Raw genomic sequence first — 107849 nt, 5'->3', positions numbered from 1 at the left:
TCAAGTGCACCATCTGTTTTTTCTACCACTGCTATTTGTACCCTGGTCCTATTTTAGTGGCACCAGGAGATGGATTCAACTACTAGCAAAAATTAAAATTACATCTCTATTTATTGTTCTGCTTAAGAGGATGTCTTCATTGTTTTCAGTGTTCCCTTGACCTCAGCACTACTGTTAGCTAAGCCTCTACATATTTTCTGACACACAGTGTATTAAAGCATTAGCAATGCTGATGGATGTTCCCCTCTTTTGGTCATCTCAGGACTTGCTGGGGCAGGTATCAAGCCTATGTGCAAACATGTGTTTCATCCTGAGTTGTCTTCTACCTATTAACAACCCTGCACTGTTTTCATGCAGCATTCAGGTGCTGGAAGACATCCTGTGTGACCAGAGACCAACTTCTGGACCACTGGACATCGTTCCTAGTGGGGGTGATTGGTACCACGGAGTCGCACAGGGCAGCAGTGGCCTGGTATTGGCAATGGCTCCCCCAGTACCAACCCTGGCATCTCCCCTGGGACATTGTCCACGGGCACCCGAGTGTTGTGCAGCACTGAGCACAGAATGGTGCCAAGCCCCAGGGAGGGCTCTGGGTGGTGGTGGGGATTGTGGCTGGTCACAGGTGTCCTGCTGTCTTGTCATGTGTCATCTTTCTTGACACCAGATGGGGCTTGTTTAAGACCCTGCTTTTTCCTGTTCTTCAGACTGGCTCTGGATTACCCAGCTGGTATCAGAGGGGCTCTCTGCATGGCTCAGATGTACAGTCTCTGTCCCCCCTCTTGTTTGATAATGTGAGACACTACTGAGCACCTTCAAATGTTTCCCCCAACACCCCTTTCTGGGAATGGCTCCTTCTTATGTGCCTGGGAATGGCCAAGACATCCCAGACCTAGATTTCTGGTGAAAGGTTGCTGCTGCTTGAGGTCATGTCTCTAAGCAGACCCTAAAGTAAGAGTCCGTGTTACTTCTGGTCTAGTGCCTTATCTGTATCCCTGCTGCCCTCCCCCACGCACTTCCAGGGTGACTCCTGACCCTGCACTTCCTGGGGAATTAATCAGTCACATATCCCTGCTCCACATCATCCATTCTGCAGCTTTTCCATCTCCTCCTCTTCCCTGGAACTGCATCTCCTACACTTTCCTCCCTCAGCCCTGCAGAACGAGCCTCTCCCTCTCCCTTCTTGGCCCTCTCCTGGCAAAATATTAAGAATAAGGAGCATCCCAGTAAAAATGCCAGTATCAGGGATTGTGGTTATTGACCATCACTGAAAGTCAGACAAATGAGGGGACTTAGCAGGGGCAGGAGACCAGGCAGGACAACCCTGGACAGAAGTAAACACAAGGCTTGTGTGGAAGAGAATGGGACAGATGAGAAGGCCACCTTCAAGCCACTGTCCTTGGCACCAAACATGCCTCTAACTGCTGCTCTCCTGCACATGGATGTCCTCATGGACACCAAGGCTCAGCCCTGCTTGCCCTGGATGTGTTCTGGCCAGGGGTGAAGAACCTGGCTGTGGGGCCACCAGCACAGTGGGAGCGTGGTTTGCCCCCCTTCTGCTCACAGATGCACAGGGTCTGCAGTAGATGAGCAAGAGACAAAAGCTGAGGTAGCCCTGCTCTGCGTGCTCAGCTTTGCTTGCTGCTTCCTACAACAACATACGCGTATGAAATTGTGTCAGAGTGAGTGCACTGCGAATTTTGCTGCACAAGGTCCTCCCCATGGCAGCCAGCTGTCACACCACACAGATCCGACCAGGAGTGTGATTGCTAACCCATCATGTTTATAAATAAACTCCTCACCAAACACTCTGGCTACACCATCACCTTCGAGTTTCCTTGGGCTGTGCTGTGCCCACTCCCATCTCTGCTCCTAGTTGCAGGATCTGCATCCTGCTCACCTGACACCTTCCTTTGCCTCCCCAAACACTCCCAGAGGGCAGAACAGCTGTGCTCTCACAGACACGTCTCCAGCCCATGCTCCCTCACGGGTGACAGAGTTCCTGTGTCCCTCTCCAATGCCACATTTGTCTCACTGGGTGTCACAATGCCAAATGCTGGGGGGCCAGAGAAGAGCTGCAGCTGGTAGCACAGACACCAAATCCAGGGACAAGGACATGTCCCTGGTAAATGACAGCCAAAGCAAAGGACAGTATGGGCTGAGGAAATTGCTTGTAAGGGTAATTTCCCCCACCTTAGTGCTTGCACTCAAACTATGCCACCAATGATTATATACCCTGATCAGCCTCCTACATAAAATGCTGAATTAAATATATATTGAGGGACACAACCAAATATAGGATTTTACTGCTGAAAAATACATTTTCCATTAATAGTTAAATAAATAAAAAAAGCCACCTTATGAGCTTTTTTGGGGGGGAAGTCAGTAGCAGTTGAGTTGTTTAACAGTTTAAATCCCTGTTCTAGTGTCTAAAGGGAAGTGTCTCACCCCAGCAATGGCCACATCCCATCCCTGCCCCAGCTGAGGAGCTGGAAAACTGCAATTCCTGCTGTTGTGATACTTCCTTAGCAGCATTGTTGGTCATACATGACTCAGTCGGCTCCATTCACTCACTCAGCTGCAGAACAGACCCTGCCTGTTGTTTGGATCAAGTATCCAGCCAGCTTGATGCTTTTTCTCATAACTAGTGCTTGCCTGGACTTACTTGCTGCAACTCCCCTTGCACAGTGGAGATCCTAATACCTCCCTTCAAAAGCACTTTCCAAGTTAGTTTTACACTGTTTACATAAAAAGGACAAGGAGTCCCTATTTTTTTTCCCAGCATGGGTAAATCCTTACATCAGCCTTGGGTGTGCACTTCCCCTTCACTACTGCAGTGCTTCAGGATGTTAAGAGATGCAAGAAGATGACTAATGTGAAATAAACTTAGGTTCCAGTTCGGGGCTGCACCTCTTCTGGGTGCATAGCTGTGCTCTTTTCCCTTCCTGAGTACAGGTATGTAGTGGTTTGGTCTAAAATACTCATTACTGTTTATCTTCTGTGAGATAAGAATTAGGAGAAATGCAAAGCAGGCACCAACTTGAATGAATATAAAGAAGTTTATTAACAGACCTAAAAGAAGAAAAGAAAAAAAAAATTATACCACCTTTAGAACTCTCCTCCTCCCCCCACCTTCCTCCCTCCTCCCACTGACAATGTAAAGACAACCCTTAAGATGTTCAGTCTGTTTACCACTTCCATAATAACCTTGTTCAGTCCATTTAGAAAGAGAAGTCTCTTTTTGCTCGTGCTATGAAAACAGTATCACACCGAGACAGCCACCCACTTCCAAATATTGCTCAGTCCATTTAGGAAGAGGAGTCTCTCTGCTCGCAATGTGAGTCCCTTCCCCCGACTTGCAGCTTTTCCCACAACTGCTTTCGAGGGTCCACTCTTGAAAGTTTTCTGGGGTACAATTTTAAGGTTGAGCTGTTCAGAAACAAAAAAAAAACAGAGGCCCTTCTCCTTCCCTGGGAGCAAAGGGTCATCTTCATCTTTAAGACTATCTCTGGAAGCATCTGTAGGATTTGAGGTTTTTCTCCTTTCCTCTTTGGAGCAAAAGTCCTCATCTGGTTCATCTGGTTCATCTGGTTCATCTCTCTCTGTCCAAACTTCTCATGAAATTACAGCTGCGGCAGCATCTGCCTATTGCTTACGAGTTGAACACTCCACCCCCCATATCTTCATGAAATTACAACAGGATACTCTGATATATCATAGCTTCACAACAGACTTTCAGCTTTAAGCATCTCCTCTCTCTCTTCCCTCAGGGTTTCAGCTCTTCAGAGCAATAAAAGGGTTAATCTCACCTCGGCCTTGCAGCTGGAATGTGGTTTATCGCTGTTGGTCACCTGGCCTCTGCCGGACAGAGGTGCCGCTTTGCTGAATCTCGGCCGCAGTGGAGGGGGGGGTTCCGAGCCGCTCCGGCTGCCCACGGCAAGGCAGTGGGGGGGGTTCCATGGCTGGAACAGGCCCATGGCTCCAGGATGGCCATGGCCCAGCCCGCCCTGGCCCAAGCAGGGCCTGGCCGGGCCCACTGGCCCCTGCACGGGGCCTGCAGCCACCTGTGCCAGCGCCGGAAACAAGAGAGAGCTTGGGGGGGAGTTTGTCTATTCTTAAGTGTGGATCACAGAGGCGGTCACAACTTTAAGTGGCTTAAAGAATTGTCCATATTCAAACTGGCCAGCTGATAGGTTCTGTCAGGTCCCAGAGGAAGCTGTAAGCACCCCTTAGCAAGGATATCCCTTCCGGGACTATGCTTGCTAACCTATGACAAGGTAACACTGTTTACACTCAATTTCTTTCCCCTTAGGCATCCTTCCACGGTGCCAGCAGAGCAGAGAACTGAGCTGGCACCATGCCTTGCAGTGTGTTTGCAAGGGGTGGATGTTGTCCAGGGATGCCCCCAGCTGCACACCCCCCTCTGGGCTGCTCCACCTCTCTTCCCCATGGCTGCAGCTCACTTGAAGTAGCCCCAAATCACCACTTCATCTCTGATCTCTTGGTATTATTTCCTCCAGGAGACGCAGCACATACCTTCACAAGACAAAAGGCACAAACAAGGAGGAGTTTCAGAACATCAGGAAATACTTCTCTGTGAGGGTGATCCAGAACTGGGATGCCCAGAAAGGCTGTGGTGTCTCTGTTTCTAGGGATATTCAAAAACCCTCTGGACAGGGTGCTGGGCAGCAGGCTGGGGGTGGCTGCTTGAGCAAAGGAGGAGGACCATGTGCCAGACAGCCCTTCCAACTCCAACCATGCACTGACCTGTGAAGAGCAGTCTGAGGCTGAACATTCACAGTTCGCAGTTCCGCTGGATGGGAAAGGCTCTGGACTGGGGAGAGACATTGCTTTTATCCCAAAACCTTCCCCACACATCCAGTAATTTCCAGCCTTATGGTCAAACTGAGCCCTCGCCACAGCTCCTTCTGCTCCACAAACACCACCCCTCCTTTTCTCCCGAGCAATTGACCAAAGTAAGCTGAGCTGTGAATAACCTGCCTGAATATCTTAACCTGATGGTTTGGGCTTCCATTCAGTGCCAAACACAGACTTGCCCAGCTGGCAGCTTATTTTGTTCCCCAGCTCAGGTCAAGTCCTTCTCCCTTTATCAGGGCATGAAATCCCAGTGCTGCTGCAGCAGCCAGGTCCCTGCCGGCCAGACTTCCACCTGCTATCCCTGCACTTTATGGCATTCACACGCTCTGTCACGCTGGATTACATCCACCCGAGTGCTGTCGTCAGGGAGCTCAAATATAAAAGCCTCAAGATGTATCTTTAGAGCAAAATAACAGCAGGGTAATGGGTAGATGTAATGCAGCGTGAAGAAAACCTTGAGGATCAGAGAGAGAGGGTTTTCAAAGAAGGGTGATGGGGCAACATTCCACCAAGAAATTAAATATGGCATGATTTGATGGTGTTGAAGAGCATGATTAACCCCCTGCACTTAGGAATTGAAAGATGGATCTGAAGGAATAAAAAAAAGCAAAGGATAGAGATTTAGGGTGAAAATCATCATCTTCATTTTTCTTCCTCTTGAGGTATCTTTCAAATTTTCTTTTCAGTCCTGGAGGAGGGCTCAAAATTTTATTTTGAAAAAAAAAACAATGGAAGTCAGAATGGAGTCTTAGGGGTGCTGCTGGCCATGAATGGGGCAGCTCTGTGGTCCCTTGCCCTGCAGCATGTACAGAGGAGCAGGGACAAGCTGTGCCTCTAAGGAGATAAGGTGGATTTCAGCCCTTCTCTCATCAAAACTCTCATCCCTGTTGGGGCTGGGCAGCCCAAGGCATTGCAGCATCCCCATGGGCAGAGCTCAGCTGGCCCCCAAGGCTGGGCTGGGGGTCACCTGCAGGCAATGCTCTGGACGGGACTGCCATGAGGTGCCAGCTCACTTGGGAATGGCCACATAGCACAGCAGGGGGTGATTCAGGCAGCAATGGATGTTCTTTTAGATTGCCATTGCTGATTTTATAACTGTCTCCTTTCGTCTCAGGCATTACCCTGACCTGGGGCTTTGTAGGCAGCAAGTCTTGACCAGCCTCTTGCCTGCAGCCTGGGCTCTTTTTTAAGCACGCAGAGCAGAGGCAAGTGGGAGAGCAAGGGGTGGTTTAGGGCCCTTTAGGATATCCACAAGGTGGGAGACCCAGCACTGCTGCTCCCCAAAAGCCCTTGGTCAGCACTGGCTGAAAGGCTCAAAGCATTTCAAGCGAGAAGAAGCAAAGACTGTGGGCACACGACCTGCAAAGCTGACCATTGTGTGATCCCTCTTCCTTTATTTACTTATTAATAGCTCACATAACTATTTAAGAAAAAAAAACCAAACAAGCAAACCTTACCATGACAAGATTAGAAGCATCACCAAACCAAGCACTGGCAACAACCCCTATGCCACTGGCACAGGTGCTGAGCAGAGCCAGCGCCAGTCCCTGCACTCCTGTGCCCTTATCCCAGACACCCCCTGAGCAGGGCTGAGCACTGCTCCCAGAGTGGTCCCTGCAGACAGCAGCTGCTCCAGCCGTGTCTCTTCAAGCCAGGGACTGGGCTCTGGTTGGGCACGCTCCCATGGCTGGAGCAGGCAGGTTGGTTCGATCGGAACTCCTGGGCAGTGGCCACAGGACAGTGCCCTGCTCATCCCAAACCACCAAGCTCAGAAGCTGGAAGAGCAAATTCAACAGGTTGGCAGGGCCAGCGCTGCCAGCTGGGGCTGCACCCACCCAGCTCTCCTCGCCTGCTGGGCACTGAGGAGTCAAGGGACTTGATTTCCCTGGTGCTGGGGAACCACAGGACTCCATTCACCTTTCCCCATGTCACTTCACCCTCTCCAAATTTCCCTCCAGTTTACACGGTTGTTTTCAGCCTGGTGGCAGCAGCCACGCGCACAGCATGCTCCATCATCCCCCACTGCTATCAATCCCTGAGCCCAGGGCTGTCTCTCCTCCCCGTGACAAATCCCCAAGAGATCTAAACACTTGCCCACCATGTTCTCCCACTTGTCAGAGCTGCTGCCAGGCTCAGCCACATACCTTTCCTCTGCCTGGTGCGTGGTTCCCAAACTGCAGTGGTGGTGACTAACCTGCAGGCCAGCTCTAGGCTCGGGATGCCACCTGAGGTGACCAGCGCTGCAGCAGGGACACACAGATTCAGTGCTGTTGACACTGGTCACCAGATGGTATTGGGACATGCATGTGCAGCCTGCCCACGCTGGAGACGTGACAAAATAAATCCTGCTTGAGCCAGAGGGCACACCAGCCCTCCACAAGCTGCATGCAGAGGCACACAGATGGATGGGGCAGAGGAGCACTGCCCTGCAGGATGTGCCAAAACCCCTGCTACCACCCCAGCCACAGCAGCTACTGACACTAGCCAAGGGGGGAAAAAAGCCAAATATCCCTTCTGCAGTACCGTGAACTATGCAAAGGTACCCAGCGGTATGGCAGGATAGTCCAAGGACAAGCAGCTAAACAAGTTCTGAGAACTCATATATTAGATCAGTTCATCTAGTTGAGGCATCATCTAAATATTGTCTAATATTTCATAATTTAATTGTAATAATAGATCCAGTGATCTAAAATACAAACCAACCAACCAGAGGAGCATGTAAGCTCCATGCTCTTGCAAACCCTGGTTAGACAAAAGTTCTGAAGAACTTTTTTCAAGAAGCTGGAGACTGATGCAGAATTCAGCCTTCCCATACAAAAAGAGGTCAGACCTTAAAAGCTTAACTAAATGTTTTCAATATTAGAACCTCAAGTCATGCCCCAGGAAGAAGCACGGAGCTCCATGTACGGCTGCCTGCCTTGGGAGCTCAGAGCTGCACCTTTGAGGGTTCACCTTCACTTCCTTTAAACTCACTTGAATAGAAAAGGGCTGAGGGGTGTCAGGAGGAGGGACTGCTGGTGCAGACATACACAGACACACCAGGCTGAGGAAAATGGTGGTATCACACTGCCAGGGAAGAGGGGGTAGCAGCTGTTTCTCAGACAGCCCTGCAGCAGATTCTGTCTCATGCTGAGGTTTGCTGTGAGATGGCCACACACCAACTGTATGGGGGCAGAACTCTGCCCAGTCTTCCAGCAAGCACAAACTCAGGTGGAGACAGGACAGGGCATCCCCCAGCACTGGTGCACCACCCAGTCACGACACACTGCAGCATCTTCCTGCATCTGGGACAAACTCTGCCACCCTGCACAAGAACTACAAATAAGTAAGGAAATAAATTGAAGTTTTCCTGGCCTTTTCCTAGCCCACAAATCTTCTGCCACCCACGCTGCTCCCCACCCAGCCCCCAGCATGCTGATGCAAGCCTGGAGGTTGGGAAAATGCCAGCACAGGAGCTGCTCCAGGACAGCAACTGCTGCAGGGGCTGGGAGCCAGCTACAGCAAAAGCGTGTTGAGACATTTTCTGACAGTGAAAAAGAGGAGGTGAACACCACACCAGACACCCTGGCATTAGGATTATCCTGGAGATGTTAGCATGAATTTTGTTTTCAGCTTAGGAAAGTCAATGCCTGCAGCTTCACTGGTGGTCCCGCTACACACCTGATCTTACCCACGGATGTCCTGCTCTCCTGCCAAAGGAAAGGGTCCTATGGAAGCAAATGCTGTACAGCTTCCCCACGCACTGAACTGAATGAGGTCAGCTGGAATAAAGCAGCTGAGAATAGGGTGGCCATTTCTTATGTAGGAATAACAACAGCAAGGCTGGCACTAGGATTATTTTCTTTTGCAAGGAAAAACTAGGAAACAATCACCAGGGTTTTATAGATACCCTGTCAAAGGAAAATTGAAGGGGTGAGAGCAGATGCATTTGTTATATAAATGACTCATCATTAGAAATGAACATATAAAATTTAATAGCTTGGTTTAAAATACATTTTCAATTAAAAAACAGCAGGCAAAACAAAAAAAATCAGTTTCGTAAAACATACATGACATTGCTGCTACTGTTATAAGACCCGTGTCCCAGAATATCTTATAGTGGAAAACAATCGTCAGATTTAGTTCACATACTTCATTAAAGAGTAAAAAGAAATAACATTCATGTCAATCTTACCTCTATGGAGACTCTAAATCTACTTCCCTGACCCTAGACCAAGTTTCTGCAATAAAACCTCAATTTTCAATAAAAATGTGTAAATATATAGATATGTACTCAATATATCAGTTTTTTTTTAAAAAATTCCCTTGCCATAGTAAAATTATTCCCGTGACAGCTGAAGGGAAGCCCAGGCAGGAGGCTGGTGCTGGCTGGGTACGAGTCCTGTGGCTGCTGTGCAGGCAGTGGATTCCTGTACGGGGTGGCAGGCGTTGGCCAAGTCTCCCCAGCATCGTGCTGCACATCAGCCTCTCTCCTTTGGCCTCCAGCCCACATGTTCTGGCCGCATGCCCACAGTCAGAGATGCATCCATGTGGAGTTTGCTCAACTCCAGCCACAGAGCAAAGAGGGGAGCACGCAGTGCCCAGAGCATCGCCAAACCCTCTCTTGGGGCCCATCAATGGACGAGAAGAAGGAAGGAGGAGGGAAGAGAATGGGTAATGGAATGAACCAGCTCAGGAGTGATCCAAATACAAATTCCAAAATACTGTATTTCATATAAACCATTAAAAAAGAAGGTGGGGAGGGACTTCAAGTGGTCACCTAGACTCACCACCAAGGCAGAATCAATTACACCTGTGACAGTCCAGAGATACCTTTGCCCAGCCTGGCTCTGAAGACCTTTGGTGCCAAACCACTGCCTCCATGGGCAACCTCCTCTTCTCACTAGAGAAAACTGCCTCAACACCCAGCCTGAACTTCTGCAATTCACACCCACTACTCCTTGTGCTTGCCATGAATAGGAATGACACTTCCATGGTTTGGGAGGCTGCTCCTCTCAACCATTGCATCTGAACATGACCCCTCACCAGCTAAACCATGCAGGTCATCCTCCTCAGAAGCCACAAGCTCTGGCTGAAGGACCACATGGTCTGACCTGTCTGAGACATCTGCAAGGACTCAGCTCTGCTGACAGGGCACCGTGCTCCAGTGGAAGCCTCAGCGATGCCAAGCAGAGCCAAGGCGGGGGCGTGTCTCCTATTTCTTGCAAGTCATGCTCCTGCTGATCAACTCAACATGGCATTTGCCTTCCTCTTCCAAACAACACCATGATGGAGCTGAACAATAGTAGGTTACGATTTGTTAACCATCAAGTAGAATCGTTAATTATTAAATAAAATCATGTGCTACTTTTCCGGACTATTTCTCCAGTCTTTGCAGGTTGACCTTCATGTCCTAGGTGAGGTATGTGCAGCTTTGTAGTATCTGAAAACATTACAAACCTCTTTCATTACCCAGATCCCTAACTAAAGCTCTGACACTGGACCTGGCACTCACGTTCATCTGCTCACTATGTAACGGAGGTTTCTGCCTTAGAGCCAAGTGCTGCCCTTTAAATGCTCCTCTCTCACTTGCTGTTAACCAAAGGGTGCCTTTCCTTCATAAGCACACGCACACAAGCAAATAGCATAGAGCAGTACTTTTTGGAGGTGTCTGGCACTCCCAGCTAGGGCTCAGGATGCCTGCTGTGCCCATTGGGTCTCTCCAGTTCAGCAGCTGGTCCATGGTATGCACAGACACCAAGAATGCATAATCTACTTGCAGGCCCTACTCCCTGCTAACACTTGGCCTGCTGAGCCATTTTGCCCCCTTCCTCTCTCAAAAGCCTTGTCTGTGCATTTCCAGTTGTTGACATTCTAGGCCTTGCAAGCTGGCTCCAGCCCATGGGTTCATCCAGCCTGAGCTGCTGGTGTGGGCAGCATCCAGGTGAGCCTTAAGTACACTGCTACAGAAAAAAATCACCCTCCAGGAGACCTTCTTCTTGACTCCCAAAAGCGAGACTTCAAGAGAACTGCATTGCTCAGCTCCTCTTGTGACCCAACTCTCAGACTTGGCCCAAATTACCTCCCAGGACAGCAGTACACAGCTGTTTCAGGACTTAGTGGCAGTTCACGAGAGAAACCAGGACTTCCATTGCCTGCCGTGCATGAGGATTTAGGAGAGAGCCGGTATCTTTTTCCTTCCACATAGGAAGATCCATGTTTAACAAGCAGGTCTCTTGTGCCTTCTATGAATGTACAAACGTGTGCTCACCTTTGGTGTATGATAAGGGTTTGTCCATTTTTAAATATCTATGTTAAATATGTTTTCTCTGTATATGGCATCCTTTTAGATGGGCTTCATTGCATATATTCACGGTATATACAGAACACCATATTTTATATATATTATATATCGCTTATATGTACACATTTACAAACCTTCAAAAATATATTGCACTTATATACAATATAGCTTCATCTGATGAGAGTTCACACAGTTACTAAGGCGAGTTCTTCATAAGCAAGGCAGTTTTACATTCCCCCCAAACAACATGAGTGATTTCAACAGTCTGCCCTGGTCACAAGTAAACATTATAAAGACTTTTCTCCAACCTGCATGCAACTCCTACTAGTATCAATTAGTAGTTTTGCAGCTCTCCCTAGCAGAAAACAGTCCAGTAAAATGGTACTAGCTGATAACGGGCTCAAACATGGTTACTGAATAGATAAATAAGACATCACCAGGCTAAAAGGCCACCTTCCAGGAGATTTCCCCTCCCGTACCTACTAGTGGTTTATACACTAGTAAAAATATGTACATGCTCTCCATTTAATTGCCGATCTTTGCTTGCCCATTTCAAGTGCAAATAAGGTCATGAGCAAGAACACAAACACAAACGTATTAAGCAAAACCACTGCTCTGCTCCCCAGAACAAGTCAAACACTTGGCTTTCTTCTGGAGGTGATTAGTGTTTTGCCCAACATACTGAACTATGGGAAAATGTTCACTTGAGACCTTTGTTTAAAATCCACAGAGGATCTGTGATCTTAGATCTCAGTCAGAGTGAGCTTGTAAGATCCTCCAACCTCTTCAATCTGTAGCTGGAAGGTATCTTCATTAGAATAGTGTTTCACAATGTTATCATCCATGTTGACCAGAATTCTGGAAAAACAAAATAGATCAGATATTTTACAGTTCTAAATGCCAAAGAGAGCAAAGTCATCCTCAAACCTAAGAAAGCCTGGACTGCCCAAGCGTAACATAAGATCCCTGCTCATCTCTCTCTGACTCATTGCTTCCCATAGCAGATCTGGCTGTCCTTACCCAAATGTGCCATCAAGGCTGGCAGCCACACTTCTCAGAGTCTGAATGGAAGAGTTAAATCTGGCTCCTGGACCAGGGAGGAAGAGAGATCTTGGAAGTGGCAAAATCCTTCTGAAGCTGCAGGCACTTGGGGCTCCAATTGGGTTTGCTTGTCAGTTATGACCTATCAGCACAAAACCCTACAGAGCTCGCAGGGAAGAAAGTACCCATGCTTGGCCACTTCTTCCACTTGCCAGAAAGGTCATACACACACATGAAGCTGTGCTTAGCAGTGGTTTAGATATCAAAAATTCTAAACTTTTGCAGCTGTTCTGGTGGGGTAATTCTGCTATGAAAGCACAACCCTGGAAGGGTGTAATTTTCTAGCAAGAAGGGCTTTGGAGAAGGGGCTAAGACCAAAGTGACTTACAGACAACCCAAGAAAATTATTGAGAAACTAAAAGATGAAACAAAATCAGACAATGTTCAGAAACTCAGTTATTTATGCTACAAAATAAAAAGATGGTGAAGTATGGCCTCTGGGAGAAACAGACACTTCACAACAAAGTTCTCTCCAATTTAGCCAAAAAGACAACCAGGGTCTAGTAATTGTAGCCAAATGCAGACATAGTGAGCCCAGTCAACCACTGGAACAATTTAACATGGGTTGAAGAAGGTTCTTCATCACTGGGAGTCTTTTAACAAACTGAACTCATCTTCCTCTGACATGGTCAACTTTGGTTCAAATAACAATTAGCTCAGAGAGGTTCCGTGACTTGTATTTACCCAGAAGTCAGACTACATATTTCTATAGGACCCTTCCTATAGTGTTCCAGTCTTCAGCTGTGGATGATGTTGGAATGTGTGTACACGTGTGCACACACACAACTGCAAATGGCATTTGCATACCTGCAGTGCATGGAGGAATTATACAGCAGATCTGCCCACAGGTTTGAAAAAGGTGTTTGTGTTCTTAGGCAGTTGTTGCACAGGTACATACTCACCCTTTTTTACATTTTTTGAAGATTTTTCCTATTTTATCAAAAGGAACATCATACTTGTCAGATATCTAGAACAAAAGAAAGCAATGACTGGTGAAGCAAGGAGACTGCTGTTATTGTCTTTCACTTCCTATTTTACAGAAAGAAACAACAACAACAAAAAAGCCTACAAATGAAGACAACTGCTCTGCCCTATAAAGGCAACACTAAATCCCAAACTATAGTGTAAGTCTATGGATGAGAACTTCTTCTCTGCATTCAGCCAACTTCTGTGCAAAAAATCTAATAATGTTTAAAACCTGTCTACCTACTTCTCATACAGCAACCTCTTGCCCCTACACTCAAAAGCCCATCCATTAAAAGCCACTCTACACCCTGACACTCATTCTCTCGTGCTTCTCTGTTCTCTTAGCATACTGAAAACCATTTCTAAATTCAGTGTCAGATGGATCAAGTGAAAACTAGTCATGAGAGTGGCTGAAAGAAGAAAATACCAACAGAGAGAAGACCTCTGCTGCTAAGGGCATGAGGTGATCAGAAACACTCCCCTTCCCCAGAAGGTTGACATCAATGAGGAGCCCCAGACACTTACCATGGCACTTCAGTACAACCTCCAGAAAGTCGGGAGGTCAGTAACCTAAGCCTGGTTTACTTTGGCAAACTGCTCTATCCCACCGACAGCAAGTACCAAACCAATACACTGCTTTGACATGCAAATGTACAGGAAGGTTCCCCCAGGCTACAGCTCTTGGTTCCTTGCTTTCAGAAATCCAAGTGAAACAACAAAGGTGCAGCTTCACTTCAGGACCACAGGGTAAGGGACGACTTCACAGCCTTCAATCCCTCTCTCTCCATTAGCCCTCACCCTCCAGCTGGCAAAGCCTCACAGCCAGGATGAGATAAAAATTCTGGTTTCAGAACTATCTCTAAAATCAAAAGTTAGTGGCCAGACCTGCCTGTACACCCCCCCAAAGCCCCTGTTCCCTGAGCAGAGGCATTAGTCACAGCAAGAGACAGACAGAAACGTCAGTTTTGAGCTCATGCCAAACATTACACCATTCCTTGGACTTAAGCTCTGTACTTCCCTTGCTCTGCAGCAGCAGGGATAGTGGAAGGCTATTTTGGAAGTCAAGCACCAGAGAACAATTTCACACGTGTGCACAGATATAAAAAAGTCTTCAGCAACACATAGAAGCTGGGACTTGGAGCCCTGCATTACTGGCTTGTGAAAGGGCAGTGGAGTCCCCCAAACATGGCTTTGAAACAAACCCAAGCCACTGGACACATTCTGAAAATCACTCCATCTTCTAACTAAAGTACCCTCTCTGACAAGAGGAACATCCAATCATCAAGCTTGACACACCTGAATTTTCAGGAAGGCTTCTTACACTCAGACCCCACAGAAGTGGGGTAAGGTACTTAAAAGAGAAGCTTCCTGAATTCCCTTAATAATAAATTAAAGCATTATTTGCATTAATTTCCATGTTATTGAAAGGAAATCTTCCTTATTCTCCTTATCCAGAAGAGCAGAAATATGTGGACACAAGCTGTGACTGAAAGTCTGACTCCTGTGACTGGCCAGTGTGTAGGGACTGGGTAGCCAGGGTTTTTTCTCAAGGACTATAAACCAACCTTGTTACTTACCGCTTCCATTAGGCCTTTCAGAGATGGTGTCTTTAACATTAGTGCATCAAAGACTTCCTCTGACTCTTTTCGGACATAGAGCAACACTGCAAAGCAATTTGGAGAGGAATTAACTGTGCAATTGCTTCTCAGGAAAGATCTGTATCCCACAGTGGCTTAAGCACATGGGTACATCCACTGAGAATCTTAGGAAGAAATATACATGCATACATTCAATATCCACTTAAAACTGTAGCACAAACACGCACAACTAGGTTAGCTCAGAACTTACTCCTTCCACATAAAGCCACTGTATGCTCAAGCATCTCTCCTGTCAAAATACTTTCGCATTTTATTTTCTCTATTATTAGAAAAAAAAAAGGTCGTATTTGAAACAAAGAAAGGAGGAACAAAAACCACAAATCTTGGAGACTGTTGGGTTCCTCCGTATCTCACAGTCATTTGCCATGAGACTTCTCACAATCAAATGATTTGACAGATGCTATCACAGCAGGTGAAGCCATCCTGGCCACCTCCTCATTTTTAAATAATTTATTTGTACAGTTCTCTGCTCCTCCTACGCTGTCTCATCTTTCCTCCTACCCCTTGCTGTGTTTCAGTAATACTCATACCACCACAGCTGAAATACAATGCAGGCTTGGTCTCCTGCGAGGAGGGGAACCAAAGAGCAAGAACCCCAATTAGGTGAGCATCCCTAGCGTTCTCAAGCTAGCACAGACTCCCTGTATGTAACATCAGCCTCATTAAAAACTGCATTAAGGCTGAGGAATAAGCCAGGAGAGCAAGAAAGCTTGGACTTTAACAGCTTTGCTGTCTTTAATCCATCTTCTAATGACTAGGTATTGCAGCCTGGATTGTTTGCAAGGGTTCATCAGCCACAGCTTTGACACACCTGCAACATGGAACAATTACTGGCATTTCTAATTGAACAAGGTGAACTCGGGACAGCACAGCACCTTGATGCATTTCCCTATTTTCCTGCTAAAGGCAGGTTTAACAAGGGAGGACTGTAGATTTGAGAAAGGAAGACAGGACACATACTCTCAGTTACAGCACAGGTCAGATGAGAGTCAGCCAAAGAAGAGAGAATCCCATGGGCCTTGTTTTATGGCATACAGCAACATGGAAAAACAAGAAGTCTGATTTCCTTCTACAAAATTCATCCTTCCTTACTAGTTTATCCAGACTGCAGAAGTGCAGCCCCACTGTGGTCAGACTTGCTAGACTTAGCATTTTCTGCTTCACAGGTTTAATACTTTGTTGTGGTCATTCCACACACCTGTCATCAAGCAGGCACACCACCTCCAACACCCCAAAGGGACCTCTCACCTCCATCCACAACACCACAGCAACATTAAATTGTGAAGACTGAAACTCAGTTAAAAATTAGCAGAATATTCTCTTATCTTAGCTTTCAGAGGTGAACATCCCATTTCCTGGCACCATGAAAAATGCAACAGCAGTGTTATATCCAGAACCAGTTCTGGTGTTCATTGCTTGAAGTCCTGGAGGAGATTTCCAGAGCATTTGTAGCAGATTACATGATGAATTCTCTCTCCCAGTCCATTAGGAATACTGGTAAGCTGCTCACCTCCTCTTGACTCTCTTTCCTTATAGGTTCAGAGCCAATTACTGTCTGAGTTGGTAGAAATCCCCAGAAATTCTCACAACATACAAGATTTGCACAGCTGAACCACATCCTGATACATGAACTGTCATACTCAAAGCCAGAAAAATCAAGCTTAAGTATACATCAATATGAATTAAAAAATTCATTAATGCATTTCTCTATCATGATGGACAAATACTCCAAACATTCAGTCTCTGAAAGAAGAAAATACCTCTTTTTGGCTCTTCTATTCTGGACATCTTATTTGGAGTAGCAATAAAGTCCTCTTCACCAATATAAGCTCCTCTCTTCAGGTTGGAGCTGTCATTGACAGGGCAAAAAGTCAGCAGTGGTACAATTACAGGGACTTATCCCTCTGTCTGAGGGCAAGGTATCAGAAGGTTGAAGGGCAGGTCTTACCTTTCACCCTCTAGTTCTTCTGAAGCAACAGGAAGGACCTTTAAAAACAAAGGGGAGATTTTGTGACTATTTCATCCAGAACTAGAATTCATTTTCTCTTATAATCTTTTGATGCTGAATCACATGACACTTTGACTCAATCTTCCAAAAGCCAGTAAGCATCTTCTTTACCTTTTTTCATAAAAAATATTAAAGGATCTCAAATGAGAGACAGGAACAAAGAGGAGCTAACCATCTTTCTACCTGGACTGGTGTAGAGTCTTCTGACAAAACTCAGCACTAGGGCTTTTGTAGGAAAACATGCAGGACTATCGGCCTTAGGGAATACAAGTTAATTCTCCATCCCTGTCAGGAGCTCAGACAATGCTCTTAGAAAGTAAAGTTTAGATGCTGTGAGAGCATGGCAGAACTCTCAGCACAGGAAAGTTCAAGATTTTGAAACCTGGTTGCATGCTAATTTTTTCCCTTCCAGTTTCTTGTAAGCTGGAACTTTCCAGGAATGCTGAGGCAGGGCGCTCTGGCAGGGGATCACAGAGCTGACGTGCCAGTTCTACAGGATAGATTTTCACCCTGCAGCAGGCATCTGGAGGAGCCTGTGCTGCACAACAGCACACCAGGATCCCAAGGGATGTTACAAAAGAAAACCAGCCTGCAGTTCATGCAATGGAAATGCTGTGGAAAAATTCTTTCAGGTTCACAGAAACTGGACTTGATAGGAAAACAACTTGATGATAAAACATCCCCAGTTAACTCCAGCCAATGTATCTTGGAGCAACATCTCTTGCCCACATGAGACTCAGCCTGCATTTGATTACAGCACTGCTGCAGTCTGACATTCTGTATGTACATATGCACACACAGCATCCCAGGCCTTTTGCAAATATATGCCAGAGCCTCTTCATCCCCACACCCATGAGCTTTACTCACGTGAGCCCCACGCTGCAGGTTTGCAAAGTGAACATCAGGAATGAAGAGGACAGGCTGAGTGTCTAGGTCCATGAAGGGCTTGAAGATAGTGATGTCAGTACGTTTGTGTGAGGGAAGCATGGGCACTTTGACATCAGAAACTGAGGAGACAAAGATCGGGACAGAGGATACTAAAGGCCCTGATGGGGCCCTACATCATTTAAAAGGTACACACGCTACTGAACAAGGGTACTCTGCAGTCAGGGTTAAAGCAAAAAGCTCCTGTGGTAAAGGAGTTTGAACTTTGGTTGTCTACCTCTCAACTGAGGGCCTGGGCCCTGAGGAAACAGCTTGTTTCACAGAGTAGTCAAAGCTTTCTCCATCTCTCTAACTGAGCTGCTCAATTTTGTTCAAATATTAATTAGGATGGACAACAATCTGGCACTCATCCCAACAGAGGAACCGAGGTCTTCCATGTACCAAGTAAGCCATCCAAACAGAGGGCAAACACTAGTCCCTGCCCCACCTTTTCCCTTATCCATTCCCTCAAAAGCTTGCTGGTGTTCCTATATCAGGAAGGTACAAAGAAGACAAAGGGAGAACTTGCATGTTCCCAATTGGGAGCATCTATCTCAAAGAGACAGCACCACAGGAGCACTATACTACAGAGACAGTACAAATACTGGTTTGTGCAAGTCGTTGAAGTTACATTTTGATTCCACACTTTCAAGTTTCCCATTTTGGTTCCTCTCGTTGTTCATCCTGGTCACCTCAGGGTGATAGCCCCTAGTCCATCCCCCTGGGATCAGCACTGTCTTCCACACAGCACTTTGGCTCTCACAATGCACCAGCTGATGTGACACAACCCACCAAGAGGACAGATTTCATCCACAAAGACTCTCTGAGGAGAAAATGAGGCAGGAGGTGCCTTAAACTGCACCTCAGATATAGTCATGTAGTCATGTCAAACTACCACAGTTGAAGACTTTATTTTACCAAGTGGAAACATATCCACCTGAGGTCAAACCAAGTGCAAACAAAACAAATGTTTTTCAAACAAAACCATTTCTCATGTCCTCAGCAGAAAATACACTATTATCTCCTTGCAAAACCGATTTTTTTGAAGATCGCTCAATTCCTGTAAAAATAACTTTGACCAAAGCCCACCAACTGTTTCTGCTGTTGAAGAGTTCATGTACATGTGGCATTTGCGATCCTGGAGGTGAGCATAACAGCTTATGGCTTAAAGGAATCAAAAACTTCCCACATAAGAGCTAAAAAGCAAAGGATCGCACTTTCCAGGAAAATAAGGGTCTCATCGGGCTAAGCCCAAGCCTAGAAAATTAACATTGGAAAGCAGCTCTTGTAAAATCATCAAATCCTGGAAATGTGTACTGAAACTGTCTTCCCTTTCCAGCTATTATGCAAAGGGCTGCACGCAGTAATCTTTTGGGAGCTGCTGGGGCTACTACGTTTGTGAAACACAAACAGTGTGCTAAACTGCCTCTCATGAAGTACTTCAAAAAAAACCCAAAACCCCAGCCCTTTCCACAACTGCCCTTGATCAAACAGGTTCCCTTCAGCACTATCTTCTGAAGCTGCTCCAGCAGCCTGTACCTGCTGTGTCAGGAAAATCCTGCCCAGCGAGCTGAGAGGTGCGTGCTGGCTCAACCAGTTGGGCTGGTAACAGCACACGGAGCAGAGCAAGTGAGAGCACGTGCCTGCCCCGTGCCAACAAAGAACGGGGAGATACAGCTTCCACTAAGCAGCTCTGCTGGTGAATAACCAGTCATCCAAAGACAGGATCTGTCATCTGCAGCAGCTAAAGGAAGATGCTCAGCAGGAATAAACTCTTCATCCTTTACATACCACATTGCTGAGGTCTCCACATGCTTCACATGTGCAGAAACTTTGAAATTACTTGCTAAGGACCACTTTGCTCTAGAAGAGTGAGCATAGGGCTGAGAGGCTAGAGGCTCAGCCCCAAGGCTGCCATGGCCTTGCTGAGGAGCTGTAAACACATTTTTAATGTAAGTTAAAGCCTAAGTTTAGGATCAAGCTGAAAATACCTGGAACAGATTGTTCTCACTGCCACGTGGATTGTGAGGGGCTCCAGCACTGCCCAAAATCCCACCCTCACCCCACCACTTCAACTACTACAACCCATACTTGATTGGATACACAGCAGGACCCTGTCTCAGACAGAAACAACTGTACAGAATGAAGCCCTAAATGACCCAGTGTGTTGCAAAACACAGTGTCTGTTCCATAAGGAACTGCTTATAACAAGCCCTAGTCCACACAGGATAAAAATTGACTTGAGAGTTCTACTGCACAAGCTATTTCTAGCCAAAATGAAATCCAGTATTAGAATACTGATGGAATAAGTTCTACTTACAGGCATTCAACTGAGAGCTGGGATCAGTGCACTTGCCTTTTCTTTTGCTTTGCTTTCGCTCTTCATCCCTGATCTTCCTCTCTGCTCCCTGTCAGACAAGAGAGGGAAAGGAATGGGGGAGTGAAGAAGAGAGGAGGGGGTGAGAGAGAAAGAGAGGTATTTTTATTTTTTTGAGGTTTTTTTCAGCTGCAGAGGCAGGAACACCAATTCTTCCAGAGCTGTGTTTGTGGAGGTCAGTTCCACAGTACCCGAGCTGCAGGTTTGCCACCGTGCCAACTCTGAGATCTGCTTACTTTTGAGTCCTATCATCTAATGAAATCCAACAACCATATCCAAGATGCAAACACTTGCTTTTCTTTCAAGTCAGATGCAGATACGATGACAAAAGATACCCACATCTTACAATTGTATAACAATTGTATAAAGCATTAGATAAAAATATAGTTGAAGTGTTTAAAACAATAAAGATATGCAGGTTCCCCCAGTTTAGGAGTTCACTCAATTGTCATTAAAATCTACAGAAGTCACACCACACTTGGGTCACCAAGTGCAAGATACCTCCTGCACATTTCACACAGAGCCTGCAGCAGTTGCACCAGCATTCACTGAGCTCAAGCTGCAGATGGGTATTGCTTTAAAGCAGGGACTGTTTCTTCTCATGTTATCAGGGCCAGGCCATGGTGGAACCCACAGATCCCTAGCTGGGTTCATGCCTGCACCGTTCCTGGCCTTCCAAACCAAGCAGTAGAGGGTACAGTGCCATACTGCCATACTTTGTGCAAGGTGCAGACAGCCACGATGGAGAGAGAGAAGGAAGGAAGAAGCTTTGGAATAGTGGTCATTCCTCCAGCTCTGCCCAGATCTCACATGTGACTGTGAGTTAAGCCAGGGATGTTACATTTCCAGCTGCATGAAGTGATAAGCCCACAGGAGATCCCCAACACTCAATCCTGGGTGCTACCACCAGACCACCAAAACTGGTATACACAAGTTCTACCTATCTCCCAACACCCTCCTGCAAAGCAGGGCAAAAGGCAACAGTTATCTGGCCACACCAAGCCCTTATTTCTCATTCCCTCCCCTTCAAAGCTGCCAAAACACATCCATGTCCTTGTATGGTGCTGGAGGAAGACTCAATTAGCTATGGCAAATAAGGTGTTAAAACTCCTGTGGCCATGGGGTGGGAATCCATGCCTAATGGTGCACGTGAGAAGGGGAGCAGCCCTCTTTACTTCCCAGTAAATCAGCGCTCTATAGATGCCAGGCTGTCTATGCCTGCTGGTAGCACTGCACTCATCTGCACAAGCAATAAAAAGGAAAACTAGCCAAGATATTTGATACACGTTAATATGTATCATCTTTTCTCCCACCCAACGAGAAGGAAAAAAGCAGCTTCAGGCAGCTGTGGTAAAAAAGAGAAAAAAATTACACACGAAGACACAGGCATTGCCAGGTTTGCTTGACCCCATAAAGCTGATATGGTGCACTACAGTGAAGACATCCCACCTAAACCTCAGCACAGCTGGACCTGAACTCCTCTGTGTTATCCCTTACCAGAGCAGTCACAACATCTCAGCTTGACAACGGAAAGATCAGATTTGGCTCCAGATCTGATTTTTACCTTTCATGTGGAAATAATAAAGTTGTGCTACTCAAACACTGTGCTACAGAACAACATCTGCTTCCTTCTGGAGAGCATGCTGATTCAGCAAGAGCACACATTTTGAGAAAACCTCTGCCTTCCCATTCCCTGCTTGAAAGTCAACTTGATGCAGGCTGCTGGGGCCCAGGTAAATACATCTCAAATTCCACATAAAAAAAAAAAAGTAAGTTATGCCTTGATAACATGCTTTTCTGCCCTGCCAGCAGAGCTCAGGGAGCAGTGGTTTCAAACTGAAAGAGGGTAGTTTTACATCGGACATAAGGAGAACATTTTTTTATGGTGAAGGTGGTGAGGTGCTAGAACAGGTTGACCAGAGAAGCTGTGTATGCCCCATCCCTGGAAGTGTTCAAGGCCAGGTTGGATGGGGCTTTGAGTAACCTGGTCTAGTGGAAGTTGTCCCTGACCATGGCGGAGATCTAGACTAGATGACCTTTAAAGGTGCTTTGCAACCCAAACCATTCTGTAATTGTGCAACTGAAGGAACAGTCTCCACGTTGCTGCCCATTCACATCAATGCTCCAGCAGCCTTGCACCCACTATTTCCTTCCAACAGCATCTCACTCATTTGTTCCTACCATCCCATGAAAGCCTTCCCACAGCACTGCCCATCGCTACCAGAGTAAACAGCAGATCCCAGAGGGCAACACGAGCTGTAGTCTGTGAAACCCCGGATTTAATTTTCCTCATGTGGATGCACAGCTAAGGTACCATTCAAAGCAGAGGTCTTCCTCCTCTGGGACAGGTCAGCCCTATCCCTGCTCAGCCCAAATACTGCTGGGCCAAGCCTGAAGGAAGCTTGTGCCATAACATTCTACAGGATGATACCATTATGCCCATACTTCTTTACTCAGGTCCTGAAACCACACAAGAGTGGATGAAAACCAAATATCCTAGGCACTGCAAGCACAGCCTTGACAAAGGAATAGAGGAGACATCTGTGTTAGGTGGCCACAATATCATAATTTTCTGTTGGTTTGGGGTTTTTTTCCAACAGATCTCCACACCATAGACTTGGCCCTCCATGAAGAAAATATGGGTAACAGAACTTCTACAGGTATGAATGATCACATGGGGACAAACACATTCAGGGCTGTAACAGGTGTATAACAATGGTCCTATAAACATTCAAAAGCAGCTGGCTGATTACACAAGATTCAATACATGGCAGAAAATAGGTGCTTTTTCTGAAATGCCAATGCTCTTACAGGAGCCTGGAGCAACCAGCCAGCATTAGGGTCCATAAGTACATGGGGTTGTGTATGGTATGATAGCATGCAGGGGCTACAGGCGTGGCTTCTCTGAGCGGCTGTTTATTCCAAGAAGCAGCCTCCCTCATGCCCAATGGAGCCAACGCCAGTCAGCTCAAGATGGCCAAGGCCCACTTGGGTACCCAATGGGGGTAGTGCCTCTGGGCTTATATACTTAAGAAAGGGAAAAAACGTTCTGCAGCAACAGTCAGAAGTGAAGTGAGAATACGGAAAAGAAAAAGCTCTGCAGATTCCAAGGTCAGTGCAGAAGGGGAAAGCCAGGCACTGGAGCAGAGATTCCCCTGCAGCCTGTGGTACAGCCCACGGTGACACAGCTGTGCCCCTGCAGCCCATGGTGGCACACAGTGCAGCAGAGATCCGCCCGCAGCCTGAGGAAGGCCCCACACCAGAGCAGGTGGATACCCAAAGGAGGCTGTGATTCTGTGGGAAGTCTGTGCTGGAGCAGGGTTCTGGCAGGACTTGTGGCCCTGTGGGGCACCAACACTGGAGAAGCCTGTTCCTGAAGGACGGCACCCCATGGAAAGGACCCCCACTGAAGCAGTTTGTGAAGAAACATAGCCTGTGGGAAGGATTCATGTTGGAGAAGTTTGTGGGAACTGTCTTCCATGGGAGGGACCCCATGCTGAAGCCTGGAAAGGGTGTGATGAGCCCTCCCCCTGAGGAGAAAGGAGCATCAGAGATGTGTGGTGAACTGACCACAGCCCCCATTCCCCCTCTCCCTCTTCCCTACAGCAATGCAGGGGGATAATTACGGAGTGAAGTTGAACCTGGAAAGAAGAGAAGGGTAAAAGGAAAGTACTTTAAGATTCAGTCCTATTTTTTATTATCCTGTTCTGATTTTGCTTTACATTTCTCCTTCCTTTCCTCCCTCCTCTTTTAATTCAGGTACAATTTGCAAAGTATCTGGAAGAATAAAGCAGGAGAGTAAGTCAAAATCCCAAAGGGAAATAAAAAATGCACTGGCATTACTGTATTACTAGATTTGCTGAAATTTCTGCCATAGCGTGAAGGAAGCCATTGGAGTCTATGTGCTGACTACACATCTGCCATTTTATTAACCAACTTGTCTTACTAGCAGTGGCACAAGCCTGTCAGTTATTTTAGTATTGTGTCAGTAGTTGACTGGACAATTTAGGAGTAAAAGATCCCCCTCTACCCTGCAGCAAGTCTGTGCTCTCTGTATTGCAGAGAATACAGGTTGATAGCACACAAGACTCCCAGATTACTTTGGTGAAAAAACTTCAGATGACACACTTGCCTCAATCTCATCTTGAAGCAGGAAAAAGAATAGAGAAAAAGAAGGAAAAATAAAGGCCTGAAGAAAGCTCACGAGACCCAAGCCTCTTAGGCTTACTGGCAAGTCTTTAAGATGGTTCTGGAGAGCCTTTGCTAAGTCCCTGTAAATTCTTTGCAGAAAGCATCACAACAGCAGCAGCTACAGGCAGCTCTCCCAGGCATGCAGGAAGGCAGAGGGACCTATTTAAAAGCCTATAGATGGACAACAGAATGTGGCAGGGTGAGTTAATGGAATGCTACAGCAGGGGCACAGTGCAGAGGGCACCATATATTTTGGGAGGTAAGTGGAGACAGAACAACGGTGCACAAGAATCCTTGTGTCGATATCCTGGGGAACACCAGGCAAGACTACACAGTGTGTGACCAGGGCAAAGCCAGCACAGGACTGGAGAGGGGGGTTACAGACCTGCCTCAGCCCTGCAGCTGCACAGACAGGCATTTGAGGTATCACCTGTAAGAGTCCGCCCTATGAAGACGGAGTCAGGATTCAAAGACTGAGAGGCCCAAATCAAGCAGGGTATCAGCAAATAGGAAGTCAACATGGTTCACAAAAATCAAAAGGATTGGGGAAGTCCAGGAAGCATTTATCACAGCCTAGAACAATCTTGGTCTCTCTGGAAACAACATTACACATTACTTGCCCTGGACTTTCAAAAGACTGCTCAGACAGGAACAGGTTATGAAGACTGGGAAATTTCCTTTCTTTGCAAACTCAGTTAAACTTTTACAGCTGCTTTCAGCGCAGCTTCTGCTGTTTCTTTCACAGCTTCTGTTGAACAGTGGCTTCGGGAAAGGCATTAATTCTGTGTGCTAAATGCATTAGGTAGAGCAGTCCAATTACAGCACCCATCCAGCTTGTAAATAGGCTTTTTCTTTGCTGCTGTATCTCACGGTGGTACATCTTTTGTTCACAAGGTCTGCAAGTTACTGGTTCAGGGTTTTTTTATAACAAATGCAGCATGAACACATGAAGAAATGTAAAAGGAACAACACAACAGAGCTTGGGCAAAAAGACAAGCCTACACTTGCTCCAGTCAATGGCAATGATTTCTCCTGCTAAAGGCTCTTCCCACTGTCAGTCTGCCACTGACTGACCTTTCTCTAAAGTCAATGCTTAGGAACACTTAGCACTCCAGCATTTTGAGAGCAGCAAATCTATTTGAGGTCATCATTACATCTATGAGCCAAATAGAAGGGGTTGAAATTTTTTCCTTGCAAAGGCTAAACACAGGACTTTTCAGTGAGCCAAAATAGCAAGTGACACAATTTGGGAAAAAAACCCAAAAAAACCTGCTAAGCCGTGGAGCAGACTTTCCAAAACAGTCACTGGCACATTGACCCAACCTTACCTTGTCGCAGAAGACTTTAATTTGGCAGTAGGCTCTGTGGACAGGTTTGTTACTCCTGTTATTGTAGCTGTAAGTGTCAATCTGAAGATTGAGGGGCAGGCCTTTAACTCCCTTCTGAGAGGAAAAATCTGTGCTGAGGCAGTTCACAGAAATGAAAACCTGCAGAAGAGGAAAGCAGCAGCTGTCAGTAGGGACACACAGAATCCTGGCTGACCACTGAGCAAGTGATACTCAGGGAGTGCTAAGGCCCAAATGCTGGCCCTTGCCACTACAAGCAGCACCTTGTTTCTTCTGAGACATCAGGTAAAATCCCCAAGAAGCAATATAACATTCTTACATCTTTATATAAGCCATTAGAGGGGACAAAGCCACTTTGTCCAAAATAGATTTCAACAAACTCTCCAAACTTTAGTAAGACTCCACCCTTTTTTCCACCCAAGAACTCTCAAATGTCACCATCAAACTTTTAGCAAAAGGAATGGTCCTACACTCAATCCTCACTGCTCAGTGTTTATTATCATCTTGGTAAGAACACAACCGTGTTTCCAAAAATTCATGTTACTTCGGGCATGTTAAAACAAATCTTTCCATGAGTTTTACATGAGCACAGCTTATGCTTGAAACTACTTGGTTGAGGTTTTTTTGGTTGTTTTTTTCTTAAGGTTATTAAAAGCTTTTAAAAAATTATCAGGCAACATGTAATCTATAAACACAGAAATAGCACTATTATTCCAGTGAAGGTTTCTGGGCTTTACACTAAGTTGAACACTAGTGTGAATATTCCTTAGGAAGACCTGCAATATCCTGTTAACACTCAGATGGTAAGGGTAAGAGAAACATTTCCATTATTCTTATAAAAAATTAATTACAGGGAAAATTAATTGCATTTCTGAACATATCTAATTTCATTTCCATAACTGCCTGAAAAAAACAACAAAAAAACCCTCTCAAAACCACAAATTACAGACAACCAGAGAACAAGTCCAATGCTGTTTAACAGAAAGAAAAACTGTCCTTAAGTGGATATGAGCAGATAGACCAGAGTACTTTGTATCTAGATAATGGGCTTGCAGTGTGCTAGGCTTTTCTACAGACACAATGCCCACTACTGGCACATCCCAGAAGCTGTAAGGATTAATTACAAGGAATTTACGAGCCACCAAGACCTGCAACAGCTCCTCTCCTCTCTGCCTGAAGAATAAAGGCTGGGAACTCACTGCTTAAAAAAATAATCAAAGCCTTGGGAGCCAGAAGCACCTTCGCAGCGATTTTGCAGGAGGACCGTCCCAGGACCCGATCGCTCACTTACTGCGGTGCTTCCAGCAGCACCACTCGAGTCTCAGCAGTGAGCTGGTGCCACCTCCCGGAGCTGCAGGGGCTCACACAGACTAAAGAAAGGTTACAGGCTTTGGCTTTGCTAAGCGCTCGAGGTCCTCTTCACACAGGTTCTGCAGCATCCTTCACCCGTTTTAACAACGATGGGAAATGGAAATGTAAAACCCTGATCTGGTGATAGTTTATAACCACTGTTTGTTCCCAGCCATGCATAACACAGCTGTATAAAAAGTCGGGGCAGGGAGGAAGAACAGTGCAGGTGAGGGATTCCTCCTGTAATAACTTGTCTGAATATTGAAGGTTCACATGCAGCTTCCTGCAGCCCCTGTGCCCCGGGAGGGCAGCGCAGTAGCTCGGCGAACAGCCCCATTCCCTCGTGTGCACACACCATCCCAGAGATTCCAATGTCCCCAGCAAGTCCTGCTGTGCCAAGGGACATGGAACATGTGAAACACCACCCAACCCAGGCCAGCACAGCACATCAGCAGAGCCCCAGCCCCCGACCTGCGCTGCTGCCTCTGCGGGGCCTCAGGCCAGGAACACACGCAGGGCGCAAGGTGTGCTGGTGTTCAATGTCTGCTCACCCTCCAGCCTGTGTCCCAGCATCCCAAACCTGTGTTGTTCCACAACAACAACTTCCTCTGAAAGCATTAAATACATGTCAAGTCACAGTCAGGAAAATTATTTTAAAATAAGCTGTTCGCAGTCTTCCCCAGACTAACCCAAAGGATAGCTTTGCCTGCTTTTATCCACCCTGCTTCCCTTTTCGCTACCTTTGGCTTTACAAGGGCATTTTGCCTGCAGTGCTGGCACACCCCGGGGGAAAGCTTCAAGGAGTTTGAAGAGCTGCTCTCACCAGCTTGGGAGCTTGGTAATCAGATGTAGGCACAGCCTGAATAATTGCGTTCCCTGAGCAGGGGTTTTGTTTTTTAAAAGACCCTCAACTCTGCTGTTTGCATATTTTTACAGTTTAAATTTTAATTTGAAATTTACCTACACTGGATATTCACACAACTCATTTCTGAATGAAAAAAAGACTGCATTCCTTAAGAAAAATATGCCCAAGCAGCCACCTCAGCAGGTCTACCGCCACCTCAAAATTTCTGTGAAATCCCTCAAATGAGTTTCACCCCACTGGACACCAGAAGATTCAATGTGCAGCATCAGTCACCAGTTCTCTAGCACATGGTGTCACTTCTCTTCTGAGACTTCAGGTCAATGTTTTCAGCTTTTATGGCTTACCAGCCACACAAAGCCCACAGGGCGGAAGGTAGAAGAGCTGGTCTCAGCACAACAGACACATGTTACTACAGCAGAGCTGCACAGGTATCCCATGGGAATTTAGCATTGCCTGTCAGATGACAAAGATTATCCCCCTACTTTAGAGTCTCCTCATTTGATTAGCTTTGGCTTTAAGCAGCTGACTTCATTTTCATGCCATTTAAATCTTCAGGACTCTAGGCAGATGACAACTAAAACCTAATCACATCTCTGAAGCAACAGAGAGCCAGCCTGTCTTCTCCTGCTTTCACTAAACCATTTCAGTTCAAAAAGAGATCTACTTCTCCCTACCCATCCTGTAACTCCTATTTTTGAGCAACTTCAGGTTGCCTCAAGTTTCACAAACCAGAATTTAACAAACAGCTTTTCCAGTTTGGGCTAAAACAGTTTCAGCCAGGTTCTTTATGTACAGGAATATCTGACTTACATTAGAAATGAAATGTAAGGCCAAGTGACTGTGTCAGCTACATCCCCACCCCAAAATTGCCAGAAGAAAGAAAAACGAACCACAGAAGTTGCTCTGCGTCTTTAGCCTGCTGAGCAAGATTCCTTTTCATGTGTCCAACCTATTTTTCTAAGGGCAGTTCCGCATTCTCAGCTATATTAAGATTTGTTGTTACTTTTAAAAAAAACATTTTCATCTCACCTCCCAAGATTCAACATGAAGACAGCACTTAAAAATAGAGCACTGTCAAGCCTGGGCACTTACAAACGTGAGCCAAGCCCTCAAAAGTTACGGAGATTTTCTTTAAAACAGAGATTTCTAAAGGGATTAGAAACCTGTTCTCAAGTTATTTTGCTTGTTTGGCAGTTGAGCCTTTAGTCTATATTTGACTACATACGTCCAGGTTATTTGACTACATATGTATCTAGGCTATCATATATCTAGGCTTTTCTCTCTAACCAAAGGCAGGCTTTATTTTCCCTTTTTTTTCCTGTTGATTTTTTCCATGCTTTTTCTAACTCTTGTTAACAAAAGCTAAGATACTCATCAAGGCAAATGGCTCCACAATAGTGGCATCTCAGACAAAATCAAACAGCATGAAAACTGTGAGCTGCTACAAACTGCTAACCCCTACACTTGGCATTCACCCCAGCACTCTAGAGCCTCCTTTCCCCAACGCCATGCTGGGTTTCTTACAGCCTTCTGGGGCAGCCCAGCTGCACACAACAAAAGACTGAAGGTAGAAGGATTAAAGCACCTCCTCTGGGATCCTGCTGGAAGTTAGCGTGGGAAGAAGTCAGACCTCATGACTTCTCAGTCTGCTTTAACCATCCAACCCCTCATGCCCCTCCTCACCTAAGGTGGGAGGAACACATCGTGCCTACATTCAAATCCACGAGAAACAATCTTCCATTTTAATAACACAGAAAAAAAAATTAATCCGACAGCTCTGCCATGTGCCCTCAAGGAAGGGCAGCAGAGACAGCCAAGTTCTTTCCACACAGCACCTTTTTCTAACAAGATCTGCCTTTCAAACAAACCAGGAAAAACAGACATAATTAAAGGGCAATCAAAGTGCTGCAGGAACCTCTCTGTCAGCAAGATGAAAGATGCCTTTTTTAAATGAAGGCTTGCATACCCAGATCTCTTCTCCTCAGTTTATCTTGGACGCTGTACTCTTTTGTCACACAAAAGCACTGGCAATTCTGATGAGTCCAAAGGCTACATATGCAGCAGCTTTATATGAAATGTCACCTTGTGCAGGCTCATCTGCCCTAGTGCAAAGCCCAGTTGGAAAGGAGCAGTGTAGGTACTTACCCATGGCACCCAGGGCTGCCACAAGAAACGGGGAGCAACTCATGTTAGCACACCATGAACTCTGACCGGCCACAGCAAACACAGGCATGGGTAACACTATCGGGCTATCTTGTATATCCTTCTGGATAAGGCCCTACACAGGCAGACGTGGACTTTTCCAGGCTGATCACCTTGCTCCATATTTATTTCATTTCAAGAGAAGGCAGGTAAATGGTATTATCTCCTCCTATTTATGCTCCTTTATATTTCTGTGCCCGAAGGATTAAGACCTTACTCAACAATCCAAGTTCATTGGATATTTCATTCTATATTGAGAATTCTGATAAAAACTTCAGCTCTTTTCTCACACTAGGAGGCAAAAGCCTCTCATTTTAACCATGGAATAGTTTGGGTTGGAAGGGACCTTAAAGATATCTAATCTGCCTCCCCCTCCCCCCCCCCCCCCCCATTATGGGCATGGACACATTCCACGAGACCAGAAGGCTCAAAATCCCATCCAACCTGGCTTTAAACACTTCCAGGGATGAGGCATCTACAGCTTCTCTGGGCAGCCTCTTACACTGCCTCAGCACCCTCACAGTGAAGAATTTCCTCCTAATACCTAATCGAAATCTGTCAGTTTGAAGCCATTCACCCTTGTTCTATATCATTATAAGCCCTTGAAAATGTCCCACTCCAGCTTTCTTTTAGGGCTCCTTTAGGTACTGGAAGGTGTTCTAAGGTCTCTTCAGAGCCATCTCTTCTCCAGGCTGTACAGCCCCAACTCTTCAGCCTGTCTTCACAGGAGAAGTTCCAGGCTGTGTTATATTCAGTCTATGTTATACTCAACTTAAAAAATTGTCAGGATGTTTTTGATGTTGGATTACTGCGTTTGTACAGAATACAGAGTTTGGAGCCTACAGCACAACAACCAGACACAGGTTAAACTGCAATGAACTTCTTTCCAGGGAATGCAGATGGATACTACTTTTCTTGACCTTGGCTAAATAGTTCCAATGTTATGCCCAACATACAGTAGGCAAAGGGATTCCAGTGGGTCTAGAGACCATTTTCCTGATACAAAGACAGTATCTTGCCCTCCTGTAATGAAAAATTAACCAGAAGCTCAAAGTTTGCAATTTCAATGCTGATAGCTGAAATCATAAGGTTTCTTTAAAGGCTTGGACAAATACAAACATCGAAGAGAAACAAAAAATGAGTCTTTTCTAACAATTTGTCCCCATATGTTTCACCTATGCTGCAAGCTGGCTGGATGCAAAACATCTCCAGTCCAAAAGCCTTATGAAGTACACCAGCAGAGTTCCAAGCCCTTTCGAGAGGCAGAGCTGTCAGGCTGGGCACTACCTTGTGCCAATGTAGCTATGTGGCTTCCAGGATTGGCTCTGGGTGAGAGCCAGGCAGCTTGGAGTGCAGGCAGGGCAAGCACAGGTCTGCCTGCACACATCCGTGAAGGCATGTCCTAAGAAAGCAGTGCTGGGAAGACTCTTCTGTGTTTAAAAGAAAAAAAAAAACCAAACCCACACTTTGGTAAGATCACCTGAGAGGTGGCTAATCTCACTGCTCTCACATTCGTTTCTTCACCTCCCACATGCACCACAGGTTTTGCATCAGCAGAAAGTGAGCCAGGAAAGCGATAAAAAAATTGGGCAATTCATGCACCTGTGGGCTCTCTCAGCTGCCTCCTGCCTTTGGGGTCGGATGCTCCAAAAAAGGCTTGTCTGGCAGATGGGTGATAGGGCTGCATCCGCTCCAACTCCACTCAGGCAGACCCAGCACCATCCTGCTAGCAGCCCAGGGGAATTAGTTTGCATTCAAACCTACCATCCCAATTTGGGTGACTGACACAGAAGCCATCATGGGTCCCACACCACGTCAAGGAATGACAAGTGGGAAATACGATCCACCTCCAGATAAAGAACATCCTCCTAGCAAGTTTACTGCATCAACAAACCAAAAAGGAATGGTAATGAAAGGAAAATACATATTCTTTCTCACCAAGAGCAATGCTGATTGCTATTCCAACCTGTTCTGAGGCAAGGAAATATAGGAATGTCTCTGCTCTCAACATGTGGGAAACCTGCGGATAATGGTTCCCAGTTGTACTGATGCTTCCTCCCACCCCACACTTTGATAAGATAAAGCTGCTGGGCCAGGTTTTGTTAGATAGGTTGGAAAGAAAGTAAAAACAGCAGTTTAGCAAGAACAGTGACAATATGTTGAAAAAAACCCAAACAAACAAACCCCACCAAAAAAAACCCCCAATATACCCCCCGACATCAACAAGAACACCACAAGTCTCCAAAAACAATGACAAAACACAAAACCTGACAAAACAACACAAAACAGAGAATTAAGTCTGCAAAGGCACAAAAGACGGAGTTGCCATCAGGTAAAAAAGGAACAGAGAAAAGGGAAAAGAAAAAAAACAAAACCCTCCTACTTTTCTCTGTAGAAAAGCTAATGTCAAGAGATTTTTCTTTCAGGTTTAGGAAACACCCTGTGAGCTCGTGCTTGGAAGACCAGACAATGGCAGAGGCTTGGGACACCAAGTTCAGAAAAAATACTGAGTTGAAAACTTGCTTCTAGTGGGCAATGCTTAAAATCAAGGGCAGCAGATGCTTGTTTTTCAGAAAACCCAGGACAGAGCAGGGAGAGGTCAGTGTTAAGAGGCAGGTAAGCAGTACTTGCTATGACTTTCCTATGTCACTGCTCCAAAGGCTGTGTGTACTTGTGCCTCAAAGTATTTGTGGTCTGCAGCCTTGGCTTCACACCAATCTCTTTCCTTTAAGTATGTTTGACTCATCACATTTCATAGTTTCATTTCCAACTAGCCAAACCTGTACCTACTCAATGCTGCTGAAGGTGGCAACACCTTCTTTAATGAGGCATATGACTGCTGCTTCATTACAATGGCATCCATATAAATGTATGCAATATTCATCAATCAAAAAAGTTGAAATTCTTCCTGGAGTGAACACCAAGGGAGGATTATGCTAGAATAAACTCTTAAAATAAATCAGTAGTGTACCGCCCAGCCTCACTTCAAGCAGTAGCAAGAGATCCACCCTCTCCAAAAACTGAACTCCTCCAAAGAAAATAATCCAGCCAACATGTGGGAGGATCTGCCAAGACGACCACCCTCACTGCGTAAGGTTCTATTTTGAAAGGCTATCCCAAATTAAACGCAAATTACCGTAATATAGGACCATTCCACTCTTCCTGGACAAAAAGTAAAAGTAAGAAAAAAAGCAATGTTTAATTGCTCCGTCATTCAGGGCATCACTTAAGAGATACCACATCATCTTCCCTTTGGTGAAAAGGCAGGAAAAAGCTCTGTCATGATATTCTCTAGCTCAAAATGCCTGTTACATTCACCATGTATTCCATTTTAGTAGAAAGGGTCTTTTCACACAGAGCATCTGGCTTACAATACTTCTCTTTTTTTTTTGGAGGAAAGGAAGGAGTAGGAGGACAATAGAACCCTTAACGTGCAGTGACATCATTTTTGGCTACAGTCCCATTACCCAGCCTAAAGAAAGCCAGACCAAAGACCTCCATAGGGGCCCTTCTCTGGGAGCTGCTGGAAGCAATGCAACTTTTCAGAAGGGACCCACTGGGAAGCACAGATCCTTGCCCTGTTAGAGCTACAGAAATGGGCAGGGAGGCTCTTGCAGTCACTGTGCAGACAACAACTCTCCCTGTTCAGACAAGAGGCCCCAACACTCCTGCTCCACAGGGCAAGAGCTCAGACAGGATTTGAGCAAAGCAGGATCCAGGCAAAGCCAGTTAACCCTGGGGAAACCAATCTGTCCAGATTGTTCAAGTGCCACTGACCTGAGAGCAGGCCATGTCCCCAGGCCAGACTTATGGGATAGAATTTGCTTCACAGCCCAACGGGTAACACAGCAGAGATAACAGGACAACAGCCAACATTATGAAGAGCAGTATGAAATGTGCATTTAACCACACATATAGCAGCAATTTTCATTAAAAGACCCCTGATGGGTACCAACCAAGAAAAGGAGAGCCTGGCATGTTGTACAGACCTGGGAAGAGATGGCTCCCAGCCTCAAAAACTCATGACCTGAACATACAAACACTTCTCCTGACTGAGATATGGAGGACAAAGACACAAAAAGGGCTGTAAGGATTCCTATTCCCTACTTCTAACATCCCCACACCTCAAAGACAGCCAAGCCTGCTCAGTCAACAAGAAGGAGCAGACAACTCCAGAGAAAGCTGCATCCCAGCTCTAGACACCCTGTCCCTAATGAAGCCATAGACGCGAAAGATGACGAGCTTGTGCTCAGACATCTAAAAGCTTCTTTGCAGGAGAAGAACCCCACCTCGACTGTCTGCCCAACACGGCAGACATCCAGCATGGGGTGGGAAACTGTTTGAAGTCTCCACAAGCCTCAGGGTAACTCCAGCATTACCTGTTGCATGAAAGTGAGTATCAGCTATACATCTTGTCAGACTCATTGGATCACGCTTCCACTCAAGCAGGATGCTGACTGAATAGCTACACTGGCTTTCTTAAACATCCCATTCAACAACTCACCAGTTCATCAACTAATTTTCCAGTTCATCCTCTTCCCTTTTCTTCTCACAAAGCATGATTGTCTCCTCATCCAATTATTCCCCTCCCCTGCTCTGTCAGGTGATGGGATCAGACCTCACCTCTAAATACAGACACCTGAAAACCCACCTGAATCACTGCTTCCCTACTCTGCAGTGTCTCCTGACAATCTTTTTAACCCTGACCTCACTCTCCTTCAAATCTCAACAGCACCGCTTCAGGGCAGCTTGCCTCTTTCGAAGCCTGGCCCTCCTCCCCACCCTCAGCTCCCTTCACTGTCTCAGAGCAAGAAGGCTTTGGATCCTGGGCCCTTTTCCAGTTTGAACACACACTTGCAAAGATCAGAGAATACTTAAACCAGCCTCTGCTATGAAGCAGCTGCTTCCAGCAGCTCCTGTGATGTCCCAAAACAACAGAAGAGGGCAGAGGGGAGCTGCCAGAGAGGAGCACATTTGCTCTGAAATCCGTGGATACAGTCTGGTCCCAGAGTGGGAAGTGTCTGTCATGCATGAAATACTCCTGGTTTCTACACCCAAGGGCTCATGAGCAGCACACCAACGCAGGCAGTTGTGGGACAACTGCAGCCGTGCAGAGCCAGGCTTGTTCGATGTGTCCAGTGACCAGAGCCCTAGCCTTGCTCTTGGCTCTCCCAGCACAGCGCAACTGGGAAATAGGAAATACTTTTTACTGAGGGCATCTCAAACATCCATTGTGGATTCCACAAATCCACAGCTGCAAAATCCACACATTTTTTCTTGCAACAGTAGGAGCACATGACTTGTATTGTATGAAAAGAACATATCTTCACCAGAAAGGTGCAGTTTACTAAACCACCCTAGTGGCCCAAGGGCACTGGCAAAGTGCTCTGTCAGGTAGGTGACACCCTCCTGAACAGACACAGTGGCAGAGGTGCAATATTCCTGTACATCCCCCCAAGAAGGCAAGCACCTGGTCCCAGAGCTGCTAGGGGCAACTCCTTGTGATAATATGCTATTTCTGCCTTCAATCTGACACACACCCTGCGTGCCCAAATGAGTAACTACATCAGAAATCCCAGACACAGAGCCTCATGACCTCCCATTTGACATGGCTGCACATGATAAACCATTTCCACAGTGAACTGGAAGCAAAAGCAAGAGGGAGAAACAGCAAGCCCAGGAGAATCACCTGGCTCTGATCCAGGTAACTCCAGGGCTCAGGAAGCAAATTTCTAATAATCAAGGTTTGCTAGCTGGTTAAACATACTGTCCGTGCAGCACTTCTGCTGTTATTAAATATTAAACACTGTATTTATTACTGTGAAGGAATTTCTGTAACATCAGAAACTCAGCTCTATCTATGCCCTGCTCTCTTCATATACTTTAAGACTGCTATCGGGGGGTGGGGGGGCAGGAAGGGAAGGAAAAAGAAAGAGCAAGAGCATACAAGGTAAATGAACCATGCAATAAAAATTGTTGAAATTGGCTCAGACATCTCCTGATAAGATCACAGAAGTTGAGAAAGAACTGCTGAATTTCTACTGGTGAGAAATTCAGTCCTTGACAAAACACATCTACTCAGGGAAAAATTGAAGTTAAACAGACAAACACACAGAGCATTTGCTAAAAATGCCATTTTTTTAAGTACTGAAGTTGAGAGTATTTTTGTCTTAATATGATTCTGATCCCAGGAGTCAAGGCTTGCACATTTGGTATCAATAGTCCACTCTGAAAGTTCACACAAACCAGGACTCACACTATTTGGATCTCACACAGTAAGATTGTGAATCTGGAAGCAAATTTGCCTCTGTAGCTACAAAACCAGTCTTTCTTACACCTCCCTACATCACTTCATCCCATAAAGTTCAGCCCCGAGATGAACTGTCATCATGAGGGTCCTCAGATCTTTTCAAGATGCTACTGGAAATTTCTGAATTTCTGGCAATAGACTGAAACTACTCATTCAGGGATCTGTAGAGTAATCCAGCAACAGCCACCTGGTAGGAAGGGATGGCTTTCCTTGGGGCAGCCACAAAGTTCTCAGCACCAGCTGTGAGCCCTGCTCCTGGGTTAGTGGCCCATCCCTGCTGCTGCAGAGTGGCTCAGCCAGCAGAGACGCAGCTGCAGAAAGTGCTTCCAGCTCCTTGAGGACTTGCATTGTTCTGTCTGCATGATCCACTCCGTGTGCAAATCCTAAGCCTTTGCATACCTCGTGGACACCAACTTCCTGGGTTTGTTAAATGTTTGACTCACTATGGCAGCAGGATAATACTTACTGACTCCTTCTGACAGCTCTTCTGAAGCATCATCTGTTTGTTCACATAGTGAAGTGCTTCATGTTTAAGAAATCAAGTCAGCTTTTTAGCATCCTCCAGCAGGTAAGGCCCTCCCTGCCAGCACTCTCAACCTGACTGAAGTCAATCTGGTGAAAAAGGAATCCTGGCACCCAACACCAGCCTCACAAGTAGTGTCCCACACGCTGCAAAGCAGCACTTTCAGCAGCAGCATACACACAGCTCCTCACTGCTGTCTACCAAGCATCCCAAACGTCTCCCACAGAGCTGAAATCTAACAGCAGTCCCCATACAACATTTTCTCCACAGCCCTTGTACAGGACAGAGCACAGTTTGTGGTGACAGCAAGCTCCGTGCAGTGACACCAGCCCTTGCTCCTCCTGCAAAGCATGGCATGCACAGCTCCAAAGAAGGACCTGTGTTCTTTGCTGAGAGTTCCCCATGTCCCCCCAAGCCAAGTTCTCCCCAGACATGGCACTCTGCAGCCATCAGTACTTTTCCCCACGATGCTGGTCACTACTGGTACTGCTTGTTGATACCAGTTACTAGTACTAGCAAGGGGACAGGCAGTCTCCAAAAACAGAAGGACACCATTCCCAATTTTTAAAGAAAACCCAGACAGTAATGAAACTCTCCAAACAAAAATCCTTCACTTTGACTCCGGCAACAAACCAGTCAGAAATGCCTTTAGAACTGAGTTGGTTCCATGCTCTGACCTGCTTTTTGTGAACGCAGAAGATGCCCAAGCCTTTTCCAGAAGCCAGAGTGGCTCAATCTGCTGCAGTTAGCTACTAGCTAGCGAAGCTGCCTGTACTTACACACCTACCAAAGTGCCCACAGTTCTGAGCAAAGATCAACACAGAGTTCACCAGGAGGCTGCTCTAGTTTGAAATAGGTCACTGGGTGTTGGGATCTGCGGTTTAAGCAACACATGCTTTGGGAGCTCAGAGGCAGCAGCTGTTCCCTCTTCGGTGGAAGACAAGCCCATTGCAAGAGCCTCAACTCCCCAGCAGCTGCCCCCTGCCTCCCGCAGGGATCCTCAGGGAGGCTGCGCAGAGTGCCAAGCCCAACTCTGCTCCATCACACCTCCCGCGCCACTCCATCTGCTCGGGAAACGCTCAGTGCTTCCTCCTGCTAGTATTTGTCTCTCAGGCAGGCGCTTCTGCCAAGAACCCTAAAGCAGTTGCAAAGCTCTCCCAGTTGCACATGCAAACCCTCTTAAGAAATAGCCAGAAGGTTTTGCCTAATGTAAGAGTGTAAACAAACTTGTTACATGCTAATCACCAGGTAGGCCACACACCCTTCCCTTCCCCCAGCCCCTGAATCTGCTAAAAGGACAGGAAATACAATCGTGGTCACATACCTTCGCTTCCTCATTGATGTCCCAGGTGAAGGATATGGCGTTGTATGCAATCTCCTCAATGTTACTGATGGTGTTGAAGCTCTCCTTGTAGTCAGCTGTTAGAAAGAAGGATTCATGAGGGAGACGAAGAGGAGATATCACCTGAGTCCTTAATCACATGAAGCAGCCAGAAACTGTAACTCTTCAGCAGCCCCTTGAGGGCAAAAAAAGCTGAACTGTACTTAGGAACAGATCATTAAAGAGGCTAGAAATGGTTCTCACACAAAAAAAAAATCCTCAACAAACAGGACGAAGGAGCAAAATGGGACTTGCAAAAATTTTAAACTAGAAACTCCAGTGAAAAAGGCAGACATCCTAAATATCAGGTGTTCTGTGCCTTAACCTGCTATGTGCGGGAAACTCTACCCTGCATGGCAAGGACATAAGCTCTCAATAAAACTCCTTCAATAACAAACAAAGATTTGCATGCGCGTCTGCTTTAAGTGCCAGGTGATTAATCCCTGCTTTGATTCACAGAAGGAAGGGACGAGGAGTACAACCCAGCCTTCAGCCAGAGAGGGCTGGAACCCAGCCAGCCTCAGCCTTGTCTGGAGGCAAGTGGAAATTTGCAGTGTTTTCTTTTTTTCACATGTACCAAAGACCAGTTGTGAGCAAAGCTGTGGGAAGGTGGATCATTAGTCTTGAAGTATTTCTACGAGGATCTTGTCCTTTGAAGAAACACAATATTTAGGACAGCCACTGGGACTACAAGCTGTGATTTAGCTACAAGCACCAGGATATTAAAAAAACCCCTGTTGTTTGGAGGGGGCTGTTGATCTCCCAATACAAAACCCTAAACCCCACCAATCAAAATCCTCCAAAAAAATCAGCCTCTTTAAGGTGTCCTAAAAACTATAGCATTAGTTCCAAGCAATCACAAACTGTCTCTGGGCTTTCAGCAAAGCTGTGGATAACAGAGAGTGATCCAGAAGTTCCTTAAAATAACAAAGCTTTAGGAGAAAACCAAACCTTGCCAAGGAATTAGGTCTGAAGTTTGACATCAGCAATGAGAGTGTTCTTTACCTATATCAATGCATCTTTGTTTGGCTGTGTGCTGTCTTGAGTGCCAATATTTCCAGTGCCTGAGCTGATCTTCCCTTGTTTTGTCTTCAGCAAACACAACCATAATGACACTCTGAAAGGAGAGAGGAAAAGACTAGGAAAAAAAAAAAACAAACAACAAAACCAACAAAAAGGTGAAAGAGAAAAAGAGAAAAGGCCAGAGAATACATTTGTTTTGGAGCTTTAGGCTTTTCTACTTGAGGCACTACAGTGTACCGGCACACCGCTGCCAAACAGGAAGGCAGACAATAGCACTTTCTGGGTCATAAACAGAGATGAGCAGAACTCCTCTCCTAACTAGAATTCAAGGATCTCATTCCAGGTGTTGCATCATCTTTACACAAGTGCTGACACCACTTCTTAACAGTCTGAGCCAGGATGGGTTGGTCTGGAAGTAGGTGGACAGCAAAGGAACGAACACTGACGTAAGAGCGCGGGTAAGCTGGCCTTTGTGCTGATGCTCTGGTCTAGATTACTGCATTTTGGGAGAGTTTAAGGTTACCATTGTACACACCCTCCTCCCAAGACACCCAAGTGCTGCCACTCACTCGGACTTTACTGATGGGGTGATGGATTCCTTCACTGCTGCTGACTTCCTTCAGCGTGATTGGGTAAAATTGACCTTTATTCAGGTAAGTCATTGTGCTGTCCCCAGGCTTCTGTCGGAGGGACTTGGAGGCTTCCAAAGTGTATTCAAAGTTATTCCTATAGAGTGAAGAGGGTAGTGATTGCTAAGGCATTTTCCTGGAAAGCTGATTAAATGTTCCACATTTAATTTGGAGAAATTCCAAAGTCGTTAGTTGACTCATTAAGGAATCAACAGGCAAGGAAGTTGGAAAACAGGATGAGCCCCTTTTTCAACCATTTCCTTCATGAATGAACATTTAAGAGAAGTTCTTGGCAAGCTAAATCCTAAAACACATCAGCAGGCAACACTGGAAGGTCCCTGTTCAGGCTGAGAGCAGCAAGCTGCTCTCACAGAACAGAAAAGTATCTTCAGAGATTTAATTAAATTCACAAGCTAATAAGCTACTCAGTGGCCATGACCCTCTTGGTCAACTGCAACTATCAAACAATGAATTCACTCCCCTCCTCTGGAGTTCAGATGAGTTTTACTTCTCCTATTTCTGCTGTAGATTTCCAGCAGATTGAGAGTAAGACAAGCAGACGAGGGAGGGGGGCACAGCTGGAAGCAAACTCCCAGACCACTCACAGACAGCACTGCACATTCCCATGGGACACAGATTTGGTGCAAAGACAGTAACTGAAGCTGGGTGGTATTTCCAACCCTGCAGGTAGTTTTCCTTAAAGTATTTGTTTTCTTTAGAGTTTTCAAGTGTGAAATTCAAATGAGAAGACATAATTGTATGTTTGAGATCCAGAGCCTCCCCTCCTCCAAAATCCAACTGTGACTCAGTGCAAAATGGCGTGAGTCGTACTGCTTGCTCACGGACAACTTAAGAGAGTAGGAGGATAGGGGCAAATGGGGGCCTTAAAGCATTACCCAGAAATGCTGTCAAAAACATAATCTTCTGAATTCATGTTGGCCATTCGGAGATTCAGTTCAGTAGGAAAGAAAACCTGGGGTAAACAAAACAACAATTAATACTGCAGCAACAAGGAAAGTCAGTATTAAATAGATACTCCTTAGCACGGAACTTCTGTCAGGCAAATTGTTCACCAGATAACAACTGATTTTTGGTTTGAACAAACAGGACACTTGAACAGTGTTTTAATCCAAAACTTTTGGGTGTCAACTACGCACAACATCTCGTAAACCTTCCAAGTCAGCTTAAGGCAAAATTTTAACGCTTTCCCAAATCTCAAAGGGCATAGCTACACAGCTCCTTGAGGTTTGGCTTAAAAATCAAAACATGGTTAGGCTATTTTCAGTTGGTATCATAAAACAAAACCCACAGATTTTCTCACTCAAGGGCCCTACATAATCCAACTGTTTTCCACTGAAACACCACACCTAGAAACTGGCAGTAAGGAAGCTTACAGACAGTCACCTCAGTTTGGTACCTGCAAAGGCACCACAGAGTGCTGAACTCTTGCAAAACCCAGCTCTGTGGATCAAGAGAACTATTTCCACACTCTGCAAGCCAAAGCCTCTGTCACTAGTAAGATTAGTCATTTGCTTTTGATAATGATTTCATGTTGTGAAGGTTTTATTTACCAAGTTTTAATTATGCACCTTTCCGAGAAAGTCTTCTGTTTCTAAGCCACTGAACAGATTTCTGGCTCATGTAACAAGAACAGTTAAAAGATGGAACCAAATCTCTCCATCCAGATCGAAACACACACACACACACACACACACACAGAGAGCAACTGCCTCTCTTGGTACCTCTTGCACACCCTCCTTGAAAGTCTCCGAGAAGGTGGAGTCTGGCGTTCGCCTCTGGGAGTTTTGGGGCTGGGTGTTGGAACTGAACTGGTCAGGATTGAGGTTCCTGTCGAAGACCACCACCCGCTCGGGGGGCTCGGGGTGGTACACGGTTGGCGGGATGCCCACGGCAAAGCCATGGGGCTGTGTCTCCGTTTTGATGGAATGGGTGGGCATTGTGGCAATTGAAACGGTGACCGTTGTGTCAGGGGTTGTGAGGTGGCCTCGCTTGTCCATGCCCATCTGGGGGGTGTGTGGAAGGACAATATTGAAAGGCACATTTTTCAGAACCTGGACTCTGTTTTCTCCAGCAGAAATGAGTGACTGTTCCGTCACATTTGGGATGCTGTTCCTTAAAGGGGCAAAAAGAAGCCATGCATAAATTACACATTTTATTTTATCATCAAACAAGAGTTAGAAAAACTTTTCAGCCTTTTGGACACGGACAACTGACACTAACTCTCCTCCTTGTGCAGAACAGCTCAATGCTAACCTGAAAAGCTAAGAAACTCATTTAAAAAAACCCCAAAACTCCTCACCCACTGCTAACCATGCCACCTTGGAGATGAATTACCTTGGAGCAAAGGGTGAGGGTTCGCAGCCCAGATCCTCATTGCTTGGAAAACAGCAGTCCAAAACTAAGCACTTCCCACCACACATTGGCACACGCAGGCTCCACAAAGTTGCTCTTTGGCAGAGGGAGAAGGACTGACAGCAAGGTTGCTGCTCCTCTGCCCCAGGACTGTGCACCACCCGGGAAGCACTAATAGGGAAATTACACCCCTCTTTTCATTCACAACCCTCCAAGAAAATACACACCACGACTCCTGGGAGTGGTTTGCATAACTTGCCGCTCTCCACCCCACCACACTAATTTCTGCCAGGACAACACTGAGATCTGCGGCTGAGCTAACGTCATAGCTAGTAGCCACTAAGTCAGCCTGCCCTCCCTTTCTCCCTCCCCACAAAGTGGTCCTGCCCTCTCCTTTGCACCAATTCTGATGCTCCCCTGTCTCCTTGGTGAGCAAGTTCAGCTTGCTTGGCTGGCAGAAAACTAGCCACCTTTTCTTTCCCTGTTTGGTGATGGGTCAGTGTGAGACCCAATCTGGTTCAAGAGGAGCAGTGGGAATACATGGCTGGGAAGCAGCCTGCTCTTCTCAACAAGTCATTCAATCAGCTCAGCCAGATAACAAACCTCACCTCAGGTCCTCAAAGCATTCTAGTCTGTCCAAAGGAAGAGGATGGTAGGAGTGGAAGCCTGACTTGAGTGAACCTCACATTTGTAACATTCACTTAATCAGTATCTGCTTGCGAGGCACAAGAGAGGGAAGGCAGGAAGGGGAAGAAAGATAGAAGTTCCAAAGGATACAAAGAAAGTCCCCAAACAATACAAAATCTAATCACTGACGTCCTTCCCAACCGGCCCATGCATGAAACAGCAATGCTGCTGGTACCTGAAAACAAAAATCAGCAGAGAGCAACTGAAGCAACTGCATGAAAAATGAAAAGAGTCACCAGTGACCTCTGCAGCCTGGGGAAGGGGTGCCTGTGCTACCAGGCCGTGCCTAATGTTAGAGAGCAGCTTTTGCTAGGCTGGCTGTATGACATTAGCACACTAAAAGTAGATGGACAGCAAAGAGAAGCAGTTTGAGCCTCAACTCTCCACACTATGGTCCAATCTCCATCCTGTTCCTGAGGCAACACAGGAATCTGAGGCAGAGAGTAAAAGCTAACAATTTCTCTCTTCCAGCACATCACCACAGTGCAGCAAGTTACTTTCTTTCAGCAGCTTTGACGGTCTAGGAGGGAAGGGAGGAAATAGAGAAGCAATAATAAAAAAGAATACCTTTTGCTATGGTCTTGTTCAGCATGTTCTACCTCCGGTTTAGCTGTTGAAGATCTCCTCTCCCGTGGAACCTGGGAAATTTAAAACATACTATAATTCAATTCTTCCTCCTATACAGAAAAAAAAAATAGCTTCTTAAAATTTGGTCAAATTAAGGAAGCATTGCTTTTGATGCCAGTCATTATTTGCATTACAGCTTAACCCATGTTCACATGGCTTTGGGATGCCAGGCTGACCCCAGGAGATGCCTCGTGGATCCCCATGGAGCCAACTCAGCCACCTGTGCTAGCCCTGGGCTCCTGCCAGCAACAGGTGGTGAGAAAACCAGTGCAGAAAACCACCCATCCATGGCTGGAGCACCAGTACTGGGGTGAGCAGGACCAAGAGGAGATTTCCCAAGGTTTGCTGGCAGTGCAGGTTCTCTCCTCTGCAGGCTGGCAGAGTTCAGCTTGCTGGATGAGCTCAAAGCTTGAGAAAGGATGCTGCTCCACAGCCACTTCCCCAAGGACACGTGCTCTCTAGGCCATTACCTCTAAGACCACTTGAGGCTCTCCTTTCTCCTCAGTGACCAGGGGATTTGGGGAGGCCCAGATCAAATCAGCATATTGAGAGACTACAGCTCATATTTGTGTGTGGCCACACGCAACAAACTGGCCCAGACTGTTCTAAACCTTTTACCAACAGAATGTAACCAGCACTCTGGATTTAAGACAGCTCAGTATTGCTCCTTGTACTTTATGCCACAGACAGGATTTGCCCTGAAAATACAGCATCGATCCAACGGGTCACCTTGCCCACACAAATGCCATTTTCCTGGCTGTGCTGCAAGGCCAAGGCACACAGAAGGTGAACTCTGGGAGCTACAGTGGCTCAGTTTCTTGCATGGAGCACATAATCAACACCCCACCAACCCAAACTGCTCTCACAGCCGCTGGCACAAACCCGTGGTGCTCAGGTCCCCTCAGCCACGCAGCAAGCCCACACAAGCTCCCCTGCCAACCCACAGGTAAGGCCCAGGACTTTTGTAACCCTCATCACACCTCCTGAATGAGCAAAGCAAACACCTTCTGGGGTATGTATAGAGGAGTGAACTACCACTTTCCTTCATCGAAACCTGTTCAGATCCTGCCTCCATTTGCCAGCCTGGATCCAAGGTAGGGAACTGCCACTTCAGCACGAACATGAAGGGCGAGGGCACCCCTGCACAAACAGAGTTCTTCTCTACAGCCCCAACTGAAAACTATGTCCTTGTTCTTACACATAACCTGGAATCCCCAGAAACACTGGAACTGTTAAGACTTCCCAAAGTAACCAGCAAAATCTGGAGAACCTCTACTTGGAGGGAGGCCAACGCTAACTAGTCACTGAAAAACAAGGGTTTTCCAAGCTGCATTTGGTCAACACTCCCAAACAAATTTTTATCAAAGTTTTGTTTCTTATAAGGCCTTATTAACCCCAGCTGAGCAAGCCCAGTAGTCAAATGGAAGGAAACAAAGGCTGTTTGGTTTTACCGTTTTGGCTTTTTTTATAGGAAGGTGATCTCATCAGCTGCCTTTAATATACAGAGGAGGTGTATTAGAAGTGCCTTGACATCATTGCTCTATAACATTACTCCATAACAGCCCTCAATAAATCTTTCAACCTCCAGCCATTCCGCTTTACACAAGCGTGCAGCATACCTGTTCTTCCACCAATTTTTTCTGTACACCCACTGATACTCAAACATAAGAGGAAACCTTGAACTAGGCATTAATGTACAGCAAATCCTTTCTGCTTTGCCAAGCATGAAGGATCAACATCAACGTTCTTTTTGTAATCTACAGGTTTAGAAATCAAAATTGATTTTGTGGATTAAATTTGTTCTGGTGAAAGTATGTTGTTGTTTCCTTTTTTTCCCAAAAGCATAGCAAGCACAAGAACAAAGCAAGTTTTCTCACAAAACTAGCTGAATAACATCCACATCAGTGAGTCTGTGGCATTTTGTCGTGTGTGTGGAGTGTTAATCTCCATATTAAGCATTACAAGAACATTTTGATATGTAAGACATGTTCAACTCTTAAAAGGGCAGACAAGGATTTTGTCTGCACCAGGCAATCTCTCCTCGTGCTTGAAGAATGTAACTGAGGTTGGCAACTGCACTCACTACTATTAAAAAGACACAAGCCAAAGTGCCAGGCAGAAGAGCCAAGTCAGCCTCCTGGCCTTCCTGCATGCTCAGCAAAGCAAAAACAGGCATCTCCACCCGGTGAGCCAGGCCACCATAACACCGGCATCTCAGCACAAGCAGGACCCCTCCCTGCCTGGAAATGCCTGCTGGTCTCCACTGACCTGGCTGGAGATAACTACTCTGGCTTATACTTTTGGTATTTGGGAAACAAAGCTCAGCAAAATGCACCCCATGCACACCAGAATGTTCTCTGACTGCTCAGTTCAGCTGTGAGGATCTAGGAAGGCACATGTCTCTGAACAGCCCACGAACGCTGGGGAAGAAAATCACTGCTGTCAAAGGATTAACAGATTACAGCAGTTGAAACTCACTGAGGGTTAGAGGGATGCAGACAGCAACTCTTTCAGGTGGACACTTCTGCCCCACATACCACCAAAAACCTGTAATTATACCTTAGTATTAGCTGAGACTGAAGTAACACAACAAAGCCCCAGCAAAAGCCAATGGTCCACCAGAATAGGGATCATGTGAGCAAAAGAAGAGGAGTTTCTTTCTCCACGTATATTTATATTCAGACAGGGATGTGGTCCTAAAGCGTCATTCTTTATGACTATGTCGATAATATACTGCCTCTTGCAAAATCTGGGGTCAACAGAAAAAGTGCTACTCAAGTTGCAAAGTAGAAAAGTGATACTTAACTTTTACATCAAGATCTAGGGGATCTTATTTTATTGAGCTAAAAATAAATTTTCAGAAAGAGAGATATAGGTTTTTTTCCATTTAAAACCCACATAGTCTAAAGTCCTTGTGATCTGTTCACAGCTTCTGTAAAATCCTCTAGCAAATGACACCTTTTCAACAGGTGGAACATTAGCTCTGCTGGCTGCCAGAGTGAACCCACGCCAATCTACCTTGTAATAATCATAGAGCAGTCCGAGGGCAGCTGCACTGTCTTCATCCCCATTGATGCTCATCATAGCTTTGGTAGCTGCTGTGAGGGGATTTTCAAGAAAAGTTTTCCAGGCCTCATCTTCATTGGTGTAAGGACGTCTCTGAGAGTAGAGTGAGTCATTCTGAAGAACCAATACAGGTCTTTTACTTGAATCATAAAAAAAGAAGAAATAAAAAAAGCCACCTGTTAGAATACATGAGAAACATTCCTAAAGTTTTTCAAAATTAGCTTCCCGGGTTTCATGGGGTTCATATTCTGATTCAGTGTACTGCAAGGATTAGTCAACACAAAAAGCCCAGAAACTTAGTTCTGATCTCACTCATGCTCAGTGTAAATCAGGATTAATTTGACCAAACTCAAATGGATTACACCAGCCTATACAAAAAGGCAAAGCCATGTAAGAGCACAACCAACCTGCTCATGCTCTGAATCCAACCCAAAAAGAGTTACACACTTACTAGCCAAACCACCTAGGAAGCCTCCAGCACATCCTATGTAATAATGCCAAGCTACAACATGATCCAGTTCCTATGTGGAACTGGAAAATGTGCATTAATGAAACATCTCTCTTCTCCAGTGCTTTCAAGTGTCTTCACTCTCAGAATATATCTAAAAACACCACCTAGAAGCTACTGATTAGTTACAGATGACATAGGGAAATTGGAAAAGGGGAGTTCAAATCAATTTGGCAGTGTTTTTTTCTGACAAGGGAAAAAAATCACTTACTGCCTAGTTACTGTTGAAATAATCCACCACACTAGTTTGAAACACACTCAGATGAGTGAAGAAAAAGGAAAAATCTGAGTTATTCCCTTTATGTTATAGTATACATAAAAAATTATATTTACCCTGAACATTTGGAGATTGCTGGGAACAAACAAACTCCAAAATGACTTGAACATTCTGTCCACAGACAAAAGCAAGACATGTAGAAAATGCTGTCCTGCCAGACTAGGCAACTTAGTATTTTTTTGGTTCTATTGGTAAAACATATGCTTCATTTTTTAAGTCAGCTCAAGCTAATATTTAAATCTGACTTTTAAACCAGTTCAGTTTTATTTCTAGGCAAGTTTAACATTAGTTTACTGCAGATGGGCTGGGGGAGAAGGGGAGGCCTTTTTATTTTCCTTAATAATCCCAAACTTGACATTTTTAGTGAATTTGCAATAGTTTAAAATAAAAAAGTAATTATTTAAAAACTGATAACCCCAAAAAAAGCAGTTGCCCACCACCTGCACACCCTTTCCTAGTAGGGAATTATTCTTTTCATCTATTTACCCAGATACATTCAGAGACTGAAATATACTACAAATACAAAAAGTTGTGAAATAGAAAGTTGTGAAATACTCTAATCACTATAATCAGCTTAGCAGTATCCTACATTTATCACCACCTTCTACCAAAAAGATTGCAAAGCAAATTACGCATTTGATGCTTTATCAGTTACACAAGTCACCCCACCGAGCTGCCATCGGACAGCTCGGCTGAGCTGAAGGCACTGAAAGCAAGTGGGAGTTTCCAGGCCTTGTAAGAGCACTTCGTGGCTATAAATCAGTATTATGTAGTTGGAAGAAGAGCAAACAAAAACGACAAGAGACAAGTTATTGCACCAGTCCCTCTCCTTAGGTCTTTATACATATTAGTGTACACACTGACACACATGCCCAAACGCAGATACCTCTGGTATTGAGGACAACTACTTTCTAATCAAAGTGAGGGGACCCACAGAAGACAAAGCAGAATTTTCTTTAGGAACATGGTACAAGCTCCTGTTCTTATACAATGTGATAAAAGAAACCTCAAATATCCATAGCAAATGGGAAAATCCTCCAGTTAAATCAGTCATTTAAAAAAAGGCAACTAAAGTAACCTGGGTGCAGTTCCCTTGATCCATCTCTGCCAAGCTGAAGGGCTAAGTCAGCCTTGCTGGAACTCACAAGACCACTAAGCTGATTCCCTCCAGCAACACAATACTCACAAGGGAAGAGAAAATCATCAGAGAACCAAAAATACTGAGAACAAAAGCAGCAACTAACCAAAAGCCTAGCCAATGCAAAACCTACCTATTTTTGTGTTATTTCTTTGTCTTCAAAACACCCAAATTCAATGCACATTGCCCTACAGGTAACCCACCCACCTAAAACAGCATAGAAAAAGTTATCTGCAAAATTATCAAGAAAAGTGCAGTGTTTGGCAGGAACTCACTCCTTTCGGAGAACTACAGCTTCTTTCAGGAAAATGAGACTATATTAATAAGAGATGGCTAACATATGTTTTTTCCTGCATTTTAGAAGATAACTGGCATGCTGATCTGCTCACAGAGTAGTAGACATCCAGCAGAGGCAGAAAATAAGTTTCATACAGCAGTTCTAACAATTTCCCAATTTTACTTTCTATGTGACCACAGTAGAAGCAGAGGAATACTACAAAAAGCAGAGACTCTATCTTTGCCTGCGAGGCTTCCTCAGCCTAAGACGTTCTGTGCTCAGACCACAGAAACTATTCCTCCGTAATTCGCTGATCCAGCACCAGCCGTCCTGTCCCTCACCCTGCAATTTACCTGGCGACGTTCAGAGCTGCCCAGCCGTGCTGTGCCTGCTCCTGCACAGAGCACACCTCTAATGCTGAGGCAGCACGGAGAATTTCCGTCACTGGCATCTCCGTGCCAGAAAAGCAAAGTGCATGTACCCAAATTGCTACGGCCTCATCCACTAAGTGTCATTGGAAATAAACACACCTATGAAAAATCCTAATCATAGGCATGAGCTGGTGAGCTGCTGCATTGGAGTCCTCTTCCTAGAAAGTGGCACACTGAAACAAGAACTCGGGTTTAAAATCCTACGCATTCCCGAGGAAATGAGTGCATCTGAGTCACTGATCATTCAAAATACAGAAATTTTATAATCGGTTCTTGAAATTAAATCACTTCAGAGTTACCGCCTTTTCTGACACTTAAGTGTCCTCGGCCACCGTCAGCCGTGACAAGCGACACGGTGACAAGAGCAGCAACAGAGCCGAGTCCTCAAACACAGCCTGGGATCCGCTTGAAGGCGAAGTCTCGTATTCAACGCCACGAAGATACAGAATACATACGAGTTCAGTTTAACTCTTTCAGCACGCAGTTTCGGCTACTCCGGGGTCACCGCAGCCGAGCTCGCCGGCAGCCGCCCTTACCTGCCGAAATCCACCTTGCCGGAGGGATGCGCCTCGTAGAAATCCATGGGGGCCGCTGCGGCCGCCGGGCAGCGGCGCGGGGGCTCAGCCCGGCTCCCTCGGCCCGGCAGCTCCTCCCGACGGCGCGGCCGCCGCCGCCGCCGCCCGCATTTAAGGCGCGGCCCGGTGGGGCGGGGGGCGGCCCCACGCCTCGCTGCGGGTGTCGGGTTTCAAAGCCAGCCCAGCCCCGGCGCTCGCCCCGCGGGGCGGGGTGGCCACCGGGGTCGCCCCGCTGCGCCGCCGGCCCCCCTCCCCCCCCCCCGGGGGGGCTCAGCCCTCGTTTCCCCCGCCATTCCGCACCGCCCCGCCGAAGCCTCCGGGTACTCCTCCGAGAGAGAGGAGCGATGGGGGCGGACCGCACGAGAGCGGCTTCCCCGGCCCGGCCCCCGGGCGGCGAGCCCCTCTCTCGCCACTACCCCCCGGCGGGGCGGCAGCACCGGTCGGACCGGACGCGGTAGTTCTTCCCCCGCCCGGCTCACTCACTTGTCGTAGTCCTGTGTCATGTCTGGCGGAGGCAGCGGGCGGCAGGACTGGCCGGGCGGGTCGGGAGGAGCAGCGCCGCGCACCCGCCGCTCCGACGGGTTTTGTCGGCTCCTCTCGCCCGCTCAGGTGCTCCCGCAGCCGCAGGTGGACGCGCGCCGCGCCGCGCCTCCCATTGGCTGCCGAGAGCCGAGGGGCGGGGCCGCCGCCCCGCCATTGGCCGGGCGGGCTCGGGGCAGGGCCGGCGCTGTGAGGGCTCCGCGGGCCGGGCGGCGGCGGGACAGAGCCCCCGGGCGAGCGAGGGACCGGCCCGGGAGCCGCGGGGCGCGGGGAGCGCACTGGAACCCTCCTCGCGCTACAAATGGCATTCCCTTCTCCCTCTCTCCCAGCCCATATGACTTTATTTTTTTTTCATGTACTACACCCACTTTTCGGAAAATCTAAACTCACCACAATCACATGAAGTGTCTTTATTATAGTCTTCAGCTGCGCCGCGGAAGGTTTAGGTTGGACATTAGAAGGAATTCCTTCGCAGAAAGAGCGATTAGACATTGAAATGGGGTACCCAGGGACGCAGTGGACTCCTTGTCCTGGCGGTTTTTAGGAAAAGATGGGATGTGGCACTCAGTGCTCTGGTCTAGCTGACAGGGTGTTCGCTCATAGGTTGGACTCGATGATCTCAGAGGTCTTTTCCAAACTAATTGGTTCTGTGAATTTGCACAAGCACTGCACCAGCTGCTGAAGAGCAGCAGATCCATTTGTAGAGTTCGGTGCCTCGTAGATAAACCCGGGTTTGGAGAGCAGGGGACATTTACAATGCAGTTAGTGCTGAAACTGCATCAAAATGCTCCAGGGTAACAGCAGCAGCAACATCACAAACACATCAGATTTATCCAAAGTGGCATGCATGAAGTTAAATCAGAAAGATCTTCAGTTTCTCCTTGAGAAATAAGGGTGGGAGGTTGCTTGTCTAAGTAACAAGTTGAATCAAACCCATATAGCAACAGTGCTATCTGTCATATGTCAAGATCTGTCAGATAGCTACTGTAATTTAAAAGTATGCTCACTAATAAGAGGTCTCTCCTTCTAGGTCAAAATCTCTTCCCTATTTGTACAGGATATACTCCAATGCAAAATTATAGAAGGACAATTCAACCAGCCAACCGAAGGAAATATGAAACTGAAGAAGACAAACTTTAACTAAGGGTCTAATCCTGGAAGTTGCTTAATATCCTCTGACTGGATTACAATTAGTGTTCTAGAAACAAAATGCTCTGTTTGGATCTGCAAACATTGCCATTAGGATGGCAAAAGATAAATACCAATACTGAAGTAGGATCTTGCTCTACAAACTGAAATTAACTGATGTAAATTGTTCTTTATGACATGCAGTAAAAACTATTCTATATTTTGAACACATCTTTAAAATCTAATTCAAGATTACATAGAAGAAATTTCTTATCTGATCTCACATATGAAAAAAATACTGTCATCGGATTAAGATGTTGGAAAGTTACATTTTTCCAAACAAGTATAACTTGCTTTGTTTCCGATACAAATTATAAAACCAGCTCAAAATCACAAGTACTGGGAAGGACTTCTAACTTCCTGGGGTGTCATTCCCTCCTCATGCTCCCTGCTTCTCTTCATAGAATCCTGGGATGTGCAGACACAATCACTGCTTTTCAGCACAGGTGCACACTTTTCATTAACAATAAAATACAATACTGCCCTGTAGCCATAGGTGACCCAGATGCGGGATGTGCTGGAGTTAAGTCACATGTTTATATTGAACCCAATTGCTAAAATCTTAGTGTTGTGCCACGCTTGATATTTCCACTTAATTTGAGTTTACCATTATTTCATTCCAAATAACTCAAAGCTGTTTGTCTCTGCAAAGGGGATGCCTTTTCTTAACAGCCTGATCCACTGATGAAAACTTGGTTATCACCATAGCAATCGCTTCCACATTCAGGGGACAATGATATAAACACCGGATTGTGACACCGCTGACTAATCTGCCGGTCACAATCTAGACTCTGCAACACCACCTGTAGGTGTATTTATGTGATGTCACTAACTGGGTTGCATCACCACCAAGTAAAATCAAGCAAGAAACACAAAGGGATTTAACAGAGCTTTGGCTGGGGCATAAAGCCACACCAGCCTGGTGGGGCAGTGCTCTGGCAGGACTTCTCTTGCCCTGTGCTGACTGGCCTTCCCCTTCAACTTCTTCCCTCACTCAGCCCTTTCACCTCGAACTCACTGCTCTCCTCCACCTCTCATGCCCTTCCCTTAACCTTTCGCTCTGCCTCAGTCCTTCTTTTAGCATTCTCCTTCCCCTCTTCACGCATTTGTTTCCTTTCAAATGAATCCCACTCAAAACATGCAAGGAACCCCACCACACATATACACCATTGGCACCCATTGAGCAGAGCAATGTCCCATCATGCTTGCCCCTTTCCAGTCTGTCTTCTGACATCACTATCTAGAGAAACTGGGATTTATTCTGGACAAGAACTAGCTACTGTTATGACTTACCTAACAAATATGGGTTTAAAATCTCATACCTGATAATTATCATCTACATGCTCTGGTCATTCACACCTGTGTAATAAACAAACAAGTTGCATCAGGTTTGTGGCAGTACTTTTGATTTCACAAAACACGGCAGGGAGTCAAAACAAGATACTTTTTGCTTAATCGGAGCCCCTAAGATACAACAGCTAGGCTGCAGAGTTGAATGTAAAGAGCAATGAAGCTCCTATACTCTTCATTACACAGCACACCAGGCGAGCTTTCCTTCTCTGCCAATAGGCCTGTGGTTGCTACGGATAGACCTGGAAAAGGGAGCCCAAAGCTGATCACTGACCCCTGCAGAATAAGCCTGAAGGCATCAAAGAGCTAAAAGAAGAAAAAAAAAAAAGCCCAGAGTTTTCACAAACTCAGTGGAAACCGAAGTGAAAGAAGGCACAGTGGAAAGAAATAGACAAGTGACATTGGAAAAAGAAGCTGGAAATGCCTTCGAAGAAAGAGATGGAAAAAGCTGGGGGGAAAAGGTAAAGTAATAAATAAAAGCACAATGTCTGAAATATAGAACAAAGAAACAGTCTGCTTTCCACTTCAGTCATATCCCTATATGCGATATTGCAAACATTCCTTAAAGATTCTCCTTTTGATTCTTTATTTATCCCTAAAGATAATGTAAATACTGTTAAAAGGACACAAGACTATTCAGGGTCAAGAGATGCAGTTCCATCAGCCTGACTGAGGACACTCTGAATTTACTACAATATAAATTCACTAATTTTTCAGTAGCCTATATATCAAAAAAAAGTCAGCCTGAAACCTAAAATTTTATTGATGAAAAAATCTTTAGTATGTCATCCAGTTTCACTGAGCACTTATCATCTCTGCTCAATATTGTGCTTCCTCTGGGACTGACTGCTGTGTCCATAGGTCCTGCCACACAGGCCCATACTGGTGTAATCAGAAAACAGCATGTGCAGGTCCTTTGCTGCCCATGGTTCCCTGCCCAATCCACTCTGCTCCACAGCATGGAAGCCATGCAGCTGCCCGGTCAGGAGTTACGAGTGCCCCGGATCTCAGTTCAGGAAACAATGGTTTGCAACAATTTTGTATCAACACAGCACGACAGAAGCACTCCAGGATCACAACATAGGCACTGATCATGCTTGGTGGCACTGTCATGAGGCAATGGCAGGGTCTGCAGCCAGTGAGCAAAGCCACTGCTGAGACAATGGGGTGGTCTACAAGCAGACACAGAATACTTCTACAACAGAGAGCAGCTGTATGAGATTACCACAAGAAAGTGCTTGTATTTTCTTCTAAAACCACCTGATGTGCTGCTGGAGGCAAAGTGTAGATGCCAAGGATGGGGGAGGCGTGTTCTGGCTCTGGAAATGCTGCAGTTGTACAAGGGCAGCAATCACCTCATGTGAGGACACCAGCTTCCTTCTTTATTCTGCTAATCCTTACTCACTCTTGCTCACCATTTCAGCAGCATCCTAGCAAAAGGAGCAGCGAGAGATCTTTCACATATGCCTGTTTCCACGTCTTGGCATGCCCTTTATGCTCCCCCTCATCTAACCTGGCCAGGAACAAAGAGCTTCACACATAAGGAGCAACAGGACCAGTAACTGTGGAGGAGATGCTGGAAAGCAAGCATCCTGCATTTAGCACAAGGACAAGTGCAGTGAGAGACACTGCTGTAACCAACCCACACACTAACATGCTCAGCCAGGAAAAATGTACAACCATACGTGCTGGGAAGCCCATTCCATTTTGGATCAAAGGAGAAGATTAATTACACAGAGTTATCCTGACTTTTCTCTGCCTGTGAAGAATAAAACTTACTCAAGCTGACATGGGGAAAAGACAGATGAGCTAGGGGACAGACACCTTACTTGGGGATTTAATATTTTCAGACTTCACCTGTCCCAAAGCCCCGCTCTTTTGCTCCCAGCACTGCAAGAACATCCTCTTGACAACTTACTACAATATCCCGAATTAATGTTGTATTCAGAACAAGCAGAAGTCTTATTTGTCCAAAATGGGAGAAAAGTCATTTGAGGAAGGGATTTTTGAGATTTCTAGAAGTTATGAGAAAGCAAGATACTCACTGCCTTGCCTACAATACTGCATGAAGCTTTCTTAAATCTTCTACACCCAATTGTTTCAGCAGTTGTGCTAAAAATGGGTTAAAAAAGATGTAATTGTAGTGAAGCCCATGTAATACACTATGGCAAATAAATTAGATTAGCATTGCTTACAGGCATTGGGCTTTGCTGATTCTCATTCTCTGGTTAAATCACGTTCAGGGCCTTAACTCCGTGTAAGTCAAACACCTCTCCTTCATGTCTGGACAACAGTAAAACCTTTGAAAAAAAAAAAGTGTTTGACTGAGACTAAGTTGATACTCGGAACACAGAGACACTGAGGTAGTGAAAAACTAGTAAGGGTGAAATACCAATTCTGCTGAATGCTGTGCCTTTCAAAAGAAAATGAGACATCTGTCGTATTTCTCCACCAAAACAACAGAAAGGTTGCATTTAGGAGAATTCATAAAGCAAGGTTACTTTTGCCCACTTAAACACACTTTTATCCTAACACAAACTAGGAAAAAGACTAAATTCACTGTAGAAGGCAAAAGGTCTTAGAATAACTGATTCGCTATTGTCTAAGTTAATAATTAATTAAGTTTTCTCAGTATATACTGTTTTAAAAGTTTATTCTTAAAACCCCCACTTGCCTTTATCTATATACTTAAGAACTGTCATTCAAATTTTAGAGTAAGAAACTAAACAAGGAGAGCCTCTTTTACTCGAAATTTCCAGGGGAGTAAGTAAAAAAAAGTCGCTGAGCTTTACCTGGACGCTTTCAGCAAATAGTTACAGAAAGGAGCTGTAATTTCCAAGCCGAGAGAGGAGGCGATTGGAAGTGCTGGGCTGCGCAGACACCCTGCCCTTCAGCTACGCCGGCAGCTGTCTGTTCCGCGGCGCGCCTCCGCCCCCGGGTTGTACTAACTGCATTCGGAGCAGCTGTCCCAGCAGAGCTCATATAACTTCACTGCAGATAAAGCACTCCTGTGGCTCATCAGCTTCTTAAACACCATTACTCCAACACAAGTGGCGATTGATTAAACTGGATAGAACTAACATAAAGCATTTTTGGGGCACACCCTTTATTTTAAATCTGACTCTTAGCCTGTGTGTCCAGAAGGCACATGGCTCTTGATGATTAACTGCAAGCTTTATGCCAGTTTATTAAAGTACAGCCTTAATTTAGTCTAACATCTAAGTGAGCTTTCTTACGTTTGTAACAATGTAACAATGAACACAGTATTTTTAATTTATGAAGCTCAGATTTTACTACTACAGTAGTTTTAAAAGAAAGCTGTACCTATAATTAAGTGCGTAAGTCTTTCAAATAAAGACTTCTGAATTAAATTAATCCTTTATGTATACCAAGGTATCTTTTAGATAGTTAATTCAAAACTCTAACAGATACTGCAGTAAAAAGAATGAGACGCTTTCAGTCGTTTGAGCCAGTGGAAAAGAGTGACAATGTCTACTACATTTCTGTGGATTTTTAACTGATACAAATACTCATCTAGAAAAGTATAAAGAATAATTTTATCAAATACTTACAAATATTAGTAATTCATTCGGGTGAGGTCAAACATAGTAGGTAATGGCTAATTTTAAAACACAAACGCTAGACACGAGATTTAAACTGGTATGTTCCAAGTCCATTAATGTAAACATCAGTTCAGACACACCTCACCAGAAGTCGAGGTATCTAGCACAGCGTGGCAATAGATTTAGACATACTAAACTGTGCCCACTTACAAAATCTCTTAACACATATACCAAGTAATAATGCAGTCTACTCTTTCCTCTTCCCACATCAAGCACAGTTTAGCTCTGTATGGCTAAAACTATACCTTCTCATCTGATAGTCACATTATAGGACCACTGTTCTAAATCCCTGCGCTACAGTAACTAATTAGAATACCTGAAAAAGCAAAAACTTTCACCCCGTGTCTTTTGTGTCACCCAAAATCAGGACACTGACCAAAATCAGACCTCCTGCCTCTACTGAGCCCGCAAAGCCTCCTGGTTTGCCAGTATTTCCATGTAACTATTAAAACTCACCTTTAATAGTCCTGTCTGCCCTACCTGTATTTGAAATACCCCTTTATCACTTGCTCCAGACAGGTAGGGCAGCGCAGCACCTCTACTATCATTTACCTGTTCCCAATTTTTAAACAATTTCATGGATTGAACTGCAATGGATTTTAAAACCCTTTATAATCTACTCACTGAACTGATTACCCTCCCAGATTACATCTCACCAAAGCCCTTGCTCAGGGAGGAAGTCATTACTCTTTGTCAAGTCTGCAGGCACCATTTTTCTTAGTTATAATAACGCTTAGAAATAGCTGTTGGTTTTAGTTTTGATCAAACAGATTTGGCAAGTTCTGTACTCTGTACTGATGGTTGGAAATGATGAATTTCTTTCAGCTAAAAGCAGCACTATTCATCTGGATATCTACACAGCATCTCAGTTCAGCATATGCATGTATATGTTATGGTGTCTTTCATGTAGTGGCAGCACCCTACCACACTTCATTTACATGTTGTCTGGGACAGTATATAAACATGGTGCATAAATAAGATTGAGCATGAGAAACTCACACAATGGCCAGGGCACCAGCTGCTGAAGATGCTGGGTTATAAAGTGGTCAGAAGAAATTCAAGGCTTTAACAGCAGCCTTGCAAAAGAACAACAGGAGGACCTGGCAGTTACCGCTGCACAAGAAACAGGGTCAGATTTTACACGAGGTACAAAAGTATGTAAGTCAGTTCCTGAAGTGGAACGTGGACCTGAAAGGTGTTAACCTGAATGAGAGGTTTAGGCATAACAAGAGAATGGGAAACATACAGGATGCAAGGAAATGTAGAAAACAGTGCCGGAATTGTTCCAGAACAACTGGAACATCTGTTTAGAAATAATAAAGAAAAAACTCACTGCAATGTAAACATCAACCAACTGCTTCTTTTATTTAACATCGTATTTAAAAACATAATAAACATTATTTTCTCAAAATATATTTACTGTCATACAATGGTAGGTACAAAAAATAGGCATTTTAATTGCAAAATCTCACAATGTAATTAGACGCTAATGTCATGTCCAGTACACTCAAAGTATGTACAATTATGCCCTAAAAAAAGGTAATTTCACAGCTTCCTGTTGGCTCTGATGCAAATTAATGAAATAAATGGTGATTAACAGTTTTCTTGGTAGTTTCCTTTCCCAGTATCACCTAAATTATAGATAATGACACTGAAACTGTAATACAGTAGTAGATCTCAGCACTACTATCTTAATAAAAAAATGTTCATGAGACAAAAGAATCAGTATAAGTTTACATGTAATACCATGGTTTGGGATCCAACCCACAGGTTTAAACATGGGTTTAATACTGGGATTTTTAGGCCTTTTTTACTTCCTTAGGACTCTGTTGTATTTTAGTTTTTTATAGAGTTTTTTATTAAAAAGTTTGTGTTCTATCATACACACCTCATCATGGATATAAGAGGGCTGAATCCTCAGAAGAAAGGCGAATAACCCTAGTACAAAATGGTAACTCTGGGGAAACTCCACTTCTCTGTAATGAGCCAGATGACCACACAATCTGAAAAGAAATGGGGAGAAAATAAAAGCCCTAAATTACAAGGGCATTTAGTATTTAGCTAGCATTTATATATTTAACTGTAGTCAGAGGCAAACTACATTTTTCCAACAGCATAAATCATTATTTTAGTTTACAGTGTTGATTCTGTGAAGTGATCCACTCCTGCAAAACCCTGAAGTAGAGGACTCAACCAAGACATCTTCAGAGCTGGTGCAAACACACTAAGAAGGAAAAGCCACTATAGCTTCTTCCACTATGAATCAGGATCTTACTCAAACAGGCAAAGAATATGTTCTTTGCCTTTCAGGACTAAATGGAATCACTGTTTGTTCTTCCAGCTTTTAGCAAATGTAGCAAAGTATTAAAATGACTACCTCATCCTATATTTAAAATTTCTAAGACTATCCAATTCAGACACCTCAGGCTCTTTACTCCGTTCTCCTCTCTCCATACGGTTCCCCTCTCATCTTCCTGACTCTATGTCATGGGATAATAACCCATTCATTTATTGTCCATTGCCTTTGTGTGCTAAATACAAATTACGTGTCTAGAAACAAGAGAGAAAAGCTAAGTTAAGTCAATGGAGTAACACAGGAAACATTGGGGCAAACACTGACAAGGTCAACAGAAAGTAATTAGTGCTGTAGCAGCCTTCTGCTTAATTATTTTGTAGCTTTCATGGTGAAAATGTTAATGAAAATGATGAGGTGATTTTATTGATGAAGTATATAATGAAAATAGCAGACTAGACTTGCTGGTAACAAGTGTCAGACCAAACAAAAGATGACACAGAGGACGAGCTGCAGAGATAGCTGTGTAAACATCAAGTTCAGCAAGTTAGGTTGGAAAAATACCCTGTTCTGGATAAGCCTCAAATTTGGTTTAAAATACTATAAAGTTTCAATTTTTAAATAAAAACACTGTACATTGATATGAGGGTTCAGGTGCTATTCACCTATAAATCCTATACTTCTAACTTACCAGGTATTGCCTTGGGATGTGGAGAAGCAGTTTAAAATGTTCCCTGTGTCTGATTCAGAGCAGCTCTCTTAAATATTCACCAGAACAACGACTGGGATCTGTCTGTCCCAATTTACGGGTGAGTGTGCTAATTACTAGACTATAAGGTCATTTGCTCACTCCCTCTGGCCCAGCAAACATTTACATTTTACCTCAAACTGGAGGAACAGCCAGACCCATCCTGAGCGCCAGGCAAGCTGCACTTCAGGGAGCACAGTCTGTTCAAAGCCTCCCGAAGTCTGGCACATTGGAATCTGGAACTAGGTCTCTCATGCCATACATCCCATCCTCTGCCCTACCTCACATCCCCCAAAAGCATTACAAAATTTTTCACACACCTCATCACATATAGAATCCTACAGTCCTTTAGGCTGGAAAAGACATTTACAATCACTGAATACAACTCCTGTCATATACAGACTTCCACAGCAAATCAGTTCAGAATCCAGTTTAAAACAGAAAGTTTTAAAAAATGCAAAAGCATTTCACCAACCATTTGACTTATCTCAGCTCTGCTGGCACTGTAATCACACTTTAGTCCCAGGATTAAAGCATTTCAGCAGTCCAGTTAGACCACGCTGATTTTTAGAGAAAGAATTTGTAAGATTTTTTTTAGTTCTATTCTACATACACAGACGATAAACCCTCATATCTGCGGGAGTAGATGTTGTTTTCCAATGTTAAGTAAGTGTCAGTTGCATAATTAATTACTTGCATTGCAAATGATATAATGGGAAATTTAACCGGTAAGAATTTAAATTCAAATCTTGTTTCATGAAGACTATGACAGTTTGCCATTAACATTTTAATATATTACATATGAAAATGTAGGCTTAAAAACAGACTTTGCATGGAAGATTATTCACACAAACATACATCAAAATATCCACTCATTCAATGTGCACATAAGATTTACGCAAATCTGTGGTAAAAGGATTATTACCTTTACTCCCTTAAAAAAAAAAAAAAAAGGTTCTTATTCATACAAAAGAATGAATCCACAGAACCAAAGCTCTTGTAATGTAACACTGTGCTTACATTATTCCAACCCATTTCTGTCACGGTGGGTATGTGAAAAATAATGTGAAAAGGAAAATAAAGATAAGCAAATAAATCCACAGAAAGACAGAAAAGACTGCATACTTGTAAAACCCAGTTATTTTCAAGGGGAATTTAATGTTTTAAAAATCAGGACAGTATTGGGTCTACTGATCTCTGAATGATATTTCAAATTATATACCAGATGAAGACTTCACGTTATTCAACGGACAAATGAAATCTCAATTCACATGAATGTAACCCAACCTCCTTTCCAAAAAAATCACCTTCCAATTGCCCACATGAGAAATTCAAGAGAATCCAAGCCAGCTAAAGAGTTGATCTTTTTCACTGATATTCACCAGTACATTCCTCTTCTGGATTAGGGTTTCCTAATACAACCAGTGGCAGAACCAAAGTCTGGCATATGATCCAGAAGCCATTGTGATTAAGGCCATCACAAAATCAGTATAGTGATTTAGAAAATTAATTTTCTGTGCTTTTTTAGAGGCCAGGGAGGAGAGGCCAGGGACTGTTTTCCCATTCTCTGGAGAGCTGCATCACAACAAAAACAAAGCTTTTTTATAAAACACTATGAAGTGGAGTATTTGTATCTACTCTAGCCATGCTGATTTTGTTGTTGATTTTGTCTCATCTCCTCTCTTCTCATAAACTCACTTTGATCACTTTTCATGTTACAATTTGTCTACTCACAGTCTGAGCCTATCCATTCCTCACACACCCCTTTCTATAAATGACTGTAACTGTATGTGAACACATAGCTGTGCCCACACACTGTATTTATCATTTGCAAAAATATATGTACGAAACTTTACTTTCAGGAGAACGTTCCAAAATGTATTTAGCAAAAATGTGAACACTTACTTCTCATTACATAGTTTAACTGTACACAGCCAATAGTCAGGGTTCATGGCTGTCAGTAAACCACATTTTTCTTGCAAAACTCCCTTCAGGCTATGCCCGTGAAAACAACTCCCATCTGTGTTTTCTTCAGACCAATTTAACTGAAAACTTGAAGGATTTGGCTTTTCAGCACGTCGCACTGAACCAGACAGCTTGCCAAACTGATTTTGTAAGTTCACAACCATTTCTGTGCAAAGAGAAACAAAACAAACAAACGCAAAAGTATTAAGTATCAAAATACTGAGGTTTAGAGGTGATTAAAACAAAGAAAATGGAGTATTTGTGCTTTTAAAATTTCTTTTCTTTTTTCTTTAAACCTCTGTGTGAAAGACTGAGAAATCTTGGAAGTCTCTGTGTTCTCTCTGCCACCCTCTTTACAGGTTTTAGTGAAACATTTTGAAACATAATTCAAAATTCCATGTCTTTCATACCTAATGATATTAGTAGTGGGGCACTCTGAAACAATCCTGCCAGTAAAACCTGTAAAACCCATTTGATACTGCCGGGATTTTTATGCTGATAGAAAGCACATTCATACACACATGGATTCAAGGTTAAGCTTTTCATGGTGCAGATTTCAACTGGAAAAAAAAACCCAACAAAAAAATCCTCACTCCATGTTTGCCCACTGCTAGTGAATGAATGACGAACTTCCCTAAGTTACTGAGGCTGAGAAGGGAAAGAAGGTATCATGATAGACCAGCACACACTCTATGACTGCCTATGCCTTGTTTCCATAGGATAAAATGCAGGTTAAAAAACGTTGTTGGACCTTTAACTTCCTTTTACGACCTCTATTTAAATAAACTCATTCATATATTGAAAAAAAAAAAACCAACAGAAAAAAAACCTCCTAAAGTAATCCAAGGACTGCAAAGTCTCTTTCAAGAGGACACTAAAATCTGTGATCAAAATCAAAGGTTTAGGAAGGTTTCTGAAAATCTGCACCTAGCACATAAGTGTTCTAGAGCACTGTCTCTACTCTGGTACATTTGTTTTAAGAAGAATCCTGCCCAGTTACAATTATGTGATATTCCTGCTCACAACATTATGATAAAGTTCTGTAATCTAAGTGGTCCTCTTCTAGCTACAAGAGAAGCAGAGCCAGAAGAGGAAACTCTTTTCCTATAAATGCAGGAATTAAAGGGCATCTGAGTAAATAATCAGCTTGAAATAAATAAATCTAAACATGGTTTTCCATGGGACATGGCTTGACTGCCGGATCACCCCAACTGAATTTTGAAGAGTAAGTACTTAAAAAAAACCCCACTGCATTCCTGAAGGAGAAATCCAACATGCGTAATTCAAACCAAATAGGATTATACAACTTATTTAGAAGTCCCTGAACCAGTCACTTCCAGAAACTGAAAGAGCATATAAAAGGAAAAATACCACTTGCCACATTTAATATCCCTCTCCAAATACCTGCTGTTTTCTGGATAGCATAAAATGTAGAATGAAAAACTCTAGATCTAATTTGGCGAAATAAAATTCTGGTTTTCTTTATTTCTATGGACAAGTGGGGTTTTGTTATTTTGTTTCTGTGCTTTTATGTCAATATAAACCCCAGAAACTTCTCACAGGTACTTCCAGAGCTACTAAGATAGAGCTGTACATGCATTCCAGCTTGAGCTGGCTGCTCAAGTAAAGCCTTCCTTGCTTTCTGTAGTAGGCTGCAAGAAGGAGTGGGAGAGAAGAGGGACATGCAAGATCTACCAAAGGACATACTGGGATATTCATACCAAAGCATATGGAAAGTAAACAAGGAAACAGACAGGAAAGGTATGGAAGACCAACAACAACTCAAAAGGAACAGTGATATAAAGGCAGCTGGTAAATTAGACAAGATGAGGACAGAGCACTCATTCTGAAATGTGGTTCATTGTGGTTCATAGATTGTTAAGAAGACTGGTAAAGGCAGTTTCAGTTGTGCGTGTTTGAAAAATTCCAGCCACAGGTTGTAAAATAGCACTACATTAATTGTATCCAGAGATGAAAGAGAAGAGACAAAATATTTTGAGATGTAAATGTTATCAGCCAGGGCTGAAGACTTTCTATGATGGGAAAAGTTGGAGCAGATTTCTGTATTGCTGGGAAGAAGCAAAGTTTACTCACGTCTTCTCTTTAGCACTTTAGGTTTATTCTTGACTGAGTAAAACAATGGCTTTTCACATCTCCACAGATACCTACCAGTAAGAGACATAAGAATTGTTAACAAAAAAGAAAGCTGGAGCAAATGAATAAAAGAATAATAATTTATTACAAATACTGATAGAGTTTTAAATTAAAATCAAAATAATCTAATGGTCAGTGCTATTAAAAGCCACTGCCCCTCCAACATATCTACGGGATCTTTTTCTGAGTAGGCAAACCAAGGCATGTTAGCCTAGATCTACTGTAATCAGTTAATTGTTCATCTGTATAAGCTATTCTTCACAGAAAGTGAGCATTTAATTAATAACCTGGATAAACATTATGAGTGTAAATAGAAAATTAAGACAGTGATTTAATCATTCTATTCACTCAAGCTTGGTGGGTGGATATGTGGGGCAAATTTCTAACTTTTTTTATTTCTGTAGGGATCAGGAGTTCACACAGAACTGTCTACCTTAAAAAAGAAGTACTTAAAAACCTCTTACTTGGCTCTTTCTTCATCCAATTTCTTTTGCTCCACATCCAAGGACTGTTTTACCACCTCATACCACTTCTTGAACTCAAAATATGGACCACCTGAATAAAATATGCACATTTTAGTTTGGGAAGAAATGAAAGAAATGACAGAAAAGGTGGTCTCCAAGCAGTTAGACCCTGCATCTTGCACCTGCATACAAACTACCCTGAATGCTATGTGCCTAAAGAATATACACTTGATCTAATAATTCTGTAAGAAAGAGAAATGCATAAATGGAATGAAAGAACAGCACATGCCATGTGAAGTGCAAAGAAGCCCTGCATCTTAGGTTTCATAGATTTAGCACAATTCAAACCTTTTCCCTCTTTTCTGGAAAGGTAAGTCTAGAAACTACTTCCTCTCTACCAAATGAACTAGCTCTCCACTGTGTGAAGTGGCCTTCAACTTTTTGAAAGTTGAATTCAAGGGATTAATGAAACTATACATCAAGCTTAGATTTAACAAATAAAACCTAAAGAAGCTCAGATACAAAATTTCACACAGTTTCATCAGCTCCCCACTGTCTATCAAACTAGCCATGACACCTTACAGGGTTGGAATGATAAACTAGACAGTGGTCTTCACTTTGTATCAGCCTCCCATGGTTTTGAGCACAGGAACTTCACTGATATGTGAACAAGTATTTACCAGCACATGCAAAAACATGAAGGCATAGGACATAGAGCAGCACCTTTATCACTGATCCTCCCAAGAGGCACAAGACTGAAGCAGACCAACTGGGTACAGTAAGGGTAAGAATTCCAAACAGAACTATGATGTAGATTTATATATTTAGAAAATAATCAACTCTTGTTCCCTGTGGGTGGAATATCTGCATTGTGAATTAACCAGACTTTGCATTTCCCCATTGCCCCAGCTGCACTGCATGCAATGCTTGTGTCATGCTTAGCTTTGCCAGCCAGCTGTTTAAACTCTCCTGAAGGTGAATATACTGTTCTTACAATCAAACTTATATACCTTTTGTATTATCTGCATTTCTGCTATTTGCACTATCCTGCCTCAGAATGTCTAGATGCTAAAAACATAGATGGTCTCAAAAAGCAAGAGACACATGAAAGGAACAAAGACCCCTCAGTAGTCCTTGAGATTCAAAGGTCTGGATACAACTTCTTTTATCAGCTCCTTAAACCCAGAGATTTAAGTAAATACTCCTAAACTGCTGGGAGAGCAGTGTGGGAGGTGGTAGAAATTTGTGTTAAACTTCGTATGAATTATTAAGCATCTGTCACACGCAAACCCATTGTCAGATACATGATGCTACACTGTAATAGTGCTTTACCTGGCCAGTACTGCTGCTCTGACATTCATATAGCTGAGCAGAAAATACACAGCTCTGTGATACACACACACACACACATACATATACACCTATATATATCTCAATCATGTTTTATTTGAATAAAACCTGTATTGTGGATGTGTGCAGTTCACAGAATACACAGAGTAGGTAACTACAACTATCTATTGCATTGCTTCCAGTGTGACTTGAAGAAATGTAGGAGCTGAAAGACTATTTTTATTTAAAAAAAAAAAAAAAGGACTAGAGAATGGATAGTTAAGTTGAAAATGGAGTCAACATAAACTGAATCTTTAAAACTCAGAATTAACCATTATCCATTTCAGCACTCTAACTTTGGGAAAATGCCAGAGGCAGGTTTGAACTCTGGCACTAATCAATGCTCTAACAGAAATTCTCACATCAGCTCCTCTGCACAGCTGCTCACCATCATCCCAACATTCTACGCACAGGGACAACACAACAGAGCATATGGATCATTTGCACCAGCAGATTTTAAAGCAAAAAAGTGGGCAAAGAATGAGCTGTTAATTCCCAAGGACAATGAGACTGGTTAATAAAGGAGAAACCCCATTAAGGCATTAATGGCTTTGAGCCTCAGCTTGTAAAGCAGTTGCACAACTCCCCACTCTTGTCACTATCATGTACTTCAAGTTCTCAAGGGAAGTAAAAAGGAAAAAAAATCCACCTTAAGTTTGCGTATCTACTTGAATGTGAAAATTACCAGTTTTAGTTAACAGTGATGACTGTCTCTAGTTACAGCAGTAATTGGGCTCACACATGACTAACACCATAATTTTATTATGGACCTAAATTTTAAACAAAGCAACAGAAGGGTCAAAATGACCCAAAACTGGATACAAGACCTAACAGATAAACCACTGTAACACATCTTGGATCTTATCTTTAACTGTGATTTGGATTGGGCCATGGAACATCTTCCTGAACATTTCTAATCTTTTATTTGGTCTTTCTGCCCTCAAAGAACCATGTTCACACCATTATCTTCTCTATCTTAATTGCTGCTAGCTTTTCCACACTCTCTCAGGATTATTTGGACTAAGAAACTAGATTACATCTGAAATATGTTACACACTAAGACATTTTATTTAACAAGACTAAACAAGTTTGGATTTTATCATAAATGTGGTTTGATGCCCCTAGTAAGTATCTGCTATTTACGATCAAAGTGTGCTCCTTCTTCACAGCATACCCATTTATCTCCACCTACCAAGCATAAAACTCTAAACCAAGAGGTAAACATGCACAAGCAGAAGCAGAGAGGCACCCAGCAAAATGCGTACCAAATTCCCCTATGCAGAACAGTAAGAATTATGCAGGTACACTGAGGCCATTTTACATGAACAGGATCTACTCTTTTCTCCAAATAAAATTTCCCCTAAAGAATGACAAAAACACATTCTAATGATCAATAAGAAAAGTCTTTCTAAACCTGATTACAACAATGTTTCATTTACAAAATCATAACACCGCTTCTACTAGAGTATTTATGTACCTTCTGTGTTATTTTTATTTCTTTCTTCAGCAAACTCTGAAAGTAACCTGTAAAAAAAATTTTAAAATCAGGCTGTTTTGTAGATCCAAGTACTGCACTTTTCACATGAAGTTCAAATACAACTGACAAAAATGACACCCTAATTTTATTTCAAGTTTCAGATAAAACCCAACAAATTTTTAAAGTAATATTTCGTGTCTAAAATACTTTCAGGTGTATGGTTAAAGCTAATGAACTTAATTGAAATTCCAGTAGTATAAATTTAACTCTAAAGAAAGAACAATCCAAGATAAGCATTTGCAGTATTTGAAATTTGGGGGTTGCTACATATTTGTCTGTACACTTACCATTCATAGTGATCATCTAATAAAAACAGTAATTTGAGCACAACTACAATAACTGCTGCAGCAAGAACATCATATTTCACTTTTCTTGTTGACTTATTTCCAGGCATAAGAGTCAGGAAATCCACTTCTCCAATACCAATTTTTTTCACCACTCGACAAGTCCAATTATGCAATTCATCTGATTAATATAAATAAAAATATAAAATGTTAAGACAAGCTAGAAATATTTTTACAGTGCAAATATGTTGGCCATTTGAGGAAAATGATGCTTAGGTCTTTTAGGACCATTTGACAGCCTTATCTTCCAGGCTGAGGAGTATTTTTAGATACTTTTAAAAATACTAGGCAACCTTCACTGTGCTTACATGGAAAACACTTCTGACTTATTATATATTCATATGGAGAATAAAAAAATCACATATTTAATACTGCTTTGATGTTACTTGAATAATGTAGTGAGATTGTTGTGAACATTCTTGTGGGAAAGCCTATTGCAAATCCACATAAATATATTTTCAAAAAAATCCCCAAAAGCAAAAAACTTGTCACAAACTTTTTTCCTGCGTGTTGACTAAACACCCATGGCAGGAGTCAGCACTTCACAGAGGAGGAGCAGGGCTGGTTGTAAAGAAGCTGGTTGGGTAAGGAGAGCAGTTTGATCGTGGCAGGGCAGCACCTGTTGCTCCCCCAGCAAAAGCTGCCGAGGTCACACCTGCCTTTCCCTGCGCAGCCCAATCGCAGCCGCCAGGGAGATCCAGCTGCAGCTCCACAAGATATACAGCAGTCTATCTACACAGTCTCTTATTACTCTGCTTATTTTTCACAGATACAAATCCCCCAAATTCCTCACCTTTCCAGTTCAGCAAGAAATACAGGAGTTGATTACATCACCATCAGATTCCACAAAGGTTAGCAATGTATGACTAAGTACAACCTTAATCCAGCTGTACTTATACTCTTGCTGCTTACAAAGTGCTCAGTAGGAACTTGTTTTTAATCCTCTCTCACATAACAGTAAAAGTTAAAAAAAAAGTGGAAATGAAATTTTCTTATAAATACTAGCAAGATACTTTGTTTTATTCTAGATACATAAAATAGTCTCTGCATTGGTATTTAGTGTCCTTTAACACTGCCAATTCATTGCTCTTTTTTTAGGAGTTGTTAAGACAACAGCAGCAGTCCTTTTTCAATTTTTTAAAAAAATGCTTATACATATTAAAATCTTAATTGCAGAGGAAAGGACAACATATTCTCTTCTGCAGTATTTTCAAAGAATACTTAGCTTTGCATTTCTCTGTAAAAGATCTGAAAATGACAAATTTGTAGCCTTTTTTTTATTATTCAATTGGTACTTCACAATCTGTAAAATAATGTAATCCTCTATGGGATCACAACACTGGCATAAAACTACAAAATCAGAATTACTACTCTGGAATTTTAGCCCTAAACCTGTTGGTTATCTTCTACTCATTCAATTGTGAATGAACAGAAAAACCAAACACTTTTATTCACCGTAACTAATTGCAAAATAAGACAGTTAACTCCCTCCCCTACTATGAACTGTTGGAATGTTTTGAGAAAAAAAAATTTACAGGCAATCTGTCTGTGTAATTCATCTTCAGTGACAGTGGTATTTTACAGAAAGTATGGTAACCCAACAGACAGTTCACACACTAGGACATATTGGTCTTTCTTTCACAAGTCAATATTCAAGACTTAATTTTAGGATAGACAAAAAGAGTCAGTACTTATGCAATATATGATTTCAGAACTAAATAATAAACCAAGTGAGACGGCAGCTGATCTATCACACACCATCAATTAATATTAAAATAAATGGTAATATACAATATTATGTAACACACAAAATGTATTCTTTGTTAAAGAATATACAGTCACATATGAAAATTCCAGAGCTAAGCAACTGGGTCCCAACTTCATGAATCATTTAGCTAAAGTTAATATATCACATCAATTCAACAGATGCCTCTTAGTTCACATGGATACTGAAAGATTTAAAATGAAGTATCCACTCCACAGCCTTAGAGAGCCAACATCAGAGTGCCCCTGCATATCTGGGCCCATAATACATACTCTAAATGTTTGATGAAGGTGCTTTCTATAGAAAGAATATCTTTCAGTTCAAGCTTAAATGGGAATAAATTAGAAGGAAAAGAGCAGGCACTTTTGAAGTAGTAATTTAAGCCTTTTTGCTAGAGTTTAATAAACCACAGAAAAATTTTATCAGTTCGGGCTAGGGAAAATATTTACCAGGTAAATTGGCTTCCATCAAATACTTCATGCACAGCATGTCTGGATGAAGAAAGCAGCTGTCTGTTATATCTGGAAAACGAGGCAGGTCTAAAAACACTGCAAGCTCATGCATTTTGTTGAATACTTCTTCATATACAGGCCACGACTGAAATACAGGGTTAGAGGGGGTTATACATTTGCTCTATTACTGTATTTGTTAATTATTTAAAATTAGTTATTGACACTAAATTCTGAATTGTTTAATTACAGGATTATTTATACAGATTCTTTTAGCACTCTATGACTAAACACGTGCAAGAATGGAGCCAGATTGCAGTACTGCAAACATGTGCTAGTTTTAAATTCCATTAAATATATAAGGAACAAATAGAAAGTTGCTTCAGATCTCCCACCACCTCTCTTCTGAAATGCTCATTATGTGTCCAAATGCTACAAAATGGAGAGCTTTTGGAAAAAAACAATACAGATGCAACTGCAGGTGAACTGTCTAAAGAGCTAAGAGGTCAGAGAAGCACAGAAGGTGGAGGGTGGAAGGGACTACTTAGACCATTGGGTCCAAGCCCCTGCTTGGGTCTGCTTGAGCAGGCTGCCCAGGACCACCTGTCAGATACTGAACATCTCCATAGATGGCAGCTTCCAAGGTTTGTGGGAAATCTGCTCAAGTGTTTCACCAACCCCAAAGTACAAAGGAAAAAAGATTTTGTTTTCCCTTACGCTTAAATGGAATTTCTTGTATTTCAATTTGTGCCCATTTCTTCTCATCCAGTCACTCGATACCACTAAGGAGGATCTGGTTTTCCACCTTTGCACCCTTGTGCAGGTAGCATATCACACCCACCTTGAGTATCCTCCAGCTCCAGGATGAACAATCACAGCTCTCTCTGCCTCCCCTCATTTGTCAGGCTCCACTCCATCATCTCCATAGCCCTTTACTGAACTCACTCCACTTGCTCACATCTCCCTGTACTGGCTAGCCCAGAACAGCACCCAGCACTCCTGATGTGTATCACCACTGCCTAACAGAGAGGAAGGATCCCCTGCCTCCCTTGAGGACTTGTGCAGTCACCATAACTGCTCAAAAATTGACAGTGACCTTGCAGTGGCACCAGCCAGCTGCCTCAACACTTGTGCAGCATCTCATCACAGCCCATGAACCTTCATACGTCCACTTTGTTCACATTTTCTCTAACCTGCTTCTCAAAAACTGAAGCAAAAAACCCAATCATCACTTTAGTCTTCCCCTCGGTCTTTGTGACCATATTCCCATTCAGCACCAGGCCCACATTCTCTAGAACCCTTCCACAGAATCTTTCAGGTAATTAGTTTAAAAAAAAAAAAAATCAATTCCATATTTGCATATTTATTAGTGACTATAAATCTGAAATTCTCTTTTTGAAACCACTGACTGCATGAAGAAAGTTCTCCCAATTTGTACTGAGGTTTGCTGCTATAGGAGAATGTAACTTACAGAACAACTTTGACATGTTTATTCATAATGAACTCAGCAGGACCTGAAGTTTGCGTAAGTATGGATGTAAGGTTTGACCCTCATTTCACAATACCTGAACTGTTTCATTAAACATTCCTAATTCTCTATAGTTTAAATGATTACTTGAATTTACCTCTAAAAGCAACAATTTCAGTTGACCAGGCAACTTTACCATTCTAAATGTATAAAAAGCAATGATTTTCCTGCTTCAGCCATTAGTTCTAATTCAGCAGAGCACTTTATCATGTATTCATATTTTATAAAAGTCAATTTGTACATATGGAACCTTCCTTTAAAAGAAACTTCGCAGGGCTTTACACTTCATGCACAGCTTCAAAACTTTCCCGAACAAGAGTGAATTCAGGCTTCTGGCCTTTTTTTTGTTCAGATTATAAACAGAGTAACTGTGTTCACAAGACACAATGTGACCTAATGTGGTTTTATTCAATCATTTGCTTTCATCTATTCTAATATAAGCTCTGTAGCCAATGCTCAATTTTTGTTTTGTGTGATTACTAACATTACATTTGCTTTTTTTAAACAATCTCCCCTCAGACTGCAGTTCAGACTTGCATGAAGACATGCTTAGGCAAATGAATAATTCTGCTGTCACCTACTATTACACATGTAACTTTTTGTAACAGTTAGGAAGTTGTATCATGTTCATTATAGTTTCTAAACACAGTTAAAATTGGCTAAGACTGCTCCAGGACTATCTTGAGAAACAAGAAAAACACACATTACCAGAGTTCTGCAGAAGACCAGGCTCACAGTACTTTCCATTCCTTTTAAAAAGCAACACTAAATTGAATACCAAACCAATCTTGGAACAAACCTGAATCATATGTAACTTCACTTGAGTGTACTGGGAGAAAAGTTAAAGTCTCAGGTAATTCAAATAAGAACATTAGATGAACACTATTCATAATCAGATAGCAAGGAAATATGCTTTCCTCTAATGAAAAGCAGTTGAATTAGTATTTTCTTAATAATAGATCACATATGAAAATTAATTAAGACACTGGGAATTCAGTCATATGAAGCATTCCCATTCTCAAACATTAAACTATCACTAATGGAGCTATCCAAAGTCTAATTTGACACCGAGCTACTTTAAGGAATATAGATCTTAATTGCAGGACTCCAACTGACACCTTTATCACCTTTTACCTGAGCTTTTCTCCCTGTACCAGGGCAAGAAGACAGCTTTCCTAACCTAGGTATTAGCGAGTCAAACCATCCTCCCTCTGCCCAACACCTACTTTAGTTTCCAAGCTTTTGTTTGCAATTTACAGAAGGCAATTTGGTTCTTTTTCAAAATGGCTAGAGAATGCTCTGCTTTGCAATGACAACTAATACTTTCCTTTTTGGGAAGGCAAACAAGTGGTATAAAAATTACAAATAAAAATTAAGACTGAGAGCTACCACTTCGGTTATTTTAAAACCAGTGTTAACAGACAAAAACTGTTATTTGTTGATGTGTGTTCATAAGAGATCTAAACACACTTGGAATGTGCATCCTAATAGAAGATAAAGATCAACCAAATCAACTGCTACTTCCCAGGGTTTAAATCCTAAGCTCAAAAACATTCCCTGTAGTAGTCTCATTGCTACAATGCAGTGCTGTGCCATGAGGATGAGGCTGAACTGAACCCCACTTCCAGCAGCACAGCCACCTCTGGAACTGGAAGCTGCAAGCATAGCTGCATCCAGCACAAGGTCACACCTGCCTGGGACACGGGACAGGGCTGAAGGCTGAAAGGTCAGGGCTTAGGACACTGTAGGGTTTCTTCAGTAACCAAGCACTGGCTGTTTTCACCAGTCACTGTATACCCTCTTCATACTCTGTTTAATTCTGAAAGAGCTGTGAGTTCATTCAGCAAATCCTTTATTCTGCAAAGTTTCAAACATACTGGGAGGGTTAAAAGAGAAAGAACTCCTGAATTCCACACAACCAACACAGCAAATGTTGAGACAATATTAAGAAAAAGAAAGATGCAACAAACAAGCAGACTCAAAATTAATAAAAGTTACCACCTTCTACCTAGATATGTATCACTGCCAAAAAAAAAAAAAAAAAGAGAATCTGATAAAACAAGTTGCACTGGAAGTCAACCAGCAAATCCACTAGGAAAGCAAGACCCAGAGCCAGGGCCTCCCTCCTTCAGTTAAAAAAACTCTGCCTCCAGCAACCCATGATTAAACCCCAAGGGAGGAGTACTTGGACAATAGAGGACAGTGTTAGATCATATGCCACATGACAAGTACAACTTTCACTTATCCAATCATAAATTTAAAAATTCAAGATGTATTTCTGTGCTAAATATTAGGACAACTCCCCTGTCCATCAGCACATGAAGTTACTGAGCTCTCACCTTGTTTTGGGAACCTGGGAAACAATAAAAACCACATATAAAACTGAAGTTACAAACCCTTAAGGGCACCTAGTAATTCCGGGAAGACTGACAGAAAACCCTTTTAAAGCTATGACACCTGCTAGCCTTTTCAGGTGTTTTGCAAGCTGGGATTCCTTCAATACTGATCAACAATGCTGACAGAGTCTGTAACTTGTCTAGATGGGGTACAAAGGTTGCCAAGACCTTTCTTTAGCTTTGTCTTTAAAACATTTGTATCTTATTCCCACATGTGACAAATAAGGTCACTACAGGTCTTCTCCAGAAAGCAGTATAGATTAGTACTACCTGAGAGTACTTTCCCCTGCCCCCTGAGCACAGCAGAACAAAATACACACTGTTGAGTCGGTGAAAAAGTGTCTATAACAAGATTTTCATAGTGATAAATATTCATTAAACTATTTAAATTAGTTGTCTTTATCTTTCAAAGTTACATGGCATTTTTCACCTGTATTAGAAAACAACAAACTGGTTTTCAGGAGCAGAGGAGCCAAACTATTAGCATGATAATCAGATCACAGTAACAGGTAATTGTTTTGAGTAAGCCAAGATTGCAACTTCTCCTACTTGTTTGGACAGTATCAGAATGTTGCTGATCAACAAGTAGAAAACAGTATGCACTGGCTGGCTTTCTAGAACCATTTGCAGGCTCCATAGTTTCTTGTTTTAAATGTGGTCTGACTGACTCTCGGATGACTGCATAGGCCATTTCCTTCTCCCATATCAGGACAATATCCCATTACTTACATATTCACAATTCGGCTTATGTTATAATGATAATGTTCTATTACTTCTGAAAACAAGTAACTATATAGTTATTCTAAATTCTTCATTTTATATTTTTCCCTTCCATCCTTCTTTCCTGTTCAGCACTTTTTTGCAGCACAATTCCCTTCCTCATCATCCTTCTACCTGTGCATTTCCATCCTGGGACCCTTTTTTCCCCCATGCTTGCACATCCTCTAAAGTTCTACCTTCCCTGTGCTGCTCATATTCCACAATGGACCTTTTTCCCCAGGGATTTGTTTAATGACCATTTAATACTGAAACCTAGTAAGGTCTGACTCATTTTTTCATTATCAGCTTTTTGTAAGTCTCAGGGAATCTTTTAATGTCTAGAGCTGGATATGCTGGCAATAATCCAAAACTCAGCAAGGCTGCATCATTCTTAAGATGACAAATTCAACTTAGATGGAGTTTGAGAAACAGTGTACTAAACTTACCAGGAAATGGATTAAGAAAGCCATTTAACTTGTAGGTTTGGAAAACAATGTGTTATGAGGGTTTAAGAAGCGGTTTTTGCAACACAATCCATAATTTTGGTTCAAACCTTGTGTAAAGCAGGGCATGCCCACAAAATAGAAGATATTTATTGTAAAAATAACAAACCAAATAGCTGCCCTAATGTGTGTAAACATCTTTGAAAACTGCCTGGATTGAAACACACATTCCCAGGAACCCAAGCTGGCTTTACATCTACATAAGGTAAAATAAGGTACCAACAATGAGCAGAGCAGTCAAGTTCTCAATGGCACTTGGCTCACCTTATTTTGCTTCTGCTGCTCAACTGGTTCAGATATATCTGGTCATCTGCAGCATGAGCCTGATGTGGGATGACACCAGCCACAGTGCATACAGGTTGCATGAAAGAATTGACAGTAGAGACAGTAACTGTATTAAATGTGAAATTTACCCCCAAATTAGTATTTAAAACTGAATGAAATGACCTTGCGGACCAATCATTACATACTAGATCATTAATGTGGTCACTAATCATTTTTTTTCATGTTTTTTTTGTGTATTCTTACAGTACTACTAATCTCACTACCTCCCATATAAACACACACCAACAAATATTGCTGATTTCTTTTCAAACAACATTGGTTTTCCCCCCTTGCCTGACCTCTTATCCACCTCTCAGGCACCACCACCATCACACCTGGAGCAGCCACAAACTAATGTAATAGCTATAAAACACAAATTAAATGTACTTTAACACTGTGTATTATGATGAATACAAACTTTTAAAAAATAGGAAACACTGAAATTTTTTTTGCCATCTAACCTAGCTGGAAAAAAACTAACGCAGTCAACTTTGTTACATTATAGTAACAAAGTTGTAGTCTTTTCAGGAAAGCCTTCTTTACCAGAGCTTAAGGTATACAGAAAAGACATAAGCAATATTTAAAGAGACTCTTTAAAGGTCCCTTCCAACCCAAACACAAACCATTTTGTGATTCTATGACATTGTCAGCACTGTCACCACTGGTGTATAGAAACGTGTGATTTGCTGGTGTGTGTGAAAGTGTATGGGGGAGACCCCCTGCACCCTTCTCCCGCCTCCCTTCCTAGGTCACCATCAGAAACAGGGGAAGGAACAGACCCCATGAGCCTTGCATCTGACTCAGTGTACTCATTTTAACGTGGACTAAATGAGTGGATAGATTTCTCCAAAGCCTGATATCCCTGAATCACATACAGATGCTGATGTAACAGCAAGAGGGTGTGTCTGGAATTATTAAAAGGGAACCAAATGACAAGAAGAAGACAGGTGAAACTGCTATAACTCCATTTAGATAACTGCAAAGAAATATGCATCTCGTGAAACTTCTTCCATTAGAAAAGACAAAGAGACCAAGCACACAAGTAAAGCTGCTCCTTTACAAGCCTGCCATCAAGCAGAAGGAAGAAGTAAAACAAAATCTATTTGTCCACCTGGAAGACAGGCAGACAGGTTGCCCAAGTTATCTGTCTGGTAACAAACGGGCAGAAGAGATGAAAAAAGAAATCAGGATACCATTTGAAAATCATAGAAGTCACACTGGCAGGCTCTCTCTTCCTCTCTTCTTTTAATAACTGTTTCAGCTGCAACAGCTACTACATCTTAAAATCCCAAATTACCCCTGATCACTGTTTTAAGAGGAAGTGAGAAGGGTATTTGTATAGCAAAAAGATTAATTTTAGAAAATGACTCAATAAACAAAGTTTATACACTTTTGAGAGAAAAAAAATAGGTGCTAGGATATGAGACTGCATTAAACTGATACACACAATTTTTACTGAAGAATTCAAGATGGCATGAGGATGAGCCAGCAACCCACACACAAAAAAAGCCAACTGAACATTCAATACAACTGCAAGCCTTTACTAGGAAATAAAATTTTTGGCTGCTGAACAGACTTTTTAATAGGTTACTTTCAGAGGAAGACATATTTTTCATTACATGATTCCGGGTTAAAGTGGTGTTTGAATAAATGAGTTTCAATATTATTAAACCACAAGAGACACGTGCTCGAGCATTAGCTTGTTCATGCTCATAAGCTAAGTCTGTCAAATACCACTTCTCTAAAACAATGTAGTCTTTCTAAAAATACAGAGAGCATTCCAATAAGGAGCTGAACTGTCATAACATATTGAAATTTAAGAGTTTGGGAACAAATTTTATTGAATTTCATAAATATTTTGGTAGGTTTGTTTTCTTTCTTCATTAAGTAATGCTTAAAGACAGGTATGGACAAGCTAGAGTTTCTGTTACACAACAGCAAGCTCTCATGATAAACTTGATTACAATAACCCTTTCAGCAGTGAACTTCCTCCTCAGCTTTTTTTCTTTCAAATAAAAGCCTCACCCTTGCTTCTTTTCATTCTGCACTACTTTCTATCCTGAAAAAGTACTGCATGCACCTGCTAAAATGCACAAGAAATACAGAGTTAGGCAGAGAGAAAATAAACCCACCAATAGATAGACACCCACCCCCCAAAAAATTAAGATTACAAGGTATCTCAAAACACCACCAGACCAAATCAGGAATCCCTGCTTATTTGGGAAAGTAAAAGCAGCATAGTTGATTAGCAGAATTTGCATAGAAAAAATTTTATCTGTCTTAAAAGATTTTTTAAAAATAAACAAGAATGACCAGCTTCTGCTTTACTTTGAATTCTTTAAAGAGTTACCACTGAAAAAAAGAAATAAAAAAATCATATGGCAAGCAAAGTTATTCAAATTTTAGTCAGAAAAAGAGGCTCTTACACATAAGACCTGGAATATTTTGAGAAGAAGACTTCAGCAAACAGAGGAACATGACTAAAAGCCAGTCTGATGGATACACTTTCCAGGGAAGCAGAAAGCTGTTGTTACTCCAGTCCAAACTCTCCAGAAGAAAACAGCAAACATTTTGACCTGCATTTATGAGTTCACTAACAGATTTAGTCAGGAATTACTCTGTTTGAATCAGACCCAAACTAAAATATATATGTGCAATCCACCAAAACCTAAAGTGTTAGACAATCCATATGTCAGCAGTTTCCTAAGAGCTGTGTGATGACTTGGAGACATGGGCTTTAGACAGTAGCAGATTATTAAGGGATACAAAATCCTTTTGAAAAGCCACTGAGGAAAAAAGAATTAAATACAGGCACCGTTTTACAGCACTTAGAAAATCTTCAGGTTTCTTCACGACTGTGGCACAAACCCACCCCATTCCCTCAGGCAGGTCTTTGTCCTAGTCTTCCACCTCGGGAAAAGAGCGGCACAACACCACCCCCGAGAGCCCGGCCCGGCAGGAGCAGCCGTTGCCTGACCAGGGGGAATGACCAGCATCAAAGGAGGAGAAAGAACCAAATATTCTGCAGCTGAGTTGGTTTCATGTGGCTTGTACTAACGCAGGCCTAAACTCCATATTAAACGAGGAAAAGATACAGAGCAGCTCACTACTTCCTGCATGCTGAGCTAAGACACTATCTTGGTTTAGAAACAATATGAGATGAAACTGTAATGACTACACCCTAGTGCACTTACAGAGTCTCAGCTAAAAGCATGTTCTCTTCAGTAATTCCTCAATTTCATATGATCAACAGTAAAACTTTAATCACTATTCAAAGAAATGAAGAGAGTATTAACTTAATCTGTTCACAAATCCAAGACCTGTACCTGCTTTTACAGCCAAAAGAGGACCACACAGAAGTGAAGACTGTTTAGAAATACTAAGGGTAAAGTACAAAACCCCTCAAGCTGCCATCCCTGTCAGCCCAGGATGGCTCCCCCATGACCTAGAATTTATTTACTCTTACATGGCTTTTCATGTTTCTCTTCTTGCCACATTTCTAGGCCAGGCTTCTTGCAAGTGCTCCTGCTTCCTCCTGGCATCGGGATCATCACTACTACTCAACAGTAAGGAATTTTACGTTGTGAGTTCTTAAACAAGCAATTCCTTTATAGTTCCTCCATCAAAACAAACCAAAAGGTCACTAGAAAAATACAAGCATGAAAAATCTTTTTTTCAAATAGCAAAGATTCTGCTTAAGAAAAATGTGTAATATTTATTGCTTAGAATTCTTTGGTGTAGGCTAGACATACCCCTTTTATGCAATGATTTTGTATACTTTTACCATTTAATCATTCCCCAAGTTGAATAAGGAACATCCTGAGATCTCTAAATCTGAAACTTTATTGGACACCTAACTTAAAAGCTGAACTATGACTTTAAAAGAGTTGTTCTAAGATAACTAGTTAATGAAAAATGAAGTTTTACAACCTTTAAAAAAGTCTCCCCAGAATACAAAACGCACAACCTGAAAGCCTAACTGAAACCCCAGAATATAAAAAAAAAAAAAAAAAGTGGTTGTACCACATCAAACCAAAAAATCTATTTAGCCTTGCACCCAGAAGTGAGCAACCAAAACGTGCAGGGAGGAATTTATGAACCAAACAAGCCACGACACTACCAAACATCTGTCCAGCTTCACACCATTTGTGGCTGACCCAGCAGTGAGACCTCTCTATTCTTTTCTTTCCAGATCCCTATTCCTTCATGGCATTTGTACAGTCAGCATCTGCCATTTTAACATCCAGAGTATCCTCTAAGGCAAGGAGTTTCACCAGTTACCTACAAAACGTAGGTGGCCACATCTCCTGCTGTTTGATTCTGAACCTGCAAACCGGCAACCTTTGCTGACACCTTCCTTGTATTGGAAGAGACATTGAACAACTGCCTCCTGAACGTGTTCTACAAATGATCACCACATCCTCCTCTTAGTCACCTCTTCTTTAGGTAGAAAGATAAGTAGATAATATTAATTATTTCTTGTAGGAAAATTGCCCTGTTTGATAATCCTTGTTGTGACTCTGTACCTCTCAGTTCTTCTGCAACCTTGACAAAGAAAGGGTAAGAAAAGCAAAACACCCAATCAAAATTCCATATAGTATTTAAGATACAGATACATGACAGATTTATACATTAACATAAATTTTTTTTCATCTCCATTATTTTATCAGATGTCAGGAATTATTAGAAAATAATTCTAATGTAGCTGGGCTAAAATAACTGCAAGTTCAAAAACTGCATCACAATGGGATTACAGAAACCTGTTTAATTAAGATCACACAGATATTTAAACTAAGGCTGGTACATGAACATAGCAGCATTGATAACACCAGATTTCAGAGAACACTACAAATCAATTTTTCTTTACTTAATACTATTTTTTCCACATAGAATAAAGATATTCATGTCAGCTGTTGGACAAGAAGAAAATCTGAGAAATTTCAAGCAGTATTTCTCCATCTTTATTCTCATAACTATGAAGCTCCAAAATTATATATCTCAGTAGAGGCAAAAAGGGGAATGTTTGACTTATTCCCAACTGCTCACACAGGATTCAGAATTTTATTAAGGAAAAAAAAAAAGAGAAGGAAAGTGAAAAAAACCAAGACTGAATAGAATGATGAAGACTATGGAACTTGCAGGTATACTTTTGTTTACACTGGGATTATTTTTCCTAAATTATCATTATTCTTTAAAAATTCCTTCTGCAAGTGTAAGAAATCTTTGCATGTACCCATGATATGCATTTTACTTTTTCCTACAAGGTTTACTCATCAAAAATGGTCAGCAGACCATTTTATTTTAAAAAGCATCTTCAGACTAGAAAATTATTTAACATATTATTAGCATAGCATGGTTGTCATCTACCACATCAGCAACACTAAAACAGCCACTGAACAATATAAATCATTTCCACAGTAACAATTTCAGTACAATGACCTCATGCAATATTCAGAATACAACAGTATACTGAGATTTTCACTCGTCCTTACACAGTGGGACATGAAACATAAAGCCTTAGCACAGTGATTCATTTCACCTGTCCCTCCTAGAAGAGTACTATAATTAGGAGACTAAATCCACACCCACAACTAAAGAAACACCAGCATTTAAGAAATAATGTCCAGTTTATGAACTTCTATTCACATACTCAAACTCTGTAATGAAGCAAATTCTAATCCTTCTGCTTTTAAGATGATGAAATTACAGTACCATAAATAACATCTTTGATACAAAACAATCACAGAGAATGAACTACCATTTGCCGTATGAAAGCACTCAGCCACATTGCATCCAATTTAGGGTACAAATCAAGGAATTACACCAGAAAACCCAAGGGAGACATTGGCCTGAAAAGCAAGACAAATACTTGTATTTTTAGCAATGCTAAAAACAGTCATCACGAGATTTCCAAAGGATCTTCAGTGGTCAATATTACAGTTTCATATGAACTTATGCCTTGAGCTATGAGCAGAACACTCTACAGACATTCCTAAGTAACACCATCCCCATAGACACTCTGCTTTTCCCTAAACATGTCATAGTTCAAGGACAGAACTCACTCTTCCCTATGGTACAATGAAGTTCACCAGTGATCTGCTTTATTATGAGGAGATATTCTTTCAGTACTGAAAAGAATGATGAAAAAGTCATTAGACTTTGTTACCAGCGCAAGGTGGGAAGAATTACCAGCATGAGTGAAAACAGCTCACAGCCTTTGCAAGCTTGCACAGACCTCCAGAAGAGCTGAATGTAGGCAAGAAGAGAGAAGCATCAATACTCTAGAGTAACAGTCCCCTGCTAATCTCTATCCTTCCTTGCTATCTACATTCATGTGATCTAATGAAAATACTCTCAGTAAGTGAGTAGCTAATTTTCAAAGCTTCCCAGGCAAGATCCTATCTAAGTTTATACACTTCAAACACAGTAAAATATCTGTGATATGCTCCTGACTGCAAGAAACAAAACAAAAGCAGCTCAAAGTATCTATACCAAAATGCAAACAAGTGTTTCCAATGTGAATAAGCCAAGCAATACACTTAGATACAGGAGTGATAGTTTCCTTGTGTTATTAGGTACTGTAAATTCAAAGAATTTGTTTTCAGTAAACCCATAATACTGATGCTACTCCTGGTCAGAATATAGATAAATTATTCAACCAATCCTAGCAGTGTATTTTATGCAAATCCCCTCACACTTTGTAACAAGCTGGTAGAGATTATTAGAAATTACTAGGGATTGAATACCAAATTACTTCTAAAATTAAGACATTATGCTCAAAAGCTAAGGACTACCACCAATTCCTAGTTTTGGCTGCATACGGCAGGCAACTGTCACAGCACTGAGCAATTGTCTTTCCTTAATCCATGAGAAACCCTCCATTCTTATGTTTTCCTCCAGGCTACCTGACAGTTCTTCTGCCCCCAACATTCACAGGGAAATCCAAATCAGGAGGCGTCTTAAATTACTTAAACTTTTCAGCTGAATTTACAAAACAAAATGGCTTTTACTATGCTTGAACAAAGCTGAACTTATTCACATACATTTTTGTGGCACATCCCCATGTAATTCAAAGCAGTTTTACTGAGCTACTGAGTTGCTGGACGGTCACAAGGCACAAAGTGTTTACATGGTGCAAGTATTAACAACCATATTCTGATTGTAAAAAGAAAATGAGAAAAAGGATATAAATCTGAGGTTCCGTATCTTTAACTCATCTGAAAACTCTGAAACATTTAACCATATTGTAACATAAGTGATTAACATTACGTGTCATTTTGAATATGGAAGACAACTCCCACACTGTGTAGCACTGCACAAGGATACACATCCAAAATTTAAACCTCATTCCCAAGTAGACCTCTCCAAATATAGTCCTGGTAGGTCACTACACTCCCAGACAGGTCCATCATATTCCTCTTTCTATCGTGGGATAATTGGGTAAAGGGAAAACCACCAAAGAAAGATGCCCCTTTTGAAGCAGGGAGGCATTTGACTGCATAGTGCTCAGAGACAATTTCCTAGATGAAAAAAAGACAAGAAACTATAGATATTCTGCAATGAAACACAATGTAAAGGTGGCTAAGCTGTAAGCAGAAGGAAAACAAAAAAAAACCCAAACAACCCCAAAATCTTGAATTTCAATGCCACAGGTAAATAGGTAAGTCATGAAATAGGAAGAAAAGCAACACTGTGCTGTAGCTGGAAAAAGAATATGAATCCATTGCACTGAAATTATATGCAAGGAAGAGAAAAATTGTGTCTGCAAAAAAGTAAACCACTATCTGATAAAGTGGAATATTTAACAAAGGAGAGGCCCAGATAATTTACACACAAGAAGCTTCAAGGAAATAACTGAGGAGTTCTCTGAAACACAAATGTTGTTTTTTGAATAATCTTAAGAAATTCTAACATCAAAGGACTCTTCACTTTAATATGCAGCATTTAAAAAAAAAAGTAAAATGGGAGATTCAGGAACTGTAGAATGATTAGCTTGGCATAGATCCAGAACAAATTAATACTGTGGCAATGGGAAAAACAGAAGCTAAAAATATCCTGTCAGTCAAACAATCTTTGTAAGGTCAGGAGAGGGGAGAGTGGACTGAAGCTCCAGCTCCCACAAGAAGCTGATCCGAAGAACCTTTTTCCTTCTTGACAGGAAAGCTAAAGGGGAACCAAACCAAAATTGCCACCAAGACTCACTGGAAGAACGTAATTCGTGATTTCCTCAAAACTCAAGAGCTGCTCTGCAGGAAAGCGAAGCATGCAGAACAAAGGTGCAAAACAGAAGCATGCTTGATTTGACAGCAGTGGAGCAGCCTGGCAAATTCATCTCAGAAATGAGATCTCTCAAATCCTCAGCAGAAGTGAGATTTGACTGAAGCTGACACAGAAATATGGGCGACACAAGGATTAGTGCCAGAGAAATATGGATACAAAAGTGCTGCCAAGAATAACACCAAGCAACATTAAAAAAAATTGAAGAGAAGAACAAAAAGAAAACACAAACTACAGAATACTGTAAAAGAAGAAACCAAAGAGTTGGAAGGTTTCCAGGCAGAATAGAGAAGAATGATCATCTCAATTTTTCAAGGAAACCTTTCACTCCTAAATAAAAGAGAAATAAATTTACTAATCCAAGTTAGGGAGGGTGTGTGTGTGAATGAGTAAGTGCAAGGTATGTACTCCTCCAACACAAATAAATAAAGCCAAAGCATCATACAGAATAAAATGCTCCATGCTCAAGTGGCACATTCTCAAAAGAGCTGAAGATTTCCAGTCTACTCTATAAATACATTACAGCATCTACTTCAACACCTATCACAGGTTACCCTTAGGGAAAGGAAAGCCTTGGATGAATTATAGAGCAGCAAACATTTGTTTTCAAACTCTTCAATCTTCCATCAAAGCCAACATCAGTTCATAATGGAGCACTAACTAAAAGTTCTTATGTAACTAACTGAACACAACTGAACTGACCAGAGCTACTGGCCTAATCCAACACAAAGAAACATAATTGTAATGTAGAATGATAAGCCATTAAACCTGAAAGAAACAAGGTATCAGCAAGAAGATAAGAACAAGAAGCTTTTCTGTCATGTGGGATAAAGGGGAGAAAATCATGACAAGCGATTTAGAGTTTTCATGATTCCTCTCTCTTGTCCACAACCGTGATTTATGACAAGCAGAGTATATTTTTGCCACTTTACCAGGATGTGTTCAAGAATTTTCCACAGGCAAAGGTATGGAAGAATGCTAACACCATTCCCAACTGGAAATTTAAAAAGCATTTCTGCATCATGGAAAATTCTGAGGAATAACACTAGGAGTCATTTAAGAACCAAGACACCTAGGGATGGAAATAGGTGAATATATAGAGCAGAATTCAAACTAAACAGTGCTTCTGTTAATCTAAGTTGGAGACTGGATGTGTAAAAAGAAACAAACAAAAAAAGTTATACTAAGACAATCAAAAATTAGCATAGATGGTAATTTTATTGTGAATTGGCATGGTCAAATCTGTTGAAGTAAGTACATTCCCTGTTACAGGCAGCAATACTCTGGATTATAAAAAACAAACAAACAAAAACCACAGAAAAAGAGAGGATGGAATTAAATTACAATACAAAAAAGGAAGTACTTCTAAGATACAGATTCCTAGGCAGCAGGGTGTATCAACAACACTGTCGACACTGAAACATTCAGTGGCCTTGTAAAACAAGCGGATTTAGAATTGTGCAGCTACTTCCACCTAAGAGGAAGGGATGGAGAAGGGGGATGGGGAATGGAGAAAGGCTTATGGAGAAGCAATTCCATGACCATACCCCAGGGCAGAAGAAGAAGTAGCAAGGATAATTCAGTAAATACCCATTCCTTTTGTCTTCAGGGGCAAGATGGTAGACAGGTCTGAATAGAATTCAACTAACCCATCAAGCTCAACTTTCTCCAGGCCCACCCCCAATCCCTGGGGGAAAAAAAAAAGATTCTTAACTCATTTCTTCCTGAAGTTTTATTTTAAATTTGGAGAAGAGATTGAGAGAAGGGAACTTCTCTGAGGTCACACATTGTGCTCCTTGCCAAGTCCAGATACTTGTGATAGAGAGATCACAATTTCCAAAGCTCTTTAGCACAACAGGATCTGAAAGATGCTTATGAGACTACACCTATCCTGTTGCACACAGCACATACCCCAAAGTGACGTGGTTGTTATCTTCAGTACTTCAGTAAATCATGTTGCCCAATATCCATGGGAGTGACCTGCTTACCTATATATATACATACATTTAAATTTGTATGTGTGTGAAGAACGTGAGAATCAAAACCAAAAATTACTTTTGGACATTAAAAAAAAAAATCCACTTACAATGCATTAAAGGTAAAATACACAAAAAAATAGTGTGTTTTATAAAAAGTAGTGAAAGCTAAAGGTAAATTTGAGACAGCAAAAAAAAAGCACAGCCAACTTTTAAGCACAAACAAAATAATACTTATAAAATAATTGGGTATACAGTCCCAAGTCAAGAATGCATGGAAAGACAGACCTATGGCAAAGACAAGTTGTTGACAGTTCAAGACAAAAGGGATGCTTTAATCAATTTTGTATAAGGATAACGATAAATCCCCAAAATCAAATAGAGGATGCATATCTTAAAGACTTATGCCTACGTCACACAGAAATGAAAGAGGGAATTTGTGTGCAGGTGGAGGACAGATAATACCAATAAAATAATCCAAGCTGAAAGCAAATTATCCACTAAATGTTACATATACGACTACTAATTTACAAATACATTTTAAGTCCTACACTAATGGGCTTTAAAAGAAATAGATACCCTAAAATCCTAGATATCCTATGTGCATTAAAAAGGGAACAAAGGTGACTTCCACCTAAAAGAGAAGAAGACTGCACTTATCAAAGACGTTTTGGCTACTGGCACAAGCCTTAGGATGAGTAGAGATCTACTGCAGTTAAACAATTTGCAAATAACAAGAAAAAAACCCTTGACCTCCTGCACAGAACAAAACAAAATACTTAAATATCTTATTCTTTCTTCATACACACAAAAATATTTTAATCAAATGGAATAAGAATACTTTTTTTAGAAAAAGGAAATTTTGCTTTTCCACCCTTGTACTGGGAAGTTAGAACTTCTGAATAAAGCAGGAACATCTTCCTGCTGCTGCTGTTTGCCCTGTTAACACTCTAATTGTACATTTAGGTAAAAACCTATTTTCCAAAGGCTAACTTCTAACATACACAAGATTTTAATAGAGGAAAGGATAAATAAGATGACTAATCAATTAAAAGCTTAGAAAGCTGACTTGGAGCAATGGAAAGATAAATACATATAGAAGATAAACAGCTCATTTTTCACAAACATCTTCTATAAAGTACTTTTTTCCTTCATAAAACACTTTTGAGGAGTACTGATCTCCAGCTAGGCCCTGACACCTGTCTAAAAGTTATATGTCATGATAAAGATGATACAGGGAGCTGGAGGCTCCTTTCCTCTTTATTTATGAGCCAGTCATGCCCAAAGCTCCCAGACCTCTGGACAGAAGTGTTCAGATACAACCACCTTTGTGGAAGGTATTTTAAATAAAATTCAGTTTGAGCAGAATGAAGAATTATGCCCTTCTTGTCAGCTGTTCCATTACCAAAATATGAAGGGCCTATCTGCCACCTATACTGAAAATGTGAAATAGAATACAAGGCATACTTGAGGTCGGAAGGGACCTCTGGAGATTATACATACACTCCAACACCTCTGCTGAAAGCAGGATCAACTACAGCAAGCTGCTCAGGACTGTGTGCCATCAGGTTTTGTGCACCTCCGAAGATATGGACTCCACAGTGGTCCAGGGTCGCCTGTTCCAGCACTCAGTCACCCTTACACAGTGAAAAAGTTTTATATTTAAATGGAATTTTCTGTATTTCAGTTGTCTCCTGTTCTTCCACTGCACATCACCAAGAAGAAAGCCTGACTCCATTGTCACTCCTCCCTGACAAGATATTTATACACATTACTGAAATCCCCCCCAGCCTTCCCTTCTCAGTGATAAAACCCTCAGCTCTCTCAGCCTCTCCCTGTACAGCAGATACTGCAATCACATCTCTAATTGCTAAGTAGTATGCAACACAAGGAAAAATTGTCAGTGATACAGACTCCGTTCCTAAATTACACAGCACAGAAGTTCATCACAGCTGGGAAGCCTCAAACTAGTCACATTCCTTGCATATGGAATAGCACTACTAAATGACAAGTCATAAAAAACCCTTTGTGCATGTGCATGTGTACATACACATGCCACTACACAGAAAGTAAATCTGACTCACCTTGTAATAATGTTGCATTTACTTTTCTAACACCTGTAATAACTTCAACCTTGTACAAATTCAGCATATTTTGGGTATGTGGGAATTTACTACTAAAAAAAGTCTTTAAGCCACTGAGAATATTTGTATACAAGCTGAGCCTCATCAAGTTAGGCTTCATCTGCATTTAACTGACAAAATGATATTTAGTATGATTGCAAATCCTTCAAGTTACTATAACATAATTACTTCTTGATTCAAATTTGGGATGCACAGGACACAACTAAATGCACTAAAAATCTGTTCAAAATGAAAAAAAGGAGATATATGGAATATTTTGGAACACGTTTGCAGTTTATATTCACCATACTTGAAGCACAACAAATAATGGCATTAGAGCAACTTACACCCTGGTAATAACAGCCATAATATCATAAAGGTTTTTAAGATAATTTTCTACAAAATATTCTATACAGAGCACAAAGCAAAAAACAATGTAGGCTATCGTTTCAGAATGTAGTATTACACAATCTCATTTCCTGCTCCAGGACAACAACCTCATCTCTTGAATTTCTCAAAATTCAGATGTCAAAACTAGACACAAGAAGACATTGGTCATCTCAGTGCTGCAGCGAGAAACTTGAGATGTAGGAAAGAGCTAGTAAGGATTTTGCAATTATCAGCCTCGTGACATAGTAAAAGAACATTAAAACTAAATAAACATGAGGATGCCTTACTAAAGTAACACTGAAGGTAAAGGAAGGAGCAGATATTTCTGGAAAGAGGAAACCACAATACTGGAGTGGCTGGAAAATAAAGGGTACAGTAAGCTTACAGAACTGTACCTATATATCTCAATGAAAACACAGTTAAGAGATTACTTGATTAGTGTGCATATCTACTTATGCTTTGGAAGTGAAGGGTGCAGCCCTATCCCAAAAGGAAACAGTAGGATCCTCCAAAGGCAACTGTCATCTCCTCTCTGTAAACCAGTTCTCCCACTCTGAGGTATGGTACAAGCTTTACAGCTGCAATTCATAAAACAAAAACTCATCTAGGAGATGGAGGCAAAGAAGGACAAAGACTTAAAGCCAAGTTAATACTCATATTTCAACCTAACATATCTTTTCTGTTAAGGAAATATCTAAGACAAAGAAATCAAGAGGTTTTATATTAAATTTATCTCCTGATTTTTAGAGGTTGAGGCCGTAATTCTCATTTATCCAGACAGGAAAGCAGAAATATAAAACCAAAAATAATATAAATGCTAAAATTTCTGAAGACACAGCTCCTGAACAACTCATGACCTGCTGAATACAAGCTACATATTGGAGAACGGTAATGTTACTTGCAACATCATCAGTGAGGGCTTGGCAGAATTGCTGCTTTCTGCTCTTAAAAGCTAGGATTCTATTTGCACACTTCAAAATTCCATAATAAATTTTGATCTGCAACAGAAATGTCATTGGGCAATTGTTACCACAATGCATAAGAATCTTAAAAATAAGGGAAATTTAAATTTCACTCAAGACTGTCCATTACTATTCAGTTCCTAGAAGAGCTGTAGCCCCTTATGCAGATTTTAGGTTTGATATATTTCAACCAGTACAGCAAGAAACAGAACAAGAGATAACATCTAAACCATATTTTATGAAAAGAATATGGAATTAAAAACAAATTCAAGAGACATTTCAAATAAATGCCAAAAGGGATAATATATTGCCCTTAGACTTGAAGCCAAATCCTGTTTCTGAGTGCTTCAAGAGCAGTTCTGAATGCCCTTTTCTCCACAAGTACTTATTGATTTCATTCTAACTTAGGTAATCAGCTTAATAAGACTGGTTAAAGATTAAAGCACTCCAAGTCACAGAGTGCACTAGTTTCTGCCAGGCTCCAATGCTGTGCAATTTGAACCCTACTACATAACAACAGATTTAATCAATTCATTAGTACAGTGACCAAAATAATTAGAAAAAAATTTGCTTTTTAGAAAAAAATTACCTCTACACAAAAGATCCTAAGATCTAGTCCACATAACTTCATCTTCTCTGGAAAATGCTGAAAAACATTCAAATATGGAATGTGTCCTTCAACAACAAACCTGCATTAAAAAAATGAAGACCAAATCAAAATAATATATAGGATGACAAATTCATACTTTTATTATAAAATTAATGTACAAATCAACTTCTGATTTGAAATAACATCAGTATTATGCTGCCTAAGCAATTCAGCCTGAAGTTACACACCCTGAAATGCTCCACAGAACAAAAACCAATCATTTAACATTCAACCATTTAACAGGCTTTTAAGTTCAAGCTCAGATGTGACTGACAAATGATAACATTATGGCAGTGAGCATACAATCAACAAGTTTACATGGAGTTTGTTCTGCACATTCTTCAATTACTGCATTTTTGGAACTGCTTTAAGCCTCCTTTGAATGGCATGGAATTTTTGTTTCAAAATTCTAAAGCTTTAAGTAAATTTTACTTTTAAAATACACGCTTTCTGCTAGAGGAGCTTGAATCAGATAACGCGACAGGGAAGAAAATCACAGAATGATGAGCAGATACACAGAACTGAAACCACACTGATTACATTTCTATGATGATACTTTTCAAAAAAGTATTACTGAGGTATGAATATAAATTGTTTTGTATACTAATAAATAAAAATAGTTTAATTTTTATTTGCACACAAATAATGCATCTTTGTTGTTAAAAACTGGTTTTGGTAAGTGGTTGACAGTATTATTTGATATTTTTCTTGAATATATATATATATACACACACAAACACACAGATATATATATATAAAAGATGAAACTTAACAGATACCAATAAAAAGCCACCACCACACCAAACCCCTGTTCTTATCCAGCATTTTAAGAGACACTCACAAAAGGACAAGCAAGCACTGAACAAGCACAGGCCTTCACAAGGCAACACACTCATGCCACACCAAGGGACACTGGTAGTCTCCCACAGACCTAAGGCAGAAATGCCTTCCTGTCTCCTCTCCTCCAAACCAGTCTTGTTAAAAGAGTACATTAAACCTGAGTAAGTTAACATTACAAACAGAAAAGACTCTGTTAGTTAAATAATACTAGGACTGAAAACAATCTTCTCCCCTGCTCATAGTGTTATCCGCACAGGACCTCTCTGATCTTGCTACACAGATTAGTCTTGGTCCACAAACATTACACGTCCCTTCTGAGCCTACAGCAATTCACAAGCTCACCTGCTATCTCCCAGTTCCATGCCCTCATCACTATTTGTTCCATGTTATGTAGCGTGTATCTATTGAAGTTGACTAAAATTCTATTTAAAAGCTAGTTACTGCAGAATTTAGTTACAGTCTACTTTTTTCAAAGCAGTCTTATCTGAATTTTCAGTTTAACTGAAAAAAATGAGTTAAATCCAGGATTAAAACAAAAAGTGCATTTCAGGTTGAAAGCTCTGTCTCAGAATAATTTATAAGGATTTCTGAAAAATAACAGAAATATGAAAAATCATATTGCCCAATAGTTTTTGTTCCAAAGCTCTGCTTATTAGTCTCTTAAATGAAGAAGTAACAGGTGGTACACAATCCTTTCTAATCAAATTGTGTAATGATCATTTTGCTAATAAAATTTCAGTAGCTTTCCTCAGTCAGCAGAAACAGCATTTCCCCACCCCGAATGGAGATGTACACTGGGCTCTCGTGAGGTTGTTCTCCAACCCCAGCCCCAGCACTGGTCCTCGCCACCCCACCTGATCTGCTGAGCAGCCAGCACATCAGTTCCTTAGCTCATTTTAGTCATTCACTAAACTGAGGAACGTAAGGTTGAGGTATGGTTTCACAAAGTTGATTGAGCCAAACTAAAAGCTCAACATAACTAGCAGGACCTCCCTCCCTGTGATCTGGTCATGACCTGCTGTTGCTCATCTCTTCCCCAAATGTAACTCACAACAGCAGCAGAAAAACCACCTGTTACCCTATTGCCAGCATGGATTTCTTTCATCATCCAACAAACTGTGAGGAGGCTCACAGATGGCTCTACAAGTGAAAGAGTTGGCAGAAGGAAGGGGGTGCATCACACGGGCAGGAGAAGAGAAAAAGGGGAAGCAGGACCTTCCCTTTTCAGCAACACTGATGCATTACTGGCTCAGCTGATGATAAGCTTTGGCTGACACACGTTAAGGCACAATCACACCAGTAGCTGTCAGATCTGAAGGCCTGGAACCAATATGCTAAGAGCAGCAAACCCCTGAGCCAGCACAGCAGCAGATGGAAGAGGACAATCAAGACCTTGTTTCGGGTGTGGTGTAGTGGTGATGCAGCCAAACCACCCTCACAGCTTGCTGCCTCAGAAATGGGAAATCCCACCCTCCCTTCAGTCCCCTGCTGCACACTCCTCCCTGCTGACAAAAGCACTTGTGTGCCTTCTCAGAGGATCAGATGGAAACTTGACTCTTCCAGGCTTTCACTCCAACCAGATGGACCTCCAGACTCAAATGACTGCAGGAACATTACTGCCAGCACAAGGCAGAAAGGCAAGCACATTAACCTGCACTAAAATGTCCAGTCAAACTTTCTTTTACAAAATTAATCTTCTATAGATCTACTTCTTTCAACTTATAAACCATAAACTGGATGAATGCTAGTACCATGGCAAGAGAAAAGAACAGGAATGTTTACTCAAGACCACAGCAACAAAAACTTTGAGAAGCTTAAACTGATGCTGGAACCACATCCTTACACTGCAAGAGACAAGAAGTGTCCACCAAGACGTCTTTTTCTTAAAAAAAAAAAAAAAGAAGTTTTTGCTAACTTGGCTGTACCAAGTAAAAGCACTACAACTGTTTAAAAAACAGTATCTTTTCTAGCCTGAAATTATTGTCTCCAGAAAAAAAGAACGCTCTTTTCTCTCAGGTTAAAAGTTGTTTTTACACTCTAAAAATACAGCACAAATACCCTGTTATGAATACAATGTGCTTATGGTTCAAGTTTTAACACTTAATCCAAAAGTCCAGATTTGGAATAGCACTTGAGAACAGTTTCTTCTGTCTGCTGTTCCTCCAAACCTTTCACTTAACAGACAGATGGTCAAAACCCCTGTAAGACTATGTTCTATCATGGACGTGCTTGAAAACTTGACTGGCAGATACAGTACACAGTCCATATTCTTTTAATTACAGCAGCAGCATACATTAATAAGGCCCAAGTATGAAAAAAATCCTAGGTCCTCAGCATGCTACAAGGATGTGATGCCTCTGTTAAAGCCACAAACTGATTATAAGTTTAGTCTTGCCAACACAAGTTAAGTATAACCTCATTTGAACGGCATTATTTCTCAGAATCTCAAAAGTCTAGCATCTTGAAATTAGGTTTTTCCAAAACCCAACTATTTTATTATTTAGATGAATAATATACATCATATGGAATATTGTAAGACTATTCACAATGGAAAAGGATTTAATGTGTTGCATAGACTTGAGTCGAACGCTGTTAAAAGTGTTATTTTTAAACCAAAATGTTCCCGTCAGAGGAGGTAATTGTAGTGTTTTTCTGCTAAGTGTGTCAAGTAGCAAAGAGGAGTATATTTTTGGTGTTGTAAATCCTTTAAAAGCTGGCAGATTGCCCAATCATAATGCCTAAGCATGTATCACAAGGGAGGAGTGGTAGTCAGCTGACTTCAGGGTACAGAGAAAATCAAACTGAGGAAAAAACAAGGCAGAACTTTAAACAGAACTCTAATTCAGCTGGTTTAAATAAAATTATTTGCCTACAAAGACTTAAAAGGTAATGCTGAATACTTAAGGCTTTCTCTGCATAGTTTTCATCTTCAGTCTGTCGTTATTTTGATCTGTGTATCTTAATGCATGCAAAAATGTGAACATTGTCTGATTTCTTAAACTTAAATATTCAGAAGTTAGAAAACAAGTATTTTATGGTAGTTCATGCAATTTAAAATTCTTTCTCCTTCATCAAACTTGTTGAAAGGCAAAGACCTTAAGGGTAGGGAGGGAAGCATGATAACGTAATTACAGTCTTATATAACTATCGTATCATGGTAAAACTTAGCAATCCAAATAACATTCTTTTAAACCTCACTTTCTGTACTTAACCCAGTTTGTATGCTCACTGTATTTAAAGTTACTGAACTATTATGATTTACACAGTCTTACACACATAAATTGTATCTAATTAAATTATATCCTCTCATTCAAATAATCTTATTTAAATTTCCAATTACTAGTTTCAGATTATACCTTTCTGTGCTATATTTGCTACTTGATTTTTTACATCTTTTTTCAGCTTTTTTACTGCTTTCACGTTTTCTCTATACCCTTTCAAGTAAGTGTGCTCATCTCTTAAGGATGTTAGTCCAAAGGATAGTCTCCAGGTTCCAAATAATTTTCCAGGATCTTTTCTGCAGTCTCCAACTTTTAAAGTGCCAAATACAATAACTTCCCATTCATATGCAAACAAAGCAATCTATCTTTCCTCTTGACACAGCTGTTGTTTGGTTGGGTTTTCTTCCAACCAAACCATTGTACTAAGACAGGAACATGTGAGGATGTCTTTGCCTGGTATGAGCCAACAGTGCTTCCAGAGACAGTTTCCAAGATACAATAACTAAAGAATATATATTTAATCAATAATTTTTCTCTCCAAACAGGATGGGGTAGCTAATAATTCTGTAGTGTGAACCAGTTGCTCTGTCCCAGAAATTTTAATTTACTATTTGGATTTTTGCCATATACAAACATTATCAGACAGGTTTTACATTATTATTTGCTAATCATTCACAAAAGTACAGACTATGTTATGGTAGTTCTGACTCGTACAGAATTTCCTAACGAAGACCATAGCCATTAAAAATCTTGTTATTGAGCACTACTTTTGAGTTCTACTTCTTAATCTACTCAATAAATACTTCTATATTGCAGAGTGCTAGTTTGAATTCTGAATATTATGGCATTTTACTGAAAATTTTACAAGCATCTTTTACGCAATAGCACATCCAGTTATGCAAATATGCAATGGCTTGTGCAATTCTGATCAATGAAAGCAACAGTCACTCATAAAGTAAAATCAAAGGGTTACATTGTTTTGCATAGAAATTGATTATCTAGTAGTAACAACTCTACTTCAAGACATTACAAACCTTTCTGAAAGTACTTGCAAAAAAAGCATCCTTGACTACCCACCCCTCTTGGAAAACTTGTACAAAGCTAGAAAAGTACAGGTGGAAGCTGGCACCCCAGGGGAGAACAGCCATGATGGAACATCAGGCTCTGGGGGAAAAACCCCTTGCATTCATCACTCTTTCAGCAGTTCCATCAGTTATAAGCACCACAGGTGGGGGATGATGTACCCATTGCCTTGCCTTTTAACTCAAAGGGTATATAGTTGAAAAATAAAAATGAAAGCATTGTATTTTTAATCAGTTTTTCCTTTATTTTGTCTGAGTTTTCAATTTGATTTGCCAATGTATTTACTTGAGTATTTCTACTCTTCAAATTTTGGCCAAGGAATGTTTTTTCACCATCTGTTTAGAAATACTCAGTATTTCAACAGTTGTTTAAAAAAAGTAAAAGAACACAAAAGGTCTTCCAAGGAAAATCTAGGAATTCCTGAACTTATTTGAGCCTGATTTAAAACATTTATTGCCAACAAGAAGAGCTGATGAATTATTTTTTATTCCTGAAGTAAATAAGGAAAGTGTTCATGGCCTTGTTGTAGTGGAGAGAAGGGAACTGCATTGTCAGCAGTAGCCTGACAGTCTCCTTTTAGCATCAAACCCTATTATTAGAACAATTTATTTCTACTATACTAACAGGTATTATTCTGAACTCTGATAATTATAGATACAAAGATATAAAGACCAAATGAACTTCCTATATTAGTTTCTGTACCCAACTCCATTGCATGAAGTTACTTTGTTCCTTTTCAGATCACTGTATACTGCTGGTGTTGTTTGTATGAGGACACTGATGTAAGTCCTGGAGAATGTTTACTCATTTAATTCTGACACGCTGACAACAGCAAATATCACTGAAGTGTGGCCATATACACATCCAGAAAAACTTAAGAAATTTTGAAGGAGAAGAATAAAAAGCTTCTTTAACTTCAAAACCTTCTTCTTTACAAGTCTCTGAAATCCATTGCAATCAACAGAGAATGCTCTCCAACAGCAGCTGCACAAATGGTTATGACAAAGGAAAGACAAAACAACTCAATAAAGAGAACTTCTCACTATTACTGAGCAAATTAGTAAGAGGACAATAGTACAGATCTAATTTTTAAAAATTATTTATAAAGGCAACAATTCTTCACTAGAGACTATTCATACCTTAAGAGCTCAGACAATGTAATTGGTTCTCTCAACCAGAGTAATGCCATGTAACAAAATGAAAGGGTCATTGGCATCGTCATCCTCAGTTTCTCCTTTTGGTTCTTCATTAAATACAAGCTGCCATCTACTGATCCAGAGTACACAGAGGTGCTCTCTTGGGTTTATGTTAAAAACAGAAAAGAAAACAGCAATTTATATAATAGACACATGAACCATGGTGTACAAAAAAACAAGATAAAGGAACATACAAGGAGCCTTTTTCAGCACCTAGTAACATTTTGAAATAATTACTTTGAGTTTTTTGCTTGTTTGTGTACTTTTCTACAAAACAGTTTAACCCTAATTTATTCATCTACCACAATATGTGATGAGAACCTGTTTCATATAGTGCTATTTCACTTGACCAGGACATTAGCTGCTATACGTATAACTGACAGTACTTATGAGCTGGAAATACTGTTTTCCATTTGAGAGATAAGGGAACTGTGAGGAAAAAAAGGGAAAATTTAACATATTTAAATCAATGACTCATAGTTGGGGATTAAAAGAGTTTTAAACTTCAACACAATCAGGACTTAAATGAAAAAGTCATTTACTTTGCAGAAATTTTACTGATGTTAAAAGTCTGCCCTAATTCCATCTGGCTCATAATCTCTAACTGTGGAAACACAGGTATTCTTTTAAAAAATGTATATAAATTCAACGTCAAAGAAACAACTTCAGAATAAGAATGTAGGAAATGGTAAAGATGGTGGAAAAAAACCCCAAATAAATACACATCCAAATGTTCCTACTTCCTTACTGAGAAGAATCACTAAAAACAAAGAGAAAATTTAATTTAGTAGAGTAATTTATGGATTTGGAACATTTTCAGCAGTGAAACCTCAGAGTTCAGGAAAGAGGACCAAAAAAAGAAACTAAAAAGCCTGTAAGCCTCTCTTCCCTACATCATGACCCAGCCAGGATGAAGGAAAATGGATTTAAAGCGCACCAGCACCGAATGTCAGCATTGACTCTGCAGAGACTTCTCTCACTGCATTTCCCCACAAACTGTTCACCTGTTTAGACAGGAATGGCGAGAGCTGGATCCACAGCTCCCCAGCTGGGAGCTGCAGGGCCACGGCAAACAGCCGGCTGCAAATTGAACCTTCCGAGAGGCTGGAGGCTCCGCGGGCAGGCGACAGCCACACCTGCGAGGTGACAGGGTCAGCGGGACAGGTCCAGCACAGTGCCCGCAGGATGGGGACACTGCACACAGCGCTTCCAGGGCCGGGCTGCGATGCCACCTACCGGCCCCGGAGCCGGCGCTGCGGGCACGGCACAGACAGGGTCTCTGAAATTCACTGCCACCAACAGAGAATGCCCTCCAACAGCAGCACAGGCTCACCCCGCCGGCCCGAGCTCCTGTGCAGAGCAGGGCATCCCATCACGCACAGGTGCGTCAGGGAACACAGGCAAGAACATCGGTTCAATCCCCAGAGTCAACTGCTTCACCTTTCACATGGATACTTGTGCTTGAAGGCAGCTTCGTGACTGAAGCTTCGTTGTTAATTTCACATTTAACTCAATTTAAAATAATCCTCATTACATTTGTGGCCTTAATGATGGGACACAATTTCCTTTTATTTCTTCCAGCTTATGCAAGGCATGACAACACAGAGTTACACGCAGCTAATAATTTAAGAGTTTTATAGGCTTCTCTAGCAATATCTCAGTGCTATACTCACTGGAATTTGCTATTAACCCTACACAAAAATAACAAAAAAAAAAATTTGCCGTCTGGACAAGCCTCTTAGAGAAAGAAGGGTGTTGAGGTTTATAGCCTGTAGCAATAACAGCTCAGCAAAAACAACACAGAAGAAAAAAATTATGAATCTTCACAAGAGTTTACAATAGACTAGAAGACACTATTACGCATGTTAAATTCCAATAGACAAAACTATTTCTATTTGTCTGATTTCACCAAAATTTGCTTTTACTATCACTGAACTCTTAACTAATTTCAAGTGATTTTAGTGAAATTGATGACTACTGGAGGCTGAACTCAACCTCTGAAACAACCAACCAAGACAATAAATTATGGCCTACTTAGGACAACCTAGCTGTTCTAAAACTCTAAGGAATAGACCTATGAAAGGCACAAGTACCAAGGAAGAATGAGCTCCTCTAGACATCAAAAAAGAGATGAAAATTCAAGGGAATACTTTCACTAGAAATACTTCACTCAATTCTTTCCTTTTTGTATTACATTTGTATAACACCCAAGATCCTACATGCACGAACATACAGTGACTCTTTACCTGAAAATGTTGTCATTTTAATATGTAGGGATAAAAACTTCCAGCATAATATTCACAAAAATTTGCATCACCATTTTTTACCTTCCCCCCCCCCCCCCCCAAATTCTGTCTGGAGTTTTAAGCATGCATTTATTTTTCTAAATTGCTGCTGATCAAATTTCTCATTCTATTACCACTTCTGGACCTTATAAAATAAAGAGAAAAGTTTGAAAAAACAAGATTGCATTCTTCTGAGGGTAGACAGGCAATATCACAGAACAACAGAAACATGACATAAGGAGGATAGTACACAACAAGGGAGTAAGAAACGCTGAGACAGATAAAGAAGGAAAAATCAAGCAAAGAATAAAGCAAGAAAGAAAACGATCATAAGTTTAAAACACAAGCAAAAGCTTTCAAAAGTGCCTTGAAATGCATTTCCGGTATCAGGCATTGCAGCATTGTCTGGCATTACACTTGCCCAGCAGAACCTAACACTCCAATTTTCTACTACATTTAATTAAAAACTATTTTCCAGCTGCTGTTGTGAGCAGAAAAGAGAAACTGATGGAAGGCTAAAATACAATTTTTCATAGAAGAGGCCATTGGGAAAGCAGTAAAAAGACTGTGGAGACAAAAGATACAGAAGTACCAAAGTAATGTAAAGAAAAAAATTAAAAAGCTAAATATATATATGGGATAGAAAAAAAATACACTGCCCTAAAGAACAAACTCATGTTTTTAACCTCAAAGTCATGACAGCCAGCTCTGCTATTGGTTAAATAAGTGCTTATTCTTCAAAGCTGCTGTGTTTGTGAACATATAGCTTTGCAGATGTAACAGCAACTTTTTCCCACTCTGAACAGGAGGCATGGAGCAAACTTGCTATAAATCAGAACTTCCTCCTGCATTTCCCATTGTATTTCCAGGTCCTGTTTAACCTTCATCTCCTTGGGTGGGGATTGGGGGAGGAAGTCTTCTATTTCTGGTAGAATATAAAGTAGTACAGTGTCAAACAAGACTGAAAACTTTATACCTTCCAACTAGCTCCTCCAATTCACTGTACACAAAAACACTTGATATTTATTTCTATTTAAAAACTACAGAAAAACTGGTTTTCAGATAGTTCAGTTCACTGCTCCTACCTGAGACCTTGGTCACTGATGAGGCAAAGCTGCAGTCAGTCTGCAGGTCCCCCTCACTTTCAGACAGAGACAGCAAGTGCAGAAGGCTGGGTCTCTCTGGATCACTGTCCACATCAGTACTGCTCTCACATACCTGGGTTTTGTGAATAAATGCTTGTATTAGCTATTCTTAGTTACTGTTTCGATCATAACAAACAACATACAGCACGACAGATGCAAAATTTACAGTAAAAGTTAAAACCCAAACTGTTCACATTTCTACTCTATGAATCACCAAGAAGTAAAAAAGAAAGAAAGAAGTAGTATTTTTAAAGGATTTCTCAAGATTAAAAAATGTCTATTGACTACATTTTAATCTGCTACAATGACCAGAAAGTTGGCAATACATAGAACCAAAGCTTGAGTAACTTCAAGAGAGCAGGCAGGAAAAGGATGGTAGCTGATTTTTACACTGTGATTTCTATTTACTGATTATCTATGTCAAGACAAAGCAATATTTTCAAATAAGCAGTTTCAAATACTCACAGAAATATTCATCTCTTGAAATAGGTAAAAAAACCCAAAACCCAATAAAATGGACATGTGCAAGCCTGTTTATGTGACTTCCTTAATACTGAAGTGACATTATTACCAGCGAGAAAGGTAGCCTAAACAAAGAAGATTTCTGTCCTTGCTTTAAAAAAGATACCAAACATCTAGTGGGATTTGAGCTTTCACTTACTGACAATGCTTTGACAGTTTCCCCAGCTGGTCTCTTGCAATATGCCTGTTTGCTCTTCTGAAGGTAACACCTCCAAAAATTGCATAGAATTTCATCCTGATAAACACAAATGGATGGTAATTAGTACAGTGTTTACAAGATCATTAATTGCTGAGAGAACAGAGTGTAATTTCTAACTCAGGAATCTGAATAATATTCCATCTCTAATTTTATTAACTGTGGTTTATAAAATATGTTTTAAAATTACCAGATAAACAAATTTTGATTTCATATGCTCAACGTTTCTAAACAGGGAGTTGCATGATTCACTTTGAAAATCTTTTAAAATACCCCCTTCTGTAACACACACACAGGGAGTGTACAACTCACACTGACATCTACATACCTTCATTTGTGGACATACTCCCAATGCTTCTAAAGCTTCTGCTTGTTTCTTGAGTACCAGCTGAAAGCCTTCACAAATATACCACTCACAGCCTCCATCTAAGGGAAAAAAAGGGAGACTAAGTTTGTTTGTACTGTCTGGGGTTTCTTTAACCTTATCTACACTTATCTCCATATCTCTAATAATTTCAGATCCTAGTACATAAACCAGCTACAGAATACTCTATTAACTTCCATTTATTGACAGCCTTAAACAAGAAGAAAAGTTACTTAACAAGAACTTCACGCATTTCCTAAGAATAATATAATTCGTTATAATGTCTAGTGTGGCATTTGCAATTGAGTGGAGCATTGTTAAATTACTAGTTTAAAAATAACTGAGAACCTGCCATTAAAAATATGAAATATGAACATTTCTTTCCCACCCCTGACACAGAAAGCTGGAACATTAGATTGGTGAGTCAGGCAAAAAACAACCAATACCACCATGTGCTTCACCATTCTCTCACACAGAACCATACACATTTAAATAAAAGACTATCCCAAGCTCCTAGCAAATCCTAGCACAACATACATTTCACAGGGAGTGGGCCTGCCCCAAACTATTCACTATTTCTTCAGGCTGCATTACATTTACTTTTCGCCCTTACCTCTCTAAAGTTACTACTAACCTTTTCTACAGGCTTTTGGCTTTATAAAGTTTCTCTGCATTTCTCAACTCCCTTTTCATTCCTTCCACACCTGTTCTTCACTATTTTTTTCCAAAACACACCTTGCATCTCACCATCTTAGAAGCTATCTGCCCAAAGCTTCTGCCCTGCTTTAATGATGCTGGCCTTAACTGCTAACCAGTGAACAGACACAGCTTACTCCTATAAATTCATGGAATACAGTGTAACATGACTGCACTCACAGAAGGGACTGTGTGAAGATAGGATTTCTTTCTTAAGAAGCCTGGACGTTGGCTAATGACCTTCCCAACAGGAGAAATTAAAAGCATGGTACACGGCCCAGACTTTAGAAGCAATACAAGATAAGGAAAACTGGAGGGGTCCTTCTCACACCTCCCTTCACTTCCACACAATTGTTTTTTTCAAAGGAATGTAGCAATCCACTGCCTCTGCAGCAGAGCAAAAGCACATCAGTACATCAGAGACAAAGATAACCCCTTGCTTTATTTGGCATTTTAATGCAGTTTTGCTTTCTAAAGTGGCCACAACAGTAAGAGATGCATCCAGCCACCACAGAATACACACACAGCTCTTGAAGCAGCTTTACCACTACATCCTTATGGCATAGATCCTCATACATAACGACCACTATTTCTGAATATTCATGAAATTAAAAGTAAAAAAGTGACTCTGGATGAAAGATGCAGTATTGGTTCAGCTATTGGAACTGCACGAAACCTCTTCTGTGCAGTCTGTGACACGTTTGCAGGGCCAAGTGCCTGTAACACAAGCCAGACTGACACTAAGAGCTGGAACACCACCACATCTCACTTGCAAACAACTTCTCTGGTTCTGTGATAGCCATGACAGGGAAGGAACAAAGGATCACCACATCTGAATGCATGCCACCAGTAGCTTCAGTGAATATTTGCTTCCACAAATCAAAGTAGCAGTAAGTAACTCATAGCTCTATGTAATCAAAAAAACCCCACCACTGGGCTCACAGAGATCACCTGTGGCTTAGGAGGTCACGAAATGTGATCTCTTAAGGTTGAGATGGCATCAGGTAGGTGCATTTTGTTCCCACTCCTGCAGTCTTTCCTAGCTATTCACTTTTGGTCTCCATCAAAGACATAACAGCCTAGGTGAACCCTGGCTGAACAGCCACTCTTGCAAAACACAGACAGAAACTCATACATACCATTTTTTTCCTGCTTTCTTAAACTTTTGGAGATTGTTTGGACTCTTGAATTAGTAATAAAATCAGTGTTTACAACTTCTCTAGTTCTCTGCAAAACAGGAATATATCTTAGCAAGAAAAGGAGCCAGACCTAACTTGCACAGATTGCCCCACCATAAAACATAATGGAGGAACTTACTCAAATTTCCTAAACTAAAGGGAGATGGGACATTCTGAACTTTTCATTCAGAAATTTCAAAAATAGATAATTACAATCATGGACGTACAGGTGACGTGCATCAGGGTTTGCCTACACTGGGACTGCACAAAACACGGCAAGACCCAGGCAATGCTTTTAAGGCATCTAGAGAGCACACTAACACAGCAGCTACAGCAACACAGCAGGCTAAGATGGCTCATTCTACATTTTGTAATTTCAAGGAACATTAGTTTTAAACAGTGTCAAGTAAAGCATGAAAAACGAAGCATAAAAATATTGCACTCAGTGCCAAGGAGAAAAGTCTATCATTTTCTTAATATAAAGTCAAGAAGCAATCAGAAGAAACCTTTTCCAAGGCAGTAACTCATCTTTTTACCTCAGTAACGCTGTGGCAAGATCTACAATAAAATCTGCCTCCATCAGTGAGACCCCAATTCACTTCTGAACACTGGGCACAGCGCTCATTAAAATCTCTCTGAAAGGAAGAAAGAACAGTAGACTTTCACAATTGTTCAGGTAAAACAAATGGCATTATTACTAGGCTGCTGCACAGCTTCTGAGATTATTTACAGAGGAGAGTATTTACACCCTTTGTGTTAGCCCTGGTTGGTTACAAGTGATCATCGCATTTGCCATCAGCCATAGGAAACTCCAAACACGTATTTGTAGCTGGCAAGCGTTAGAACAAGGGGAAGAGTGATCCACGCCTCACACGCACGTGGCGTGGCTTTTAAAAAAGCCACCCATCAGAAATGAAAGAGGAGACAAAAACTGGAGCGGGAGGCGAAAAGAAAAATAAATGTCTAGAACTGCAAAAAAACACAAGCGGTGGGAGAAAGCCCGCACGAGCCGGTGCTTCCCGGAGAAACTGGAGTGGGAAAGAGAAGAGGGAAACCGACAAATTAAAACAAAGTGCTTTCCAGAAACGCCCACGTGCGTGCTGAGGACGGGCAGCTCCGCCGGGCCCGGCTGGGGGGCGGCCGGCGGCACATCCCCGGCCTAGACCGAGCACCGGCCAACGCCGAGGGGCCGAGCACGGCCTCGCCCGCCGCCTCCGGGCCCCGGTGTGGGAGGGCAGGGCAGGACCAGGCCGGGGCATGCAGCGCCCGCCGGCGCCTCCCCCTCCCCGCCGGCGCCTCCCCCTCTCCCCCCGCCGCCCGCAGCCGCCCCCGCCCGGCGGGGAAGCGCCGCCCGCGCTCCGGCGACTGCCCCGGCGCAGCGAACCCCACGCCCCACCGTGTCCTCCTCGTCCATGGCGGCCGCGCCCGGGGCCGCACCATGGCAACCGCGGCGGGCGGCACCCCGGCCCGCCGGGAAACCGCGGCCCCGGCGATTGCGTTCCGGGCCTCCGCGGGGCCCCGGGGATACAGCGTGGCAGCGAGGGGACACGGGCGTTTCAGGGGGTTATTGGGTGCTTCACTGAGGAGACATAGATACAGATGTTAGACATTAGATAGGAGGAAGAAATTCTTTACTGTGAGGGTGGTGAGACACTGCAGCAGGTTGTTAGGGAGGTTGTAGATGCCACATCCTTGGGAAGCGCTCAAGGCCAGGTTGGATGGGGCCCTGGGCAGCCCGGTCTAGTGGGAGTGTCTCTGCCCATGGCAGGGTGGACTGGGGCTCGGTGATCTTTAAGGTCCCTTCCAACCCCTTAATATTCTATGATTCTGTAACTTCTGTGCTTCACCTATGGAGGGGACATGGCAGCTTAAAGGGAATGTGGGATGTCCCAGGGACTGGAGGATACATTTCATCACAGAATCACAGAATCTGTTGGGTTGGAAAAGACCTCTTGAGATCATCGAGTCCACCACCATGTCAACCAGACCATGGCACTCAGTGCCACATCCAGTCTTTCCTTAATCACCTCCAGAGATGGTGACTCTGCTGCTTCCCTGGGCAGCCCATTCCAATGCCTAATCACCACTTCTGTGAATAAATTCTTCCTGATGTCCAACCTAAATCTCGCCTGGCACATTTTAGGACTATAACTGCATGTGCGACTTAACGCTAAGATTATGTGTGCCCTGTGAGCCTCAGCCCGTTGCCATCCTCTGCACAGACTCCTGGATCCTCATCCTCGCATCACCTCGGTGGCCCCAGCTGGTGACCACCAAGGCTGTGCCAAGACTGTGGGAAGGGGGCTGCTGCTGCCTGTACAGGAGGCCACAAGAACTCATTTAACTATGTAAAAGCATTTGGAGAACCTTGAATGAGGGGAAACTATGATCTGAAATCCACTTTCAATTAAAAACAACACCCAAACCTCCAGATCTTGATGTAGGTCTCTAATTTCTTGCATGCTAATAGTAATGTTTAAAGATGTCTAAACACCAAGATCTGTTATTGCAGTGAATTTGCCCACAAAATTGGAGAACAGGTTTAGGCCCTTTAAAAAAAAAAAAAAGTCCACTAAGTGAAAGCATGGGAAAAAATTAAAGCTAAAATATACATAGAAAGAGGTGAGGCTGCCTTGACAGCTGTGGTTACATTGATGTTAGAGGATATGTACAGAGCTAGAGGGGAACTGTTTATGTTCAAGAAAAAAGTTATTACTCATACCAACTGTGATCTTTTTTCAGTGTGGGCTGAGCATTTGTAACACCCATTAAAGAGAATTACACATGTAATTCCTGCCATGTTAAAAAGGTGATTGTCAACCTCACAGAAATGTAGCTAATACTTTGATGAAACAGATCCTACTTGTGATTTTAATTTCCATACTTTTTGTTTGTGGAAATAATGTTCTGGGAAAGCAAGGCCATTTTGTGTGACACAGAGGGTTTGATCTTTTTCTAATGTATTTCCAAGATTAAATACTACCTTGAAAAAAAATCAGGACATCTGTACCTGTGATAAGAGAGGAAGAGGTGTGTTCCAGCATAGAAGATAAGGCAATGCTCCTGCTGAGAGCAGTGGTCATGTGTGACTCGATGCTGTCAGTAGATTTAACTAAACTGAAGAATTTATTTAAATTAAGTGTGGACTGACTGCTTTGATGAAGCAGGACTTCGGCGTTAGGTCTTCTGTTTTCTAATTACAGCTCGTTAATAAAATATTAAAGGAAGTGTAATCACAGGACTGCCATTTTTTCAAAACCTGAACACATCATATTCGATGGCAGTAGTTGAAGATAAGCAAGAAAAGAAGAAAGGAATGGGGGACTGCACAGGGAACTGCGTTGGTGTAATTGTGGCCATACTCCAGTAAAGTTTTTGAACAGGAAAGCCCTTACTCTCTGCTGCTGGACAGCCCACACTGCTTTTCTGAGCTGTGTTTTCCATGCAGGTGAAATAGACGTGAAAAGGTACCAAATTTTGTAAAGAAACTCGTACAAAGACTGATGCTGATATTGCCATTTTCTTATTAGTGTCTCCTGGCTCTCTATAAATGCAAAGCTTCTATTGGTATTTCTGAAGGCCATCAACTAATTAGTGCAGACTACTAATCTGGTCGAAAAAAATCAAAGTATAATAGGGTTAGCAAGCCTTATATCTATTTCTTAATTTTTTTTTTTTAAATGACATGAATAAAACCGGTTTTTCAGCATATAAAATTATGTGTAACCTTTGTCCCTAATTACAAGTTACCCAAGCATACTGATAGGGGTATGATAATTTCAAAGCCAGGAGACAGACTGTCTTCCTGCTTCAGCTTACTTTTCTAATTAAGATCCTTATGCATAGTAGTCAGATTGATTCAAGGCTTAGATAAATAATATGTCCTGTTGTTTCCATTGATTTGAATTTTTAATGAACTGAGTTCCATTGCTGATATCACATTTCTGGCTCTTGACTGCAGACTTTCTGCATGTGAAAACGTAAAAAATACATATCGGACTGAAAGACATGTCCCTTGGCTTATCCTTTGGGTTATTGCTCATGAGATTGTGCTGGCTCCAGGATACAAACTTCTGTAGCAGAGATTCTCCCCAGAGTCTTTATTACCCATTGTCAGACACCTACTACAAAGAGTTAGAGCAGAACAGCAACCTCAGCTGCTCTGAAGATTGTGCACATGAACACTGGGCAGATCTACCAGATTCAAGTTTATAGAAAACGCACATAGTTATTAGCACCCAAGATTTCATCTTTGCACCATCTCTCCATGGAAAATGCATGTTTAAAGGCAGACAGAAAGCAAAAAAGAAATTAGGAGAACAAGAAGCAGATGGTTTCACTCTAAGTGATCTTTTGACACCACATTGTAAAAAGGGTCAGGGGGAGAAGCTGGGCCAGCAGAGGTACAGTGGAGGCAAAGGTGCAGCAAGTTGTGCAAGGATAAAGGTGGGAACAGCAGCAAGGCGTAGGGGTTACAGCAAGCTCGGCAGGGAAGGATAACCAGGGAGGGGCTGAGCTCGGCAGAGCTTTGAAGGAAGCGACAAGAAGAACAAATTTAACGTTACAGCTCAGACACACCCAGCATTGCCTTGTGATAGTGTTTGTTATACGCTTCAGCTCTCAAATTTTATAAGTTAAATAAATTTCTATCCCTGTTGTGGAAAACCTGAAAGTATGACCTCAAACATACAAATCAACAGAGAGCAAATCATCTTTTTTCCCAAAGTTTACTCAGGTTTTCTTAACATTTTCCTAGGATGTAAGCAACAGGAATTTGAAATTTTGGCTACCAAAAGCAGCAATGCTGTACCCAGGAGGGAGGGCAGACTGATACAGTCTTACACACTAAGTTTGGGGGTCACACTATCAGCCTTTGCTTTGCAGGTGTGCTGCAGCCCAGCCCATCTCACACAATTACGCTGCAGTGCCACAGTCCCGCCCCAGTTTCACCTGCAGCTCTCTGTGCCACAGAGAGCTGGTAATCAGCTGTATGGTCAGCCAGCCAGGGGGGTCGGAGACACAGACCTCAGGGCAGGACCTCGCATTCAGATGAGGTGCTCTAGGAGGTAAAACTCTTTGGGAGGCCATATGCTAGCATATGGCCAGCCATAAAGTGATTTGGGAGGTCTGCCTGGGGATGCTGAAGGTCTGGCTCGAGTCAAGTAAATACCTCATTGTGTGTCCCAGCCTTCAAAGGCAAGACCTCTTTCCTGAGGAGCACCACACTGCCATCCTGCTGTCCATACTATCAGAGATTGCACCCTTCAGTGCCTAGTGACTATGTTAACCTGATCCTACAGAGGTGTGGAGTAGGGGAAGGACTCTTCTATAAGAAAAGCCACAAAGGAACAGAGCAGGCAGTGAGCATTTGAATGTCCCATTTCACACAGGCATGTATAATGCCTTTATTTTCTTGTTTTTCAGATTTTATTGAGCAGTTGACATGAAACTTTCCT

At 42.1% G+C, this 107849-nt stretch overlaps 2 protein-coding genes across 9 annotated transcripts; both read right to left on the bottom strand.

Moving 5' to 3' along the window:
* Nucleotides 1-8825: 8825 nt before the first annotated feature.
* GRHL1 (grainyhead like transcription factor 1) lies at nt 8826-56025 on the bottom strand. Of its 5 annotated transcripts, XM_069011582.1 has the most exons (19): nt 55842-56025; nt 55245-55349; nt 55095-55161; nt 53022-53058; nt 46718-46904; nt 43640-43710; nt 41755-42145; nt 40909-40985; nt 39953-40109; nt 39366-39477; nt 38304-38398; nt 25712-25870; nt 20136-20223; nt 17759-17898; nt 16832-16869; nt 16644-16732; nt 14803-14888; nt 13162-13226; nt 8826-12016 (listed from the first exon to the last, which is right to left on the bottom strand). In XM_069011582.1, exons 4-19 carry the CDS (start codon nt 53033-53035, stop codon nt 11902-11904), a joined length of 1884 nt encoding a protein of 627 aa, XP_068867683.1. In that variant the 5' UTR covers nt 53036-53058; nt 55095-55161; nt 55245-55349; nt 55842-56025; the 3' UTR covers nt 8826-11901. The 5 variants fall into 5 exon arrangements, 3 of the variants coding, with proteins under 3 accessions (XP_068867683.1, XP_068867682.1, XP_068867681.1); XM_069011581.1 differs by lacking the exons at nt 53022-53058; nt 55095-55161; nt 55245-55349; nt 55842-56025 and adding an exon at nt 50455-50528; XM_069011580.1 differs by lacking the exons at nt 53022-53058; nt 55095-55161; nt 55245-55349; nt 55842-56025 and adding an exon at nt 49933-50037.
* A 1987-nt stretch (nt 56026-58012) lies between these two features.
* On the bottom strand, nt 58013-103871 carry TAF1B (TATA-box binding protein associated factor, RNA polymerase I subunit B). Of its 4 annotated transcripts, XM_069011576.1 has the most exons (15): nt 103790-103871; nt 102930-103028; nt 102355-102442; nt 100484-100581; nt 100099-100194; nt 99378-99510; nt 95951-96107; nt 89608-89707; nt 69781-69928; nt 67510-67687; nt 67163-67209; nt 64297-64387; nt 63773-63843; nt 61619-61844; nt 58013-58675 (listed from the first exon to the last, which is right to left on the bottom strand). In XM_069011576.1, the coding sequence occupies exons 1-15, from the start codon at nt 103805-103807 to the stop codon at nt 58483-58485; spliced, it is 1743 nt and encodes a 580-aa protein (XP_068867677.1). In that variant the 5' UTR covers nt 103808-103871; the 3' UTR covers nt 58013-58482. The 4 variants fall into 4 exon arrangements, with proteins under 4 accessions (XP_068867677.1, XP_068867680.1, XP_068867679.1 ...); XM_069011579.1 differs by lacking the exons at nt 102355-102442; nt 103790-103871 and adding an exon at nt 103124-103645; XM_069011578.1 differs by lacking the exons at nt 102355-102442; nt 103790-103871 and adding an exon at nt 103140-103645.
* Between the last annotated feature and the right edge of the window lie 3978 nt (nt 103872-107849).

The sequence above is a fragment of the Aphelocoma coerulescens genome, chromosome 3 (genome assembly GCF_041296385.1).
Source record: "Aphelocoma coerulescens isolate FSJ_1873_10779 chromosome 3, UR_Acoe_1.0, whole genome shotgun sequence".
In the NCBI taxonomy this organism is placed as follows: Eukaryota; Metazoa; Chordata; class Aves; order Passeriformes; family Corvidae; genus Aphelocoma; species Aphelocoma coerulescens.
This window is presented reverse-complemented; position numbering and strand designations above follow the sequence as displayed.

What these genes read in the sequence shown, in the direction of transcription:
- TAF1B (XM_069011576.1), bottom strand. An exon ending in AAATAAAAATAACACAGAAG is followed by an intron (nt 64,388 to 67,162) that starts GTACATAAATAC and finishes TATTTTATTCAG; the next exon opens with GTGGTCCATATTTTGAGTTC. An exon ending in TTGGATGAAGAAAGAGCCAA is followed by an intron (nt 63,844 to 64,296) that starts GTAAGAGGTTTT and finishes TCTTACTGGTAG; the next exon opens with GTATCTGTGGAGATGTGAAA.
- GRHL1 (XM_069011580.1), bottom strand. Translation starts at nt 49,979, where the DNA reads ATGGATTTCTACGAGGCGCATCCCTCCGGCAAGGTGGATTTCGGCAG. An exon ending in ACATCAATGAGGAAGCGAAG is followed by an intron (nt 25,871 to 38,303) that starts GTATGTGACCAC and finishes CCTCTTCTGCAG; the next exon opens with GTTTTCATTTCTGTGAACTG. An exon ending in TTCAAAAAATGTAAAAAAGG is followed by an intron (nt 12,017 to 13,161) that starts GTGAGTATGTAC and finishes TTGTTTTTCCAG; the next exon opens with AATTCTGGTCAACATGGATG.